Raw genomic sequence first — 144179 nt, 5'->3', positions numbered from 1 at the left:
TGAGAGGTATAGCTTTACACATAATAATATGTCGTCTTTTTCATGTCTATAGTTCGCATAGCTGCTTACGTACTGTAATTCCATCATCAACTGCACTGAAACAAAATCAGATCGTGAGAAGACGTAGGGAGCCTCTCGGTTATTTGAAAAAACGTTAATGGAGTTGGCTGGAAAGGTTTCCCGTAAAAGGACCCAGTATAGATGTGACATGCAATCGTGTACTATTATCTTATAATAATGACAAACATACTTACCACTGGCCGCTGAATGACAACTTCGTTTTCCTTTCGTAATCAACTTTCGCCAGTTTTGGGCAGTATGTTAAAATCACATCATTTCCTAGGGTAATGAAATCAAAATATCTCTTCGAAAATACTCTATCGGGAATTCTATAGGCTGACAGAGGCATTCTGTTTCCTGTACGATATGTTAACCAATTCATACATTAATTTTATACAAATTACTTTTCCAGCTCAACAAAGTGAATTTCAGAGGAAGTCCAAGTTTAATTTGTTCCGGGCTCAGTAATGCGCGCACATCTTGAATGAAACTGACAAGCGGCGATCTAACGGCAGCGCGCGCCAGGCGCGTGGTACATGGTGCAGTATTAGCGGGGCTCCGTGAGATTCCCTCGTGCCTGTAGCAAGACTTAGCGTTCAGCCCGTCAAGGATTCAATGGACTCACATTCCCATAGTGTTGAGTAGGGAGGATGAAGCACCGGTAATTAAGAAGAAATAAACAACACTGATCATTACTTCACTCATCCCAGCTCGTGAGCTCGTGCTACGGACCAGAAACTGACCATGTATTGTGAGGTCACAGACACGACTTTGGTTGATGTTTTGGTCAAAATAATATGTATGCCACATTCATATGAACTATTATGGCGATAATTAGCATAACAGGACGCCTTAGTGGTTTGATTAGGTCGTCAATGCATCACATGTAGAGTCGTCATGATATAAATCATAGACTCGGGCTTTTATCACCACGGTAACACGACAAATCGATACCACGTACATGTTACTGTGGTAATCAGTTCTATAAGTACTCGGGTAGTACCTTTAACCTTATATATAACGTTTTATGAGCAATGTGATATATTTTTTTCCGCGTTTGAATTTTCGCGTTTTTCTCCGTGCTGTGACAAAATGCTAATTTAAGCAAAAAATAGTACACTTATGACATACTGTACTCACAGCTACTAGAGGTTTCGTCAATCCCGATCTATAGTATAAACGTGTTGGTAATTGGTAGACGTCTAGTAACAATGCTTTGCGATGTCACATTGTGACGGTATACCTCAATGAAATTGTTTCCCCGATCGGGAACAGGAAGAATGTATCCACAGGGAAAACACACGTTTGCTACATCTATGAATTGAACGTTACCATGCTCATCTAACTCTCATTGGTTAATTTTTCAATTGCAGTAAGCACTTGATGAATCTCGTGCCTTTATATAATTTGAAAATTTACTAACTGGAGTAAGATGATAACCAACCATTTGGTTTGTATGTGTTTTACGTCCTATTAACAGCTCATGTCACCTCAGGGCGTGCCAGGTTTTGGTGGTTGAGGAAAGCCGGTGTTCCCGGAGAGAAAAAACCCACCGACCTACGTCCAGTGCCTGACGACTGCCTCACGTAGGCCTCGAACCCGCGGCCAAGCGTTGGAGGGCTGGTGGTAGCATATGTCAGACGCCTTAATAACTTGGCCACCGATAACCAACCACGACTCGTTGGCAACCTCTAAATGACATGATATCGTAATTCATTATATTATAGTAATATTTTTACTGATCGAGTTGAATAATTTCACACCCTACAAACACCTAGATATTGTATTGCACACTCTACGAAGATATAGCATTTTAAAAATAATGTGATAAATAATTGTCGAAAAAATTGGTTGTCTAGTCTTAGTTTGAGCTCCTACGATTTCTGTAGCCGAATGACGTCATATAATCGGTTCTATTATACAGACTGACAACACAATCAAAGCTAATTAAGAATATTCTAAAGCATCCTCGTAGCCATTACACATATATAAAATATAGGAGACGGTGACGTGTGATTAGTAGCGCGTAGTCATTGCAATCAATGCGGTTAGCGACTACTGTTGAATGACAAATGTTATTGGTTTAAGATAAAAATACATCCGAGAAATATTTATTTATTTGCGTCAGTTAGGTGTTATTGAAGATGATCACATTTGTTTCAGATTAAATGGATGCCATAGTTCCAGATTCGGTTTAGAGATTTGGATATGAATGGATACACGTCTACACATCTAAAGCATGACTTACATTTTTCTGGGACTTTCTTTTTCAATTTGTTAAGAAAGAAATTTGCGCCCACCGTAATAGTCTGTCACCCTAACCAACAGTCTCATTGTCATACACATAGGTTATCGGTGGTGTTAATATGTATATATACTTGCTCCTCTCTTCTACGATTCCCTAGAACATGCCAGAATAGAGACAACTGTGCACGATTCGATTCTTTGTCGTACGTCCATATACAGTTTCTGGGTTGGTAGAGAATATTTGCGCTCTCCTGGCTGTCTGTGTTAGAACCAATAAATCTATATGAGAAGCTGTTGACGATCTCTATTACTTATTTTTGATTTGTATAGGCTGCATAATACCTGTCCATGTCTTTATGACTTTTTTCCCCCTGTTTACACCTAACTTTGCGTTAGTAGTTACATTTGTATTAGCTCCGTATCACTTTCTCACTGCAAAGGTTCTGCTCGCAAGATGATATTATCACCAAATCGTCTGCAGAATTCGAATCCTTAAGAGTATCTCGCCTCACCTCTTGAACACAGCAAGTCCATCAACCGGTGTACTAGGATCCACGACATAGAGCTCGGTTTATTCTGAGTGTTGCCTCTTCTTCTCCACAACATATTTAGCCCTGTGGGCTGGGACACGATTCAAAGCACTGAATTCCCTTTCTTGATTGTAACAACTCCACCTCCTTCTTTCACGATGTTGACATTTCGCAGTTGGTTATATATAAAAATATATTTCCACCATTTGCTCTGCATTGCCACTATATAACCTTACCAAACAAAATAGAAATATATCAGATCATAATACTCACATAATTACCATTGGTGTAGTGATATGAAGAACATGTTCGTGACGTCGTGACTAAATGACGTCGTTTTGACCGACGTCACTATATTAAGTGTGTTATTGACGTCACGAAAAAACCCACCGCATTCCTCGTGGTAACCCATCCCTGCTACGGATTAAAAAACCTAGTTGATCAATATAATTCGCAACAATTTATGTAGTTATGTTGTATAAAAGGTGATATCCTCACGGTGGAAATTATTGATCAAATTGTTGAAATTAAATTGATGATTTTGTGTTTATTTCCACGAAGTATATTTTTTTTGCCGGGAACGGTCGCGTGTAATGGAAGTTATTCAAGGTCTCCGCATAAATATTTCCTTTTTTTATATTTCATCCGAGTTTCATCGATTTTCAGTTCGAATACCTTTTTTTTCACACTTCACCTTAGCTAACAATTTAAATAGAAGCCACTTCACCCAGACATTGAATTGAGGTCACCATAGATTTCAAATTACAAATTACAAGTAAAGGGAGATAATCACATATATGAATGGAAAGCAAAAATAACTTTCACAGAAAAAGAAAGTATCATATCCCAGGTTTCTAGGTGATTGGGAGTCCCCTACTTACAAAGGCCCCCGGGATCTTTCGAAACAATAAATATATAAAAAAATAGTGTTTTTATATGAAAAGCATTAAATGTGATCACAGATAAGTAGTATTCAGAATAAATAAATAAAAGACATAGTTAATAGTGAATGAATACTTGTATATCACACAAGAATTACTTGGGACTTAGGATTAAAACACTATGAAGTGGAATAAAAATTGACAGAATATACACTAATATAGTGTGAATTAAAGCATGACACCGAAATCAATTCACAAAATATTTGTAAAAAAATATATTTTAGAATATATAGAATTAAAATACAAATAAGATGCTGCAAAAATATAGAATAGATTGAAACATATACGAAATGAAATAAAATCATAATAGTATCACACAATCCAAAATGGCAGGTGGCAGAGGTAACCAAGGCACAATATGAAATATCACCCTGGGCACCTCTGCAGTATTTTCTTTCCTGAAGTCATAGTTAGACATCTTAAGATTAACAAGATCATGAATATAGTCGGGAGACTTTTTGTTTATAATTTTAAAAACCTCACAACCCATTTCCTTCAGACGCCTTACATGAAGCCTGTCGCTGTTGGTAATACTGAGTAAGTGTCTGAAGAACGAGTTGTGATCATTATGCATAAACCTTAACGCTCTTTCTTTTATCTTTTCTAGCGTTCTGACACTTTTCATGGAACAAGAGTGCCAGACTAAAGGACAGTAGTTAATATTTAAAACAATAAAAGAATTATAAATAAGTCTATCTTGTTTGGTTAAAAAAACTCCCAATTCGCTTTAAAATGGACAATTGCCTTGAGGCTTTCCTACAAATTTCAGAAATATGAGCTTTAAAGCTTAAAATGAATCAAAGTTCACACAAAATTTTGACAACACTGTCAGGAGAAATTTCTGTTACGCCAATACTTAAAGACTGTATAGCATCTACCGAACGTTTCCCTTTACAAATGGCCTGGAATTTATCAGGATTTGCTTTTATCTGGTTTAACTTTAACCAGTCTATTAAGTTTTGACAGTCATTTTCAATATTATGTTTTAAAACATTTGGGTCTTTATTTGATTCACTGACAGTGTTGTCGTTTGCATAATTATAAAGTTTACAGGATGGCACATCTAAAAACATATCATTTACAAATAAATTAAAAAGCAAGGGTCCTAAAATAGAACACTTCCAGCCAGTCACCGCATTTGGATCCAATGTTCACCTGCTGCTTCCTGCTACTCAGGTAGCTGGACACCAGGTTAACTGAGGCTTTGCTCAGACCATATGCCTCCAGCTTCCCGACCAACAAGTTATGAGGAAGACAGTCAAAAGCCTTGGATAGGTCCATCAGTATGGCAGCGACATACTCATGGTTGTCCAGGGCTCTACGCCAATCCTCAACAAGTCGCAACAGTGTGGATTGACACCCAAATCCTGGTCGGAAGGCTGCAATGAAAGGACGAAAAACATTAGTAAAAAAGGCAGTCAGTGATCACACATGGTTCTTTTAAAAGTTTTCGCTCTACAAGGTAAAATGCTGACTGGTCGGTAGTTTTGTTTATCTAAAAAAATTTTTTTATTAAAAACAGGAACTACCTGTGTCTTCTTTAGTCTACAGGGGAACTCTGATTTATCAAAACAGTGGTTAATCATGTAGCTCAGAGGCTCACTGATGTCTGTACAACAGGCTCTAAGGAGTTTTGAAGATATGCCTTCAATACCGGTGGCCTTCTTCGCCTTCACCTTAGAGATAGCCTTTTAACCACGAAAGGAGATACATGATTAAAACAAAATCTTGCCTCATTATTATTGTGTGCCTTAATCTCTTTTAAAATGGTTTCATCAAAAGAATCTTCTGTACCAATATCAGTAACTTTTACAAAAAAATATTAAAACATTAGTGACCTCTGTTTGATCACTGATAATGGCCTAATTTTCCTTTAAAATTACATTATTGCATTGTGCAGAGCCCTTATTTGATAAAAATGGTTTAATGGTGGGCCGGAAATCTTTTGATTTTGAACTATCTGCACAGCGTTCGAAATAATAGTTGCGCATAGATTGTGTGCGTAATTTAGACACATAATTTCTATGGTTACGATATGCCTCCCAATTACAGGCTGATTTGCAACTAATATATCTATGTTAAAATGCATACGTTTCTTATACACACCTTTACGTAAGTTTGAATTAAAAAATGGACACTTTTTCTGTTTACCTATTTTTTCTTTCACAGTAGCATTTGTTTGTCAAAAATGTCAGTGATAAGTTTTTTTAAATTTTCTTTCATGGTGCATAATCATTCATTGTCTGGGATCATGAATGTAAATAACAGTATCATTAGAGAATCAACGGATGACTAGTTGGACCAATAATGTATGACTTGGAGTGGTATCAGTATGATCCGTCATAATCAGTGTGCTAATACACTGTACGTGGAATCCTAGATTTGCCCTAAAATGATGATCATTTAATCTAAGAAATCTCAAACGTCTACCAGTGAGCATAAAATGTGTGTTTGGTCCTGAATAAATGGTACTATTGTTATTGTACACCATTGTTATATACGGCTATAATATTTTATCCGGACTTCTTCTGCATTTTCTAAACCATCTTGCTCTTGAAATATGAGTTACCATAGGAAAGTTGAGCGAGGTGATTTCGTCCTGGATAAACGGTATCGGTTTTTGTAGTAGACCATTGTTAAATCTAACTTGGATCAAAGTGCAGTTTTTAGTTGATACAGTCAAAGAAGCTATATAAGATGGATTGGGGAACCATCTTCATACATATTTCAATACCTGAGTATTCTGCAAACAAAAGGGAGATAACTGGTTACTAGATAAATAAAACGAGAAAAGTATGGATCCTTGAGGAACACCTATTACAAAGTGTTGGGGAATGTATGTGACCTTGGCATTTACTTTGGTATTCTCATAAATTTCCTCTTTTTGAAATATGATAGAAAAAATACTCAGCTAAGCAGACCAGGTGCAATAACCTTTACAATATGGTATTAAGCCATTTTCCTGTTGGAATATGAATTACTGTACCATAGGATAGTCACGATTCTGATGATGGTCTTTTGTATTTTATATGTCCCGATCCTCTCTCGGATTATAACATATCTGAGTATTAATATCTGGTTGATATCCTTCCTTGTTGAAATCCTGACTTCTCCTCCTTCGAAAGATAAATCAATTAAATTGCTGTTGATAACCATTCTTCACAACATCTTCCCGGGTACAGACAACAATGCGAGACCTCTCCAGGGGTCACAACCTTCCTCAACTTCGTTTATTTAGCAGCTTTATGATGACACCTCATGGCCAGTCAACTGGGATAATCTTTTCTCCATTATCAGTGTCATTTGGAATTTAATAATAATAATAATAATAATATACAGCATTTATATAGCGCCCTGTATAATTTGTAAAATTACTCTAAGGCGCTTTACAACATATGGATAATAGTAATGGTTATAATTGTGAAAACAAACAACAAAGGCTTGCAATCACTTTCATACATTTAACAAGCAATGTGCACATAATTGAACAAATAAAAGGGTGGTATTTACATGACGTCTTTGCAAAGATTCTAAAATGCAGACGTGAAGAGGTGAGTTTTAATGTCCCTCTTGAACTTGGCCAGGGTATTCAACTTCCTAATAGCAGATGGTAAGCTATTCCACAACGTAGCCGAAACCCTCCCAAAGCATCTGTTTCCGTAGGTCACAGTACGAGATTTTGGGACACACAAATAAGATTCTGACTCCGACCGCAGTGATCTTGACGGCTGATACAGGGTAACAAGTTCCTGTAGGTACTGATGAGCTGTTCCATTCAGTGCCTTGTATGTGTATACCAGATTTTTGTACTGCGACCTGTATCGTCCAATAATATAATTTCATGATCAATTTATCTTGCCTCCTGGGGTTCTCTTGACTTCTGGAATTCTTTTGACCTCCAGAGTTTTCTTAATTCTGGAGTTTCGGCTTCAGGGTATGTTTTTGTTTTGTTTTGTTTTGGGTTTTTTTTTACTTCTGGGATGTTCTTGACTTTTGGAGTTCTCTTGACTTCGAAAGTTCTCCTCTTGCCTATATGTTATGAAACTCACCAGTCTTCAAACCCGACATAGGCTGTTACAACACCAGCCTACGGGAGAGATTGCCCACTGGGGTTGTAATATTGGCAGAAAAGCTGTAAATTACCTCTAACAGCACAGTTGTTTTCAGTGTAAATTTCATATATCATATAACAAGTCTTTGTGTGATTACCGATCACGTCCAAGGAAGTAAAGCAGGAAGAGAAAGAGGAAAAGTGGAAGCTCCTCCCTGAATAAGACCTGATCGTAAAGGTCCAGATGTATCTAAGAGAAGCAGTAAACAAAAGCTTAGAGCATGATAAGTAAAAGAAACGGTCAACAGAATACGACATCCCATCTGATTACATTAGTCTGCTAACGGACTTACCTCAGAGGTGCCAATAGAGACATCATCAAAATGAAAGAATAATGCGTAAAAAGGTATAGAGGTTCCACGTGTGTCAATGACGACAGCCATTTCAGTCTCGTTATAGCCCCTTATAAGATCTACCCCTGACCGTTCTAGCTAGTGAGTGATTATTTGCAAGAAACGTACATGGTATTGCTTTTGTGTTCGATCTCTTTATAGCATCCAATAAGAGGATGCAAAGAAATATCATATTCTCTTCATTCAAATCGCTCCGACTTGTCTAGATGAAATTGCATATAACAAGACTTTATAAAAACGACTCTGAATCTTCCCCGGATTGAGTGAAAGGCTCTCATCTACAGGAATGTAACCAGCACGGGCCTCTTAACCTTCACGCTTCCTCCCCCGGTTTCCTCTAAGAAAGCATTTTGCAGTTAACATCTGCGGTATATTACAAGCACTATATGTTAGCAATCCATACCGACACGCGTGCTTGTTGTGCACCTGACTAGCACAATAGCATAGAATAGCGACGTGTCGTGCGTGTTATAGGAGGCTCTGATAAGGCTACCTTAGATACCCGGATTTAACAGATATGTTTTAACCTTTCACGGTCAACGATGTGCACCAACAGGCTGGCAATTTGCATTTTCAACCCCTAAAGCCTTCGGGTTTTTTTTTATTTCAGAGAATCCTTCTCATCGTTGCATCAGAGATACTTGGATAGGAGGGGCATAAAGCAGGGGACCCTATTTTAGTCGCCGCTTGTGATCATGCAGTTGGATACAACAGCTGATTTATTTTAATATCCTCTGCTATTCAGCTGACACAGATGGCACAAACACATTAAGTCAATATCAAACTTGTTTAGCCGTATAAAATTCATTAACAAAATTGTATTCCCATCCCCTTAACCCGAACTTAACTGCAAACGGAGATCCATTTTCAAAATACACCTTTTTTGCATTAATGTCCAGCGAGTGGATATGTACGGGAAACGTATGACATTAATTTCTTTGCCTTCTCCGTTTTTTTCTATTGCTCGCCTTTGGTGTCACGTGCACTGCGTCTCGAACAGGTGGGAACTTTTACAGTTACGTGTTAAAACCCTCTTACGCCTTCGTTCGGTTTCTAGGTTTTGTCTATAACTTAATCACACAATAGGAAACACCAGGATGAAAACTTACATCGAACATATCAGTAGCTAACGGACTTATAGCCAAGTACCGACAAACAGGAAACTATCACGTGACGATTGGAATACTTAATTAAGGGTTGGGACTATTGCCACGCTAAAGTCCCCTGACGCTGTTATCACTGTAGTTAGCGGGGATTAATAACTATTTCGCCTTTGTAGCCTGCTTGCATTTTTTCTTTTATCACAATTCCTAATAACCCACAAACATGAACCACTATACCAGGTTTCGTGTACTTTTCCACCAAATTTCAGACTTTCTTCTCTTTCCCTGCAATTTAGGGAGATTATTCAATTTAATTTAAAGGAATAAACTAAATATAAAATGTGAGATCTGAGGGCGATAATATCTTGATATTGTAATTAATGTTATTTTGTTCTGTAAATAACTACACAGAATATTCAAAAACAATTATCATCGAAATTAACTGCATTTCTACATTGATTCGTTATACCAATACGATAAGAAAACGAAGTTTTGACTTTTCTTTTGTAATGTGTCTTTGTTCATGTATCTCTTAACCTGTTTGATTTTGTTTGTAACTGCCCCCTAGCAACAGCTAATGTTATATTCAGACGGTGTTCAAATATGATGGAGACAAAAACCACCATCTGAAAGTGTCATCTATCTGAAATGTCACAGTTCAGGGAAGCATGACATTCCATCCGCTCAATATATAACAGTTTAACCAGAGGTGCTTGTGGGAACGGACTTAAGTAACAGTTTCTACAGAGACGGTTTAACCAGAGTCGGCAAAAAAGACTGTCTAACAAGAGTCGGCAAGAGAGACGGTCTAACAAGGGTCGGCAAGAGAAACGGGTTAACCAGAGTCGGCAAGAGAGACGGTCTAACAAGGGTCGGCAAGAGAGACGGTCTAACAAGGGTCGGCAAGAGAGACGGTCTAACAAGGGTCGGCTAGAGAAACGGGTTAACCAGAGTCGGCAAGACAGACGGGTTAACCAAAGATAGCACGAGAGACGGTCTAACAAGAGACGGCAAGAGAGACGGTCTAACCAGAGTCGGCAAGAGAGACGGTCTAACCAGAGTCGGCAAGAGAGACGGTCTAACCAGAGTCGGCAAGAGAGACGGGTTAACCAGGGTCGGCAAAATAGACGGTCTAACAAGCGACGGCAAGAGAGACGGTCTAACCAGAGTCGGCAAGAGAGACGGGTTGACCAGAGTCGGCCAGAGAGACGGTCTAACCAGAGTCGGAAAGAGAGACGGGTTAACCAAAGATAACACGAGAGACGGCCAAACAAGAGAAGGCAAGAGAGGCGGTCTAAATAGAGTCGGCCTGAGAGACGGTCTAACCAGAGTCGGCAAGAGAGACGGGCTAACCAAAGACAGCTATACTAAACTATGACAATGCATATTTTGATGAAATGAATAGAGCTCTAAATGAAATAAATTGGGAAATACTAATAAATACTCTTGACTCGAATGAGTTTAATAAATTTTTAACAGATTCTATTAATAATCAAATAGAAGAATGTATACCATCCAAAATTATAACTGTTCGCCCTAATGATAAACCTTGGATGAGGAATATTATAAGGCAAAAAATTAGACAGAGAAATAGATTACATAAAAAAGCTGTAACTAACAACACTGCAATTAATTGGGAAAATTTCAGAAAGGCTAGAAATGAAGTAGTAGACCTTGTTAGAGAAGCTAAAAACACTTATTACGAAAAATTACAACAATCGCTTAGTGACCAATCTGTGCCTCCTAATAAGTGGTGGAAAATTGCTAGATCTGTCATGAATTCAAATAATGTATCAAATTGTCTTCCTCCTCTTTCTGAAAATAATAACTTAATACATCATCCATTTGAAAAAGCAGAATGTCTAAATAACTACTTCAGCTCAATATCAACTTCTTCTGAAAATCTTGAACCCCTTACCCCCCATGAAAATACTTTTCCCTTCCTTCTAGACAATATCATTATATCTGAAGAGGACATTAAAGATCAACTGTGTTTACTTAATGATAAAAAACCTCCTGGCCCAGATGGCATGATACCCAAGATAATAAAGAAATTAGCACCTTCTCTAATATGTCCTCTAACTTTACTTTGTAATAAGACTATTGAATCTGGTATTATACCTCTTTCTTGGAAAACAGCTAATATTAATGCAATATACAAAGGTAAGGGTGCTCAAAATGATGTCTCTAACTATAGGCCAATATCTATTACATCATGTTTTAGCAAAATTGTTGAAAAAGTTATTTTTAAATATATGTTTAATTATATGAATGAATGTGATATCATAACGAAACACCAATCAGGCTTCTTACCAAGAGACTCGACTGTAAACCAGTTATTATCTATATATGACACTATTGTAAATAACTTGGATCAAAATAATGAAATCAGATTTGTATTTTGTGATGTAAGTAAGGCGTTTGATAGAGTTTGGCATGAGGGTTTACTTTTTAAATTGGAATCGTATGGCATAAAAGGGAAAATATTACAATGGTTCAGTAATTATCTTTCTGATAGAAAACAGAGAGTATCAACAGAGGGTTTTTATTCAACTTTTAAGCATGTCAAAGCCGGTGTACCCCAAGGCTCGGTCCTTGGTCCATTTCTTTTCTTAATCTATATTAATGATATAACAGAATGTGTAACAAGTAAAATAAAACTTTTTGCAGATGATACTTCTCTCTATGAAGTAATAGACAACAATCAAAATGAAATTGCAGTGAAATTAAATAATGATCTAGGTAATATTAATGCATGGGCAAAAAAATGGGATATCAAATTTAATTCACTAAAAACTGAATCTGTAATCTTCTCAAGGAAAAGGGAACAAAATCATCCAGATATCTTATTTGGTTATGAAACTGTAACTAATAAACAAACTCATAAGCATCTTGGTTTAACTTTTAGTAGTGATGGAAAATGGACATATCATATTGACAATATTTATGAGCTAGCTTATAAAAGAATGAATATATTGAGAATGTTAAAACACAAATTGGATAGAAAAAGTCTTATAACAATATATACCTCTTTTATTAGACCAATACTTGAATATGGGGATGTAGTATGGGATAACTGTAGTAACCAAAATAAAAATATTCTTGAGTCAATCCAGATCGAGGCATTAAGAATTATTACAGGATTGCGTAGAGGGACCTCTCATTGTAAGCTTTATGCAGAAACTGGACTTGAATCACTTTGTTGTAGGCGAAAAAATCATAAATTAGCACTTATGTTCAAAATTTTAAATAATGAATCGCCTAAGTACTTAGAAGACATCATTGAACCATACCTTCACAGCAATATAAATGTAAGATACCCACTAAGAAATAGCCGTATTTTCAATCCCCCTTTCTGTAGAACTGAGAATTATTTCAATAGTTATTTTCCCTCAATGTGTAGAGAATTTAACCTTCTATCTGCAGAAACCTTAAATGCTACTTCCCTTCAACAATTTAAAAATTTCATCAAATCTGATAATATGAACAACACTGAAGAAATTGCTAGCACATTTAAATACTATGGGCCAAGAAAATTCAATATCATAATTTGTCAGCTGAGAAATCATGCTAGCAACCTAAATAGTGACTTATATATGGATCATCTGAATGAAACACCAGCATGTAGATGTGGACATGAAAATGAAAATGCATTTCATTTTATATTTGAATGCCCACTCTATAACAACTTTAGAATGCAATTAGTAATCAAAATTTCTCAATTTGGTATAACTGGTAATCATGATCATTTTAATCTAAAAACTCTATTAAAGGGATGCTTAATATGCAGCGCTGATATTAACATATCCATTTTACAAAGTATATCTGACTACATTTGTCAAACTAATAGGCTTGATATGTAATCTCACTCACAGCAAAACTTTACATTGAAAGTGATGCTATTATTTATAGTGTCATGATCACTCTGCTAATAAGTATTGATACTGGTGTATATCTATCTTCACAACATCTCTGGTATTCGGCTGGACTGGATGAAATTTATGAGTGTACTATTCTATAACCTGTTCTAACTATTTCATAGTTACATGAATATTCTATAGTGCTTTGTTAAATACATTTTAAGAGAATCAACTCCAATAATATATAATAATAACTACATTTTCCTATATGAATCCATATCATATTCTGAAATTTTACAAAATGTCTATTTCTTGGTAACTTATCCTATATATCCAGTGGGTGGATGGCCAATGTGTTTATACACAGGGACTTTTGGGCCTGTATCCCTTGGATTTTATGTAGGATGGGTTGTCAATAAATATACATGATTTATTTAATTGTTAATATCTAAAACATAAACAGAAAATGATTAAACAAAAGTTGTAAGATGTTCATTTCACAAGCTAAATTGGAGTTATCTCCCCTGCACTGTTTAATTGGATTGTTATGACAGAATATATGTAATGTTTGTAAATAAGTTTGGAAAGGACTTAAATAGGCCTAGCCTGATGTCCAATCCAATTGACATATAGAAAGTCAATAAAATCTGATGAAATGAAAAAAAACCAAAGACAGCACGAGAGACGGTCTTACAAGAGACGGCAAGAGAGACGGTCTAACCAGAGTCGGCAAGAGAGACGGTCTAACCAGAACCGGCAAGAGGGACGGGTTAACCAGACACGGCAAGAGAGACGGTCTAACCAAAGTCGGCAAGAGAGACGAACCAAACAGAATCGGCAAGAAAGACGGGTTAACCAGACACGGCAAGAGAGACGGGTTAACCAAAGACAGCACGAGAGACGGTCTAACCAGAGTCGGCAAGAGAGATGGGTTAACCAGAGACGGCAAGAGAGACAGCCTTACCAGAGTCGGCAAGAGAGATGGGTTAACCAGACACGGTAAGAGAGACAGGTTAACGAAAGACAGCACAATTGACGGTCTAATAAGGGACGGCAAGAGAGACGATCTAAACAGAATCGGCAAGAGAGACGGGTTGACCAGACACGGCAAGAGAGACGGGTTAACCAAAGACAGCACAATAGACGGTCTAACAAGGGACGGCAAGAGAGACGATCTAAACAGAATCGGCAAGAGAGATGGGTTAACCAGACACGGCAATAGAGACGGGTTAACTAAAGACAGCACTATAGACGGTCTTACAAGAGACGGCAAGAGAGATGTGGGATTGTTGTGGGAGAAACCCGAGTACACGGAGAAAGCCCACGTGGTCGGCGACCTCATACCTTTTGACGTCCGATCGGGGATTCGAACCCCGGACGCCTTGCTAAAAGGCAAATGCGCTATCAACTGCGCAACCAGATCACCAAAACTATGTCAATAGATTGTAATTATGTACCTAAAAATGTAAGAAATGAGCTACATATGTGTATGTGTTGTTGGTGTGTTACTTGAAAAATGCATTTCCTTGTGGCGATATAATTTGAAAAATAGCCTAAATGGAAAGATAACCTAAGAAATGCAAGAATTCCTTTAAAATGTTCAGAGATAACATGTCAATCGCCTTAACTTAACTTGAAGCCTTACCAGCGAAAACATACATGAAAAAAAGTTCTTGCCATTACAGCATTAAAGCATTTAGCGGACCAAGGAAGAAAAGCTTTATTTTCATTATCATCCTCTTTAAAGAACCATTGTTTGAATTTGGAAACCCAATGCTCTGTCTTTGATATTTATGTCAGCAGCATCTTAAGCTATGGTGCAGAAATATGGGGGTTTCACAAAGCTCCTGATATAGAGAGAGTTCATTTGAATTTCTGCAAAAAAGTCCTTAGAGTATGTAAATCTACATTCAATGATTTAGTTTATTGTGAATTGGGTAGACTACCATTAATTGTTACAAGAAAGCTAAAAGTATTCAAATATTGGTTGAAGTTGACGAAATCTGATAATTTGATATTAAAAACTTGTTATGATGAATGTGTCAACGTGAATGATCCGTGGATTTGTAACATTAAGAATGAATTAACTGCCCTAGGTCTTGGTTATATTTTTGAATCGAATCTACCATTGGTAAACACTTTTGAAATTATTGAACACAGATTGAAAGATGTTACTAAGCAAAATATGTTGGCAAAGATAGCAGCTTCATCAAAAGGTAGACTATATCAATATCTTATAGACAGTCATAGTATTCAGTTTTATCTCCGTAAACATATTGAAACAAAATACAAATATATGTTAACTAAATTTAGAACGTCGTCTCATCAACTGAATATCGAAAAGGGTAGACACAATAATATCATTCGCAGAAATAGAAACTGTAGCAAATGTGATTTGGGAGACGTCGAGGACGAATTTCATTTCATTTTTGTATGTCCTTTTTATAATGATTTGAGGTTAAAGTATATAAAGAAGTATTATTATAAGAGTCCCTCTGTTTACAAACTTGTCCAACTTTTATCTGTAAATAATGTCAAAGAGTTGTCAAATCTAGGTAAATATTTATATCTAGCCACTAAGCGGCGAAATTGATTAATTAGCTACACGTATTTATAATTTTTGTGCTTTTGTATTATGTTCTTTGTTTAGTTTGCACTTGTATGCTTATAGTCACTCTCCTATAACATATATACATGTACAATGTATCATGATTAGTTTGTACCTATAAGTCTTAAGACTTTTGGTGAATAAAGAACTTGAACTTGAACATCAGGAATGACCTTAGAAATGGAGTTTCTACACCTGTACAAATAGGTAGCTAATTAGCTACCTGTACAATATCTGTACTTTTGTCGGAAAGCGCAAGTTGTTTAATTCTGGTTCTAATTGAGATTGGTATTATAAGTACCGGGGTACTACGGATCACTGAACGGCCATCAATTAATCTCTATCTGGCTATCTGACAGGTTGCCCGGGGCCTGTCGGACGGATTATCGTGTCAGGGGTGTACTTCCCTTAGAATGGCACAGGGGAGGGGGTATAGGATTACCGGCGTCAACTGGGAGGAGGGGGGAGTGGCTTATCGATTTCGTCGAGGTAGGGGAAAATGAGAAACGGAGGGGGGGGGGGGGGGGGGGGATAAGATTATCGATGTCAATATATAGATCAGAGAAAAAGGGCTGACGAAAGGGCGGAGGAGGGAGAGAATTACCGACGTTAACGTCAACAAGGTGTGGGAGGTGATGGAAGAGAGAAATGTAGGAAGGAAGACGATGTCAGCTCGTAGTCATGGAGAAGGACGGAGGGGGTGAGATGATTACCCAGGACAACATCACATTAGTATACAAGGCAATAAGAAATGAGTCCAGATAGCAATCTTTAGTTACAGGAAAACAGTCCCTTAGGGAACCAATGTACTTTCCTAAATATATTGTGACGAATATATATACATAAATGTATCAAGTTCTTACCATCAGCATTGGCAACGCAATTTCAAGCTTTTACTTACCATTGATTTCGAACCATTAGCTAATACATTGTACCATGTGCATATATATACATGTGTATATCTTGAGGAAATTAGGGTAAATGAAAATTCGGATCATGGTCCCAGTTTTTAACAAGGTGTTCGGAAATCACTTGTACTTTGTTTAACTGGGCCAAGTGATTCGCCAATGCCCTACTGTTATACCCTCCTAACCCCATTCTCTATCACACAGATTTAGCCGTCCAGTAATTAGAAAAGTAATCAAGATTTTCTCTACCGGCGGATTTCGTTGCCGAGGAAATCGTTTCCTCCCCGACGTTTTGTCTAATCAACTCCTCCCCTGATTAATGAGCACCCGAGTCGATTGGAGCTGGTACAAAATTACAATTATAACACTGATTCGTCACAGCATGATGTTCAATATTTGTAATTTTACATGCATGTTAAGTCAAAACTAAGTGCAACTGACTTAAGAGTAGGAATGTATACAATGTATTTTATTTAGAATCTCGTTTGTATAAACATGTGGAACCTAGGGACCACTCCTTGCTAGTCCGAATATATTGTTTTATATACGGAGCCTTGGTAGTCCGGATCCTTATATATTTGCAGTCTTGTTAGTCCGGATGTATGTAGCCTCTTTTGTCCGAATATCTAGCTTGGTTTAAGGTAAAGCCTCGTTAGTCGAGATGATTTAATTAATGTGTAGGTAAATTGTTAGTCCGGATCCTCTAATTGGATGTTCGATCTGTGTCAGTCGGGAAGCTTTGGTCCAAATAATAGGACTGAGGTCACAATTAAATGCTTCCGGGTTCAGTATTCCGGGTTCAGTAACCACGAATGAAGTCCCTTAGAAATATATGTATTTTAGTAAAAACTATACTATGCCTCTTAGAACTTGGTATTTGTGAAAAAGTTTGGTGTTAAAGTACTCTAGAGATATCAATCTAACAATTTCTGTGTCAAGTTTTTATATTGTGCATTTATTTTTTGGTTCAGGGTGCCGTGTGAAAAGTCCTGTGTTTACATTTAACTCTACCCCTGACCCGGAAGTTTATTTTTGACATTGGTGACACATGCAGACGATTAACTCAAGAAAAAGGTCAACGTGGTATGTTAATTGGCCAACATGCTATGTTGAAATTTGGATATTTTACTCGTAAGATGTTGCTCTTGACCAGGTTAGATGGAAAGTTGGCTATCAAATATTGGGAATTTGTTATGAAATTAAATGATAGTATGAAACATATATTAAAAATAATTGTGGCCTTAGTCCATATGATAGTGCGCGCAGGGGGAACGTCTTAGTCAAACACAGTTGTGTGCATCGGAACCTTGTTAGTCTGGACATGTTGGTCGGTGTGTACAGCGGAACTTCGTTAGTCTGGACATGTTGGTCGGTGTGTACATCGGAACCTTGTTAGTCTGGATATGTTTGTAAATGTGTATAATGGAACCTGGTAAGTCCATGCAGATTCGTTTGTACCTGCATTGTGTGCATCGATAGTCTGGACACTTTTGTTGTTGTGTACAGCGAAACTCGTTGATCTGACTATTTTTGATGGTGTGTAAACTTTCTTTAGTCTGGACTTGTTGGTTGGTTTGTACAGCGGAACTTCGTTAGTCTGGACTTGTTCGTCGGTGTGTACAGCGAAACTTCGTTAGTCTGGACATGTTGGTCGGTGTGTCCAGTGGAACCTCGTTAGACTAGACATGTTGGTCGGTGTCTTCAGCGGAACCTTGTTAGACTGGACATGTTGGTCGGTGTGTACAGCGGAACCTCGTTATTCTGGACATGTTGGTCGGTGTGTACAGCGGAACCTCGTTAGACTGGACATATTGGTCGGTGTATTAAGCGGAACCTCGTTAGTCTGAACAAATGGGCCGGTGTGTTCAGCGGAACCTCGTTAGTCTGGACATGTTGGTCGGTGTGTACAACGGAACCTCGTTAGTCTGGACTTGTTGGTCGGTGTGTAAATCGGAACCTCGTTAGACTGTACATGTTGGTCGGTGGCTTCAGCGGAACCTTGTTAGACTGGACATGTTGGTCGGTGTGTATAACGGAACTTCGTTAGTCTGGACATGTTGGTCGGTGTGTACAGCGGAACCTCGTTAGACTGGACATGTTGGTCGGTGTATTAAGCGGAACCTCTTCAGTATGAACAAGTGGGCCGGTGTGTACAACGGAACCTCGTTAGTCTGAACTTGTTTGTCGGTGTGTACAACGGAACTTCGTTAGTCTGGACTTGTTGGTTGGTGTGTACATCGGAACCTCGTTAGACTGAACTTATTGATCGGTGTGTACAGCGGACCATTGTAGGTCTGGACTTGTGGTGTGTGTGTTAAGCGAAACCTCGTTAGACTGGACTTGTTCGTCGATGTGTACAGCGGAACTTCGTTAATCTGGACTTGTTGGTCGCTGTGTACAGTTCAACTTGACAAGTCTGAACTCTTTGACTTTTTTCTTCACTGCAATGCTACCTCACTTACTAGTAGTATCCGAAATGTTGTGTACAGTAGATCTTCGTTAAGCTGTATGCTTTGGTTTCCTAAACTATTGCAGAGCAGCTATGCTTATAGATAATCTATCATCGGAGTTATTCATCTTCGACTTCTAGCTTACGCTTAAAAAGATCTGGCATATCCCGGCATTGTCGCTTGGCGTAACTAATTTGGGCTCCTAGCGAACCGTTCCATTCCCTCTAATTGTGGACGGGTCACGAAGCTACATGAACCTAGCTAAATTATCTCACTTGAGACTTATATATTTGTTCTCTTATCTACCCCATATTTTTCCGGCGGTGTCTCCCTAGGCACATCTGGTTAGCCCTTTATCAGAATAATGTGACCCGGCTAAATATATTTTTTATACAATACCAATAGGGAAGAAGATATACTCTGTAGCAATGCAGCAGACAAATATGGAGAGTCAAACAAATATGAAACGTAGCATGAATACTGCAAGTAAGGAAAACTGAGAAAGTAGCAAAGGGCAGCATATCCGAAAATGTAATGTGTAGAGTATCACGGATTTGTGTTCGAGAAGGGCAGAAAGCTCGCGCACAAATCCGTACAATATGTTTCACAGCCATTCCATAATTAATTTCATAATAATACTACATGTACCCATTCTCTGCGTATTTTCCTTTTTGCCAACTCACATTTTTAAGTATGTATGAATAGTGTACGACGGGAGGTAACTCTAGCTACAGTTATATCAGGCAGGTATTTGGAAACATATTGCTGTAACCGGAAAGCTAACTAAGTCATCAATGCGAATAACAGACGCATTGTTTAAAGAATGAAAAGATACTTGCATAAGTGCAATTGCAACTACTTATTGTAGTATTCAAAAAATATTTTATAATTACATAACGATGATGATGATGATGATGATGATGATGATGATATGATGATGATGATGATGATGATGATGATGATGATGATGATGATGATGATGATGATGATGATGACGACGACGTTGACGATGATGATGTTTATAGTGTTAGATATGCATTGATGCATTTGTAATTAAATTTTCATGAAGATGATGATGAGGGTTGATGATTGTTTATGTGTGAGAGGTATTTATGCAATGAAGATGATGATGATGATGATTGTCTACTGGGTGAAATGTATTGAGGTACTGGTGATGATGACGATGAGGATGAGGATGTTTATTGTGCGAGATATGTATTGATGCATTGGTAACTATATTTTCATAATGATGATGATGAGGAGGAGGAGGAGGAGGAGGAGGAGGAGGAGGATTGTTTATGGGTAAGGTGTATTGTAGCAATGATGATGATGATGCATGTGCACATCCATATACAGTATTTTGTGTGTGAGGATCTTTATGTAATGACAAAAACTTCGATTTTTTTTTATCTATTTATGGAGCCGCATTCCTGTCAACGGCTGAAATTTGTCTTTATAGTAGACCAATGTATGTCCCTTATCCAAAAGGATCTTTAAGTTCATCGATTATTTTTCAGTTTTTCAATAATTATTATCATAAGCAATGTTACGTTTTGCCGTCGACTATCTCTCACCTCTCAAGGACGAAACACTTTTTGGTATTTCCTACAGAATATATATCATAGCCATTATGCAGACACCATTGTGTGCTTCTTGTCCTCACCGTTTGTGGCACATTAAAAGTGCTAAAGATGCTATGAACATATATTACAGGTAAATATTTCAAAAAGGGCATTTCATTTCATAAGAAAGTATCGACAAGTTCAATTATCACAAACACTGCCGTATGCATAATGTGTCATTTAACAATTTGTTCTAAAATCCTACATACAGGTCGTCTATTTCAAGACACCCTAGACATTCCAGGGGTAAATCTCACTTACAATGCCTCCAGCACTAGAATGTCCTGTGGTAAAGCTCACTTACAATGCCTTCACCACTAGAATGTCCTGTGGTAAAGCTCACTTACAATGCCTTCAGCATTAGAATGTCCTGCGGTAAAGCTCACTTACAATGCCTTCAGCATTAGAATGTCCTGTGGTAAAGCTCACTTACAATGCCTTCAGCATTAGAATGTCCTGTGGTAAAGCTCACTTACAATGCCTTCAGCACTAGAATGTCCTCTGGTAAAGCTCACTAACAATGCCTTCAGCATTAGAATGTCCTGTGGTAAAGCTCACTTACAATGCCTTCAGCACTAGAATGTCCTGTGGTAAATCTCACTTACAATGCCTTCAGCACTAGAATGTCCTGCGGTAAAGCTCACTTACAATGCCTTCAGCACTAGAATGTCCTGTGGTAAATCTCACTTACAATACCTTCAGCACTAGAATGTCCTGACCAAATTGAAGACTCTGTACCCGCTACCTTGTGGATGATACAAATGGACAGAAGAATCCCAAGGGCGCAACTGTAAATCACTCATCTGTATCTTAAAAGGACCGGTATTAACCTAGCGATTGGCATTATTGGTATGGTTGTTTTTTACCGGAAAACAATCAAATTTTGCTATGAAATTACAGAGGTGAAGAGAACCTTAGTGAGCATGTAACCCCTGAAATTTCGAGGATGGTTCTGGGTTTAAACAAGGCAAAGCATTGCAAGGCAATTTATATTTAACAAACAGTACACTTATGTCAGGATGTACCTACTGTTAGGAAAGTATCCTGATACATACTCCTTGCACTCTGCCATTCCAAGATGTCCTTGCACACCAAATCTGGTTACTTAATGTGAAAAAGTAAAGGTCAAAGATCAAGTCATAGGTCACAGTGACCGAATGCTTGCACTCTGTACTCTGTCATCCCAAAATATCCTTCTACACCAAATCTGGTTACTCCAGGTGAAATAGTACAGAAGATATTCCCCGGACAAACATTTTCGAAAGTTCAAGTCATAGGTCACAATGACCTAATTCTTGTACACCAAATCTGGTTACTTCTGGTGAAATAGTATAGAAGATATGGCCAAGATAAACTTCTTGGACGGAAGGACGGACAGAGTGCAAACCAATTGGATCCAACACAAGATGTAACTGTCCCCATACCGAGGCAATCTGGTCCTCTGTAGGCCTTTACATATGTGTGAAGATTAAACAAAAACTTTTCTTGGATTTGAGACACGTACATGTACATGGAAAACGTCACGTTAGCATATCCTATAACTATGGGACTAAAAATCGAATTTCTTTAAAAACAAGAGGCCCATGGGCCTTAACGGTCACCGGAGTCCCACAGTATTATTTTTTGTTGTTGAAATATGAAGTGGAGATAATGATGTCAATCATCTCTACCAAAATTTGAGTAATCAAAAGTAAAGTATTACTTAAAGTTAAGTTTGTCAGGACAATGAGTTGATCATTATTAGACCGAGTTTCAGTTAATACGGCCCATTAGAACTTGATTTTAAGTTTCAAATATTTTTATTCCAAAATGGCAGCCATGGTGGCCGTATTGGATTTTTGATCGACCTGAAAAAAAAAACATTTTGCCAGGACCATTAGTTGATCATTCCTACCAAGTTTCAGTTAGATTGGCCCAGTAGAACTTGACTTAAAGTTTGAAATAGTTTTTCAAAATGGCTGGCCCTAGCGGCCATATTGGATTTTTGATCAACCCGAAAAATAACAACACTTTGTCAGGACCAAGAGTTGATCATTCCTACCAAGTTTCAGTTAAATGGGCCCAGTAGAAATTGACTTTAGGTAATAAATATTTTTTTAAATGGCAGCTGTGACAGCCATATTGGATTTCTGATTGACCCCAAAAATAACAACACTTTGTTTATAATTCCTACCAAGTTGGCCCAGAAAAACTTGACTTTAAGAATAAAATAGTTTTTCAAAATGGCGGCCATATTTGATTTCTTATCGACCCGAAAAAACATCAACACTTTGTCAGGACCATGATTTGATAATTCCTACCAAGTTTCAGTTAAATCGGCCCAGAAGAACTTGACTTAAAGTTTGTAATAGTTTTTCAAAATGGCTGTCGCGGCGGCCATAATGGATTTCTGATCGACTCGAAAGATCATTCCTACCAAGTTTCAGTTAAATCAGCCCAGTAAAACTTGACTTTAAGAATAAAATAGTTTTTCAAAATGGCTGTCGCGGCGGCCATAATGGATTTCTGATCGACTCGAAAGATCATTCCTACCAAGTTTCAGTTAAATCAGCCCAGTAGAACTTGACTTTAAGATTGAAATGGTTTTTCAAAAAGGCGGCCTTGGTGGCCATATTGGATTTCTGATCGACCTGAAAAATAACACGCTCGGTCAGGGAGTTGTCAGTAACATTCCCATTAAGTATCAATAAAATCCCTTTGACAGTATTTCAGCTTAAGTTCAAAATGTAAAATGTTAACGGACGACGACGGACAAAGACGGATAGCAATAGGTCACTGGAGCTAAAGCTCATGTGACCTAAATAAAAAACACCATAAAAATATCACAACTCTTATACATTTTATTTTTTCCCATGAAAGGTATACAAATCAACCATGATCTTGATCACATGACAAGGAAAATGACTTCAAAATAATGTAAATGTTCACATATCAAAGTTCATCTCATCTCTCCCGTTCCTATTCTCTCTCAAACCACATATTCACAACACACTTCATGCATTCGTCCCTGACAGCACCATGGATATCTATATCTGTCCACTTCACCAGACTGGACTTGTTATCATGTCATAACAATAAATCAGTAGGACAAGACTCCCTCCTTAATACCAGTCCACAACATGCGACAGAGCTTGTTAACATGTGTCCACACAATGTGAAAGAGCTTGTTAACATGTGTCCACACAATGTGACAGAGCTCGTTAACATTTGTCCACAAAATGTGAGAGCTTGTTAATACCTGTCCACACAATGTGACAGAGCTTGTTAACATGTCACTTGTGTCCACACAATGTGATGGAGCTTGTTAACAGGTGTCCACACAATGTGATAGAGCTTGTAACACCTGTCACCACAGTGATAGAGCTTGTAACACCTGTCACCAGTGATAGAGCTTGTTACCAGTGATAGAGCTTGTTGCCACCTGTCACCACAGTGATAGAGCTTGTAACACCTGTCACCACAGTGATAGAGCTTGTTACCAGTGATAGAGCTTGTTGCCACCTGTCACCACAGTGATAGAGCTTGTTACCACCTGTCACAACAGTGATAGAGCTTGTAACACCTGTCACCACAGTGATAGAGCTTGTTACCACCCGTCACCACAGTGATAGAGCTTGTTACCACCTGTCACCACAGTGATAGAGCTTGTTACCACCTGTCACCAGTGATGGAGCTTGTTACCACCTGTCACCACAGTGATAGAGCTTGTTACCACCCGTCACCACAGTGATAGAGCGTGTTACCACCTGTCACCAGTGATGGAGCTTGTTACCACCTGTCACCACAGTGATAGAGCTTGTTACCACCTGTGATAAAGTGAGATAACTTATAAACACCTATGGAACAAGGCGACAGGGTTTCTCAAAACCTGCCTACACAACACATAATGCATCAACAGTGCCAAAACATTCTTTAGGCATTCACAGCTATGGTAAAATATATATTTCAACACTACTATTCACATCAAATTCTCGACGTCCTTTCATAGCAGCATACATACTTAAAATCTATTTGTCCTCCTCCTCCTCACTCTGGAGGCCCCAGTAGATCTACATGGACCATGAAGCCCTCACATCTTCTCTTCATTCCAATCCACTCGACTAGATATATTAAATTTCTAACTATAAAATGTTCTTATAACCAACACAAAAGAGTTCCAACAGCATTGCGAATGAATCTCCAGTCACATGAAGTTATACTGATTGGCAAAAGCATTCCATACTTTCTTGTCCTGTTTGCCATTAGCAAAAATATATGCAGGAAATTCAATGTTTCTTTGCTTACCCGGTATACATCAGTCAAAACAATTTCTCCACAAGTTGTCAGTAATGAGGTGATGACTTCTAACACACACACACAATGTAGAGGAAACTGATACACTGTTCACTGTATTGATGTGTACAAGATGTATCAGTGTAAACCCAATAATGCTTTAGCTTCATTTTTTGTATACAAATTTTTTAGATATGGATCACAGAAAGTTCTACCCATATAAAGGATTAAAATCAGAAATAAGCCCACTACTGCTTTCCCAACTCTTTCAATGGACTATCCTCCTATACGTTTGCCTCTATACAAGTCATTTGAAGTATTGAGGATGTTAGGATCTGTAAAATCTGTCACTGTTTCCCCATCTACCCCCATTTGTGATCCATGTTTTTATCCTTGTAATTTCCAAATTGGGGGGTGGTCGGTTGGCACAGTGCACTTGCCTTTTACCCAGGCGGCCGGGGTTCGATTCCCTGATCGGAATTGAAAAGGTTTAAGGTGATCACCTGCCAGACCACCAGGTACTCCGGTTTCCTCCCTCATTAAGACCCCACGGCGCTAACATCCGGCCAGACCACCAGGTACTCCGGTTTCCTCCCTCATTAAGACCCCCTCGTACTAACATCCAGGCCAGCAAGAGTGATTAATATCATAAGTTGAAATAATTTGTTTCATAAATAGGTCCTTGTTAATTAGCGCTCTATACCTTACTGAAGGTGTTACCCCACAAATGGTGACGAATGGTAGCATCACTGTACGTTTAAAAACTTCACTTCCATTGATAAAGCCGTGGCATTACTACCTGTTAATAGAACTATAGAAGTGGCATACATGTTTGTGCAACTTCAAATGTTTAAAAGCTGACAACAAATCATTATCAAACAGTGGTTTCACAGCTGAACATAAATAATTGTTAAAAAAATTTACTTCACATTTTTGCACAGAGTATTTTCTATTGTGTGATTTACCAAAAATAGGTTCTAATGTGTAGTACTACAGACTCAATTTAACCAAGTAGAATCCGACATGTACCAGATTGGTTGAACGCTAAAGGAAGATATTAATTCTGTTTACATAGATATGCTGATATGTAAGTGAAATGTGAATATCTAATCATTCGCTTGCAAAAATATTGATCTATTCACTAATGCAATCACACTAAATTCAGTATTGAGAATAAGAATGTCTGCATGAAGATTTAGAAACACAGTGCATAGTAAAGTCATGGATGCATCGTGGATTTCAAAGTGCAAAAATAAGGATATATACAAATTTCATTGTTTTGTTATTCGTCTGTATTCAGTAGCTGAACATGTTACAGTGGTGACTAGTTCAAGGGTGTTTCTGAAAGATGGCATCGGCGAGCCATATACACTTTGTGCCTAATTTGGCAATGAAACATGATTGATCAACAAATTATTCACATGACGCTATTCAGATAATGTGCTACATGTCACAAGGCACAACACAAAACAGAAGCCAGTACCAGCCTTTACATAGACACAAACAAGTCAATAAACTCACGATTATGTTCTTGTTATCCTCTATAATCAAACAACCATACAAGTGCTACAGACTGACTCCCTTTGATCTGACAGTCAGACATGATTAAGCATAGTGTAATAATGATAGATTAACTACGAGGTTCATTTCTTAATAATGTTTATAGAAAAAACATAAATTTGTCCTCCCCTGTATTTAAGATAAGATATATTTGATCACATTTTAGTACATGTATTTTCATTTTTTTTACCCAGTTAGCATCGTCCATGTGTTCAAAAATGAATATTTCCTAATATCTGCTGTTATTCTAGTACTGGTATCTTGTAACTATGGAAACTTGAAAAGCATTTACAATTCTCGAAACTGACATATTGTAAAAAGTTTCCCTTTGTATTGGATGGAGATGCCTGTGCCCTAAGATCACCTCAACACGGTGATTCAATAACAAACAATTTAACTTACTGGTATATGTACTTCAAATATGAGAACTTAAGTTGCTGCTACCCACAACACTTCATTGATATGTATAATCACCATCACCTATAACGTGAGCCGCGGTAGCCGAGTGGTTAAGGTGTCTGACTGTCTACGATCACTAATCCTCCACCACTGGGTCACAGCTTTGAGGCCTTCATTGGGCAGTCACTAGTACTGGCCTCAGGTTGGTCGTTTTCCCCCCAGCTACTTAGATTTTCTGTCACCACCAAACCCTGGGAAGTCCTTAGATGACCATAGCTGTTAATAGTTAGGACGTCAGGCACAAACAAACAGAAAACAATACCATGCACCAAACTCTCAGATACTATTAGTCTAGAATCAGATTGTCATCACTCAAATCCTACAAGTACCAACTGAAAAGTACAATGTAGGTTCTAATAGGAGTTAAGATCTTCAAATCTTCAAATTGTTGAAGTTGGTCAGTACCATTTAGAAGATGTTACCAGTTTTAAATAAAATGAGTCAAGTTAAAGTGATCCATTAAATCTTTTCTAAGATAATTCAAAGTGGACAAATATTCTACAAACTATGTGTACAATACACACATGTACAGGGAGTGTAGCACTTTAAAACATTTCAACGTCAGCTCCTTAAGTCCTCAATCCTGTTGGAATTCTCTCGTTACTTCTTTGATAATGTCCCAATAAGAAGTATACAAACTGATCAAAAGTTTTCTGTTTTCGAAGTTAAAGCAAATGCCACCAAGAAACAAGTAATTGGCTCCAATGGTGTGATACATGTACCTCAAATAATTTGTAATTTGAATCAAGCTGAAACGAATAAATTTGTTGTTTTTCTGGTAAAATATTGCTATTGAGCCCACACAACAAGGACAGAAGTAGCCAATCAAGAAAAAGCTTCAATTAAAATAAAACGTATCCACATATACATACATGTACATTGATATCATATCAAAAATGTAAAATCTAATGCTGAAGAGAAGTAGTACTAATCGGGGGTTCTTGTAATACAGACTGACCAGATAAACTTATACATGTAGCTACACCAGACAAGAGGCCCAATGGGCCTGCATCGCTCACCTGTTATTAATCTAACACTTGTAATCTTAAGATTTCATAAGAACCTATTAAAAGATTTAAACATATGACGCCTCTGACCTTGATTGTCGAACAAGGACATTAGGTTGAAAGTGGATCAAGGTCATTCATTTGAACTAACATGGTAATCCTTCATCCCAGCATGCTACAGGCCGAATTTCAGTACACTGGCCCTTTTGCTTATTGAAAAGAAGTCGCTTGAAGATTTTACGACATTTGACCCCTGTGACCTTGAAAGTTGGTCAAGGTCATTCAGTTGCACAAACTTGATAGTCCTTCATCCCAGCATGCTACAGGCCCAATTTCAGTACCCTGGCCCTTTTGCTTATTGAAAAGAAGTCGCTTGAAGATTTTACGACATTTGACCCCTGTGACCTTGAAAGTTGGTCAAGGTCATTCAGTTGCACAAACTTGATAGTCCTTCATCCCCGCATGCTACAGGCCCAATATCAGTACCCTTGGCCTTTTGGTTATTGAGAAGAAGTTGTTTGAAGATTTTAAGACATCTGACCCCAGTGACCTTGAAAGTGGGTCAATGTCATTCATTTAAACAAACTTGGTAGCCCTTCATCCCAGCATGCTAAAGGCCCAATATCAGTACCCTGGGCCATTTGGTTATTGAGAAGAAGTTGTTTGAAGATTTTATGACATTTGACCCCTTTGACCTTTGAAAGTTGGTCAAGGTCATTCATTTGAACTATCTTGGTAATCCCCCATCCCAGTATGCTACAGGCTGAATTTCAGTACCCTGGCCCTTTTGGTTATTGAGAAGAAGTCGTTTGAAGATTTTTTGACATTGGACCCCTGTGACCTTGAAAGTTTGTCAAGGTCATTTATTTGAAAAACTTGGTAGCCCTTCATCCCAGCATGCTACAGGCCCAATATCAGTACCCTGGGCCATTTGGTTATTGAGAAGAAGTTGTTTGAAGATTTTAAAGACATCTGACACCAGTGACCTTGAATATAGATGAAGGTCATTTATTTGAACAAACTCGGTAGCCCTTTATCTCAGCATGCTACTGGCCAAATATCATAACCCTGGACATTTTGGTTATTCAGAAGAAGTTGTTTAAAGTTTTAAACATATTTGACCCCTGTGACCTTGAACATGGATAAAGGTCATTCGTTTGAACAAACTTTGTAGCCCTTTATCTCAGCATGCTACTGGCCAAATATCATTACCCTGGGCATTTTGGTTATTCAGAAGAGGTTGTTTAAGGTTTTTAAACATATTTGACCCCTGTGACCTTGAATATGGGTGAAGGTCATTTATTTGAACAAACTTTGTAGCCCTTCATCTCAGCTTGCTACTGGCAAAATATCATCACCCAGGGCATTTTGGTTATTGAGAAAAGTTGTTTAAAAGTTTTTAACATATTTGACCCCTATGACCTTGAATATGGATGAAGGTCATTCATTTGAACAAACTTTGTAGCACTTCACCTCAGCATGCTACTGGCTAAATATCATCACCCTGAGCATTTTGGTTATTCAGAAGAAGTTGTTTAAAGGTTTTTTAATACAATTGACCCCTGTGACCTTGAATATAATTGAAGGTCATTCATTTGAACAAACTTGGTAGCCTTTCACCCAAGCATGCTACTGGCCAGATATCATCTCCCTTGGCATTTTGGTTATTGAGAAGAAGATGATTAAAGTTTTTGACATATTTGACCACTGTGACCTTGAAAATAGGTGAAGGTCATTTATTTGAACTTTGTAGCCCTTCATCCAAGTTTGCTTCTGGCCAAATATTGACACCCTAGGCCTTTTGGTTATTAAGAAGAAGTCGTTTAAAGTAAAATATTGACGACGGACGCCGCGCCACGGCATAAGCTCACTTGGCACTTCGTGCCAGGTGAGCTAATAAACTTGTACATCTAGCTACACCATCTACAGAGTTCAAAATGTTGAGGAAAAAAAAAAGTTATATTGTAGGATCAATACTACATATCTGCTACTTAAGTCTTTCTGTACCAGATATCCATTTCAGTGTGAATACCAGGAAACTGCTGACACTAAAAGACAGTTCAGTGGTAATGAAAGAGTTAATACACTATATCAATACCAAATGTCAACCTCAAAATCAACTATTTAGTACAGAAATACCAGAAGAAAAAAAATTGGGGGTAGGGGGGGAACAAAAGCAATTGGTTTTAAACCTTCAAACGGGTTCCCAGTAGTTATAAAACAACTCAATCAAAATCAATCTCGAGGGAAATAATTACAGTTAATTGTTTAATAATGCAGAATGCTTTCAATTTTATGAATTTTAAATGTTAACTCCGTTGAATTATTAGCAACATGCTTAAATGAACATTTAAGCAACGCTAGTTTGAAATGAAACTACAGAGATTAATTTGACGTGTCTGAAAATTGCTTGACTAAAAAAACATTTTATTTTAGCAATTTGTGAAAGTCTTTGTAAAAGTTTATGCATGGAAAAATGAGAAAGTGTAACATGGAAATGTATGTGAAGTTTGGTTGAAACATGTATCTATTTAAAAAAAAAGAAACAATCAATAAATATCACAAAACACTAGGACTACATATTATAAAAAATCTTCAAACATTATTGACCAAGTTCAGCTTTTCCCTCTAAAATCAGAAGAAAAGCACATGCATATAATCTGTGGTGTTGAACAGATAATTCACCAAAACAACTTCTAAGTTGCTGAAATGAACATTAAAAGCATCCATTTCTTGAAAAACTCAGGAGTTGAGTTGTGTTTAACACAACCGTAAATAATTCATCGTTGACAAAACTGTCACCAGTACCTTAGGGTGTTAAAACTAAATCTGTTTCAAGAGCCTTTTTGTCACACACACACAGCTGTATTGCAGCAGTATGACAAGACATCCCTCCATCCCCATATAGCACCTTTCAAATGGCCTTCACCACTCTGTGTTAGTCACCTCCTTCTCAGCATCCCCCAAACGTTCACTGTGCAGTCACCACATGCGAGCACAGCTCCGTGGGAGTTATAACCACCCCGGGCGGGAGGCAGTGTACAACGAGGACGTGAAAGTCTGGCGCTGCTCAAGTCCTCTAACGAGATTCACAGATCACCACTCAGCATCTCCGGTTGCCTTTTGGAACACATAGTCTTTACCATTGAGATTCATAATGCCATCTTTGAGATGAAATTTCCATTTGTTTTTGTTTCTATTGATCTGTAAAACAAAGTTGTCACATTTAAAGAACAAAGTGGAACCCAGATCAATCAAATCATGCTGAGCATCAACACAAGAATATAAAGATTGGTAAGATTCACCGATTAGGTATGGTTTTTAGGGCTGTAACGATACACCTATGCCATGATACGATACGTATCACGATATCTACCCAGGATACGATACATTTTGATACAATACAGGATGAAGAAATGTTATGCTTCCTCTTCAAATGTCTCGCCATGTTTGGATGTGTTCCCCGACTTGTAACTTACATCTACAAAACATATGCGGCAGTGGATAGTGATTTTCCATCGGGGACATTTAGCCGGAATCCAAAATGCTGCCAAAAAGGCGAGTGAAAGGGAGCGGGAGGTTTTTTTAATTGAAGCTCCGCCATGTTGCATGTTTGTTTATGCAAAGTTTTGTAACACCAACAACTATTGTACAGCTTTTATCATAATAGCCAATCAAATTTCACGGTACACATGTATGGTTAAATTCCGAAAGTCAGGTAATACTAAAAACCGAACAGAAACACAGAAAAAACATATCGTACACCAAACCGAAGCAAAATAGCACGGTTTTCGGTGCACCGCGGTGTTTCGTTACAGCCCTAATGGGTTTAGAGTTTCTTTACTTTATAATCAATCATTTCAGTTTCAAATTTCAATACAAGTCCTCTTTCAACGAATGAACACTAAAAAAGGCTTATTTTTCAAAATCATGTTTCATTTTTTAACTCCCAATGTTGATACATGTATAGGATTGTTAACATACTCATTAGAAGAGACTGAAGTTTTACTTGGACAACTTTCTACTGCGTGCTATTTTACAGAGTTGGTGACATGAGTGCCACAGGACATTTCTGTGGGTGTATGACGTATAGAGACAACATGAGTTACTGACCTTGTCATACTGACACACCACAACATTCTCTGTATCAAATAGTTCTATGGGATCCTCATCACTGACATCATCTTCCGAGTTTAGCGGTTCCTGTGATAAAGAAAGAAGAGTTGTATCAATCTCCATTATATAGAAGAACTAGATAATAGCAAGGTGATTAAATATCAGCACAATATATATTATAGAAGGCCCATACAGACGCCAAAATATACAAATTTCCACCCACTCCTTCCTAATACTGTTTACCAGGAAATTTTCACCCTTCCACGCTAAAATCCATTTTTGTCCAATACCAAATTTGCCCTTCACATTTCATTACTATATGCATATCATAGTGTTCCCAATTGTTAGCTGTAATGATAAATAGGTCTTATGTGGCAAAAACTTCCCTGCAGTGAAAATGTCCTGGTATACTAATAGATTTAAGAATCCATCACTGATGTGAGGTAAGGATAAGATAATTCAAACCCAAGGAATAAGATATTGAGCAGGAGACCCGAGGCTTCTGCTGAGGGTCTTTTGCTCAATATTTTGTCCCTAGGGTTTGTATTACCTTATCCATACCTCACATCAGGGATGGAATCTATTATTTGCTTTTTACATAAAACCTGTAAAAACAGCTGCTCTTCTAGTAAAGTTGTAAAATGTCTGCACATTTCTCAATTGCATATAAAGCCCTGATGTCAATTGTTAGTGACGTCAATGACCCTGACTGACCCCAAAACATCATTAAATGACGTCACAAACAATAGCGAGACACAGAAATGTCATTATAATTCCCCTGCCAGTCTGTGCATGTAAGCTATCCAGACCCGTGGGTCAGATAAAATTTTCCAGCACTCGGTCTAGTATGCAAGAAAAAAGTATCCCCCCCTCCCCCGATGCAACAGAAGGAAAGTATTCATCAAAAATTGTTATTAATACAGCAAAATGCTCTTCCTTTTCAACTTTATTAAATGTATCCTAGCTTTTAAACAAATTTTAATTCCCCTTTTTCTTCTCATAAAATGTCGGTGATGGGTTTTTCCTAGTTTTACATCCAAATAAAGGCTGCTTCCCCTAGCAGAACTGCGTTTTCTTCAAAAATAAAGGAAAATAGGGGAATATCTTTCCAATTTCAATGAAAATAATGGTACATTTACCCAATTCTTGTAGAAAAAACATGTGTATACTATGTGTGTATGATCAAAATTGGAAAGCCATGTGTTTACTATGATCAGAATGGGAATATGAGTTAAAAAGGAAGATATAAAGGATCTTAAACAAGTTTCCATATTGTTTTCATGAAACAAGCTTCAGAGCTTTGTAAATATTATAGGTAACCCTTTATAAGTTCAACATGCTGTTGATTATGTGTCAAAAAGAAAAAAAAAATGTCATTTATTTGAGCTACTAGTCTTCCTTGGTTGCTGCAAATTCATGATGTAACAATGATGTCACAGTATAACAGACTGATCCAGCTTCATGTTTTAGTAGTCACCTCTTCTTCTCCAGGTTCATCATTATCTTCATCTTTATTTTCATCTTCATTTTCTTCTTCATCATCATCATTTTCAAATTCGTCTTCTTCCGAGGAACTTGTATCATTGGCGCCATCAAGTTGTAGTATATTTTGAGGATTCTGTGGAACAGAAGGCAAGAAATAATTTGTCTGCAGAAAAGCCCGGAAAGCAATTTAATTCTAACTAAAACATTGACTTCAAATGTTGTGTTCAAATGAAAATGCCACTAATTGACCAAAACATGTATTTCTGAGCAGAGACCTTTTGTAAGAAGAAAAACAAGCTTGGATTAAGAACACCTTTCAAAAGTACACCATCATGATTACATTGAGAATGACTTCAAACTTTAAAATTATTATCTACTAATTTTGAAGGGTTCAACTACAGCAAGTTTTCTCATACTCATTCAGAAATTCACCATTTTGAAGCGTAATGTGCTGAATGCCTGTAGATATGGATTTGCTTTGGTTACACTGAAATATAAGGATAATTTGATGAGCTGTACCTGTGGACGAGATGTTGTCTGTACAACAGTGGGGATGGTGGTGATGGGTTGACCTCCGACCTGTTGGGCTGCTGCAAGGGTCGTCATCTGACCAGCCTGACCCTGATTGATGGCCTGGATTATAAACTGACCATTACCTGCAAAAAAGGATGAAAGTAAATATTTCAAGTTTTTGAACAATTTATACAGATTTGTGCATTGTTGCTATTTTAACATTATGTGCCACATTGTATTTCATAATCTGGCCTTGTTTATAATGAAGACCTAAAGAAGGAATTCTCCTTTTTGTGAAAATTACTAGTTCTCTACTGCAGTATCACTAAGATGCAACACGTTTGAACAGAATAGCTTCAATAATAGTTGCTATTTAGTTGCTCTTACATGATAAAATCATTGAAATAGTTGAGCCTTGATGACTTTGCCTCTGAGGTGGAAAAATCACTGAAATATATGCAAGTTCAAGGGTCTGACCCTGTCCATCAACGGATTGCACCAGAACTGTTAGATCTATGTGTGATGAACAGTCCAAGAGATTCACCTATGTTAGCAGGGTCCCAGGACTGTTCAATTTGAATGGTGTGGGATGAATGTTTCAGAACTTTCCTGTGGGATGACTAGTTAGATCTTGGTCAGACAATGACTAGAACAGTCCTTGGATGGTGGGTTCTAAAATATAGATTATGGATTAATCTGTCAGAGGAAGGTACCTTGGATTAGATGAAAGATCTTTGGGTTGCAGAGTGGAGGATCCCTGTGATATACCTGAAGGGTAAGGTATCACGGATCCCTGTGATATACCTGAAGGGTAGGGCATCACGGATCCCTGTGATATACCTGAAGGGTAAGGTATCACGGATCCCTGGGATATACCTGGAGGGTAGAGTATCACGGATCCCTGGGATATACCTGAAGGGTAAGGTATCACGGATCCCTGGGATATACCTGGAGGGTAAGGTATCACGGATCCCTGGGATATACCTGGAGGGTAAGGTATCACAGATCCCTGGGATATACCTGAAGGGTAAGGCATCATGGATCCCTGGGATATACCTGAAGGGTAAGGTATCAAGGATCCCTGGGATATACCTGGAGGGTAAGGTATATCCCAGGGATCCGTGATACCTTACCCACCAGGTATATCCCAGGGATCCGTGATACCTTACCCTTCAGGTATATCCCAGGGATCTGTGATACCTGGGATATACCTGAAGGGTAAGGCATCACGGATCCCTGGGATATACCTGGAGGGTAAGGTATCACAAATCCCTGGGATATACCTGAAGGGTAGGGCATCACGAATCCCTGGGATATACCTGAAGGGTAAGGTATCACGGATCCCTGGGATATACCTGAAGGGTAGGGCATCACAAATTGATCAGTGGGATGGCTTGTCCTCAGACTTTACCTGTGTAGTGGAGTGTCAAGGACTTACCTGTGGGATGGAGTGTCAAGCCCTGAGCAGCCAATGTTTGTAGCTGTTGGTGAAACAGACCAGTAGGCAAGGCCATGGCAGCTGTGGCAGCTGATGCGCTCTGCAATGCACAATTAAATATTGTTTACACACAATAAATGTTCCTTTCTATAAAAACATTGATCAGGTGAATTTTTGATCAACAGGAATTTTTTGTTTATCTGGAAAAATGTGGTAAAGTAGAGAAAAAACGTGGTCAAGGGGAGACCACCACAACTAAATATGCTAATGATCATGACCTGTCTAACACTTTTCAAAATATCATTATTTAATGCTGTGCTGACCATAACATAACCAAGCTTAATGCTGATTCCCTAGCTGTCCCTTGAAGATGTAATTACCTTTTGATAAAAGGAATGATTTAATCAATTCTTGTATGGTACCAGAATGACCTTTTTTATTACAAGTCAAATAATCCATCACAGTCCATTTTCAGGTTTCATAAAAAGAAAATTCTTAAAGATATGCGACATATTTTTTTCTGTCACAAGCTGATAACATTAAGGAAGAACAATATAAATATAAGTAGGAAAAGTTCTTACTTCTTTTATTTATATTTTCATAAAGTAGTTACATTTTATTTATTTCACTCTCCTAACCTCAGTACTTTAACATCCTCCTAACCTCAGTCCGTGAAGTTCTCAGCAAAGCAACGAAGGTGTTGTCACAATCGTGTTGTCACAATCGGATCATGACAGTGACATCACAATTGAGTGGTCAACTGACCAAGAGGTGTTACAGTCTCATAAAACGTACTGCCATCTCTATACAGAGTACATGTTAATATTTCAAAATATCATGTTATACTTACAATCTCCTGTCCATGACTGCCAGCAGCTATCTGTACAGGTACCGGGACAGTGTGGGGCATCCCTGCAGGTCTCACTGTAAATAATTACACCAGTTTGACTGCAAGTCTCCTTTTTCTTTCATTGAAATCATAATGCAATAAAAATGTAAATCTGTAATGACTTGAAACTTTTGCAGGCAGTAAAGAGTTGAACGAGATAAGTTTATCAAGTTCTTGTCAGTAACATTGAATGTGATATTTACAAATTATGTAATAAATTAAATTAAGTACCCCAGTTAATTAATGTAATATGATACCAGTAATGAAGAAAGTCACAGAGCAACAAACTGAACATTGTTATCAATGAAAATAAAAAAATCTTAAACAAAAAACAAATTTGTCCCGATCAACAAGCAGTTTAATCGTTCCAACTTGTCCAATGGGATTTTGGTCTGTATAATTGTACAAGCCTAAACGACAAACCACGAAAATTAGATTCCACAAAAGTTGGAATTCTCAAAAATAGACTTTACATTCAATAAATTGTTTCGCCAAAGTTACCTGCAGGCTGGGCAATAGCAGTCTGCTGGGGAGTAAATTGGGCGTACTGGATGGTGGCTGGTAGGGAGACCGGCTCCTGTGGCTCTGGTGCAGCATCCAGAGCGCGAGTCTGAGTGAGCTTACTTTCCCACAGCTACAAAACAACACACAGCAGGTCAAACTTGCATCTGGAGTCATTATCTCCCAGCATTAGTTTTTTTACTTTCATACTCAAAATCAAGAAATTTTAACCAACACAAAAACACAACCTTGAACTATATTATTTCGTGAGTTAATTATAAACATATTTTATAGTCTTGGTAAAATGTTTGCATTTTCTTTAAATAGTAACATTATTCCGTCTTTGCCTATTGCAGAGTTATCTTCTCTTGAGAGCAGGTATTGATTGTTACGTCATTGGTTTGTGTGAGAAAATTACGTCGTTTTCTCAAAAATTGATGACGTTACTCTCACAAACCAATGACGTAACAATCAATACCTGCTCTCAAGAGAAGATAACTCTGCAATACGCAAAGACGGATTAGCAATAGTTAAACCATTTGACTGTTAACCTACACACTGGTAGTTGAGGTTTAATTTACCTGTTTCAGCTCCTGTAGAACTTGTTCATCTACTCCCTCATCAAGGAAAGCTTCCCGTACGTTAGATATGACATCATCTACCACGGATCTGTATACACTGCCCTGGAACATCAACCATAAATATAATTATTTACACTGTTCATGTATGATTATACATTACAACTTACATGAACATCCAATGAATTGTTCAGTGAATGGTTCAAATCAGTTCACCTATATCTGCATCAGCAAAAACAGTATATAAGTACAGACCAATCAGCTAGAAACAATAAACAGATTTGATTCTTCCAGTATTTATCATTTAAGAGTGTTCTTTTGCAGTACAAAGAAAAATCAATTTAAGCAAAAAACAACGATATTTGTGTTTCTGCTATCATCCTCAGTAAACAGCCTATCATAGGGTAGGTAGATACAAAATGTTAATTTCCAGTTGCACTACCAACCTTAATTTTTTGTGACATAATATATCAATTCTTATAAAATTAAATTAAAAAATTAAATGTTTTACCTACCTACCCTAATTTTTTCAGGGATGTAACAGGAAAGAAAAACGTTTTTTTTGTTTAGCCTTTAATAGCATTCAATATAGCACTGTTTCTTTATTTAATAACCAGAATAAGTCACTCATATGGTGCTTTAAACAAGATACACAAAAATGAACATTTTTACATACAATTTGTAAATTCAATACAAGCATTTTGCTGCAACTGCCCCTATCAACCACTTTACAGGTAATACTCTGGTCCTATGGCACTCGCTACTGCCTAATACCTCCACATATGTACATGCCTTTGTGTACTGGATGCTTATTAGGACACTTTTATAGCAACATGAATTATGTAGCATTTATCAATATGAAGTTACATCTTTAGATTTTTCTATATCTTCTTCATTTTTAACTTTAGTATCTCTCTTTACTCAAAACACCTCCACTGTTTACAAGATTTTCTACTGTGCAATTCTGTATGACTTACGCTGATCATGATTGGCCATTAAATAACTATAAGTAACAATTATAGCAAAGATCAGTATTTATAAGAATTAATGTATTATGTCACAAAAAATTAGGGTAGGTAGGGGCAATTGGAAATTAACAACATTTTGTATTTGGACAAAGAATTAAAATGATACTAAGTCTTGAGTTAACAACATTTTGTATTTGGACAAAGAATTAAAACGATACTAAGTCTTAAGTTCATTGATTTATATATATGGATATTAGGATATTTTAGATGTCTCCTGTATATTTTTGTATGATATTTATAAAAGAAGCACATCAGAATTAAAAAAAAAATGGCAAGAACAGTGTCAACCAATAATGGTGATATAACCACCAATGACAAAAAATACTCAAATGTGAATTTACATCCTGTAATTTTGAAAAGTGACAATACACTATAATCAATGAAAAAATATTGACATTTCTAACATGCTAATAGTTATTATAGAGAAATGTATTCACCTGTTGCTATTCTCCAATGGGTTTTTCTATTATGATAAAATATTAATGCAGATTTAGTATTTTCTCTATTTTTTTTAAATATCATACAAAAATAAAATAAAAGGCTAACATCACGATATCATTAATACTGGCAGTGATCCTTGCATTGAGTATAACCAATGTTTAGCTTATAATTGGGGTAATTATGGCAGTGTTAACAATTACTGTTTGTGTGGTGTTATTATTGCTTTGTCATGATGTTTACACAAGAAAAATATCATATTTTATAAACCTAAATTTAGTGTAAATGTCATAATACAGCTGGAAATACGTATGAGACTTTTCAACATGTGTAGAAACAAGCCAGAATGTGGGTCTTGGCCGTGATATGTCGGTACCCTACCGTGTAGGCCTATGCTAGACTGCATGTCTGTGTATAGCACATTCATCAGCCTTTCACCATCACTCGCAGTAGCCGTGAGAAAATTAAAATCGTCTAATTTAGATAAACTACATGCCTCTACGAAACACCATCAATCTAATTGCGTTCTAGACTCACCACCGGGTTAGGAGTCGCCATCTAAGTAAAATTTTGATGGCAGAATTTCCGAGGAACGATATACACTTCGACCGTCGGGGGCTGAGAAAGCCACACTTCGCCGCCACTGCCGAGCTTTTATACGTTTCGGCGAAAGGAGCTCGCCTAGAGGGGGTATCAAGTATTGACGTCACACGCCAGGCAATGTGGATCTGCTTATGTCAATGAAGTAGGTCATCACATGGTGTTTAAATGGAGCGAAATTTAAACGCATATATCACGCTATAAGATGACGGAATGGATTTCAAGACGACGGACTCGTGCACTTGGTTGTTTCCCGGTTCTTTAGATCACAGGGACCTGATAATTTGTTACAACTATTTTTTGACCTAATTAGCTGAGAAATATGTAGTATCGTCTAGTCATCAGTTTCTGCGCGTTATGTATTTCCGCGCAGCAAATTTTATCAAGCTATATCTCGTAACTACGTGACCTGCTGGAAACAACACAAGGATATTTTAGACGATTGGCCATCGTCTGTAAACTGACACAAAAATTACTGGAAAACATAAGAACTAATCACTGATTTATCGTTAAAAAATACGCATAAATATGCAGTTATGCTTAATGCACTTTTTATCTTGCTCAAAATGAGCCCATACCTGTAAAAACGGTGATATATTTCATTCATTAACCGGTCTTTTTTGTAGATTGATAAACGTACGAAAATGTCGTATGCAAAATGAGGCCACATCTCCTTGCCGATGCAAGGAGACATTCTTATATCGATAAACAGTGTTTTCAATGAAACGTAAACCTTGTAATCCATTAAACTTCCTATTTTCACCAATTTTAAACTGAACAAAATGACAAATACCTTACCATCAACCAAAACCGATATAAGACTACAGAAAAATAATAATAACAGATTCTATATTATAACCAGAGACATATAATACATTATCTCTACGTCTCTGTTATAACTAAATAAATATAATGAATAAATTTATAAAATTACATGAATTTGTTCAATTTGACATCTTGAAAAATCAATTAAAAATGTGTAATTTAAAACAAAATGTTTTGATAATTAATTTGACGATCAAAGATTGTTCTTGCAGGTCACTGTAGAGAATTTCTTTTTAGTGTATTCGAGTTATCTTTCTTTGAACATTAAATCAAAATAGACACACGGAAACATATGACGGCTACTTCCGACGGGAGAAATTTGTTAAAAATTGTTTGTTCTGATTAAAAAAAAAAGTTTTATGTCGATAGTTTTTTGTTTCCATTAAAGTAGATTGTTTACATGTTTATGACAGTCATCCGTAATTTCAACAGTTTTCTACCGATATGAGTACGAAATCGCGGTTGGTTCTTAAGTGCGCGGAAACACTGAACCCAAGGATATATATATTAACGGTAACTTATGCCATAGCTGTAACAAATTCGCAGGTCCGGGACTCCCTGTTGTTTAAGGGTTCTACCATCAAGAAGTCTTATAAAAGTGACCTACCGATGACCGCTTGTAATCACAATGCCTTATCTTGTGTTCCTGAAACGTTTGATAGTGACCATAGTTGTAGGTCATCCTGAGATTCGACGTTTGAAACAAAATGACGACAACATTTCCTTGCAAATACCGCGGGGAAAAGAACGTTATTCTACCAGTCTTAATCAATAATGCGTTTTATTTAATTAAGACAATCAATCACACAACAGACACATCGCCACTAATATTATTGCAACTTAATGGCATATACAAGGCTATACAGGCATCAGACTAAATTATCTTGTGAAGTTAATGATGCTTGTTTAAGGCGAGTGTTTTCAATGAAACGAATAGCAACATGTGAATACATTTCTCTATAATAACTATTGTTATCTAAGTCCGTGCTATTAGCATGTTAGAGTCCCCATTAAATATCTTAATTTTTTTTGCCAAAGAATCAAGACCTCAAATTGTAATTAAGTAACACGGGTAGATCTATATAAAATTAATATATGTTTGGTACATTTTGGACATTTTTACCGATTTTCGATACATCTATGGTGAAGCATTGCTGTATGGTTTTGTTGCGACTGAAACCCAGGGCAAGGGGAACAACTCTTGCCATTTCGTGATGATAGTTGATATATCCGGAGGATCGATTGGAAAACGATCGATCCTCCACTATCATCTCGCAACTAATAGTGCAAAGTTTACTATCAAACTCGGCAATCATTACGGCCATTTATTTAATTTGTACAAAAATCAAGATGCATTAACACATAATTACATTTTTCTGACCGAATATCTGTAAACCATGTCCAGAATTCTAAATGTTTAGAAATGTCCAGGATCTGTACCATGCAATGTTATTGGTTTTACTTTATGTGACCCATATATCAACATATAAGTATAAGTAACGAGTCCCTGTTTCAATGGCCACTAAGAGGCAGGGATGTCACTAACCCAGACCACAGGCATTTGTCGTAATATTAGTCATTATAGTTAAAAACGGGAACTTTTTCAGCTTTTGTGACTAATAATTGATCTAGCCGGTGTGTTGCGGTGATAGATCGTGTCAAAGTTTGTATAACGTTTGTAAGTGACACAAACCCATCCTTACACCAAGGCGCTTCCGGAGCATATTACTACAGTTATACTTTATTCGTAATTTGCTCAGTGTGGCGAGTTTCTCATGTTCCTATGTTCGTGCAATTGATTGTATTCCAATTTTCACAACTACTATATGATATAAAACAACTATAACAAACGAAGATATAAAATATAAATTATTTTAATAAATACAACTATTATAAAATTAGGATCTGCACAGCAGATCGGCAATAAAAAATAGCTCAGGTAATCAACTTACACACCGAACTTACACGCTAGATTATACACTTACATGCCAGATTACACACTTACACTCTAGATACACACTTACACGCTAGATACACAATTACACTTACACTACAATTATAAAAGTTACCCGATGACATTTACAAAAATAAACACTTACTCGCATAACCTAACAAGATTGTACCTAGTACTAGACACCGTGTGCGTTAATACATCGTCATTTCGGACATGAACAACAGATAAGAAAGAGCTTTAGTCAAATGGCAAACGTTCTGACAATCAAAATGATGTACGTACCACTCTGAGTGTCAACAACCACCAAGTACTGTAGTAAGCTTCTTCCTTGGACATGCACTTAAAACAGACAAACATGCGGACAGACAGACAAACATGCAGACAAACAGACCGACAGAAATATCGGATATGAACAACAGATAAGAAAGAGCTTTAGTCAAATGGCAAACGTTCTGACAATCAAAATGATGTACGTACCACTCTGAGTGTCAACAACCACCAAGTACTGTAGCAAGCTTCTTCCTTGGACATAAATAGTTTAACACACAGATACGGACAAACATGCAGACAAACAGACCGACAAAAATATCGGATATGAACAACAGATAAGAAAGAGCTTTAGTCAAATGGCAAACGTTCTGACAGTCAAAATGATGTATGTACCACTCTGAGTGTCAACAACCACCAAGCATTGTGGCAAGCTTCTTCCTTGGACATGTATAGTTTAACACACAGATACGGACGATCATGCAGACAGACTTACAAACATGAAAACAGACATTCAGACAGACAAACATGCGGACAAATAGACGGTGAAATTACTTGTACTTATGCATCTAACAACTTGTTATAATTTGTTTGAACACGCCCACATTCGCATGACCACGCCTGATATCAGTATGACCACAGCCTATTCGTAGCCACATGACCACGCCCTTTTCGATATTGTCATCCCCACACCCACGTTTCTTAACTAGCAAATTAAAAAGTCTCTGTTTCATTTGAATCAACAAGTCCGTGGCCTTTTACAAGGAATAGGAACTTCTTCCTCGTCATCATAAGCGATTCTTCGCTTCATGCCTCTGTGTCTGCTGTTGTTAATATATGTATAGCCACGCCTACTGTTCATAATACTGTCAAACTCTTCATGGTCCTGTGGTGTATCCAACACAATTCCAAGATCGATTTCGGGAGTGAACTGTTGAGGATGCAAGCGGGTCGTATCCAGTGACACGTTCAGGGAAGGTCGTTGGTCAGTCTTGCACACTGCGTCAAGAGTTACTGTTTGTTTGACAGACGGTACATTGCAAGTAGTCTGACCAGCCTCAAACCAAAAGGGCGTTGGTTTCTTTGATTGGTCACTAACTTTGAGGGTGTACTCCCCCTAGAACGACAGAAAGGAAGATGTCAAACATAGTGAAAGAAACAGAAACAAAACAAACTTTACATTCTATGTTAAGTCTCATATATATGCATGTACACACATATATATAGGAGTCGATCTATTTAAAACTTATTACTTATTTCATACAGTAACTACGCCTATAAACTTACCATCAGATCGAGGCTGTAGTCAAAATCATCATCAGTTTCAAATACAGCAACTGACCTCTTGTCGGCTTTCAAACTGTTTAAAAAAGGGAAGCTGTATGTTATTAAACAAGAAATGTTAATTGTTCCATGAAACGTACTTGAAATGAATAGAGAAATCCTGTTTATTTTGGAAACCAGCAGAAGACAAAACACATAATAAAAAATCATAAAATAGGTTAGATAATAAACCAATTCAGTAGCTGTACGTCTTTGACCCTTACCAAGAAGGTTTGGTTGCTGGGTCAAGGACAGTCCTGTGCTTAATATCACAAAGGACGCTGTCTTGGTCACTTGAGTTCTCCTTTGGAGGATGGACAGAAGGAGAGAGAAAGAAAGTAGAAGGTAGAATAACAAAAATGAGGCAGAAAAAAAGTAATGGACATACATGAAATAAGTGAGAAAAATAATCATTTCAAAACACAGAAAGGATAATGTAGGAAAAAGAGATTGAAGAACCACAGCAGTGAAATAAAAACTTACTTAAGACAACAGAATACAGAACATTACAATACAAGATATTACAAGAACAAAGATTACATAAAGGACGTGCAATATTACATTAAATACCTTTAGAGGTGAACAGAACGTATTCCTGTAATTATTGTAGACAGGTTTGTCATCACAGGTATGGCTGATTTTCTTGATGACGTCAGAGGTATGAACAGTCGTGTGGGTATTTGTGCCATCAGAGAAGGAACGTTTCTGTAGGAAAAAAATGACAGATCAGAGGCAAAAACCTTTTTTTAAAGTAGAATTGTAAAGGAATCGGTTTGGCTTTCTTTCAATGAAAGTTGTTTATTATATCTCTGAATAGTTCCAAAAATAACGGAACCCGTAAAACAATATGTATTTGTGTACTTGCGTAACGAACTAAACCGGATGTGTACCTTTAAAAATCCAGCAAGTTGAGACAAGTCAGCCTTTGTTTGTGTTTTGTCTGATAACTGCTTGACATTAGAACTCTGAAAAATAAACAGTTGTTGATAAGTGCATCTTAATTTACAATACAAGATTTGTAAATATGAAATGATTTTTAAGTGCATATATATATTAAGTACAAAAAAATTCGTTTACCGATATTAGAATATGTCATTGATATCTATTACATTATTTTTACAGTAAAGGTCTAAAGAAAATAAGTACCTGTTTGTTTGCCGTAGCGTCCTCACATTTCGGTTTGGACCAATGAAATCTGTCTCGAACTGTCGTCATCGCTGGTTTCGGTTCTGACCAACGACAATGATTGTCAATGACTATGCGCTGGCAACTATCTTTTCTCAGGATCACTTTCTGGTAAAACAAATATAAATCTTAAACTGTATGAAATGTAACGTTATATATAAACTTTTATTGTTCAAGATTTACACCTTTTTCAAAAAAATAAATCCCGCTCAAACACATTGAAGACCGTGTTTCTTTACATTGGAAGTCAAGACATACACTATTTGGTTTGTCGCCTGGCACACAGCTGTACAGTGATCGCTTCCCCATTTTGTATAAAAAGGGAGGTTATCGTATAGTCATAGTCATACTAGGCCTAGTCTAGATTATTATAGTAAACGTTTTGGCAGAACTGGAAAAATGTCCGAGCTGAGATGTATTCGATAATTGAAAGAGTTCCTTCATCCGTCCCAAATACCACTGGCAATGAAATCTATAGACATTTCTCCTAGTTTAAATTGCACTGTTGTCATTACTTACCAAAGTGTCGTCCATCCTGGTCAAGCGGATCTGATTACGACCTTGTGGTTGCTGGTCGTCTGGGCGGGGTGATCGCCATTGTCTTTTCTTGGTACGAATGTTATCCATTGCTTGTCTGAAAGGGAAAGATCAAAAGATGTGGAACAGGTTTGAGACCCTAGTTTCAAAAACGTTCTTGAACTTTTAAAAGAAAAAAATATTTTTTAGCCTACCATTCGGAAACTTTGCAATAGTTTAAAGAAAGGGGAAAACTCCTAATGCAAATGTTAGTACCCGAAAACGGACCATACTCACAGCTTGACTTTTGCAATATTTTGCACTTTGTCAGCATTTTAATATTTTATGATGCTCTTTGGAATTTGTATGAATACAAGAATTTCTATAGTCTGCATTTATTCCTACAATGCAAAACAAAATACATACTTGCACGCGCCATTTTTAACAACGTAAAAAAAAAATGCTAGATTTTGAGTTTGATATATTATATGTCTTCTGATGCTGCTTAAACTTAAAAATCTATCATCTCTAAAATCAAAAATGATGCTTAAGTATGTATTATAAGGATATGTTATTGTAATAAATTAACTTTTGACACATTTGTTGATTTCAAAGTATTTTTGCAAAGAGTGATCCTAATTGGGTACTGATTCAGTTTGGGTCCTGCCTCCTTTTTAAACTTTTTATTCCTCCTAGGACCAGAGAGAAGTATATTCTATACTAATTATATAAGCCACAATAACCATATTTATTTCGATTATACGGTGTTCGATGTACGTTCTGTAGTCACTAACAAACAGATTAGATTTCACGTGGGCATGCTCAGAGTAACCCCNCCTCTTTCTGTGCGGACTGGATGACCACAGATTAATCATTTTTTCAGTCAAAATTCTTATCAAAACTGGAAAATTTTACTTGGCATAAGTAACTTACCTAGATAACTCTGTCTGTGACGATCCTTGCGTAATTCTTGAAAATAAAACTTAGAGAAATATGGGAAAATAGTGAGAGCGAAATATATCGTGACCGAATTCGAAGTTGTGTGTCTCGTTGATAGAGATAACACGTGACATCAACAGATGACGTCATAATGAGTATGACGAATTTCCGGCACACGTGACCCAGAGATGGAACGGTTTATTGTGACGTGTTTCCGGTGTGGTTTCTTTTATTCGGGGTTTGGCGTCCTTGCAGCAAAAAATAAAATCATTTTCTTTAACGAAATGTTTTCATCTTCTTCAAGATGAATTCAGAATGATCTGTTAATATTTTATAAACAAAAATTCCAATACCGTGTGAGGCAAAACTGGACTGGATCGATCGTCGGCAAACATTAGGCCTAGCTTAAATGGTAGAGTGTCCGTCTAGTAAGAGTTCGGAGTTTCCCGGGATCGAATCCCAGTATGGCTGTTTATTTTCTTGCTTCTATATTCTCATAGGTAAGACATCAATGGAAAGCCTGTATCTTGTAATGATGTTAGTTATCTACATTTCGTTAATTGATTGGTTGATGATCGATTGAGTGCGCGAAGAATGGCATACATTGTATGACATAAAGTATATCAGTCTAGACGATTAAAAGGACGGATACAATTTGTGTGTATGATCTTTCCAGTGCACGCCGGTTTAACCAATTTTCAAAACTATTCAAACTTTCGACATTAACCACTTCAGCTGATAAATTGTTCCAATTGGTATTTTAATTAAGCGGCATTGTTTCTTAAAGAGCTTTAGCTGGTGACCTCTAGTTGCCGGATAGGTGGATTCGGTAAATAATTTAGACTTGTCTGCATCGTCCACACACACCACTCAGAATTTTGTACACTTGAATCATATCAGCCCGTTGTCTTCTATATTCAAGCGTGGGCAATCCTAGTCATTTTAGTCGACTGAGTAAGGTAAGTCTTGCAATGTTATTAACCTTTTAGGTGCACGTCTTTGTATGTTTTCCACTGATTGTATGTCTTTCTTTAGGAGGGGTGACCATATTGTGAAGCACTCGTACTCAATATGAGGTCTGACAAGTGAATTGTATAATAATAGGAATGTTGATTGATTTAGAAATGTAAATGTTCTAAAAATAATTCCTAACATCCTGTTTCCTTTGAAGACGGCTGCAGACACATGTTCGCTAAATTTGAGCTGTTTGTCGAATGTCACTCCAAGGTCTCTCTCCTTGGCTGTTTTTACAATCATGGTTGTGACTCCTTCGTTTGTGAAGTTGTACTGGCTATTGCTGGATGTATTACCAATTTCCAAGTGTTTGCATTTCTCTAAATTTAAATTCATGAGCCACCTCTCACTCTCAGTCCATTCACACACTTTGTTGATGTCAATTTGTAGCTCTAACCTATCCTGAAATTACAAAACTGGTGCCTGCGAACAACTCTTGTTTCAAGTACCTGCTTGGTGAAAGTTTGGCAAGGGGATACCCGCCGAACTTGGGTTGTAAATATTGTTGTTTTCGGGGATGAAGAAGTTAGAAATTTTAACAGGGAGGAATGAAGCGGATTGGAATGGGTCGATCGTCGGTAATCAGTTAGCTCATTTGGTAGAGCGTCCGTCTAGCCGAGTTTGGAGGGTCCGGGTTCAAATTTCAATATGGCTTTGCATTTTCCCGCTTCTATTACAATACCAATTATGAATTCTCTTAAAGATATCGTTAATAAATTGAAATATATCTTACACATTGAAAAACTTCACATGTTTTCAGAGACAACTATATCTTAATTTACATCTTCAATTCATCAGATATTTATTTGATTTAGACACATATATATGTACTACATTTAAAAATATCTTACCCGAAAAATACCATTTTTGTGTCTTTAATTTATTTTAATCTCTATTTCCTATTTATCCATTTTTAGAGGTATTTCTATTTCATTTAAAGTTATCTCTATTTTATAAAGTATTGGATACTTTTGAAACCTTCTTTTTGATATTGAATATTAGGTTGACGTCATAGTGGGCTGTATTAAGACAATACAAACTTATCTTCTTGGTTGTATTAGTTTCGAGAGTTTTTGTCGGACATGAGCAATGCTACTGCATTAGTTTAAACCTATTCGATTGCTGTAAGTATGTTACAAAGGGATTGGGCTTCCCATGCAGTTTCGAAGTAGAGGGATTCTCTGCTGGCATACAATGTAGTAAGGCATCCCCGTGACGATGCGTGTAGCTTCAAATTGGACTTATTTATCTTATTTATCTGCATCAACCCGGGAACATTTCAGGTTTGCACCTAGTGTTGTTATTCCATACTGTTTGTGGCTTTCAACAAATGTCTACGTCGTCAAAGGTTAGATTAATATTAAGTTCGGATTCAGTGTTAAAATACTAATAATGCTTCAGTTTTTGTTGGGTTAAACTTTACCATCACTTTTTTTGCCCAATTCTTGATTATTTTTTGGTCATTATTCATAATAGTTTCAATATTTAAAGGTAAATTGTCAGAATATGTAATAGACGTATCATCTGCAAACAGTCTCGAGACGGGCTTTGTAATCAGTTATATCAATAAGCCCGAGCACGAACTTTGCTATAACTATATATAGCTACCCGTAAATAAATAAATAACAGAGGCCCAAGTACAGAACCCTGAGTTACTCCAGCGTTTGTTGTGTTAGTATCTGATGATACCTATTTGACAAATATTTTTTTAGCCATGTAAGCAACTTACCACTTACTCAATATTGTACATGTACATTTTAATGTATCTGAGGAAAAACAATAAACTTGTAAACAATAACGTTTTAGTTTGTTTATAAATGCACTATGCCAGACCCGGTCGAACGCCTGGGAAATATCGCAAAATACTAGACATGTTGAAATTTTTTTTCGAGGCTCATACATAAGTTATGATATATTTCAATTAATTGGTGTACCGTTTAATGACCGGGTTGAAAATTTAAATCAGGCTGATATCTGTACAACAATGTGTTTGCGATTATAATTCTAAAAATAGTTATGAAGATATTAACTTCTTAAAAGCATTGCCATTGTACTTAGAAGAGATATTGGGCAGGAATTACATATATGCGTTGTATCTATCACCCCCTTTAAATAAAGGCATGGCGAATGCATGCTTTCATTGGTTTGGGTAAATGCCCGTATCTAGTGAATTACGAATTATAACCCATCATTCTAACTAAATCTTCACTTATCACATTTCAGCATTTTTTTACAGTTAAATCAACTGCTGACTGCGTATATATAGCAAGTTTTGAAATCTGTTTCAGGATTTTAATGAGCATCACATTTATTCAGGACGTCATGTATTACGATTTTGAAATAAGGGGCGTAACTCCCACGAAATAGTCGAATTGAGTACTTCAAATTGTGGTCATTTTATCCGTAGTGTCTGCAAATTTCGATGGAGGGTAAACTCCAAAGGACTTGTCATGACAAAGTTCCGCTTACGGACAATCGTTCAAGGAGACGTTAGGATATTCCAGCATGTCCCCTTAACTTGTAGTGTTCTTTTTGGGTGATATAAAATAACAAACAACAAACAAATAAAATACTTCGGATAAATCAGATTTTATACAAATCTCTGAAAATAGTTTAATAACTCTACAAACCACTCCCCTTAAAACTGATACATTCTTACACACTCAATTGTACACCAAAACCTCATACACTCACACATGCAAACACACCCTCACTCACAGCATTCTCTGTAACATTAATAATTGATATGTGTAATACTTTCACTTTCACAGGCGCCTGGGTTGTGTATGCTACATGTGCCGTAAAACACAAGTATATAAGATGCTATCATTGTCATAATCACATATCTTCAGACCACAATGATTCATCGAAAAGTTACGAAATAGAGCCTGGTTAAAAATAGATAAGTAGTATGGTTTGATGTTCCGAATTTCTGTAAATCGGATCCGGTGTTTCAAACAAAATTATAGCATTTCATATCCACTTGTTCTACAGTTCCATTACACAACCAGGCGCCTGTGGTAAACTATAAGATATCTTTGATGAATGTTCTTTTTTTAGTTTGTACATATCAATAATATACACTCTTATCAAAATAAACAATTTAATACAGTCTGAAACTATAATGTATTCAATGTGGAATACAGCAATTTGTTTCTTCAGTTTATGAAAATCAGTATTACAAAAAACTCAATACTGGCCAAAAACGGCTAGCTCAGGCGCTAACTTTGTAACAATTACACATAGATGCCATATTTTACTGGTGATAAGCCCATGCCTGGCAATAAGCCCCCCNATCTGCCATCTTTTTTGTTTGATGGATATATTTCATTTTCCTGATTTAATAATAAAAATATTTGTTGGTCAGATGGACCTAGTAACAAGGATGTATAAAATGAATGTACATTAATATTACATATTCCGTTTCCAGTGATATGTTCTGATGATTTTTGAGTCTCACAGTATCTAAGGCATAGGTATCATGACATCCGTAGGGTGCATTTAACTTTTCCAGCATGGCACTCTGTAGATCAACGGTGATATACAAGTCGAACAACCCATTTCCGATACTCCATTACCAGGATTTATAATAAATTTCATTTTTTGTAATGATTGTAATCAGTGCAGTTGTAATTTTAATAAACAACAGTCATTTTGTTTAGAACTGAAACTAAATTTGGCAGCTAAATCAAAATGTCAGAAAGAAAATGTTCACGCTGACAAACAATTCATTGACGATCTAACACTGATATGGTGGTATTACTGTTCTCCTAAAGTATCACACAACTCCAAAATGAATCACATTGGCAGAGCTGTCATCCTCTTCAGTCTGAAAAATACAATGAAAATAGGAATATTACAATGCATTTACATTGTATGCTAATTACAGAATGCCAAAAGGCCTTAGCATACAGTGTATAGCGAGGTTGGGACATTCTGATTAAAACAGGTCTTAAAATCAGCAGTGATACTCAACATTTCTTAATCGGATGATGCTGTTCAGAGTCAGGTACTTGTGATCTTTTACACAATATCCAACAGCATAGCACTGATTGGCTAGAGCAAAAAGGTCACCAGAACATGACCCCTGCAAGGCATTTCAAAAATCCTTATAGCGAAATTGGATCTTGTATTAGCAAGATTGCCTACTGAATGAGCTGAAATACATGGACTGTACTAGGTGAACAGTGAGAATAGAAATAAAGAAGTGGCATATTTTTTTTTATTTCATCAGAGAATTATTTTTTACAACATTTGGATTGCATCTTCTTTTATACAAGGACCAAACAAAATATGAAGATGATAGAATGATAAGTATTTCGGTATGGTTGTGAAAAGGATTATATACCTGACCTCTGACGGTTTTCTCATTACCCTAAAAGGGAGATAATTCTATTTAATTTGTTACCTCAGGATTTGGTGACTCCTCCTGTTGATGGGGATGTAACCCTGGAACAATACAAGTCAACAGTTAAACTCACTCATAGGTTGTTATACTGTACAATTTAGTAGAGTTGAATTTTAACAAATTTAATCAACATATTCCTTTTTTATTGATGAATTTCTGAATTTCAGCAATATTTCAACAAGAGGGGTGAATATTTACCTTTATTTTTTACATGTGTGAGGCACAAAAATATCGAAAGCAATCATCCTGCTAGTTGGAATGTGGTCAATATTCATTAATATGGTGGAATAGATGTCCCAATGAACATTTCCCAGATGTCGTGATTCAATATGTCGTCATCAGAAAACATGTCAAGTTGACGAGATGGGTAATTGATGATCACAGATTCGTCAGTAGTTTATTGCAGAACATGAAAAAAAGTGTTATTTTCCACTCAGGATTTGTCGTTTAAACCTCCCCACCACCAAACCTCACTTGTAAAATCCAAATAAGTTAAGCCCTTTTAGTTGTTTAACTTTTGATCCCTATAAGAGCCATTAAAGGATGTGACCATTACAATTTGGTAGAATTATGCTCAGTAGTTTGGGACAAGATATCCTGGCATCTCAATTGTGTACCTGTTAGTACATATGGAGTGTTCACAGGTGAAAATCTCTTGCACAGATATGTATATATGATAGTGCAAGCTATAAACTAGTTAACAAACATACTGTATTCAAGTAATTCTTGCCATTCAACACCTTCTGACCCCAACCCTCAGCCCTAGCGGGGTAGGCCCCTGAGTTGTACAACTTTGATCTCCAAGTGCACTGTGCTCGGGATGCACATACGGATGCAATTTGATTGAAATCTGCTTAGTGGTTTGAATATGAATCATTTAAAACAGATGAGCCAACTTACACTCGTGTAAGCCCCTTTATTTGTATGACTTTTGATCCCTATGCTAGCAGCACAATTTGGTTAAATTCTGCTTGGTTATTTAAAGCACATTACTTGACAGAGGACAGACAGCGGACAAAGCACCACCATACAAGCTTACCTGGTACGTCACTCTACATGTAGGTGATCTAATGATACTTCACAGGGAACTATATCTAGACTAAAGATGTTCACTATGTATGACATAACCCTGAAAAAACAACACTACACTAAGAACCATGACTGGACAGGAGGTCGTCTTTCACTGTGTACCTGCTGAGTGGATCCAGGATGGGTCATCTATACGTAGGGCATCTGTGTAGTCCTGAATGAGGTCAGACTCCACTCCCACATCGTCTGGGTACGGCAGGTACCTGTTATTATCAGGGATACAATCAGTTCAGCATAGTAACAAACTGGTCGACTAAGCATGAACAAAAATATACCCAATCTACATCAAAACTGTTACAGTCAATATTGATTTAAAGGAGAGATATGTCTATTCCTCAGTGACAGTGACACATACCTGTTTGTACCTGTGTTGGCGTTCTGGGGGCGGTAGCCCTGTGTATAAGCATAGTCTGGTTGCCATGACTGCGGGCTCTGATTGTAATCCTTCAAAAAATAACATAGCTCTTTAGTTTCAAACTGTATTTCCCATACCTGCCATATATACTGTGTTCTATTATTGATATTTTATGTTGTTTACAAGGAACTACAATACAGACAGGTGTTGTGATAAAATAATGTCCTTACAGACAGATATTTTTTAAACACAAAATATCATTATAGACAGATGTCTGTTTTACAAGGATGTCATTATAGACAGGTGCTGTTATACAAGAATGTCATTATAAACAGGTGTTGTTATACAAGGATGGCATTATAGACATTGTCATTACACACAGGTGCTGTTATACAAGGATGTCATTATAGACATGTGTTGTTTTACAAAAATGTCATTATAGACAGGTGCTGTTATACAAGGATGTGATTACAGACAGGTGTTGTTACACAAGGATGTAATTACAGACTTGAGTTGTTATACAAGGATGTCATTACAGACAGGGGTTGTTACACAAGGATGTCATTACAGACTTGAGTTGTTATACAAGGATGTCATTACAGACAGGTGTTTGTCTTACAAAAATGTCATTATAGACAGGTGCTGTTATACAAGGATGTCATTACAGACAGGTGTTTGTTTTACAAGGATGTCATTATATACAGGTGTTGTTATACAAGGATGGCATTATAGACAGTTTTTTTTATACACAGTAAATCATTATAGACAGGTGTTTTATACAAGAATGCCATTATAGAAAGGTTTTTTTTATACAAGGATGCCATTATAGACAGGTGTTTTTTATACCCAGTAAATCATTATAGACAGGTGTTTTTATACAAGGATGCCATTATAGACAGGTGCTTGCTATACACTGGGTCAATCATAAACATTTTGATCTTTTGAAATAGGATGGGATCTTGTGATACCATTTCAAACGATCAAAGTCCAACGCCCATTAGATCTTTTTCCTAAGGAGTAGACCCTCTGTTTTTAATACTGGTATAAAACTATAAAACAAAGGTAATAAACATTTCATGACTGACCCTTAAAAGTACAGTTCTTTCTATTTTATCTTAACAACACGACTCAAAACATCTATTAAATGTTACAACCAACAAGTAATTATATAGCACGTGGGAGGATCAGAGGATCAGATTCCCGGGTAGTGTAAGTCTTCTAGTCTGTGTACAGGTATGTATACACATACACCTGACAATACACAAGTGCCCAGGTAACAAAGACCCCACACACATTTATTAAGGAAGTAAAACTTAGTACAGTTTTTGAGGATAAGGATAAAGGAAGAGAAAACTTTTACGTCTGACAGTCTTACACTTCAATCAATCGTTACAGGGTATAGTGGATTCTTAAAAGAAGGAAGTCCTTTTCTCTGGGTCATATATAAAACAGCTGCTGTGTAAAATGGAAGTGATGACTAGTGACTTGTTTTGAAAAAAACTCATGATATACCCTGGAGGTAATAAACGATCTGTGTGTTAAAAGTTATAGAAAGCATGCATCTTGTCGAACTTGATTTAGACTTCTATCAGTATTAGGACCTGGACATTGTGTGTGACAAAACCTCCACTACTACATCAGAGATGTCACGCAATCCTAACCAGAGTGTTGTACGTGCACAAGCTGCGGTTCGTGCTCCAGGAAGCTCACGGTGCAACATGCATCGAAGCCAAGATGTGGCCTTCGTGTGCAAGGACTGTGGGGGAGACTTACTGTGTCCACAGTGTGTCAAACAGCACCCAAGTCACACTCTGGTTAGTGTGTTAGACGCCAACGACAACACAATGCGTACAGAATACCTACAAACCTTTATAAACCAGGTCGAGAAACACACCATTACTAAGTTACAACAGGAGATCGAGTCAACGAAGAAGGAAAAAGTTGAGAACTCTAAACACTTTAAAAACCTTGTCTCGAAAGTGGAGAAACGTAGCGTGGAGATAAAATCCTGGGTGGATGACATGAAAGTCCAGTATGTCAGAGCGTTTCAGGAAATGGAGCAGCATAACGCTGCCAAACTGGAGAAATATCTGTCTGAACTCAATGACAACTTACAGCTGGTTGGAGACCGTCTGGAGAGGAGCAAGAACACACTACAGGCTGGTGGTCCGATACAAGTCTACGATACGTGTACAGAAATCAAGAGTTCAGACCTGAAGCCTCCACGTGTTCCAGGGTTAGAAGCAGCAGACTTCAGGGAGAACAGGTCAAATCTATTGATTGATGAGCTGAGAAACTTGCTGGGGACATTCAAAGGTCAAATTAACATCTCGGATCAAGTGAGCTCTGATGTTTCCTCACCTCTGTCTAAGGAGGGCAACTTAACAGTGCCTACACCCCCTGCCTCTCTAAACCCAACACCATGCACAGGAGTGGGTAAACATTTACCACACAGTTCAGGTGGAGAGCGACAACAGGCGACAGGATCTACATCTCCTTTTAAGGCGCCATTTATGAAGAGCATTCGCGAACAAACTCAGCAACGACAACAGTTAAGTGGTTTAAACACCCCACATATCCGTCCTGTTAAGGGACCCTTCAGTAGCTCCCACCCACCTCCAAAAGGGAAATAACCACTTGATATAACATCATAGTAAGGGAGCTTACACAGGGTGCCCAATCACCACTAAAGGGGAGATAACCGTAATGACACTACACCGTCTTTAAGGAGATGAAACAAAGGACTATACACATTAACAGACTATGATGTTGAAACTCAGCTTTACTATGAATGGTTGTCTGATCTCTTCACTGAGAGTAAGTGGATGTGCTGATTTTGTGAGAAAAAGATTTTCTAAACATTGACAGAAACATATAGTCTAATCAGACCAAATTGACAGTTTACTGTTCATTAAAGTGGTCTTATTATTTACCTTCTTGACAAATCTGTTTATCATGGTGGGAAAGAGCATAGATTATCACTATGAGGATCATTATACCAACTAGAATACTGACAAGTCAGCAAGGGCCCACCATGTATCCCAATGGTCTATATTTAGGAACAGTGACCTCAACCTTTATTGGAGATTTTTATGAAAAATTTTAAGGTTAGTCTTTCGGATTTCGGGCCCTTATTAAATTAATATTTGAAGTTGTTTCTGCAAATATATCTATGTACATGATTTTATGATAACATGGTTATTGGTAGTTATTTAGTAGACTTTTAATTCACATAAACCTGTTGTTTGTAGGTATACATTATGTACAAATGTCTCAGTGTTGTGTTGACTGGGTTGTTTTCTGATAGCCTTCAATGTCATGGAAAACCTTATATTTATATAACCCCCAATACTTTATTAATTTAAATATTATTCATTTACTATGTCAGTGGCTTCTATATATGTATCATCATCTCCAGGAATAGAGTCAAGTCGCACTCTGCAGCTCAGTAGAGTCAAGCTTCTTCTCTAGGTCTATTCTATTTCAAGTCTTAGAGTCAAGTTGCTTCTCTGGAGTTCGGCAGAGTCAAGCCTCTTTAGGTGTCTTTTTGGAGTCTTGATGTTAAATTTTAAGTTTAAGTTGTATTAAGGGTATGTTAACCAAGTAGAGTGAGTAGCCCCTGATATGCCAAATGTTAATAATGTATACATGTACTTCTCAGTGTATCTTATTCATGTTTTTGCGAACATGTGTAATACACAGATAACTGTTTATCGTGTTTTATATATATATATTAGTGACCAATTGTTGTTGAAATGTCTCTATTTACAAAAGAAATTTGTGGGCATTAGGAATCAACATTTTGAACTATATGTATTAGACTGAAGTATATGATTGCAAATTAAAACTTGATAATAAAGACTAGGTTTAAAAGTTGTGATATTTTGGTGATTTATGATCATGTATGTGATATCATAAAAAATTAAGTTGGCCCAAAACTAATTTTACCCTGAAGAACATACACAACATAAGTCAGAGTCATTTAACCCTTCCATCACTATAGACCATAATGGACTCATCCAGATGAGTGTATGGTAGAGTCTACTCAAATTACCAATGGGTGAAAGGGTTAAAGTAATTAAAGGAAATGATTCCGTCCCTCATCTTAGCATTAACAGACCAAATACTGGACTCTTGGGTTAATGGGTTTTAAGAAGAAATTGTTTCAGGTTTTTAACACAATTGACTATTGCGACCTTGAAAGAGTGTCAAGGTGATTAATTTGGATAAACCTGATACCACTTCATTGCAGAACCTTGTTTCCCAGATGTCACTTGATGATTCTGAAGTAAAACTTGTTTGAAGACTTTACCACATATGACGTATACCCCAGTGACTTTAAGTTGTTGTATTATGGGTCTCAGTCAATTATTACACCAGACACTGATAGCCCCCATGTCCCATCATGCTACAGGTCAAATAACTTTACTGTATACCTCATTGTTTATCATAAAAAGGAATTTAATGGGGCAAAAAGATTGTGGTAATATTAACATTACAACAATTATCCCCCAAAGGGCCCCTCCCATCACAAAATATTTTCCCTTCCCCTATATTATGCGGAAATACATTGTAAAATTCTATCCGGTAATTAATATCCATTTACATAATAAAAAAATAATTATAGCAACATAAACAAGAGGCCCAGAGGGTCTGTATCGCTCACCTGGATATCAAAGTAATCATGGAAAAATATTCTCCAAATAAGACCCAAAGGAATAGGCCAGACACTAAGGATAATCCTTGTATCCTATCTGTATTAGATTTGTCATGCCCAGCAATTTCACGTATGGTTATGGGGTGGGGATCTCAACTGTTTCCAAGGTGTGACTCAGAAACTAGGTCCCTAGCTAGGCTTGTGGCCAGACCCCAGGATCAATTCTAATATCATGACTGAATTCGTCTCTTTATGCCCAACATTTGTATATATAGTTTTGGGGTGGGGATCTTAACTGTTTCAAAGTTATGAACCAGAGGTTAAGTCTGCGAGGATGGGGCAGACCCCAGGGTCAATTCTAATATCATGACTGCATTCATCTTTTTATGCCCAACAATTGTATATATAGTTTTGGGATGGGGATCTTAACTGTTTCAAAGTTATGAACCAGGGGTTAAGTCTCCAAGGGTGGAGCAGACTCTGGAATCAATTCTTATATCATGACTGCATTCGTCTCTTTATGCACAGCATTTGTATACCGGTATACAGTTTTGGGGTGGGGATCAAAGTTATGACCCAGGGACTATGTCTCCAAGGGTGGGGCTAGACCCCTGGGCAATCCTGGAAGCATATGTGCATTCTTCTCTTCATTCTCAGCAATTGTATATATGGTTATAGGGTGGGGATCTCAACCATTTCCAAGCTATAAACTATTTTTGGCCCCTCCCTTTAGCCAAGTACAATTTGAATCTCTGCCTCCCATGGATGCTTCCAATCAAATATGATATCCAGTGCATATGTATAGTTCTACAAAAGAAGTCCTTTATAGCAATATAGCCAAATTACCCATTTTGGCCCTGCCCCTCAAGCCCCCTGGGGGGTCAGCTCCACAATTTATACAATTTTGAATCCCCACCTCTCATGAATGCTTTGATTCTGACCAATATGATTGATATCCAGCACATAGTTCTACAGATGAAGTCATTATAGCAATTTAGCCAAATTGCCCCCTTTTGGCCATGCCTCTAAGCCCCCTGGGGGGTCAGCCCCACCATTTGTACAATTTTAAATCCCCACTACCTATGGGTGCTTCCAGTAAAATATTGTTGATATCCATCTCTTAGTTCCAGAGGGGAAGTCGCTTAAAGCAATATAGCCAAATTGACCACTTTTGGCCCAGCCCCTCAGCCCCACTATTTGTACAATTTTAAATCCCCACTACCTACGGGTGCTTCCAGTAAAATATTGTTGATATCCATCTCTTAGTTCCAGAGGGGAAGTCGCTTAAAGCAATATAGCCAAATTGACCACTTTTGGCCCAGCCCCTCAGCCCCACTATTTGTACAATTTTGAATCCCCACTCCCTAGGGATGCTTCAGGTCAAATATGGTTGATGTCCAGATGTCCATCTTTTAGTTGCAGAGAAGAAGTTGCTGAAACCAATATAGCCAAATAACCCTTTTTGGCCCAGCCCCTCAGCCCCCTTGGGGTTAAGCCCAACCATTTGTACAATTTTGAATCCCCACTATCTAGGGATGCTTCCAGTAAAACATAGTTGATATCCATTGCACAGTTCTACAGAAGAAGTCGTTTATAGCAATATAACCAAATCGCCCCCTTTTTGCCCCGCCCCTCATCCCGCTTGGCGGGGTCAGCCCCACCATTTGTATAATTTTGAATCCCCAATACCTAGGGATGCTTCCAGTAAAATATGGTTGATATCCATCTCTTAGTTACAGAGGAGAAGTCGCTTAAAGCAATATAGCCAAATTGACCACTTTTTGCCCCGCCCCTTAACCACCTGGGGGGTCAGCCCCACCATTTGTACAATTTTGAAGCCCCACCACCTAGGGATGCTTCCAGTCAAATTTAGTTGAATTCCAATCAGTGGTTAAGAAGAAGAAGCCGTTTGAAGGAATTATTGACGTACGACGGACGCCACGGTATGGCATAAGCTCACCTTAGTCCTTCGGACCAGGTGAGCTAAAAATACTGCACTTGATGACACATCAGCTTTTTTCAATTTTCTACCAGCTTTTGTACAAAAGAACACGTGTAGCGTTCTCATTGATAGGGCAATACTTCCCACCTGCAATAATACTTCCCCAACTTATTCCTTGCAGTATCTTTTGACAATTTGACAACTCTTCACCTTGTAGTTAAGTAGGGAACAGTTTTCATTCACCAACACCTACACAACAAGCCATTTTTGTTCACAATGAAAAGGTGTTTATTTGCAAGCGTTATCAGGAATGAAACAAATATATACTGTTTAAATCATCTGGTGATCAGATTGGAGAGGAATCCCGTAATCTATTACATATAGCAATGATACATTCTTATTAATATAAACCAGTGAAATCAGGTCATCATTTTCCATGATGAGATACAATTGATATATTTATGAAGTATGTATACAAAAGATATTTTCAAAATATACGATATGTTGCTGTAAACGAGGGGCCCATAGATTCTGTATCTCTCATCTGGTTGTTTTGGACCAGGGTAGCTAAAAATCTTTTGTTTTTATTGTACAGGTAATCAATAATCATTCCAACACTATAAAGTTGGTTTTGTTAGTCCAGACACTTTATTTTAAGATAAAACTCCAGATATTTATAATCCTGATCATTATCATGAGATTCACCTGTATGTTAAGTTATCTCTTGTTGTAATCAAACAAAATGAAGTATGAATAACCTAGTTCTGGTCTAGGGTGCATGTTTATGTCTTAGAAAGAAGGTTATTTGGTCACTCACCTGTCCGTTTAACACCTGCCCGCCATCCTGGTGGTTGTTTGGCACCTGGTTATTAAGGCCGTTAAATATGAGGTCGTCATCCAGCCCGTCAAATGACTCTGTCGACCAGAAAAACATGCAGTAATCAGGATCATCAAAAAAAAAAAAAAAGTTTTGATACATGTATCTTGTTTTTGTATGTACTATTTTGAATTTGTATTAATTGCACTTCATACGTATACACTATTCCTTGTTCACCTGGTTGTATAATGTAATGAATTACATACTATCATTTGTTAATTCACAAGTTTATTCAACAATTATTAGTACAGGTGTATGGAACATTGTCTATTGAATACAATAGAGATTGAACTGAAGTGACCTTTACCTAAAGCCTCTGTTTCAATCTGGTCGGCCTTGCGTTTGGCGACCTCAGCTAGAGCCACCTCCCCCTTGTCTTGGGCCATGTAATGGATATCCTGTACAATAGTAACACATTGTTAGACAATAGTCTCAAATAGTTTACACTAAAGGAAATAGTAGAATAAACAACATTATCCTTGATATATTAAATTAAATTTGAATTATGTAGGGAGTCTACTTACAGTACAATTGTATATTTTCGTGGGGATAACATTTTGCATTTGTTTGTTCGCAGGTTTATTTAACAACTTTTAGTACAGGTGTATGGTTAGCACAACATGGCCAGCACAATGATAGCACAACATGGCCAGCACAATGAAAGCTCAACATGGCCAGCACAATGATAGCACAACATGGCCAGCACAATGATAGCAAAACATGGCCAGCACAATTATAGCACAATGATAGCACAACATGGCCAGCTAAAATATCCAGCTCACGAAGGTACTTTAATTTTTTATTGGGTGATGGGATTATATATTTATACAAGAATTACGCATAATTATATGTGTCGCCTGTCCCGCTTTGTCAATATAATAAGCATTTGACATAGTACATAAGGAAACAGACCTAAACGCAAAATCATAACATTATTTTTTTTTAAAGTCCAGAAATTTCAGGTTTTCATCCGAAAAAGTGCAGAAATCCATGAAATGTTTTTAGAGTACCAGGCTCTACTACCCATGATACATGTATGATTGAGGTTTGGTTGGTCTAGCTCATATACTTTGTCAAAAAGAGCCTTATATGCAAGAGCTAAACGCTAAAACCTTAACGTTGAGTTTTTTTCTAAGTCCAGAAATTTGAGGTTTTTAGCCAAAGAATACAGAAATCGTTAAAATGCTAGTAAAGAGTGTAATTCATTCAGCTATACATCCCATGATACACCTATGACCCAAGTTTGGTTGCTCTAGCATTTAAACTTTGTCAGAAACAGCTTAATATGTAAGAGCTAAACGATAAGGTAAGAGCTAAACGCAAAACCTTAACGTTGAGTTTTTTTCTAAGTCCAGAAATTTGAGGTTTTTACCAAAAAAATGCAGAAATCAGTGAAATGTTTGTAGTGCAGTAGGCTCCACTACCCATGCTTCATCTATGGTCGAGGTTTTGTTGGTGTAGCTTTATCAGAAACAGAGCTAAACGCAAAACCTTAACATTGTTGACGACGCCGTCGCCACCGTCGGAAAAGCAACTCCTATTTGTCTTTCCGACATCCGTCGTAGGCGACACAATAAGTAGGGTTTCTTTAAGTTGATCTACCAGAAATTAGAGATTAAACAATTTATATTCAGATGCATATATCACTATTAAATCAATATATACAAATGGATTGCATGCTCTAATCTGACAAAATGCTTTCTCAAGTTAGATATCTTAATCCTGAAAACACTCACCATGAACAGATCTCTGGCCCCGATGTCCACTGCCAGTAGAAACGCCTTGTCAAACCGCGAGTACCTACAGAGGTAGAGGAAAGGCGTATCAAACAGCTGCTGATGTTTGTTTTATTAGAAACTGAATAGAAGGAACCAATGTTTTAGCATCTATATTGTTGGATGGACAAATTTCAACTTCCGAATATTTGAACAGTTTGGCGGATGGAAACATCTGTGTCCCTGATGTTGCTGCAGTACACATCTCACAGTACGTTGTATGGAAACATCTGTGTCCCTGATGTTGCTGCAGTACACATCTCACAGTATGTTGTATGGAAACATCTGTGTCCCCGATGTTGCTGCAGTACACATCTCACAGTATGTTGTATGGAAACATCTGTGTCCCTGATGTTGCTGCAGTACACATCTCACAGTATGTTGTATGGAAACATCTGTGTCCCTGATGTTGCTGCAGTACACATCTCACAGTATGTTGTATGGAAACATCTGTGTCCCTGATGTTGCTGCAGTACACATCTCACAGTATGTTGTATGGAAACATCTGTGTCCCTGATGTTGCTGCAGTACACATCTCACAGTATGTTGTATGGAAACATCTGTGTCCCTGATGTTGCTGCAGTACACATCTCACAGTATGTTGTATGGAAACATCTGTGTCCCTGATGTTGCTGCAGTACACATCTCACAGTATGTTGTATGGAAACATCTGTGTCCCTGATGTTGCTGCAGTACACATCTCACAGTATGTTGTATGGAAACATCTGTGTCCCTGATGTTGCTGCAGTACACATCTCACAGTATGTTGTATGGAAACATCTGTGTCCCCGATGTTGCTGCAGTACACATCTCACAGTATGTTGTATGGAAACATCTGTGTCCCCGATGTTGCTGCAGTACACATCTCACAGTATGTTGATGTTGTTTTCGAATGCGTAGTTTCACATTTCTTTAAGTAGTTCATTTTGTAAATGTAAAATAAATGACAAATTTCCCACGGCAAAACTTTCCACATTTACACTATACATGTACTATCCTTCAGACACCCGGTTTGCCGCAGTGGCCAAGTGGTTAAGGGGTTTGACATTCTGCTACCACTAGCAAACCGCCACTGGGTTGCGAGTTCAAGGCCTATGTGGGGCAGTCACCAGGTACTGGCCGTAGGTCGGTGATTTTTCTCCGGGAAATCCAGATTTCCTCCACCACTAAAACCTGGCACGTCCTTAAATGACCATAGCTGTTATTCGGACGTAAAACACAAACAAAACAAACCAAAGCTTGCCTATTGTGTTTCAATATTAAGGAATCAGCCTCCAATTGTATAGGCTTGGAGTTTTTTTTTTTTAAACCAAACAAATTATGTTTAAATCAACAATGAGCATAGGCAAAGTATCTATTTTTTTTATATATAATATAAAGAAGACAATACCATAAACTTTATGGAGTCTAATATAATGTACATTAAATATATTTTACCGGAGTAGATGATGGAAGAATCTCCGAGCAAGTCGGCTGATAGGGTCTCTGAAATCCATAATGGTGGACTCGGACAGTGCTCGCTTGGGGTTGTAGAACGTCCCTAGACTCACTTCTAACTGGCCTGGAGTCAAAAAAGCATGTTTATTACATAAAACCTTGACAACAGAATACACCACTTATACTATACAAAACTGGGAGTCAACAGAATACACCACTCATATTACACAATACCTGGACTCAACAGAAAAGATACTTATGTTTCACAAAAAGCTAAATCTTATTTCAAGACACATTCAAAAGTGTTCAGATATGAGGGACATTTTTCTGAAGAACAAGATTTGCTGGCTAAGGGAGTGAAGATTACCCTCCCGCTCCACGTTGAGGGGTTTACGCAGCAGGTGGTTGACAATGGCTGACAGACAGGAGTAACACACGGATCCATGGGTATCCCAGTTCATATTCTCCAGCAGTAAAATAGCCTGGAATTATATATAATAATCAACATATATTAAAGGTTATTCTGATTTCTTCTGTGTTAAGTGACCTAGAATATAAATCTTCTCTTTAGAAACATCAGACTATCAAAACATACACCCTTGTACTTCAGCACCAATTTTAAACAAACCCTTGTACTTCAGCACCAATTTTAAACATAAACCCTTGTACTTCAGCACCAACTTTAAACATATACCCTTGTACTTCAGCACCAATTTTAAACATAAACCCTTGTACTTGAGCACCAACTTTAAACATACACCCTTGTACTTGAGCACCAATTTTAAACATAAACCCTTGTACTTCAGCACCAATTTTAAACATAAACCCTTGTACTTGAGCACCAATTTTAAACAAACACCCTTGTACTTGAGCACCAATTTAAACATAAACCCTAAACCCTGAAATAAATGTTACTGTATCATTCCAGCAGTGTTGAAAAAGTGTAGGATATTAATTGCTAAATTTCTGTATTAATCTGAAGATCATTTTCACAAATAACAGTATTAAAATAGAATTTTAGTAGGAATAGCTAGACTGGTCTTGGTTTGGTTCTACCTAAATAAACCTTTACATGAAAACATCAAGATCTATAACTAACCATTGTGTTGTTTGACAATAATTTGGGTTAGACACCAACTGTTTTTTCTTGGAAGTCCACATGACTCGTTGAATAGATTTTCTACTAGTCCTAGATCAATGGAACTAGTCCAAAATTTCCTTAAAGAAAGACCTCCACTAAGACACATACAACGTAATTAACTGTAAGGGACATGAGTTAAATCCTGGTTCAAGGGTCCAGTTAAACAATAGATGATTCACTAGTCCTTACTGAAATCTACTGGTCTCCTACTAAAGGACTAGTGAAAGTGTGAACCCGGCGATAATAATTCTAGCCATTATTTGAATGACGGGGGGGTTGTAAACATACAGCAAGACCACTGTGGTAGCAATACTATAGATACACACATCTGGTATCTGGTTGTGTTTGATGTACTCCTTCAGCAGCTCCAGACAGGAGAACCGCTCCCTACTGACCACTCCCAGGTGGAACAGGAACAGGCAGGGCGGGCCTCTGTGGGTACAGAAATTCAACAAATATACACCATGTGTAGCTGCCTATTTTCAATCATTTTCTTATTTGAAATTGAAAGATTCAGATGTCAAAATATTTTAGAGTATAAGAATAAAACTGCACTGTTGATACATTAATATATCTGGAATGACAAAGTTAAATGTTAAGTTCAGTTTGCTACCTTATCCTGGTATGCTGTCAGAGTATGTATATATAATCTAAAGACATTTACATGTATGTATATTTTAAAGGGGGGTACTGACCTATCACAGTGTATAAACATGGCGTCCGTGTAATCACCGTTCCATTCTGCTGACTGGGGGTCAGACAAACACCAGCACAGCTCTTTCACAGTCACAGGCACCCTTAGGTTAACAAAGGGAGACAACAATATACAATTCTTGATAACAAATACACGTCATAGAAATTCTGGGTCATATTCATTTATATGGCTGGAATGTTTAGTCTACTTTCAAACTCGAGATTTAGGAACGGAATCCAAGTGAAATTCAGTTCCAAAAACTAAATTTAAGAACTTTGATTTTAATACAGACCTAATAAGTGCTGTTCATGTGTTCCCAAAAATTTGTTGGCTAGATTATCATCTCCTTCCATATTTCCTAATCAAACAACTGCTATTCAAAGAAATGCATGAAGAGTCCCCAGAAAGACTGATACAGCTTTCTATAATAACAGTAATACTACTGTTAACGGAAAGAATAAAAACAACCAAATTTAACAAACATAAATGAATTAGTTTTCAGGAAATTAGTTCCTGAAATACATTTATTTGTACATACATGTAAATCATTGTATCACAATGTATTATTACTATAAATGGACAGATACATTGATGGAGTCATACTAAATATAAAATAATTCCTCAAAATTTTAGCAAATGTAATAAACTTCCATATCCATATCCATATATGTATAATATTATCTACCGACCACAGATATGCTGGAATTTCAAATTAGTTCAATACTAACCTGAAGAGCTTGCTGAGGGGAAGAACTCTCTGTGGGCTTGGCTCCTCTGACACCAGCTGTATTCTCAATGAGGTCAAGGCCAAGTCAAGTACCTGTTAGGTCAACAGAATATGTGATATGATGCATAACAACTATATTATTATCAAGACGCCCAATGGGCCTGCATTGCTCACCTGGTATTAATATTTATTATTATAGTGGACTAAAATAAAGCTACACGCCAAATACCAGTATCTTTGACTCAAAGGAATTCAAAAGAACCTGTTAAAATATTTAAATACATTTGACCTCTGTGACCTTGCAAGTCGAACAAGGACATTAAGTTGAACAACTTGCAAAATATCTCCACTGTAGAATTTTCGTTTATTGAGAAGATATCTTTTAAAGATTCATAAACAATTGACAAATGGAACCTAAAAAGTATGTCACGGTCATTCAAATGAACAAACATAACCGCTCTTCATCTGAACAAGCTATACTGGTCACATATATATTACCACCATTTGCATTTTGGTCATTCAGAAGAAGTTGTTTTAAAGTCTTTGATATATTTGATCCCTATGACCTTTATCCCAGCATGCTTACTATCTAAGTATCATCACCCTGGTCCTTTTGATTATTAAGAAGAAGAAGTCGTTTGAAGTAAAACGTTGACACCGAAAGATGGATGGATGACGGAAGCCTCACCAAGGGATAAACTCACTTGGCTCTTCAGGCCAGGTGAGCTAAAAACTGTTAAAGTTTTAGGAAAATATAAGGGCGTCACCAAATCTTGGGATTTCACCATCATCACACTGGGAGCAGAAAGCATTTTATCCATGCATTCTATTATTTAGTACATTTTTAGCTGAAAATCTCTTATCATATATATTGGAAATACAGAAGTGTGTGAATTGTATACCTTCAATAATATTGCAGATTATATTTGCAGCAAGATGAAAGTTTTAAGACAAAATACAAATGTCTGAATTGTGCCAGTCATGGGATACCAGACACTGTGGAAAGTCTGATCCAAAGAGGAATGTTGCTAACCTGTATGTCTCCCCGAACACTGATCAGGAAGAAAACAGTCCCTGTGGGGTGCCAGGCTACATCAGCAGCGATCTGTGGGGACAGGAATCATAAGTACTGACTAAAAGCATTACACTTAAAACATTAAGCAAATCAATGTACACATTATATTATTATGTTTGAAAAACACAAAAATAAAGTAATAAATTAATTTTACTTAATAACATTAAACTGAGAATATTAATAATTGAAATTGAATTCATTTGGGTATTGATGTCTTGTTGTTTTAGGTGTTTTTTTCTTCCACTTTGATACATGTGCAATTTCAATTAATCTTGATGCTATCTAGACAAGAATAAGGGGAGATAATCACCAAATCTGCCCGCCTTGCTGATGAAGTCTTTCTGTGATCATCAATCAGGACCTGTATGTGAGGAGATAAACTAAGTATATGTTTTTAACAAGTCTGTATTGTTGTATTGGATAGTTAATATTAGTTACATGCCAAGTTAACATTTCTCCAGTAAGATGATAAAAATATTTATTCATAAGGATGTTATTCTGGTACAAAATATCACAAACAAGGAGAGGAAATCCAGAAATGTGGATAATTTCTTGTATGTAAGTATTGTGTACCTGGACATTTTCACCTCAATTTAAATTCGCCTTTTTTGCTTTCTCAAATTAGAGTGAATTTATCATGACAATGAATATTATAGTACACAACATAAAATATATAATAATAACATGTGAAGGGCTAAATTAACACTAGCTAGACGAACATTGATTTTATCGGCAAAGAATGAATATTTTACTAGGCGAATGTTTCCAGGTATATAGTATACCAGAATAATTATTTTGCAATAATGTTGGGAAAAGCTAACAAATACAATTGGAGCCCGACTAATTTTCATGGATCAGCCATTATATAGGACTACAGGTAAATGATTATTTTGTTAAATAAGGTACTACATGTATATGTCCTTACCACAGATCCATCACCACAGCCGAGAATGAGTTTGTCCTCACTGGGGTTACGACCCTGACATGTCAGATGACCTACAATGCAAAGGTTAAAGTTAAACTCAAGGTTAAGAAAGAAAGAAAGTATATTCTAGTAAAACTAGGTTACTGAAGCATTGAATACAGTATTAACCCTTTCACCACTGTAGACCATAATGGACTCATCCAGATCAATGCATAGTAGAGTCTACTAAAGGTACATAGGGTAGAAAGGGTTCATTATTTTAAAGCATATTTGTAGGTCAGTCATCTATATATAACAATGTAGTAAGTGTTTTTGTATATAACATACTACATTTACATTGTATACATTATACAAGCTCTATATAATGCCTCTCGTTTCATTGAAGGTCATTTTTTCATTTTTTCTGAACATTTTCTCATTTCCTGCATGTATTTTAAAAAGTTCTTTATAATGCTAAAATTTCTCTGGACAAAAAAAGCAAGTATAATAGTATCTTACTGTACTAGTAAAGTTTTGAATATTTTTCTAGTAGTGTAGTTCCTCACAGCACTCATGATACTCTGACATGTCACATAATGAGAATGTAGGTTTGATATTTATTTATCAAATAACTGATGGATTTTTTGTCTCTATGAACATCTAAACTTTTACAGTAAGAGGTAATCAAGATATTAAATTGTTGTATCAATTATACAACAAAGTCTAGGTAGGATAAATGACCCTATACACTATTTTACATAATAACTGTGACCAGATATCACTGACCTTTCAACTGTATAGCTGTAACATTGGTCCTCTGAATCTGAAATACAAATATCAGTGATTGTTATAATTGTATTCCCAAACATAGGATGTGAATGTAGGAAACATTTACAGAGCTCATAGGTACACACTGCTAATCCTGCAGGCTTTTCCCTGCCTTATTGCACAGGTTCAGCTCTCCAGCCCCAAGGTATATATATAACTCCATCCCTGTACACTAACTAGTCCTACTTTGTCCTGTATAATTTATTTCTGTAGCTCTAAGTCGATATCTTGTCCCCCTCCTGTCATACAGTCCCACCCCTACACAAACATATCACCTACTTTGCCTTGCATTATCATACATTTTTGTACGGGACAACTCCTCTGCCTCAAAGTACACAACTCCATCTCTTCACACCAATTATGCCTACTGTGTCCTGTATAACTTCTTTACAGCTTTGAGCTGATGTCTCGTCCCCCTCCCAGGTATACAGCCCCTCCCCTACACGCTGTGTACATCACCTACCTTGCCCTGTATAATCTCGTAGGTACAGCTTTTAGCTGATGTCTCCTCCCCTTCCCAGGTATACAGCCCCTCCCCTACACACCGTACACATCCCCTACCTTGCCCTGTATAATCTCGTAGGTACAGCTTTGAGCTGATGTCTCAGAGCCTGCTCCCATTGCTTGTTCCACTGTAAAAAATCTGTGTGGCTGCAGGTCACTACAACAAAGATCACAGAAAAGTCTGTCAATTAATTCCAATTAAACCTGATATTTTACTGCTGTTTCTTTTGTCTTAGAAAACAATTTTCAATCATTTTTCAACAATTATTTGATGAAATTTTATTGCACTTGTCAGAGAGCTCCAGGAAATCTCTCAACATTCAAATTTATTTTGAATGTAAAAAAAATCTTTTCCTTCATGCAACTGCAAACAACAACTAATCCAAATATTATTTACCTGGTGCATGTATTTGTTTATGTTTTCCTAAGAGGGCAAGTTGATGGTAGTAAAATGAGGTACAATCTATAAAAAATCTGTTAAATATTCATGGATTGATAAAGAATTTACACTTCTGTAAGAAAGGTGGAAGATGCAGATAATAAATGTATACATGTACATTGTAAACCAGTTCAATATGCCTTTATCGCCCGTCGTAATGAGGGAAAATTATCATTATAGCAAATAATAGTAAACAACATAATATACATAGTAATTAAATGTGAAGGGCGAAGTTAACTCTGGGCAAATACAGAATATTCTGGCAAAGGGGGGAAATTTGACGCGTCGAAAATATTCCAGTATACATTATCAAATCAATTACAACTGATCTTCAACATTGATATTGTCTTAACTTCACAATAAAACATCATGGTACCTTTGCTCAACTGCTGATTACCTGAACAGACAAGACAATGTTTTGTCCCATGTCATATGTTCCAGTCATTTTTTTTTTCGTTCCTTTAAAATATGTTTTATCTTAAGAATGTGTTGCAAATTGAAATTGTAGTATTTCTGATAAAACCAATACCAACACCTCTAATGATGAATTAAACACACTGCCTGATCAGTGATGGTTATCAGACACCATTGTAAAGTTAATTACCTGAATCCTGCATGTATAGGGTCACACTCCGACCTGGTAAAGGTCAAAAGTCCTATGTTAGGGCTGTAACAAAAGAAAGTAAATAAACAATCAAATCAATTTCAAAAAGTGTAACAATTTAAGTATACAAAATACACATTCAACTTGAATCAAATTAAACTTCAGTCATTTTACAAAAATTATGAAGCAAGTTCTATCAACCAATATTTATCAAAACTTACATGTCTGGCAGGAGGCCCTGTACATTTTTAAATCTGATCAGGGAGTAAGTCTTTTATTATCATAAACCTGTCATTTCTATCATTGACAACGAAATGCAACAATTCAATTTAATTTAAAGCGTAACATAATTTCAAAGTATTTTTAATAATTATGGTATGATGTGCCTATTTAGTTTTGAAAACTTGAAGACTTAAACATGTAAGTTGTAGGAATTCTATAAACATTTTGTTGAGCTCTTAATTTAATAATTGAGAATGATCATGTTGGACCATTACCCATGTATGGAGTAAAGCACAAGGTTGGCCCTATCCTTGTCAGTATTCATCGGACTCCATGGCCACGCCTCCTCACTGGACGCTGTCCACCACACCAACACCTGTCAATGGACAAAAGGAATTAGATACCGCAAATTTTCCTAATCTACTTGGGAGTTTTCATACATAACACTTTCCAATACACTACATGAACATCTGTTAATCAACTAAAGGGATTTACAGCAAAGACGCTAGATCATTGTACTCTAAAACATTTACAGCAAGTCCTGCCAGCCAAAAAACTGACTTTACAGGAAAGACATTTAGATCATTCCTGTATCCATTCCTGTATCCTTACACGTGACTAGAGCATTTATCTATCACAACAGAATAACAATGACTGTTGACAACTGACAATATATTATAATTTGTTGACGAGTTATATTTTGATATTAGTGAAGACATTTTATTCAGGACTTGTGTAAGTCTATCAATTTGTTACGCTACCACACAGAGTCTTATTCAGTTTCATTGTTTCTAATAAATCAGCTGGCTACAGAAATTAATGTGTATCCCATTGGTAATTGATGTCAACTTTATACAAGAACACCCTAGTCAGACAACGGTCTGTACTAAAAAGTAAAATAATATAATTATTGAATTTCTACCATACCCCTATGTCTCCTACTGATTGAGATACTTTTATAGTCTCTGTTGTGGCAGTAATTAGGGATTTTCCCAAACACCCCTTGGCCTTCTCATGTGTTGGATATTTTATAACCTCTAGCTGCCTCTATACCCCTGACACTGTGTGGGATATTTGGGTAGACTAACTAGTCCCAGTAATTATTGATCTTCCCCTCCACCTCTGACACTGTGTGGGATATTTGGGTAGACTAACTAGTCCCAGTAATTATTGATCTTCCCCTACACCTCTGACACTGTGTGGGATATTTGTGTAGACTAACTTGTCCCAGTAATTATTGATCTTCCCCTACACCCCTGTCACTGTGTGGGATATTTGGGTAGACTAACTAGTCCCAGTCATTATTGATTTCCCCTACACCCCTGGCACTGTGTGGGTCTATTTGTGTAGACTAAGTAGTCCCAGTAATTATTGATCTTCCCCTCCACCTCTGACACTGTGTGGGATATTTGTGTAGACTAACTAGTCCCAGTAATTATTGATTTCCCCTACACCCCTGGCACTGTGTGGGTCTATTTGTGTAGACTAACTAGTCCCAGTAATTATTGATCTTCCCCTTCACCCCTGACACTGTGTGGGATATTTGGGTAGACTAACTAGTCCCAGTAATTATTGATTTCCCCTACCCCCCTGGCACTGTGTGGGATATTTGGGTTGTCTAACTATTCCCAGTAATTATTGATTTTCCCCTACACCCCTGACACTGTGTGGGATACTTGTGTAGACTAACTTAAGTCCCAGTAATTGTTGATTTCACCTACACCCCTACCACTGAGTGGGATATTTGTGTAGACTAACTTAAGTCCCAGTAATTGTTGATTTCTCCTACCCCCCTACCACTGAGTGGGATATTTGTGTAGACTAACTTAAGTCCCAGTAATTGTTGATTTCCCCTACACCCCTGACACTGTGTGGGATATTTGGGTTGTCTAACTAGTCCCAGTAATTATTGATCTTCCCCCTACACCCCGACACTGTGTGGGATATTTGGGTAGACTAACTTGTCCCAGTAATTATTGATCTTCCCCTACACCCCTGACACTGTGTGGGATATTTGTGTAGACTAACTTAAGTCCCAGTAATTGTTGATTTCTCCTACACCCCTACCACTGAGTGGGATATTTGTGTAGACTAACTTAAGTCCCAGTAATTATTGATCTTCCCCTACACCGCTGACACGGTGTGGGATATTTGGGTTGTCTAACTAGTCCCAGTAATTATTGATTTCCCCTACACCCCTGGCACTGTGTGGGATATTTGTGTAGACTAACTAAAGTCCCAGTAATTATTGATCTTCCCCTACACCGCTGACACGGTGTGTGATATTTGGGTTGTCTAACTAGTCCCAGTAATTATTTATTTCCCCTACACCCCTGGCACTGTGTGGGATATTTGGGTAGACTAACTAGTCCCAGTAATTATTGATTTCCCCTACACCCCTGACACTGTGTGGTATATTTGGGTAGACTATCTAGTCCCAGTAATTATTGATTATCCCCCTACACCCCTGACACTGTGTGGGATATTTGGGTTGTCTAACTAGTCCCAGTAATTATTGATTTCCCCTACACCCCTGACACTGTGTGGGATATTTGGGTAGACTATCTAGTCCCAGTAATTATTGATTATCCCCCTACACCCCTGACACTGTGTGGGATATTTGGGTAGCCGGTGTTGTCCCAGCAATTATTGATTATCCCCCTTTACCCCTGTCACTGTGTGGGATATTTGGGTAGCCGGTGTTGTCCCAGCAATTATTGATTATCCCCCTTTACCCCTGTCACTGTGTGGGATATTTGGGTAGCCTAACTAGTCCCAGTAATTATTGATTTCCCCTATACCCCTGACACTGTGTGGGATATTTGGTAGCCGGTGTTGTCCCAGTAATTATTGATTATCCCCCTTTACCCCTGACACTGTGTTGGATACTTGTTTTCCCAGTAAGATAACAGGTACAGTATGGTATCTGTATACATTATTGATGAGCTGGTTCATCAACAGGTGGGCTAACCTACAAAATCAATAACACAGAACTAAACAATGTGAGGTACCAGTGGTGAATTCTGTGTCTTCAGAAGTCGTGTATATGTAGCTTACATTGACTTTTACATTGTGGAGATTCTACCTTCAGGTTTGTAATCAAAGTGGTTTTAGAGAATTTGTCAACTTGAAGAAAGTAGAAACATACCTACCAAAGGATTTTTACACTTTTTTATATGGACCGTTACCATATTTAAGCATGGTAGGTTATACAAAATTTATATACAATAACACTCTACATGGGTGTATAGGTACAGTAATATCTTTGATGTTAAATCACTGAAACATTATTTACAATACGCATGTTTTATTGTAAGGGTGGTTAATGTAGATCTGGACAACATCATGTTTAATTTCTTTCTGATTTTAATTAATTTTGAGCAGAGAATTACTATGCATGTCTTACTTTTGATAAATACAAAGAAAATTCTTTTGAAAATAGGAGTCGGCATATATGTAAAACCACAGACAAAACAATAAAAAAAATGAAAAAAAATTCATTTCCTGTCCAGTACTGTGTACCTAGTAATTATCGTGCCGTGGACATACGGTCAGAGAGGTTTGGTTGTTATGATGGGTCAAAAATGGCGAAATTCAAACAAATACAAAATCTGTATCAGGTCTATTCTCTACTAAATTAATGCAACGTACAATCATTTCAATTTGTAGAAGCCGTAAATCTCACGACCACTTTGAAAGATTTCAATGTAATGCTCAGCTGCATTACACAACTGTTAAAAAGCAAAATGTAGATCTATGTTTCAGCAGGTTACTTTTGAAAGACTGTTTTGAATATATTCCTTTCGTATCTAACGTTAACTTAGATGATTGTTGTTCTGCAAATATATTCAGTATTCTGTCCTCCTAGTGTTACTAATATGGACTATTCTTATTGTAGTAGTTTTTTACCAGAAAAAAATTTGCCCATCTCCTAATTAGGCAATATGTCAGTGTAGAAGTTCATGTTTGATGTTTCAGGCAGAAGGCCAATAAAACCAACACCAGGGGACATATCAGTGATCATACACCTGAAATGGACACCTGCCATCACTAGTGGGTCGAACAGGCAACACCCACCTCACCATGTACCATATCAGTGACAAAGCTCCGCCCCCAAAAGACCCTGGTAAGACCCGAATTGTACTGTGTGACGAGGATGAGATAGAGATGCTGACCAGGGCTGAATGTCTGACAGTCCTCACCATACAACAACAGCTGGACCTCCTGGCTGTTGACGAAAAAGTAGAGAAAGAGAAAAACGCAAATGTGTTTCCCGAACTTAACCAAAAACCTGCTGATCTTCTGTTTGAAGAAGTTTTAGACCTGGATGCAGCAATGTTTGATGACAGGAGTTTGTATTTGAAACCTAAGGTATCTGTGCTGGTACCTACCTGTGAAAACGAGCTTCATAAGGAACTCGTTAGAAAACTAGACACCTGTGAGGAAAGCTATCTTAATGTTGTATGTCAAAACATCCATCAGTTTGGTTCCAGAATGACCTATCAACCTCATCTTGAGTTATCTACCCTTGAAAGGTTACAGGAAGAAACTGACCTATCAGATAAGTTGAAAATGTACATGAACAATTTAGGAAAGGTAACTTATGACATTCTTGTCCAATCAGAAGTCTTGGGTAATCCCGTTGACCTTGAGGTACACCAAACAGTGGGGGTCAAATTTGACGGAGAAGACCGATCCATCACAACTTGTGTCGACTTGATCACATGTCGGGATGACGACTCAGTGGAGGGTTCCGATATAACTGGTAGTCCTACCGTGATGTCGGAGGACTGTAGCTACAGCAAGGACAGTGACTCTGTCGTAGACGAGTCAGAGAAATCAGAAGATCAAGCCTCAGGCTCAATGTGTAGTTATAGCAATGACACATATAACAGTGACAGTTTCCCCAAAACCGATGAATTTGAAGACCCAATAATCAGGATTCCGTTCAGGAGTCATCATAAGCGAGCAGCTGTGAGCTTCCTACTATCCCTGCGTCAGTCTGTCCCTATTCACAAATTGTTTCACCAACATCTGGCCTCCATGGGTCACCATGACCTGACAATGTATTTGTGTGTGTGTCATCTTGGCCCCCTGGTGGACAACCAAGTGGTACTTTACGAGTACCGCAGTAGAGTCGCAGGCCAGCCCATACAGGGAGCAGACATCAACGAAATCATGAAGTCCTGGAACCGCCTACAGGGACGTCTGGTTTTCCCTGTCACCCCTGTTGAGGACCTTGTGAAACATTCTATTTATAGATATGAGGGACTTTCCAAAAAGAAAAAGGAAAAGAAACCAAGAAAAGTAATCAAGTTGTATATTGACTAGAAAGTGCAAGAGTAGTTAAAAAATTTACTCCATGGAACCAGTGTAATCTTACATTTTATTGATAAAACCTGTGTAATCAGACAATGAAAGTGATAAAACCTGCAAAAACTGACATTTTTTTATAAACCTGTGTAACTCAGTTTAATTGATAAAACCTGTGTTATCTGATGGTGTAATTGATAAAATTTGTGTTATATGACAATGTAGTTGATAAAACCTATGTAATATGACAATGTAATTGATAAAACCTGTGTAATATGACAATGTAATTGATAACACCTGTCCAATATGCCAATGTAATTGATAAAACCTGTGTTATATGACAATAATGATAAAACCTGTGTAATATGACAATGTAATTGATAAAACCTGTGTAAAATGACAATGTAATTGATAAAACCTGTTTAATATGACAATGTAATTGATAAAACTTGTGTAATCTGATGGGATGATCCTATGACATTCTCAATAATCGACTCATATTTTGCATACATTGCTTAAAGATGATACCGGATAATGCTTAACTAAACTATCATATGTGCCATGATAACTGAAAACAAGTTCTATAGAAAAGTCACATGTCTATTGCCACAACAATGTTTGTTTCTGCATGGTACAAGTTATTCTACGTCGACCTCATCACTGATCAGGTGACAGATGTGAGGTGTTGACTTACTGTATCTTGCCGTGTGTTGACTGACAGCTTCCGGTCCAGACGTCTTCCGATGGGGCCTGGAATTTCTACCTGAGACACCTGTAAAAATCCAACACAATACAAGTAATAATGTATGTTACTGTAAGTGTTCTTACAAAAGACTAATATGGAATGTTGTACACACAGTACTTCTCATGTTGTCGTCTGATAATGGGATATGTACAAGCCACTAGCAATTGTGTATAGATTTGCTTTAATTATTTAAACAATATAATTTTGTAAACATGAAACAACTTATAGTAATAATAATGATAGTTTGAGGTTCTTATGTACCGTTTTATCACAACGTAGGTCCTAGTTCGTCTCAAAGCGGTTCACAAATTATTTTTCGTGGTTAAAGAATTAGTACATCATAGGTCATTCTCAATTGAACATCTGTACACAATTTACCAGACACTTGGGCCCCATTATCATGTGCATGCTCATGCATTGACTTTTTGCTTAAACAAACTTTCTTCTGACTTGTCTAAATCATGTGACATAGTAAAAATTCCAGTGGAAATATTTAAAACAGTATATGGCAATTTGACTTGAGTACAGAATCTGAGTTTGAGCATCAGAATGGTTTCATGAATACTGGCCCAGATGGTGTTCAATCATTGCAGCTACTGTGAATTTAAACAGAAATATTTCTCAATATTTCCTTCTTTCAGAAACACTTGTTTTTATTTGTTATTTGTTATTTGTTATCTTTTTATATTTATTGTCATATTGTCATTGTTACAAGCGAACAACAATAAAAAGTTTCAACCTAGGATCACTTTTGTTCATTTCTAAAGCTTTACAATTATCTGACACAAGAATAGAGCATATTGTTACTAGAGTTACTTCCCTTTAGTCACATTTGGTGGAACCACTGACAATTAATCATAAGCATTCCCAATAATCATTCCTACATTACACCGATCATTTTCATTAGGTTTTACCCCATGTGTTAACTATCTAGAACAGTTTTCTTTTTATCTATTTCAGAAAAATGCCAAGTAGAAAATTGGCAAAAAATTTTTTTTTGGAGTGACATTTTTTCCTTTTTCCTTTATATCTTAAAATTACAACTCATTGACCGGAGGCCTAATATTCCAAAAACTATTTACAATCAAATTTTAATGCTGATAATTTGAGGTAAATTGTATATTACTTTCAAAAAGGCAATTTAAATACCTACAAAACGTGTTGGTTTAGGTTCCAACTGACTTCTAGCCTACCTTGGGTTCCCAGGTAGAGAGTTTTTCTAGACGTTTTATTGTCTCCCCTAGAGGAGGTCTTTTGACAAAGTAGGCGTAGTCCAGCTTGTTACGGTCTGGATACACTGTAATCAGGAACTGTTCACAAAGGTACGCTGTAACACAAACAAAACACTCTATAATGTCTACCAAGGTAGTTCTGGGGTAAAAAATATGGTAACATTTTAACAGTGATCTTTTAATAACAGTAGGTATTCATCAGAAGAAATGTATTTTTAAGTTTAAAGTGGTTTATCATCTCAAAATTTAATTTCATTCCTGCACAGAAAGGCACCTCAAATAAATATTCAGTATCACATACACATACCATCTGAGGCTGCATCTGTGTTGACCTTGGTCATCATAGATTTGTCAAGGAAGATCTTGTCAAGGTCGCCACTGTGTCCACTCAGAACATAGGTCACACTGACCAAGTTACTCAGGACAACCTACAACAAAATGTAATGGTCAATCAGTACAGCTGGTAGTAAAAAGGTCACCCAGTACAGTGTTATATAAGTTCAAAGGTTACACTGTACAGTGTAGTATAAATTCCAAGGTGACCCAGTACATGGTTATACGAAGGTCACTCGGTACATTATAGTATACATTTCAAGGTCACTCAGCACATTGTAGTTTAAATTCAAGGTAACTCAGCACATTGTAGTTTAAATTCAAGGTCACCGAGTACAGTGTAGTATAAATTCCAAGGTCACTCTGCACATTGGTAGACAAAGGTAAGTACAGATGGTAAAGTTACAGTAAGAAACATTTATGGTCAAAGAAATCTGTGAAATAGAATGAGGAGTCTGGCTTTACCTGGAGGATCCTTCGACTTCTCCATCGGACATGTACTAGTCTGTGGTGTGACAGCAGGTCCTAACAACAAATAAACACCACCATACAGGGAGATCAGAAATAATTTCTATCATCATTCTCTTATCATTTTGATACGACATCCAGTTGAAATAGGGAATCTAAATGAAATTCCCACAGTCAGATTTTATTTAACACATCTAAAACTACATTTTACCCACTCAAGTTTATAATGTAGTAATTTTAATTTAGTGTTATTATAACATGAGGAGTACAAGTGTAGCATCAGGATAGTTGTTGTTACGACAGATATATGTTATAATGCAAATATTTGTTTCGGTGTTATCAACACAACTCTCCAGAAACATATACCTCTAGCTCCTTCAGCGTGTCTCGTAGCTTCTCTGGTCTCTTGTTCTTTGGTGTCCATGCTATGTCCTGACCTAAGGAAATTTAAAGGAGAGCCATTAGGTCTACTGACTATATCAGTGTGAAATCAATCACATGTTTTAGTTGTATAATGTGTATATTCCTTCTTGAATTTCAAATTGATGCACATTCTATTTTCAATAGATGTGTAATGGAGGTAATTCATCTTTGTAAAGCCTTTACTAGGGATCAAACCCTTGGCAGCTGGTTTACTTGTCCTAAGCTCTACCAATACAGCTAAAAGGAAATTATTCCTAGCCGCATTGCCATGAAATGGGCAATGGCTAGTGTTTTACAAGGGTGACAGAGGGGTGCGAAGAGTTACTTCCCTTTAAACTGTTTTAATCAATATCATGTAGTTATATATTACACCACGACAATTCAATATTGAAACATTAATGTATCATGAATAATAATATATAACAATGTATTATATTATTTAATATTACAACCTTACAATGTAAAATATATTATATTGTACTGTAGTGTACGACACCAGTAATTTTGAATTTAAACTGAACGGACATTGAAAAAACCTGAGTAAAATGAAAACATCTTTTAAGACATTTTAAAGCTTTGCAACTTAATATATTGTGTATTTTCAATGAGATGCCAATCAGAGAGTTGTCAAATCCTATCAGACAGAATAAATTAACATAATTTTATATCTATCTATGAATTTCTATATTATATTATAGATATACTGTACTATAACTTTACAATGTATAACAATGTATACCTTCTGAGTGCTGTTGTCTCTCCTCCAGGTACAGCTGGCCCTGGGATGCTGCAACACATCAAATACCACTTAATAATAAACACGTACAAAAGGTACAAATATTTCTATACAAATCACTCAGGACATAAAACTATCTGAATAAGGAACTGTAACATATCTTTTGATATAATGACATGTAATGAAAAGCACTTTTTTCTCCCCGATAACTCATGATCATGAATATTAATTGCTTGACACATACTTTACTTTGTTTATCTATGAAAATAACAATAGTGATCTTATTTTCATATTTATACATACATATGTATATGTATTTATTTTAAATAATTATTGCTTAATTTCATTACAAATCATTTTCACTTCCAAGAATTTTTAAACTTGATATATACGCTTTAAGAATTCAAATATTTTATAAAAATTGAAATGAACTCTTTTTAAAAGATATATTGAAATACAGGGCTAGACAATAATGGTAGCCTGATAGTCTGTGATTTGTGAAATCTCCAACTGGACTAGGGATTCTAAAACCAGCTAGCCCGATTGACTGGTCAACATCTGATATTGCTTATGTTGTTGAATTATATTGGGTTAGTGGAATTGGTTCATTGACACACTAGTACAAATTATAAACTACAACCCCAATTGACTAGTTGTATTCACAATCAATTTCTAGCCCTGATATATCTTTTTTTGTTTTCAAATATCTGCAATTTTTCAAAAAATTGTGTTGAAAATATTTTCTGAAAATTTTGAAGATTTACCTCCCCTGCAACAAGTTACATTTGGTGTTTTGCCAGTTTCTTAAAAACTGTTGGGATTACATACATTTTCTTCTTGGATCCTATTGTCATTTTCAGAGATAAATGAAAACAAGCTACATATCATAAAAAATTGATAATACTTCATGAGTAATATCCCCAAAACATGCAATATTTGAGTCATCCTGATTAATAAGCTGGAGGCATTATTTGACATGTGAAAGTGTATGGAGCCTGTAAACAACTTACCAGCTTGTGTTTTGTCATGGTAGGTATGGATACCAACAACATCATCTGTAACAACAAAGTATCATTACAATACAATACAACATTAGTGAAAGATAAAGGCAGGTTTGCTTTTAGTGAGTGGGGNTTAGCTAAAGATTCTTGCTCAATGCTCAGATAATGATGATTAGTATTTGGTTCTGATAATAATTCCTTCACAAATTCAGGATGCCAGTGTTTGACATTGGCTGGTAGTCATTTTATTTCCAAATTTAAAATCCAACTAGACCTGTTTTATTGTCAAACATCATATATAGTATCTGTTGAACTTCTTTTTAAATTTGTTCTGTTTTTGGTCCTTCTTTATCATATCATACCAGTAGTACAATGGAAGGCTTGTGTATTTCTACGAAAACCAACAGCTTCACTTATTAATTACTGAATGGACTTACTTGAAAGTGAGTTAAGTGTCAATTTGTTTTCAGTTCTATGATTATATTTCTTTTCATAATTTAAAAATACAACATCTAAATGAATGAAACCTACTTTTAGGCCACACGTAACCCTGTTTTATACAAGTGTATAAATGAGATGCCTTATAATTACCTGGCAAAGCTGTCTGGTTTCTGAGGGACCAGGTGAACACCTCGCCCATACATGTTGCCATGATGTGTCACACCCTAGTCCGTTCCATTACAAATCACAGATAACTGGAGTAGAAAGGCGATATCTCAGCTGGCACTTCACGCATGCTACATGACTACAGAGGTGTATCATCATCGATACTAACCACAGGAAAGTGGATCAGTCACTGTCATTTCAAGTAACACCTAAAAATTAAATGGATAAAGAAATTATATTGATAATTCAGTGTTTTTCTCAGTCTGGTTTATTATATAATTAACATGCATATGCTATATTTGCCTCTTCCAACATAATATATATACTAGCCAAAACATTTCTTATCATAATTAACATGAGTAAAATTGAATTCAAATTTAAACAAGTATCAATGAATGAAGCACAACACCCAAAATAAATGAGATACAAAAACATCTGTCTGTATAGTTATATTGCATGTTTGTAAAACTTATGGCAAATAGAATGATCTGGGTATATCATCAAAATGAAATTGCCTACATGTCATTTGTAGAATACAAGTCTTATCCCTTAAACTTACATTATCCTTGATTATGTACAAGAAATATAAATTGACTAGAATCAAAGTGTCAAATTTATTATCAAATAACAATTAGCTTGAGTTTCCTCTGGCTCCATCACTAGTTTAAGACATTCTGACAGATAGATGTCTGTGCAGTTCGGATTTGACTTAATTTAGATTGGGCTTGAAAAATGTTAAGAAATTATGGAAGAAATCATCATGCTTTGATATATGCTGCATTAACTTGCATTGTATTACAAAGTATAACAGTCAAGTGTTTTTATTCCCAAACTATTTGTATGACTCTGAAATGGGAAGAATCCTCTACATTGTAGATCTAGAATTCATCAGATTTATTTTTTATGTCTTTAATTTCAATCCTTCACAGAGTCATGCATGTTTACATATTTGATGTTGTGATAATAACTAGAAAAAAGAGTTTGGGGGAGCTAATAACGGGTACTACTTGGTGCTTTCCTGTTGTCGAGCTATATATTATTATATATAATCTGTTCACAGGTGTTTGAAATTCTTACTGAGATATTTACCATATATATATAAAATATAGGGTACATTGTATATAATTAAAAAATGTACTTTTTATACCGTTATTTTTTTTTATATAATATATATCTCAATTTAAAGTCAGAATTTTAAACACCTGTAGTAATACTATGTTTACGTGATATATATCATATCCCAATTTATAGTCAGGATTTAAAGTTTTTCAAGTACGTTTTCGTCCTGTGAACAGGTTTTTGTCCTATCTTCATGTATTTTTGTACCAGAGGATACTTATCAAATTATGATCAATCGCAATATTTATTTACATATACATTGAGTTCAGTGGTTATGAATTTACGTCGATATTTGTCTCGGTCATGGACAGTTTCTTTCAGAAAACCACAAAATATTCCATGTCATTTCAAGCTTAGATATTAAAATAAACTATTTATTTATGTAAACAGACGTATCATTGTATCCTGAAAAGCTTTCTAAAATGAAATAATAGCCCATACATTAAAAGATCACTCTAAAAATATGTAAATATCTAACCTAGGATACACATAATACAAAATTCCTACCTGTCTTAAAAAAATTGTTTACCTCGTACCGGAAATTGAATGAACCTACTAATATTCATAGTAATAAAACGGCTGTCGTGAAAAATATCCGGAACATAGTGTTGAGGGTCACTCGGTGCATTACACTTACGTGTCAGATTCAGTGCTGATCTTTTTAAACACATATCAACTGACTTAAGCAATTTACACCAGATTCAGCTAATAATCTAAGCATTGATTTAACAGACAACGGATTAGCTAACAGGAAAAGATGATAATCAAACGCTCCATCAAACAAATACCATAAGAAGTAGACAAGTACATTTTGTATCATAACTGTACCACCTAACACATTCAGGAAGAACATTTGATTAGTATCAGAATAGATTATCCGATTTATGAATAGAGGATTAGTTCAGTACCGACGTTGTCATGACATAAATAATGGGCTGGTGAACTTTGAGGTTTTCTAACAAAGCGGTCGCTGAAGATGAAAAAGTGAATGACGTCAGGCCGGCCAGTTCATGCAACAAGCAGGCGACTGGTGCACGCGGGAAAACACGACGGACAGAATCCCACGGAAAGGATGGTGTTGTTGCTTGGTGCTGAGGCGATTGCTAAATCATCTGCCACATGTACCGGATTAAGAACGAGACTGTTTACGTGGGGTCAATGAGTACATATTTCTGCACCTAGAGCATATTTCATAAACTACTCATAAAAACGTGTTTGGTACAGGGAAACAAAGGTAATTAATATTCTCGTAGAGATAAAGCAGGCCCCTCCATTTCGTCTGCCCAGCCTTTAATTTATGTCGAGAAATATATTCTGAACAGTCGAACGAACGGTCAATGAGATATCACAAAATCACATCATCATTCTGGGCTGCAATATCTCACTTTTTCTATCTCGATATGTTCATATATATTCTTATTAAACGATCAACGTTTTGATATTAGACAATGTATTTTACTGGCTCATATTAATTACAGTAAAACCTCGATACAATGCCCGTCATTTCATTTGCTACCTCGCTAAGGCTATCATCGCCGACATATCTCATGTTTATCTTTTCAATGTTCAAGTCTCCTTCCATCTATTGCCAAACCCTTTTATAATGCCAAATTTTCATTTTACAAGTTATGTCAATATAACGAGGTTTTACTGTCCGGAGGTATTGAGTACTTTACATGATTATGATGATATCTTATTCAGCTGTACTTTCGTGATGTCACTGAAGTTTTGCATGTTATTGTGTGATTTCTTTAGTTCTATTATACTACTGTTAACACAGCCGGTCACAAGAGTCGCTTAACACACAGTGAATTATATACATGTTAACCATTCAAACGCGTATCACTATCAATTTCATGGATTCATTTAAACTTAATTCGAACCTGGAGTTATACGATTTATATATATATATATAAACTCTTCAATGGTTTTATATATTGTAAAGATCAGTCAGCTACATTCAACTTTCTGTGTATTACACATGTACACACTAATTTGTCAACGCGTAGTGCTATTTTAATATATAAATATAATATACATCTTATATGACATTTTGTTTTTGAACGGCGCATTTTAAGCTTAAAGAACTTTCCGCGATCGCCTGGCTTACAGAATAGTATACACACTGTACCAGTAATTAACTTATAATCTACACTTACTTGCTCCCGAAACTAAACACCGATTAACGCTATGTTCACGGGTACCAGATTACCGAGTTAAGGCGATACCCTATACCTTAACGACTATTAAAAGTACAATGTGATATTTTTAATCAAAGTTATTAAAGCGTTTATTAAATGTTTTGTGACGAGGATGTAATATTGACGTGATCAATCGCCTGTCCTGAAGCTGTAAGTACAATATATGATGTTCCGTACTTATAATGTTTGTCTTTGATATATTGGTATTTTATATACTGGTACCCAAACTTAACAAAAGATTCGGTATCCCCAATACATTGGGTACATAGTCGGTAGTTACTGGTATAGTATGCAAGACCTTACCATCAAACGATGGGCTAGTTCCTCTGTTGGTCATTTATCATTATTTGATTAACTTCATTCAACTTATTTCAATAATTTGTTTACGAGTATGAAAACACTAATGCATATATTTACTTTGAAGACTGATCTTCAGATGAAGTTTAATGACAAACACGATCACATGTAAAGTCGAGATCAGTGTAAATACAGATATGTATATTTAATCTGGGTATTCGCAAAGGAACGGGTTACTTAAACATTGATATACTTTATATACACGGGCTGATTACGGGTAAAACAGTACCTGCTACAAACCACACACCACTTCCTGTTGGAGAATGAACGACACATGACAATATTTCTATCAGGTATAGTTGATAAATATACCCATATATATAGTTAATTAACAGTAACAAGAAAGTGCACACATGTTGTTACCTATTGTTCGCGTTATTTAAACGCGAGAGTCGATGTACACGTACAGAATCTAAGAACTCCACATGGCCGCACCGTAACATCTAGAAGGTCAAATCCAAATTTGATCAAGACGCTCACCGACATTTTTGTGCGAACCTTGCTGAATAATGAATTGATTTCGTGTTGCAGATTTAAGTATAGTTTATATACATATATAATTGATATGATTTTAAGATTCAATTCACAAACCGTACTTGGATCGAGTACTTTGTGATGTAAAGTGTATATGATGTAGCATATGTTTTAAATATAAGTACTTTGATATTATGTATCATCAGTACTTCACACAATTTAAATATTGATTTTGATAGAATTGTGGAACATTTTTTAATGTTTACCCCTTGCGTATTGTGTGACACTCCATTGCTCAACTTTATCAATGTCAAGTATAATCTGCCAGAGTCGTTCCAAAAACTTCGAGAGGGATGAATCCATTTTCGGGTATCTTTTATTCTACCTACTTGAATATTGATATTTGCTTTGTTTTGTCCTGATTTTTTCTCTCTTTACATTTTCTTAACCCCCAACTGGTTTGTATGTGACAGAATGAAACTCTGCGTCCAATTCAAACTAAAAAATGAACCAACTGTCTCCCAAAGGAACACAGACATGGATATTTCTGGAAACCAAACAACCGACCAATAGCACTATCACTTCCGGAAACAACTAAATACCTATCAAAAGCAACACACACATGGGTTTTTTTGGCGCTAAAACAACGTATAACCAATGCATTCACAAACAAACCATCTCTTAATCTTAAGTTGAGGCACAAGAAGCGTGTCTGAAAAAAGCACGCCAATTCTTCCGTACGTCGTTCTTAGCAATACATATGTAAAGTATACAAAGATTCACAAACTACACTTTCAACCGCAGTTAATCCTTATGTCGAGTATATCATGTTATAGTACTTATTATATTCTGTCTTCCAGCTATCTAAATGACCCGAACAGATTTTCAAAAAGGAAAATCACAAATATAAAAAGATGGACGACGCAATTCTCGGTATGAAGTCTTACGACTTCATCTTCCTGTTCAACAAGACTTCCGGTAGCCCGCGCGTGCAGTACTTTATGGTGGATCCATGGACCAAGACCCGGATCTTCCCAAAGTGTAACTCAATCGTCTTCAACAAGCTAACACATCTCGTGGGCTTCCGGCCAGTTGTACTGGACGGATGTCTCTACATTATTGGCGGGAAAGATTGGGAGTCTGGACAGTACCGGGCGAACACGTGGCGTTACGACCCCGCCTCCGGTCGATGGAGCGGCCGAGCATCCTTGCTTGAGGCGAGATGTCGGCACACCGCCGACGTTCTCAATGGCTGTATCTACGTCACAGGTGAGTCTATTGGCCATGACTTACATGATAAATGAAGTTATAGACGTCAATTCTCCGTGTGAAACAGTAGAACATTAGATACATGATGAAAAAGCAGATACACTCCCGTAATCATAGATGGATTTTTAACCAAAACATACGGACAGATATATCACACTAAAGAAAATACGAATGAGGACGCTTACAGCGTAGCCGAATCGACATCGATTTTGTGAACAACTCATACGCTTCACTGGTCATTTGTCTGATGAAGGTGACTGTGTACATACCGTACCAGTATGTACCGAAACGTCACATAGAAACTCTTATTGGTTGTGCAAAAAGAACTTTTCATAATCCATACTTACCAACCGGAAGAAAATGTTTATAAGTGAAAGACAACTAACAGATATGCAACAGAGGTCTAGCTTGCTTGCTTCATTTTTATTTATGCGTCTCATTCGATTACCAAGAAAGATAAAAAGTATGACATTATGACTACTGTAGCGGATGATGTATGCATTGACTGTTCATAGCGAGGCAAGGTATAAGAAGAGAACTCTCGGATTTTGAAAGTAGAACCCTCATTTATTGTTACAAAGAAGGCATATATGCATCTGGTTTATCTACAGTCCGTCGGGTTGCTTCATAATATCACAATGTTTGTATGCTTTATATCCGAGTATTACTGTACAACAAGAAAATTCATGTCAATACCGCTTAAAAAAACGTAAAGTGCTTGATAACCCATTTTTAAACTCCTAATGGTAAGTTTTACCAAGGACTTAAATAACATTTCTAACTAATCTAATTCCGTGGTTTTACTGGTGAAAATGTGACATGAAGTGATCATGCTGATATTTTAGGAAGTAAATAAAAAAAGTTATATGTATCAGTCAAAGATGCGCAGCCTCTTGACAATTTTACATATTTAATTAATCAAAAAAAAAAAACATATGATAATCTTTAATAGGTATAATTAAAGCATTGTTCAATATGGATGAGCTTTCTCCTCATATGCTTGTTCTTAAATATATCTATTCCTGTTTAAATCATGTTTAAATCAATACTGGTCTCGTTTGGTGTCGTAGGAGGGGAGATCAACGGCGGTGGTGTGACGGACCTATGCGAGTCGTATGACCCGGTACTCAACACCTGGACCGCCATCAACTGTCTGCCCCGCCCCCGGGCCGACCACGCCGCTTGTGTGAATGACGGCAGCCTTTACGTTTCCGGGGGTATCAGCAACCTTAAACATCAGTGTTCTAACGTCTTCTGGTAAGTCAGTGATAGTTTTCATTATTAACCTTCTCACCATCAAGACAGAGAAAAAAAATCTTCGCCACTGATAGCATGTGTTTTGTTGCTAATTGCCATTTTTTTGTTATACACTATATATTCAAATGATGTTAACTGTGTTTGGAGTAAAACTATTAGTGTTCGGTGTACTATTAGACGTTTTAGGGATTTAGATTAAACTTAAGGTGAAAACGATGGTATACTGGTTTACCATCATACACTGAGGGTAACTTTTTTTTACCGACAGTCGATCTAAACACATCAGCTTAGGTCAAGACTTGGCTAAACTGTAACAAATGATCAGGTCCCTGTGGTCATATCCAATACGTCTGTTATTTTCAGGGTATACGACGCCGTTGCGAACGAATGGGACGAGCCTATACAAGGCGTTATTTTGCCCCACGAACGGGAAAAACATAATATGGTCAGCGTCGGAAAATATATCTACGTTGTCTCGGGTGAGTATGACTAGTAAATACAAAATATTATTGGCTTATTAAAGCGGTAGTGATGCTGTTATCCTTTGGTCATAGTATGACTTAAGTCAGATTACCGAGTGAACCTCTGGTGACTGTCAGCTGTTTTCCTTTGAAGGTCGCGGATTTGACCAGGAGACGTGGTCAGAGAAGGATGAGTCGGCCATCTGTAGCTTTAACACCCGTAGTAAGGGTGATACAAGGAGGGAAACATGCTGGGATGTGTTCCACCCCAACATCTTCAACCCCCGGGCCAACGCTGGCGCCATAATGCTCGGTACGTACGGGGGTCGGGGCGAGGGCATGTTTGCTCGTCTAGACACGCCTTGGCTACACAGCTGTGCCTTAGATCAGTTCTGTTTTTGTGTACAGTATAATCGACATAACTCACCCTAACAGTTCGGGGATTGTGAAAATATTGTACCTACTGTTACATATTGTACCAACTCTGATTATGTATGTTGCTCAGGATTGGGGATTCGCCCTCTGCTTGTGGGCGACCAAAGTTAACCTGCTGCACCCATCACAGCGTTTGGAATCTGTCTATTTTCTCTTCACTCCCTAACAATATTTTTGTCTAGAGCCTTGCTTAATAATACTTAACTTTTGGCCTAAGTGTTAACGTTTGATCTAGTGAGGCAGGCAATGGTCTGTACGCCTAATCCGTGACATACCTAATTCTATAAAAATGGTATTTGTTATTCCATGCTAAATGTTTAGCTTTTCTGGTTATCACAACAACTGATTAACCAGTTGTAATGTGATTATGGCGGGTGCGTTTGGCATGATATTTCAGTCGGATACACTATAAAGTCGGCATCAGGTCCGCAGGGGGCAAATACACCAACATACGCCGTCTCCGGTACACATACACGCATACATAACAAGGACTTGAGAATTTGTTACAGCTATATTTGGACCTAACCTAAGGTGTTGAGAGTAATTTTACATGTTTTAGGGGGTTAAGATCAACTTTATAGCTGTAACAAATTCTCAGGTTCCTGTGACATACATTATAACACATACAGCAGCACGTCCTAAATCAAATTAACCGTTAAACCTACATTCTCTTCTAGCACTTCAGTATACACAAAAATGTACCTTTATTAGTGAGTCTCAGTGAACTAATATTTCTATGTTTAATTTCATTTCAGGACCACATTTGTATTTAATTGGTGGGAAGAGCTTCCAGAAAGACTGTGACGTCAGAACGGTGGAGTGTTATAACGTGAAGAAACGTAAACTGCGCGAATCGTTCACGTTGCCGGAGGGTTACAGTTACGTCAATGTGGACTGTGTTAAACTTAGTGTACCCGTCAGTAACACTGACATCAGCTTTAACGACCTCCTCCTCTACGACAAATGGATAATGTGGTGACGTCACTTCCTCAGAGGTGGATACAGCTTGTTAGGGGGAAACGGTTGAGTGTGGGGCGGGAGGCGGGTGGGGGGATATGGGTTCAACGCGAAGCACGGGAGACAGGTTTGGGGTAAGGGTGTTATTTTCTCATATTGATATTTCAAGTAACTGTCTATGGGAGAACATTTCAAGCTCTCGTCTGAACATTATGAGACTTTATTTTCTAAGGTTGACCCCCGCATTATCTCAGAAATATGTATCATAGCGCGGCTGCAGTTGAATGAATACTTGCTCAGTTTTTTTAAAACGTGAAATCAAATAAATTACAAGGGTTATAAACATCAAAGGTAGTACTTGTCTTTTCGCACACAACTGTCCAATTAAGGTTCAGCACTGATGTGACCTATTGATTATAGCCAATGCTGGTCGGTTTCTGTTCGTCTTATACGAGTTACCTCCCCTACATCAATTTGTGTTTGTATAGTCGCGATAATTTCACCAACAGTCGATAGTTATCTCGCTGATAACTTCTATCCAGCAATTTGTTTTATAATTTGTGAATCTGGGCCACATACTCAGTTACCGAATCAGGTTTGATATACAAGGTCCAGTATTTCACAATCTGATTTAATGGAAGGTGTCGTATTATACAGGTTGCCAGTTTAGACGGAACTCTTCGTTTGTTATCGGCAAATTAAAACAAGAATGGGTTTCTAACATTTTATTGTCATTCCAATCTTTTGGTAACGTGACGTCAATATTCCGTCCTTTGCTTCGTTTTGTCCGCCATTGTCGAGAAGCAATGATGCAAATCTATTAAACAGCACCACACACACACCAACCTCTACCTATATTGTGATGGAACGACATCTATGGGTAGATATTGAAATTTACAGCCCTGGTGATATATATCCAGATGTAAACGCACTATTGCAATCTGAAACGTCAGATGTATACACAGACATGATACGATATAATTTTAATATACCTGCTGTTATTCACAGCTTGGTTCGTAAGAGGCGACTGATGTGGAAACTACCTACACAATTGGGAATTTGCTTTTGCACTATCTGCGTTTGGACACAAAAACGACCAAAATGAATCTGCTATACTCATTTCTATTTTGATCTCTTTTCTACTTCCTCTTTATTTCATTTCCTAGCGCCTTACTTTGCAATATCTCACTTCTGGTCTTAGTGTTGAACTTTCCGTGGCAAAAAAAAAAATGTTAAATTCTTCTGTCCTCAGACCCGGGCATATCGGATTCGTTAAAATGTTAGCCGTTCTTCCCTGCTAAAGACTAGTTTATCCGTTGTAAGAAAAACTGTTAACGAGTGGAATACTGTGCTTGGTGGTTTCGGCATGGTATTTTGTTGGGTACAGTGTACAGCACTATAAACTAAGCATTGAATCCATTCCATCTCAAAGAGGCACACATAAAACAATACACACATGGCATCTCCTTCAAAAAATAATTTAGCAGTTAAAAGGACGATAAACACAGGAAAATCAAACGGACTATCCAAGTTTCCTCTGGCCCTGACACCAGACTTGACAGATAAATGTCTGGTGTGGGGGCGGCCCCTACACCAGACATCTATCTGTCAACATGTCTTAACTGGTGTCAGGGACAGAAGAAACTCAGGCTAAACAACCATATGCATGATGCACTTATCATATCTTTGTATGAAATGGTGGGGTAGGTAATGGTGATTATTATATGCTCTTTATAAAGATATGATATGATTAAAAAATGCACGTTTTCTTCAAAATGACATATTTTAATTTCCATTTTCCATTTATTGACAGAACTGCATCCATGAACCTCCCTTATTTGTTAAATGTGTAAATGTTTCTATTTCTTAATATAAATTGAGAGTATTTGCAGATATCTTCTGTGCAAGTACATGGCGTTAGAAAATGTATATGTAGTTTCTTTTTTTAATTCTTGTATACGGCTCTTATTAGTGTTCATAACTATAAATTCCTACATGTAGTATATGTAGTTGTTTTCTTTTCTACCACGTGATGGTAATTCTGCAATAATTCCGAAATCGTGTACCAACATACGGTTACCAGCCGGGGGTAAAATAGACAAATCCGCCAGTCTCTCGAAACAGATGTCGTGACCAAGCGCATTACACGTGTAAGTTACATACGTGCTCTGTTGCTGACGGAAGTGGGAATAATGTTTCATCGTTCAGAAATCCTGATTAAGCATTGGCATGTGGAAAACAAGCGTTTTTGCTCAATGGCTTATCGAAACTAGATACAGTGTATTTTTATTATATCTATATTATGGATATTGAAATAAAATGGATAATCAACTCCCCAGTTTATCGTTCCCGGAATTACATTTTACACACAGATAGGCAAATGAATAAGGCTCCATCTGTGAACCACGACAGAAATATGCAGATTATGTGAATTATCAATATTATTGACCGGAAGTGGACGTCCCGGTATGACTGGACTTAACTTGATTACTCCGGAAAATGTATAATCACGACTTCATACGATTTAGTCGATAATTATGTGTACTTACTGCTGTAAAGCATCCACGTGGCGCGCGACCGATCCCCGAGCAAAGCGTCCTCTAACGAGTCATATAGTACAGTAATTAGGCAGAGCAATTACTGCGACATCGATAACGAGGAACCAATCAATTAGGGGGATGCTTAGTCAGGAATGGACAGTGGCTAGTCGATACTGACCACAACGAGGAACTGGACACCGGGAAACAATGGTGCCAATCAATGTACAGTCGACAACTATATTAGCCGAATTTGTAATTCAGATTTCAAATACAACATTAACATGACGGAACACAATTACAGAAATATGTGAGGAGATTTATTCAGAGTATTTAAGTATTCAAACTGTTCTCGAAATTTTCTCAGTACCCAATAACATGTGACATAACACGTACACTACACGCTGAAAATAAACCTCGAATCACCTTTGTGATCAGTAAAAGTTTGGAATATGCAAATTTCTTATAAGCCCTCATGTTCATGACAACTTTGGAAATCCGTTCAGGACTATGTTTTCGCTGCGTTGAATTCAGTTTCAGTTCACTCGCATGTATTTCAATTCCTTCATTCAAAATGAAGAGATTCCCCAAAATAAGACAACTTGACTCGCAACTAAAATGTGGAATAAATATTTGTTTTCTTGATATGATGGAAATTCCAATTCCCCCGTAAATTAAAATGTACATGAAGACAAAGTATTAGTATGAGTTGTCACTTCAGTATCGCATTCTGACCCAACACTCTTCATCTGCCTGCTATATATAGTTATTTTTATTTTTATTTTCATATTAAAACGAGACCGCATCAACTTCAAATAAAAAGAAAAAAATATATACTCCCTTTTACCAGAGGAATATAATAAAGGACATGATTGACTGATTGATGAAATAGGTAGGCGATGAGGTAAAACCTAAGGAATTCTTTTGATTCACGTTAACACACTTAAATCCAAAACAAGCTTAGGATAGTTCCGTTTATTATCAAAACAAAAAATGTGTAATTGGAAGGATACGGGACACGAATCACATTGTCTGTAGAATGACTTGGACGATCAGAATTTTTTCCAACAAAACACGTGGAATTATTGGCAAGAGGGGTGTAATTTGAGACGGTTTGGGAGGGATTCGGGGCTCGTCTGGACTGTAAATTATAACCACAGATCCAAGGGAGGGTCGAATTGGAAAAATCCACCATCACTATCGTCATGTTATTTTTTCTATTTCAGTGAAAGATGATAATACACGTTGTATTGCATTCCTTTTAACGAACTAGGGCGGTTGTTGTCATTGAAGTACTTGTTAACAAAATAAAAACTAGTTTAAGATTTCCGGAAATAATTGATTTAAGTTCAACATCCGGTAGGTGTGGTGTTGTCGATTTCGCAATAATGAATTAACTTGAATGTTAATCATTAAGTGAAGAATGATGTATTTTTGTTTCCAATTGAAAAGACAAATACTTTTGTTTTGTTTTAATTGAGACATAGATCTATTTATTTTTTTATTTGATATTAAAAGGAGAGGAAACAAGTTATTAGAGCATAGACTCTTGACTGAGCAGATCTTTGACAGAAAACATTTCTGAGCAATGAACGTAATTATATAAAATGAGTAAGGGTTTGTAATAGACATTACTAAATACTGCATTTCGGAGTTTTTCGTACACGTACTACCGTTGTTATAATCCATCGTGAATCAGATTCCTGTCCCAGTAGTACTTGATCGAACAGATTATACGGAGAGCAAGTCGTTTTGTCGCGACGATCACGTGATCGTATCTTTATACTTGGGTTCACGTGATCTTTCGTGTGAATCACGAGCCTTTTTACGCGTTTGGCCTACGTGGAAATGATATGTTTTCATTCATAAATGTCACGGTTCGAATCAAATGTTAAAACTAAAAGAAAAACAAAGTAAAAACACACTTAAAACAGGACTAAATGACACGAATTGTAAAAAAGATATGTTAAAAAAATGATGGTAGATATATTACGTCATTTCCCTTCATATTGTACAATTGTTCATGATACGTGAATTATGATGTATGTACATTCAACAGAAATATGAACACTCAAAAAAACTCAGGAAAAAAAGTATCAGGTTCTTTTACAAAAATCAACATATCCTTTCAAATATGATTGTAACCGCATGCTATTAATTTTTTGTTATCCGAGGTTTTTGAACCAAACATGAGTCTATTGTCAACAGTCTGCACTGTATCAACCAGCTATCTGAAGACGTCATCAATATTCCAGGCGTATCGTGTGAAAGTTCACATCAGTACATTAATTGGACTGTGAGACTTTTCTTTTGTTTCTGTTCGCCATGCTAGATTTTGTAAAGGTTGGGTTAGATAACATTCGGGGCTAGTGCGGGGAGTGTACCCGGTACTGTCGAGTCGTGTCACATGATCACGTGATATAGCGTGACATTCCACACATTTATAGTAGTATGTACTTAAACACAGTATTAGGACAGTACCCCATACGTCACCGTAAATATAATTTATAGATGGGTTAATGAACACTTTGTGATGCTTTGTGTCATTTTTGTTGTTAAGATGATGCAACTGTATCATAGATAAAACCGTAATGCAATGCATGTGCATTTTATCATAGGCCAATGTCTTTATGTTTCATGTTATTTTTGTGCATAAGTCTATTTAATTATGAATTGACCATTACATAACTTGTATATATATGTTCTTGTAACTCTTCAAAATGGAGGAAATAAAGAAATAATAGTACTGTAGTAATAGCCGGACATTGCACACACGTTGTACTTTAACACAGCACTAAGAACAGTACCCCTATGTCACCGTAATTGTCATTTTTAAATTTGAATCTTAATTATGTGGTTAAAATATCTGTGTGCTTGGCTTCAAAAATATCACATTTATACAAATACTGTACATATTATTATAATTAGTTTGTCACTTCGTTGAAATAACATCAATTTTAAATTTCTTTTTAATGTTTGATTTCCGTATAAGCTAACGATGTTCGATACACACAGTTCCGGTTTAGTGTTTTACCGGCATCTGATTGTACCTACTCATTTTAATAAGAAAGAGGGAAGCGGACGTCTTAGTTGAGTACACTTAGCTGAACTGTTTTAAAGTACAAAATTAAAAACATTTGTGAAAATCATAAATATGAAATCATATCTGTTATAAGTGATTTGTAGGCAGGACAGATATAAAGCTAAATAGGTATTAATCAGTGTTTCAAAAAAGACTTATTAGAGCTACATTAAAAGCCGATTCCTTTTAGCTGAAACAAAATAAAAACGTACATGATTTATCTATTTAAATATGTATATTTACAGTTTTTAGTTTAAGTTAAATATATATATAACGATATTTTTAGATTTTGAAACAGCATCATGACATTTATTTTTAAATACATTTTATATTCTGAATTGAATTTCGTGTGTATAATCTACGGAGATATTTTTTTAAAGAGAGAGAAAGAGTTTTGCGGGCAAAATAGGACCGAGAAAAAGACGTTTAGGGTTTAGTTGAAAAACCTTTAATTGCAAATATATTAACAAAAGATTTGGACATAAGTTTCAATTCCTAACGTATGGACGTCTTTTTCTGTATGCTGGTGAAGACACAATAAAGACGAAACGTCACATATATTCGACACCTGCATGAACAATTCACAAAGACACTGAACTAAATCTCGTGACCCAGAAAACTAATAACAAAGACTTCCAGCCCCAATATTTTCCTTTATTTCAGATACAAAGAGACAAAACGAAAACTGGCGCGAAAATGCATGAACTGCAATAAGGAACCCCGCCAGATGGCGCGTGACGTAACCGTTTGATGACGAATCGGGGCCGGTGTGCGGACGAGGACTCACCTGTCGATAGAAATAAAACAATGATGGACCCGTGGCTCCAGATAGAATCCGTCAGTCATCGATTAACGATAAAATCATAATCAGTAAAATTAGACATTACAAAATGAATGACAAACGACCGTAGAACTTACGGTAAACCATTGTCCCGTTGGTCCATGGGACTGACAAATTGTAAATGTGCTAATTTATTCTGGAATGAACTTACATACACACTACGAGTGATTCAGTAATATTGAGTAAGATTCAAATATAGCTGTCGCCACGCTGTATCTAGAGGCGAGTAATCGTTATATTTGGTTAGCCATTTTACGACTCTTAGTGAAGAATAAAGTATGACAAAGCAGACGATGTTTATTTAACTGAGTTGTTGTGTATAACGTGTGGCAAATTAGAACCATATCTTAATATTGGACGTTGTAGATCAATAAAGCTGTATACTGTTTATTCACAATCAGACATTTAATGATACGGAAGAATTTCAACCACTAAATGTATCGTCGCCTACACGTACTACCCGATAATCAGGTACATAATGCCGGTCATATACCAGGGCAGCCCGTGGGTATTTAATGTGAACCACAAAATCTTAAATCAGATATACCCCCTTTCAACAATAAACTTGGTTAAAATACGCCTCGAGTTGGATTTGAGCTTAATTATCCACTCTTACTCTATTTATAAAATCAAATACTTTCTACATTTTTTCTAAGAATTTCACAAAGAGGTTATCACTCAGTATTTAAAAGATGACGATTGAAATTATGTATGCTATAGTGATGTGTAAATTAACTAAGAGAACACACATTTTCGAGAGCTCCACTTCAGACAGAGTACACTGGGGTCAATGTGTTCAAAACATAACTGGCTTGACGATTTGGTACATGTTACATAAACAGAAATCTAGTAATATTTATATAACCTATATCAATCAGTCATATAACTTACACCAATCCGTTTGATAAAATGATACCGCATTACATCCGTTCTATAATTTTTACCAATCCATTCTATAATCTATACCAATCTGTTATATTAGTTACATTGTATGCAAATCCGTTCTATAACTCATACCAATTCGTTATATAAGTTACAGTGTATACCAATCCGTTATATAAGTTACAGTGTATACAATCTGTTATATTAGTTACATTGTACACTGTATACATATCTGTTCTATAACTCATACCATTCCGTCCTATAACTCATACGTATACCAATCCGTTATATAAGTTACAGTATATACCAATCCGTTATATAAGTTACATTGTATACCAATCCGTTTTATAACTCATACCAATCCGTTCTTTAAGTTACATTGTAATTTGTATAGCAATCCGTTCTATAACTCATACCAATCCGAAATATTAGTAACATTGTATACCAATCCGATTTATAACTCATATCAATCCGTTCTATTACTCATCCCAATCCTTTATATAGGTCATACGTATACCCATCCGTTCTATAAATCATTCGTATACCAATCCCTTCTATAACTCATACGTATGACAATCCGTTCTATAACTCATACGTATGACAATCCGTTCTGTAACTCATACGTATACCAATCCGTTCTATAACTCATTCGTATACCAATCCCTTCTATAACTAATACGTATGACAATCCGTTCTATAACTTATACTAATACCAATCCGTTCTATAAATCATACGTATACCAATCCCTTCTATAACTCATACGTATACCAATCCGTTTTATAACTCATTCGTATACCAATCCGTTCTACAGATCATACGTATACTAATCCGTTTTATAACTCATACGTACACCAATCCGTTCTAAAACTCCGTTCTATAACTCATACGTATACCAATCCGTTTTTGTAAATCATACGTATACCAATCCGTTTTATAACTCATACGTATACCAATCCGTTTTATAACTCCGTTCTGTAACTCATACGTATACCAATCCGTTTTATAACTCATACGTATACTAATCCGTTATATAACTCATACGTATACCAAGCCGTTTTATAACTCATACGTATACCAATCCGTTTTAAAACTCATACGTATACCAACCCGTTATATAAATCATACGTATACCAACCCGTTATATAAATCATACGTATACCAATCCGTTTTATAAGTCATACGTATACTAATCCGTTCTATAACTCCGTTCTGTAACCCATACGTATACCAATCCGTTTTATAAATCATACGTATACCAACCCGTTATATAAATCATACGTATACCAATCCGTTATATAAATCATACTTATACCAATCCGTTTTATAACTCATACGTTTACCAATCCGTTATATAAATCATACGTATACCAATCCGTTAAATAAGTTACATGGTTTACCAATTCATTCAAGATTTATACATGTACCAGCCAGTGCTATAACTAATCTGTTCCCAGTTCTATACAGGTACCACCCCGTGCTATAACTAATCTGTTCCCAGTTCTATACATGTACCACCCCGTGCTATAACTAATCTATTCCCAGTTCTATACATGTACCACCCCGTGCCATACCTAATCTGTTCCCAGTTCTATACATGTACCACCCCGTGCTATACCTAATCTGTTCCCAGTTCTATACATGTACCACCCCGTGCCATACCTAATCTGTTCCCAGTTCTATACATGTACCACCCCGTGCCATACCTAATCTGTTCCCAGTTCTATACATGTACCACCCCGTGCCATACCTAATCTGTTCCCAGTTCTATACATGTACCACCCCGTGCCATACCTAATCTGTTCCCAGTTCTATACATGTACCACCCCGTGCTATACCTAATCTGTTCCCAGTTCTATACATGTACCACCCCGTGCCATACCTAATCTGTTCCCAGTTCTATACATGTACCACCCCGTGCTATACCTAATCTGTTCCCAGTTCTATACATGTACCACCCCGTGCCATACCTAATCTGTTCCCAGTTCTATACATGTACCACCCCGTGCTATACCTAATCTGTTCCCAGTTCTATACATGTACCACCCCGTGCCATACCTAATCTGTTCCCAGTTCTATACATGTACCACCCCGTGCTATACCTAATCTGTTCCCAGTTCTATACATGTACCACCCCGTGCCATACCTAATCTGTTCCCAGTTCTATACATGTACCACCCCGTGCTATACCTAATCTGTTCCCAGTTCTATACATGTACCACCCCGTGCCATACCTAATCTGTTCCCAGTTCTATACATGTACCACCCCGTGCTATACCTAATCTGTTCCCAGTTCTATACATGTACCACCCCGTGCCATACCTAATCTGTTCCCAGTTCTATACATGTACCACCCCGTGCTATACCTAATCTGTTCCCAGTTCTATACATGTACCACCCCGTGCCATACCTAATCTGTTCCCAGTTCTATACATGTACCACCCCGTGCTATACCTAATCTGTTCCCAGTTCTATACATGTACCACCCCGTGCCATACCTAATCTGTTCCCAGTTCTATACATGTACCACCCCGTGCTATACCTAATCTGTTCCCAGTTCTATACATGTACCACCCCGTGCCATACCTAATCTGTTCCCAGTTCTATACATGTACCACCCCGTGCTATACCTAATCTGTTCCCAGTTCTATACATGTACCACCCCGTGCCATACCTAATCTGTTCCCAGTTCTATACATGTACCACCCCGTGCTATACCTAATCTGTTCCCAGTTCTATACATGTACCACCCCGTGCCATACCTAATCTGTTCCCAGTTCTATACATGTACCACCCCGTGCTATACCTAATCTGTTCCCAGTTCTATACATGTACCACCCCGTGCCATACCTAATCTGTTCCCAGTTCTATACATGTACCACCCCGTGCTATACCTAATCTGTTCCCAGTTCTATACATGTACCACCCCGTGCCATACCTAATCTGTTCCCAGTTCTATACATGTACCACCCCGTGCTATACCTAATCTGTTCCCAGTTCTATACATGTACCACCCCGTGCCATACCTAATCTGTTCCCAGTTCTATACATGTACCACCCCGTGCTATAACTAATCTGTTCCCAGTTCTATACATGTACCACCCCGTGCCATACCTAATCTGTTCCCAGTTCTATACATGTACCACCCCGTGCTATACCTAATCTGTTCCCAGTTCTATACATGTACCACCCCGTGTTATAACTAATCTGTTCCCAGTTCTATACATGTACTACCCCGTGCCATACCTAATCTGTTCCCAGTTCAATACATGTACCACCCCGTGTTATAACTAATCTGTTCCCAGTTCTATATATGTACTACCCCGTGCCATACCTAATCTGTTCCCAGTTCAATACATGTACCACCCCGTGTTATACCTAATCTGTTCCCAGTTCTATACATGTTCCACCCCTTGCTATACCTAATCTGTTCCCAGTTCTATACATGTACTACCCCGGGCCATACCTAATCTGTTCCCAGTTCAATTCATGTACCACCCCGTGTTATAAATAATCTGTTCCCAGTTCTATACATGTACCACCTCGTGCTATACCTAATCTGTTCCCAGTTCTATACATGTTCCACCCCTTGCTATACCTAATCTGTTCCCAGTTCTATACATGTACCACCCCGTGCTATAACTAATCTGTTCCCAGTTCTATACATGTATCACCCCGTGCCATACCTAATTTGTTCCCAATTCTATACATGTACCACCCCGTGCCATACCTAATCTGTTCCCAGTGCTATACATGTACCACCCCGAGTTATACCTAATCTGTTCCCCGTTCTATAGATGTACCACCCCGTGCCCTACCTAATCTGTTCCCACTTCTATACATGTACCACCACGTGCTATACCTAATCTGTTCCCAGGTCTATACATGTACCACCTCGTGCTATACCTAATATGTTCCCAATTCTATACATGTACCACCACGTGCTATACCTAATCTGTTCCCAGCTCTATACATGTACCACCACGTGCTATACCTAATCTGTTCCCAATTCTATACGTGTACCACCCCGTGCCACACCTAATCTGTTCCCAGTTCTATACATGTACCACCCCGTGCTATAACTAATCTGTCCCCAGTTCAGTCCGATTTCAGTTAAGGAAGCTATGTCATGGTGACCACTTTTACTAAAATGAGATAATTTAAACTGAAAGTTGTAAGTGGAGAAAAATAGTAATAACAGGAAAAAATACGCGAAAAGACATATAAAGAAACATGTGTTGGGTAAATTTGAATTAGTTCTTCTGTATTCAATATCATATGATGGCTGATTCATGGGGCATTCGTACTTTGGTGTTATAGTAAACAATGACTGATTATCATATATGCGTTTTAGTCAACACGTCATGGACCATTTGAAGCGATTTTACTACAAGGTAACGTAGATTATTCATTTTAAAGATTATGGTGTAAAAATAGCGCCATAAAACTCTATATTTCATAATGTTGAAACGAATAGGATACGATGCGCACATGGTCATTAAACTCTATAGATAAATACTATGTTTGGATATTACAAGCGTCAAATATAATAATACAGTACTTCCGTTACCTGCTGAAAGTTGCGTAACGCTCCATAAGTTTAATCAAAATCAAATTAACTTCTTATTGAAAATATGTCTAGAAATGTAAGTATTTATATATATATTATATAAATGTGTTAATTTTAAATTCCAGGATATGCTTATTTTTATTTAAATCTTAATGAGAATGAAAGATTAGCTATTTGAAACTCGCCGTAAAATTTGATAAAATTAATGAGGCTTTACATACATCGAGCCCTGATTGGTATTATATACGGATACAAACGAGGACACACCCCTGCTGTAAGTGGTTCTGGGATAGAAGATCCTGCTTGACGTCCTAGATAGTCATTAGGTCCGTCAATACAGTGGTTGACTGAACAGGTTTAGATAAGAATTATTTGTAAAATAGAAACCACAACATATATATTATAATATACAATATTTGATATAGCGCCTTATCTATAGCTACATAATTAATCAATACAATTTTTTGAGGAATTCGCAGGAGCTGTCTTTTCAGGCGCTAACTGCTAGTCCTATGCCACCTGGCTAATATCCCCCTATGTGTGTATGCCTGCGTGTGTGCTGGAGATGTATTGTAAATCTGTTTGTAGTGGGACCGTGCTTCCAACGGCATCATTCTCTGAATATCCATGCGTAGGACGATTCGGGGATCGAACTCCGGCCGCCTGCGTGGAAGGCCGGAGTGTTATATGTGTTCTAATAGATTGTTTTGTGGACAGAATTTAACAGGAACAAACGTTCGATATCATTCCTAAACAGGCAATTCCCGCAGAAGACATTTATGAAATGTGTAAATATTTATATAATTAATCTATACATAACACTGCATTCATAGTTTTAAATAACTTGCGTCCTATCACATACATTGTGTATCTTTTTTGAGATTTTCTTTTTCTTTCACGAACAAAAAAACACGGTTTTTAACTATGTAATGCAAAAAGTCATCAAAACATGACAAAATGATGAACTTCAACCATCTATTTAGTGAAATTAACATGTATACGGTGACATAGCATGTATATTTTGACCTGTTCTGGTGTAAAGGGCGTGTTATTTGACATTTTTTTTAGTTTAATAAACCCGCTATCAGCATACTCAAACTCAACCCTCAACCTTCTAAACTAATGGTACGAATTGAGGGTATTATTAGATGTTTTAGCGGTTTAGATCAAAATCGTTTTGTTCTTAGCCGTAAAACACGAAAAACGCCCTCTACACTACAGGAAAGGCCAAAATATACGTATTGTACATTATGTATGTTCTCCAATCACCCGGTGTCACGACTTCTCAGCATCTAGACGGCGCAGTACATACACCATGTTGCTTTTCCTCGTTTCGTATGAGAAAAATAACTGTATGGTGGGTTTTTTGTGTGTTTCATTTTCAAAACAAAATAGAAATGGAGTTGAGGTTTCTGCATATGTTGTCACGGAGATCCTGTTTTTCTGTTTCATGTCTGCAAATTTTTCCCTAGAGTATCGTGCGCTACGTACTATACGTTTCATTAATGAATGGAGGGTGCCGTAATGCATTCTGGGAAAGATTGGCGGTAGTGTCCGACCCTCTGCTGAATCTAGGAAATGAGGGCCCCTGTGACCTCAGATATTGTACATTAGCATGTATATTCATAAATATTCATTACATGTTACAAATTCATGTTACATAAACAATTATGGACTACACATATACATGTGTGGGGAGCAGTGAAGGATGAGGTTAAACCATGGATATCCTTAGTAAATATTTGTAAGCATGATGTTACACACAATTGCGATGCTGTTTTCTCGAACTAGCTAGAAACTGGGATAAAATAAACTATTTTATCAACCACAGTTACTTGCAGTAATAAATAAGAACTTATTTGTCAGATTTTTTTTTTTTTATCCCAGTATGATGCAATAGTCTCTCTTTATGTTACCCTTTCTCTTACGGACGGAGCAGTTCCTCTCAATGGCGGAAAGTGGCTGGGTCGGTTCAACTATTACAAAATCCCATTCTATAAATATGTGTCAATAACTGGTTGGAATTATGTGCGTTTGTGATTTTTATTATTCGTTTCTTACATTAAGACTTGTCTCCTCAAAATGACATGGATAGCTAATTAGAAATACCGTATTTATACACACCAAAAACTGAATTTCAACTTATTAAAAATCACAAAAGATGCTAAAAAATGATACATCAACTATGAAAACTAATGTTGTCTAATGTTTAAAGATGTTCATGATAATACTCATGACTTAAGTTTAGAAGTCATCGATCAGGTATTTGTTATTTTATCCGTTCTTGTTGATGAAGACGTATATTAACAAACAAAAAACCAATAAAAAAAACATCTCGCTTTGCGTTCACACGCGTAGTATGCACTTGATGGTTTATGTATGTGGGCCGGGTATCCAAACACAGTCTGCTAGCGCGTGATATGTCGTGCACGTGCGTGCTGTTTACTCCCACACCAACGCATAGCTGCATGTAGATAATGGCCTACGTAGTCACATTCATTTGGTCACTTTTTCTTTTTCAACGGAGAGCTATACAAATAGATATCTTTGTGCTGCAAATAGGAATCCATGCAAAATGCTCCCCCTCTGGGATTACCGAGCAGTAAGGTCACAACATCGATGTTGTATCGGTAATATCTTAACGAAAAGTAGACATACATATATGTTTAAACACTTACAGCTACTGTTTTGAAGTTGAATTTACGCACCCTGCCTATACCATACTTCAAAGCGAGGCAACGACGACAAAGAATTTATTCTTTATTTCTTAAAAATGCGATGATTCACGTACTGTAACCTCGGTCTCACAGTCGCCGTGTCGGTAATCGTACCCGCCCGCCACTCTCCTCCTCGACACATTACACACCTGGGTCGGCGGAACAGTAACTGTTTGAAAAAACACGACAACCTACACCCCAACACACCACACCCCGACCCCCGGGGAGAAGTGGGGGGGGGGGGGGGAAGAAACAGTACCCCCACCTCCCGGAACGAGGGATTGAATAGTTTCTGTGATTCACCCTACTTGTTGGACGAGAATTATAAATAATATGACCGTTGTTTACAAGCTAATCAATTATGCTAATTAATCCCAGGACGTCGACCTGATTGTCCAATCACGTGCATTACTGAAACACGTACGTGCGACACACGTATACACCAATGATGGTTGTTTTCCCGCCCAACGAAAAATATCTGTAGTTTTTATACATATTCAGCGCACCTGTCGAACTTTACATGATTTCATAGAAAACAAATGTGTGTTTTGGTAAGACCTGACTGATGAGAATCGGAGGGAAGAACGTACCCTGGGAATGCCCGACCTCGCGGGAGGTCGTACCGTGGAGGTTTTTCTGGCACCCTCTGACCTCCTGGTAAAATCGTTTGTGTAATTAGTATGCATGACAATTCAATTTATCAGTCAGTACTTGTACTTGGAAATAGTACAGTAATAATTGTAGAAATGTACGCATCATTCTCGGGTCTCATCTTCATGGTTCCTTTGAACTAGCACTGATACCACTTGTATCAGATCATTGTGATATCATTACATCTCATTAGATCTCATTGGCTGTACTAAATGTTCTTCTTACATCACGTGACTTACATGTATACGTGTAAACAAAAAAAAGCATGACGAAGCCTAATTAGGGAATATTACTGGGGTCTCTAAACATCTAGTCCAGTTTATAAACCATACTTGTGAAATGGTACCAGGTACATTATATGTACTTTCGGTACATTTTGAAGTCTATAAAACGTACCGGGTGGTATATTACACATCACTATGAACCACCAGTACCACATGAACCGACACAATTAATTACTTCTAGACAAACGTCTATCCTTTCGCCGTTTTGGAGTAAATTTGTCTCATAACGAACGAACTACCACGCCCCTACAGATGAGTCGCGCGGCGCCCGCCAAACCGCACTACTGTTTACAAAACAGCGGGTTATTTATACACTGTCATCGACATGCACGTGCGTCGACGGAGGCGGTGACGTCACGCGTATAATATCAATATTGAATAGTTTACAATCAGCAGAGATCAAGTATGCAACTTGATGGTGACTAATCACATTCGGCAGGGACTGCACGTGCATGTCCTTTTACGATAGTTTTACTGTGGCCTATAACAACAGTTAAAATGGCGATACGAGCAGAAAATAATTAAACAGACACTTGTGAGCAATATATTTTTTTAATTCTTTCTTTGTTTTCAAAGAATAAGATTATCTGCCAGAATATGCACTCAAAATACTCACTCAATTAAATTTGTAGTGCACATAGACACATGTTACCAAACTTGACACAGACAATATTAATATGTCGTATTTCAAATGAAGTCTAGCCTTGTAGCTATGTTCCCCTCAGTTTTCGTTAATTCTTCACTCTTCGAAATAATATGAAATACTGTGCTTTTTATCCATTAACAACCAAGTTATTTAGTTGTCATGAAACAGAATAAATATAAATGAAGAATAAATACTACATCGTACGTACATGTAGTTGTCACAAAACCTATCATTTTAGTCGAACGACTCCCACTTTGTACGCCATTTGTGCAGTCGATTCAATTACATAGGTAACATAAAAAATGTTAATTGTAAATGTTGATATTCAGGTAAATCTCAATACACTGTTATAGACAATAGACTCGCCTTGTACCACGCAAAGATATCGCATGCTCGTGGTTCAGCATGCCACGGATCGGGATGGTATTTTGCAAACCACAGTTAGATAACTTAACCCACTGTTAATGCTTTATTTAACTATCAACAAGTCATAACAACACGAAACACATATTGATACAGAAAATCAGTGCAAAACCACATATTTAAAGATTATGCATAGCAATAAAATATGTCTAAGAGAGTTCAGTATGTCAGACGTTACGTGCATAAGGATAGCAACAAATGTCCTGTGCACGGCCGACAGGGCCTGGTCTAGCTATGATGGCAGCTGGTCATATCCCAAATCAGAACATTTGGTTCTATGAGAATAATATTGGCTGTCTCTGATACACATTTCTGCTTCGAAGTAATATAAAAGAACTGAAATACGATTTTCAGTTAATGTAACCAACACACGTACATGCGTACATTACTATCTGAAATTGTATATTTCACTGTTGAAATTGATACGCACGCATAGTACCCTCGTAATGGTAATTTTGAGAGAGTTGCACCATAATGTGATGCATAGCCGTGCTTCAAGGACAACTAGGGGATACAGCCTTGGGCTATTAACGTGTTCATGCATATTTATATCATCTGTTGCAAATTAATCAAACTAAACACTAACGTTCACAATGTATGAGTGTCTACGTATTGTTCCACGCGAGCACGTGCTTCCTTACTACTGGTGACGTCATGCGTGTGATATTGGATGCAAACAGGTCGTATCGTGTCTTTATTTCGAAGTGACTAATCGTTTTGGATGTGTTTATACAGATATTTGTCGTGGAGTTTTTATAATTTAATTATTCGGCTGTGATTTCCTGATTGATAATCTGGGAAAGCAGTCTCACAAATAAAATCGACTTATAGAAAACATATCTTCTGGTCTCATCTTTCACGATATCAACATGTAATAAAAAGGTTACCATACTGTTGAAATACATCCTGTCCTCCTATCCCGTATTTACATGTGATAAGTAGGGGTTCATCGAGGCATTCATCTCACAATACATGTAACCATTGTTAATAATTTCAATTTAAATGATTGTGTCAAATTCTCAGAAATATGTGACCAAGAGCAAACGGAAGCTATTCTGGGTAAAAAGGCCTGGCAATATTTGCCTATCACATATCCAGGGAACAGAAATGATGAAATCTATCGTGAAATTGATCCCGAAAACGTACGGAGTAATGCATGAACTTACAAAGAATTGCTGAACAAAATAGCGATCTAAGGAAAATGTTATATAGAAGCCATATTTTCACCTAAATTTTATCAAATGTTCTATGTAAAGAAATTTCTTAAATGATGTAAAGATATTGTAATCCCATAAATGTGGAGAAATAAAGATTGTCTATCTATCTATGAAAGTGTATTGATTGCCGAAAAAATGTTTAAGCATAACCCAAAGTTTGTTTATCATCACACATTCTCGCCGCAAACTGAACGTAAATTTAAATCAATAGTATTGATTGTAACAACTTATTACTAAAAAAATGAGAAAAAAATCTCTTAAAATTAGCCTTTTCCGAACAGAGTTTTTTTTTTTTTATATATTAGTCATAAAATGACAAGATAAAAAAGTAAAATAAATCAGTCAGAATGCGGAAAAGGTAAAATTGAAAATGATTCAGAAGGAAATAAATGAACAAATACATGATTTATGAGCGTACTAAATCAAATAGTCTGATTTAGATTAAAATACTTTACGTATATTGGGATAAAACACAAACGACTGCTTTTATTGCATATTCATAAGTGTGGGAAATGATTCAGTTTTACAGGATGTTAGTTCAATGATCACACACGACCCAATCACTGAGCTAGAAATTCGGTGAATAACAGCTAGCGTTTGAACGCTACAACATTGTCGCTCTGTGGTAACCATACATGTGTACAATATATTACCATTGTTTACAGAAAAAAAAACCCCGATACGATGACCCTTCGGTTGATTCACCACCTATTTGTGTAATTAGTATGCATGACAAGTCAATTTATCAGTCAGTACTTGTACCTGGAAATAGTACAGTAATAATTTTAGAAATGTACGCATCATTCTCGGGTCTCATCTTCCTGTTTCCTTTGAACTACATGTAGCACTGACACCACCAGCATCAGATCCATATTTACAGGGATCTCATTGGCTGTACTCGCTCGTCTTCTTCATCACGCGACTTCTCCATGTAAACAAATATGTAACTAATTGCCAAAATACAATAGCATAAAAATTATGTCAAAATTAAATTACGGAATATAACACGTAGGGTCCGATCTGGGTTTTTTTCCTGAAATATGTGAAATATTCGAGGAATGGTCTGTTCAAACTGCTTTTTATACAAAAAGGTACCAGGTATAGATGTGCATTGTTTTTAGATTTGACTACTTACTCGCCATTATTAATATATCTCAAAGTATCTTTTTACCTCTTCTTAAATTCCTTTAGATTTATACGCAACTTCTCTCGACAAAATGCCAAACAACTTTGTAACGCCAAAGCTCCACTGGACAAATGGTGGCAGTGGGCGAGTTTTAATGTATTTTATGTGTTTTATACACTTGGGTCATAGTTATCAAACACTGTTATCATTAATTAATTATATAGTCTCATTCACACACTCATCGTATCGATAACGCGACGCACCAACATTTTCGCTTTCTGATACATCGAATGGCCCACTGATGAGTTAGGATGCTTTGAGTAGATAGGTAAAAGGCAATTGTTACCATAACAATTGTATCTGTAAACAAAGCAAAACTTCAACTCAAAACCGCTGAAACTAGGAACGAAATATGAACAAAAGAAAGTATTTAACAAAGACAATTGAAACAGAACAAGAAGAATAAGATTACGTATTCCGGAAGGGAAAGCGTCTTCTACCTCATCGGCGACACCCGCCAGTAAACACAAGTCAAATCCAGTAATGTTGTGTTCTCAAAGGAAAACGAGATAGTGAAATATTTATATGGATTGGATCAGGTGTTTAGATTATACCCATGTAGGTCAACACCAAACAAAATAAATGGCCAATCATATGTTTTTCCCATTTATTACAAGCAAATTGAATAGATCTGGTTGGCATGTCGAATTTAGACCAAAAAATACCATCTGTAAAAAACAGGAAATTTTATTTGATAATATTGATGTTTTGTTTGATATAAATATTTTGTATTGGTTCATTTTTATGTTTTATTTATAATAAGAGAAAAAAATTTAAACATCGTAAATACAGTCCTTAGTTACATATTGTATAATTAAGGAACCTAAGAAGGAATGTAGTATACCCATGAATAGTAGTGTTAACTACACTCTATTGACTATACTCAGAACTATCCCAAAAACACGCCGAATCTCTATCTCTATCAGCTTTCTGATGGTTTGCAAGCCAATTTTGTTGCGTTTGAAGTTGTTTTCGTGTCACCCATATGATTATTGGTGATTGTGTTCTAATCTGATATAGAGTTTCCAGCTCGACAGTGACTAACGGCCGCACGCGTGTCCTTATTAGTCAATTATAGCTATGTGTCGTCTCCAATGGCAACCGTTTCATAAACAGTGTAGCCCAATACACGATTCCAATCACGGACGCCATCCATATGGCGTTTTATATATCCGATAGTGACTAACCAACCACAGTTTGTCATTAGAAAACCGATCGGCGGATAAACTTAAAAAATAGCAATTTAATTGCATCTATTTCTTATTTACTATTAACAGTTAATCAATGGAATATTGAAATTTGTACATTGTTTGCTTAGAAAATGTATACTGTGTTGTCTCTCCCTTATAGAACCGGGAAACGAATAGCTGTTATGATATACACATACAGAGTATTTATATATACAAAATAATTAAACAGCTCTTTAAACAATTAGTTTTTCTATGAAAACAGCCAAACAAAGTAAACGTTATACTGTACTTTCGGGTATTTTGTCAATTTAGAACTAATACGTGGTAATGTTATAGTTTAGTCGTGCTTTAGGTGAATCATGATACAATAGGTACACAGATTGAACCGTAAGGGGAAAAAACAAGTCCAAGTGTCTACACATAGGGACCAAATTTATCAAAGCGTCAACGCACAAGGGGAAATGTTCTACAGCTTCAACACATAAGGGGGACATGTTCTACAGCTTCAACGCATAAGGGAAAATGTTCTACAGCTTCAACACATAAGGGGAAATGTCCTACAGCTTCAACACATAAGGGGAAATGTTCTACAGCTTCAACACACAAGGGGCAATGTCCTACAGCTTCAACACATAAGGGGGACATGTTCTATAGCTTCAACGCATAAGGGAAAATGTTCTACAGCTTTAACACATAAGGGGAAATGTCCTACAGCTTCAACACATAAGGGGGACATGTTCTACAGCTTCAACTCATAAGGGGAAATGTTCTACAGCTTCAACACATAAGGGGGACATGTTCCACAGCTTCAACGCATAAGGGGAAATGTTCTACATCTTCAACGCATAAGGGGAAATGTTCTACATCTTCAACGCATAAGGGGAAATGTTCTACAGCTTCAATGCATAAGGGGGAATGTTCTACAGCTTCAACGCATAAGGGGAAATGTTCTACAGCTTCAACACACAAGGGGAAATGTCCTACAGCTTCAACACATAAGGGGGACATGTTCTACAGCTTCAACGCATTAGGGGGAATGTTCTACAGCTTCAACACATAATGGAAAATGTTCTACAGCTTCAACACTTAAGGGGAAATATTCTACAGCTTCAACACATAAGGGGAAAATGTTCTACAGCTTCAACGCATCAGGGGAAATGTTCTACAGCTTCAACGCATAATGGGAAATGTTCTACAGTTTCAACACACAAGGGGGAATGTTCTACAGCTTCAACACATAAGGGGAAAATGTTCTACAGCTTCAACGCATCAGGGGAAATGTTCTACAGCTTCAACGCATAATGGGAAATGTTCTACAGTTTCAACACACAAGGGGGAATGTTCTACAGCTTCAACACATAAGGGGGACATGTTCTACAGCTTCAACGCATTAGGGGAAATGTTCTACAGCTTCAACGCATAATGGGAAATGTTCTACAGTTTCAACACACAAGGGGGAATGTTCTACAGCTTCAACACATAATGGAAAATGTTCTACAGCTTCAACACTTAAGGGGAAATATTCTACAGCTTCAACACATAAGGGGAAAATGTTCTACAGCTTCAACGCATAGGGGGAAATGTTCTACAGCTTCAACACATAAGGGGGAATGTTCTACAGCTTCAACACATAATGGAAAATGTTCTACAGCTTCAACACTTAAGGGGAAATATTCTACAGCTTCAACACATAAGGGGAAAATGTTCTACAGCTTCAACGCATCAGGGGAAATGTTCTACAGCTTCAACGCATAAGGGGAAATGTTCTACAGTTTCAACACACAAGGGGAAATGTTCTACAGCTTCAACGCATAATGGGAAATGTTCTACAGTTTCAACACACAAGGGGAAATGTTCTACAGCTTCAACGCATAAGGGGAAATGTTCTACAGCTTCAACACATAAGGGGACATTTTCTACAGCTTCAACACATAAGGGGAAATGTTATACAGCTTCAACATATAAGGGGAAATGGTCTACAGCTTCAACACATCAGGGCATAATCAACTACAGCATCAGGTTGAACCGGTTGGACAAGAATTGTTCGTTTATAAAATAAGGTCGGGCCTAGGAATCAGATGCTGTTTTTCAAGCGAGTCTTGACAAAGACTTGCAAGGCCTGCATAAACGTTTGCAGGTCCGCCATGTTACATTTCAAAACAGACAACCCGGTTGTTCCTCAAAAGCGAACAGACCCTAGGTCTTGATTACAAATGTTACACTTCTTCGGCGTGTCAATCACTCTATTTTTGAGAGATTGGTTTTTGCGTTTAGTCGAGAAGATTGCATTCGGTAATTTTAGCCTTCCTTAGATAATTACCGTTATTATTGAAATATGATCTTCTCAGTCGCGAAATCAAGAACAATTAATTCGCGAATAGAACTTAATACAGTTCGCGAAATAACGTACACTCAAAAATAATGCGATCTACAGTAAGTAATTGGTCCTCTGGGTATATTGACAACCATGAAAATTAGATCAGGCAACATAAGTTTTATCGATGAACGGAAAGTATTTTTTTCCGAAACAAAAGTCATTATGTTTGTGAGAAAGGTTTGAAGTGTAATAACCATTATTTATTTACTATAAGAAAGCAAAAACATGCGTTCGTGGTATGTTGTATTTTGAATATCAAGTTATCGAGGAAAGATCCAATGTAAATAGTTCCCGGAATTCTTATTATTCTAGCACAACACATCACCAATCGAAAACAGAATATAAAAAAAAACCTATTGATGGATCGAACAAAGTATTTTATCTCTCGTCTTTAACCCTGGGATAAATTTGGTTCCACATGAGGACAGAAGAAGGTCGACTGTAAGTGGTGCAGTTCCATACAACACACGTCCTGGTGAGAGATAAAAGATTAAATAGAGATAAAACGTAAGTTTTTCTTCCTAGTTATTTATTGTTTGTCTTATTTGTTATATTTTATAATTAGAATAATTCAGAGTAACAATTGAATATTTTCCACGTTAAGTTTAGCTTGGTATACTGATGATAACACTCGTATAATAACATTCTGATAAATTGGATTTTTATCTGTCTTTATTCACGTTAACATAACATCATATATATCTTTGTTTAGTTTGGTTTTGCTTAATTCATGAAAAATGACTCTTGGGGAAGAAATTTATATTGCATATCAACATGAGAAAACGACAATAAACTGTATTGTGGTTCGGACATGTTCAAACGACACTAGTGGCGATAATTTTTGCGTGAATGTTAATACCATATATAAAGTTTGCAATACTACATTCTTTCATGAGGTAACCAACCTACCATAGCATGGAGGTGTTTCCACGCTTAGCTGGCGGACCGAGATCAAATGACCGCATAATGCTAACCATATATCCCCACTGATCAATGAATCACACGCCGACTAGTAAACTCGTGGGAACCAAGTCGATCGTAGGTATAATGTTTATAAATAAATAACGTACTCACTGAACGGGCACGTAATTCAAGCCAGACTCATAACGTATTGTAAAGAACAGTCTGGGTGTTATGTCATTCAATCGGCAGATTAAAATCTAAAATAAGTGTATATTTACACAATCTGCAACTACAGTCATGCCTCATTATTTCATTATTAATAATGGCCATAATCAATAATATGAAAAACGCACCAATAAAAGAGGCAGGGTTACATAAACAATTTCCTTGTTCCTGAATCGTTTTAAAATTGAACATGTATTCAATTTCTATTTTTTAAATGTTTTATTGTTTAAACGTGTTGTGTCGATTGCATAGCATTTTACTGTAGGAAAAGTACGAATATGGTCACAGAATAAAGCATCATACTATCTATGCTTATTGTGTTGACAACGCTAAAGAAGGGAGCTTCTTATACAATAATGCGTTGTAAAAACACACTTATAGAAAAACTTAAGTACGACCATTGGATAAACGTGTGTTGATAGTTGATAAGGACTTTGTTAGGATTAAAGAGGATTAAAATATATCATGTCCCTCCGGAAACCTACTAGTTGGTGGCATTAACGTTCGTGGAATCTTAGTCACATATCTGTCATTGGTTTTACCACCTACAGTCATTGTAACTGTCCGCCGATATAATAATAATAATAATAATATACAGCATTTGATATAGCGCCCTATCTAGCTAACATAAGCCACTCTAAAGCGCTTTACATTACACAGATATACAATTAATATATTATCATACACATTAATCAATACAATTTGAGGAGCTGCCTTTATCTACGCCGATCTACGCTAACCAAAAATGCCATTGGTATTTTTAAACACATTGATTGTTTTGTTGAATAATTTGCTATATTAAAACAATGTCATCGAGATCATATTTACACGCGAATATATTCGTCGTTATTCGAATGCAAATCATGCTTAATCAACATGTTTTTTTAAAGCAATTTAATTCGTCCGTTTATATACAAACCTGATCGAATGTTATATACACGCAGTACTATTTATGGTAAATGATAGATTTTGCTATCTGCTACGTACAAAATCTATAACTGTATAATTATAATTGTACATGTAGTTATTTGCGATGTATCTTTACTCACATTATCTATTATAATGACCATGCATCCATTTAGTATGTAACGCTATTTTTGATATCATGATGAGCAATGTATGACGTATGATGTAAGTTGCACTATGTTATTATACGAGTCTTATTACTAAGTATTACTTTGATGCATTTGGTGATAAAAGTCTAAAATGTTAATCTATTTTCAGTCCCCAAACTGTTTTTAGGTTCGGCAAATACGTTCAGTGCATATACTTCATTCTTGACGGAATGATACTTACTCAACTTAATATATATATGATGTACTGTGTTATCTAGTGAATATACCCACGTCATATATGTTTGCGTATTAACCCATGTAATATGACCTATTAGCCCTGTGATTGGTTGTAAGTTTCAGTTCTTTCGATTGTGACGTCACGTTCAGGATAAGAACATGACGTCACAGACTTACTGGAGTCAAAATGACTGCTTTTTACATTTCAAGGTTACATGAAAAATGTCTTTTTTTACGAATAAATGCCACAAATCTTTGTTATGTGATAAAAAGGATCTAACACTCGTTTTCATTTCATATGAGATTTATGAAACTCGTCACAAATTTTTCATTTAGCTCGCCAGAGGCTCGCTAAATTGAAAACAATTCTTAGACTCGTTTCATAAATCTCATATGAAATGGAAACTCATGTAAGATCCTTTTTATATACTCATGAGAAAACATGTGTAGTATTATTAGTGTTTGTATATATCTGGTATATTACCTTAATCACTTTGATTCCAATGATATTCTTATGTACATTCCAGCTTTAATTATAATGATATATCACAAAATAAATAAGGCCATGAAGAACAGCATATCATCATAGTGGAAATATAAAATGTTATGTTATAGTAAATATTAACACTTAATTAAGCAAACACTTTAACCTGGACATTTGGCAAAAATAGTACAATACAGGCCAAAAACTGAAAAAAATATCACTTTCTGTATTTTCTGCAATGGAAACAATGCTGAATCGCACAGGACCTCCCAAACCTAATATCAGCAATCTGAAATACAAAATGCTGAATTTATTTGAGTTTTTTGGGGGGAAAATAGTTGAAGTCAGAAACATGTCACACCTTTGGGGAGAAATATATTTAACTTCCTGTGGGGATTGCAATGTATAGATTTTGAACTCAAAGGGAATCTGCATATCAAACATCAGCATCTTTGTATTAACATGTAAAGGGATATTAATGAATTTCAAACTCTACACCAAAATGTTAACGAAAGCCGACGAGAACGCCGACGCCGACGCCGAACCCGAGTTAACTATATCAGCATTGTCTCTGACTTAATAAGCCTCATACTTTTCCAATAGGCCAGCTCAAAATAATGCTTATGTAAGCTGGGTGATAACTTAGATTAAAATGTTAACAGGTTGATGAACAAGTAGAATGTTCTAGATCCTAAACCTTTTGTATAATATATACAAACGTTAAGTTGGTTAAATAATCACCTATTTCATGCTTCAACATGTGGCAGGTATGCTAGATAATGTTATCAGACTGTCGACGTATGGTATGCTAAAACAGTGCACCGGAATTATGAAATACATGTATTACAAAACAAGGTATAAGCCAGATGATGTCAGTATGTTTATCTAGGTAGTGAACAAGAGTTTGTATGACGTAAATTTATCAATACACTATTTAATATGACACGTGAATAGTTCATAAGGTTAGGGTCAAGACGAGACAAAAGCGTGATCGGACTAAATATTCACACTATCACCTAACATGTCAGATATTGAATATGCATTGTCATGGAAAATTTTAATATATATTGTAATGTATGAATGAAAAAAACCAGAGCCACTTTATCCATGTTACTTTCAATGCATCCTTAACTTGTGTTCTGTATTCAAGACCTCGCCCCGCTTTGGCGATATGCTTTCCGTTTGCGCTACACATTTAAAAATATGAACTTCTCTAAATTAATATGAAATCAACAAAATATCATTATTTATTCGTAAACTTTCTTTTACTTGTCACTCAAAAATGAAATCTATCCCAAGATATATATCATGATGGCAGAATCATGTTCGTTTCAAAATTCTTGCTAAATTCCATACAGTTGACTGTTTTATTACTAATAGAAGGCAATATATAAACAGTCAAACCTGCATCCTGCAGCTTTATGGGGTCCCTGCGTGTGTCATTTTACTCTCCGTTTTTCTCTTCATGAATCACTATGCACTCTCATATTTCATCATTTTTCATATCATATTTCGTACATTTGCCAAAAAGAAAATATGTTACATGCAAGGTTTTAGTGTAAGATATGTATAAGCTACTTATATAATTGAGGAAGATGATATGAAACACAATTAAACGTTATCAAAAATATATAAAACATAACCGTTATATTAATAGTTTAAACTTTATTTTATTCTGATATAGTTTGAAAACTCATTCTAATATTTTACAGTCATTGATTTAAACATGAAGCCCAACGCTTATATTGACTCGTCACCATTGTCATTAGTGAAGATTGATTAATATACTATCTTATAAAACAACATATTATATAGTAAGTATTTATATTACTATTGGAGATTATTCAGACATCTTAAAAAAAAACATGCCACCCTCAGCAATAAGTATATATATGTATATATAACCAAAAGTATACGTTTAACTTCTATCAGAAAACCATAAATGCGTTTTGCATCTTTGTTATTAATATGTTATATAACTTTCTTCCTATTTTTCCTCGTCTCTCTTTCAAAAATACTGATAAAGTACATGTTGCTCACACTACCCCATTTCAAGGACGTGTATGAAGGCTGAGTGATGCTATCTTAGTGTACACGTGCTACTGAGGAAGTGACATGAGGTGACATCAAAAGACCCTAAGTGTGACCTAAGTACGTGGCTACCCTTGGGGGATGAATAAGTAAAAAAAACTCAGCGATGATATTATCACTAGTGTACATTAGTCATTTTCGGTCTTTGATTTTAAGTGTTTGTTTTAACAGTACTTCTATGGCCTGACCTCACACACATTCACACATGGTTAACTTCTCTCAAACGCACTCGAGAAAACACCAGATTTTTAACACAGTCCATATCTTACGATAATTAGTTAGTCCACGGCTTTGATTTCCAAGGAAGAACCATCATTCCGGTATAGTAATGATACCGACTGTAACACGAGATGTACAGCACAGTAATATGATACGAGAAGACGTGAACATGTGTGTTGTGTATCATTTTTCACACTCCTAAAATTTATCATATACTCTGAAATTGTAAATTTTATATTATATTAAACACTTAAATATGTCCACGAATTGGTGATATACAATTATGTGTGGTCGTTTTTGTATTGTTTCCATTGTGAACATTTTTATTTTCTTTGCTAGTGCCACTAGCGGTACATATTTAACTGTTTACTCACTGGATAACACAGTTTCCTGGTCATATTGCGTAATACCCATTAAACGGTACTTTGTCATTGACATAAAAATCATGATTAAGCTGTTTCTTTGTTCCGACACTTCATAATATATTAATATAAAATGACTTACTCATGTGTATCATCGAAATTAAGGCTCCTCAAAGCATTAATTAACACAAAATCTTCTGAATTTCATAATATTATTGTTATTATGAAATATCTGTCGGCTTTTCCAATACACATCATAGATAAGATTTATTTTGATAAATTGTATATTACGTTTATCAAAATGAAAATCTTGATTATTAATCTTCCTTTTCCATTTTTAATACGGAATAAAAGGCTTGTTTAAAATAAATAAAATGTTTAGAATTAACATCACGTACACATGCAACTCGGGTTACCTCATACTCCACTTCAAACAATGGGTTCTTGCTTGATAAATTTCTATAGTATGATTAAGTTATAACCTATAAAAAAAAATCCCGAAATAAAATAAAATGTTCAATTCCATGTTTTTTAAATGTGTGCCTGAATATGAGTATTCCTGGTTAAATTATCTGAGGTGAGTCATTTAAGATCCCTGGATATACCTTTTTTTTTAGTTTTAATAATATGAAAAACCTTTGTGTGTTTATTTTAACGAATCAATAACTTAACTAACATTAATACAACCTAGATCTGGGCCGGGTTGTTCAAAGACACGATCATCATGTTACCTAGCATATTTACATAAAAAATATCTGTTCATACCGCATATACTTTAAAAAAAAAATACATTTTGAAACTAACTTGGTAAGCTAATCCGACTTTGAAAAGCAACGCCCCCTGGTGTCGAGTTCATCATGACCATATACATCATCATATAAATGAGTGAGCGGCTAATGACTTTACCGACGGCGGGTGTCGGTAGTAGTCGGAAAGGCCCGCGTACTCGATAGACAGGACTGACCACACCATGTTAACCAGCTGGTGTAAGTGAATCAGCAGAAAACCCAAAACTCCTCTGAGTATATGGTATTGCACCTTTGTGGTGTGTGTTAGTCACGCACCAGTTAACCCGTGAGAAAAGTCAAACCTACACACCTTATAATCAAATAAATCATGCTTAGGTAACGTATTAAATAGATTTCATGTATCACAAAGAGAAAAAACTAGGTGCAATCTCTTTATGAATGGAATGATATTTCGTACTTTTTCCTGTTATTAATGCCCCAATCGTTACTTTATTGTAACTCTGCACAGAAAACTCTAGATCCTAGTGTTGAAAATTGTGTGTGTCATTATCATATCTGATGTATGACTGAATATAAATTGATAACTACGCATTAATATTTAAGTCTTTTTCTTAGAAAAGCAACGAAAAATACTTTTTTTTAAAGTTTTACACAAATGCTATTTCCAACCAATATCTAGCAATAGTATATCAATATATACTACAGCTTAAATTTACCATACTTGACTATTTAGTATTTTTTGCTCCCAAAATAATGATTTCTCTGTCTGTAATTTTGACTTTGCTGAAACACTGTCATATCTGACTTATTTATTCACCTCAGTCTTTGATGTCAGTATAGGCAGGTTTTCACGGTAGTAGGTTACATTGATATATTTTATTATCATTATTATTATTTTGAAGTATTACTAGTTAATATATTGATTTCGTAATATAATGAGAATTAAGTCGTTCGATCAATGTTTAATATCTGAGATGCATGATGCAGTGTTATTCGTATTTGGCATACTGCACCTATAACCAAATCTGAAAGGTGCATCACGTTCAACTTTCTATATATAATGTTTTAATAGTGTACATACATTGCTACTGTTTCCATCAAACACATTTAATTCAATAATGTTTATAATATCAATATTTTGCTTCTTTTTGTAAATATAATGAAAATATAGATATAGGTGATAGAAATAGATTCTATGTTCAATGTTTCATAGTTTAACTAATCGTTAAGAATTTTAATTGCACTTTTCATCACAGGGTAAAGTTATTTCTTTGAACATTAATGAAACTCCTAACATTGTTTAACGATAAATATCTTCATGCTATTGTTAAGCTAAATCTTGTGTGAACGAACTATCACTCACTATATTATGCTAATATGATGATTTACCTAATAGCTTTCAATGAGTTATATTGATATAATGTCTTCAGATAATAACCTCGTAATATTGATGATTGCGTTAAATCAATTTGTTGAATCATCCGTGAAATAAGCCGACTTTAACATATATTTAACAAGAATTCTGTCTGCACGATGATTCCACGCTATGGATAATCCAGCAATAGTTCGTTATCAGAACCTGGATGACACACATTATTATGGGTGTAATGGTAGAGGCTGACCTTACCCATCTGTCGGTGACAAAGCTTTGATCTAGACAGGTGAGGTATGATTCATAACTTGTTTCAAGTCATCGACCATACCTGTCGGTTTCCATTGTGTTGTAATTTACTATCGGGATTCTTCATAGAAATGAGTCTTCATCTTATGTTATTAGAACGAATGCGTTTTAACATCATAATTTATCAGATAAATGATACGCTGGCACAATACTTTGAACTATATTTCAGAAACATTGTATACATGGATATCAGGAACAAATCACCCCTTTGTAAATGTATCAATGCGTTACTAATGAAAACACTGTCGAGGTACTTGACAACAATAAGACTTTCTTTTTACAATTACGTGTACAATGCAACCTGACTTCTTCTGCTTTAATTTCTGAATGATTTAGAAAATGGAGTGTTTATGATATTTGAAGAATAATGATAATACTTTTTGAGCACTCTATGACTTTAATTTTACATCGAAATCATACACATATTGTTAATATGTAAGTATATACTTATATATATATGTCACTTGGAATTAGATTGCACAAAAGTTACGAAAATAATATCTATTAACAAAATTGTAAAATAGAAATGAAAAATCATTAAACATACCCTACCATTGGAAAACATGTTAAATGTCAGTATCAAGTCGCAATTCTTTCAAAAGTATAAGGTTAGTAATAAAATGACGTAAAAAGCGGTATATGACACCATTCAACATTAAAACGTAAAGTTTCGTCTAGCAAACAGATTCGCGATATTGAAGCATATAACACAAGTAATCTTTCGCTGAAAATATTCACTTTTTTATCCGCGAAAATTAACAATGTAAAATTATCAGCATATAATCAGTATTTAATCAGGATATAATTTTTGATACAATTTTCTTCAACAGTAATAATATTCTCTTTCCAATTTCCTGGAGAATAAATGTGAAGGTACAGTACATATGTTATGGTGTATAAATGGCTTTTGTATGGAGACTGGAGAGTGAGATATAATCTATAAAACACAACAGTTCATTAAGTCCACACTATATACTTTGATGACTGAGCTTATCAAGCTAGACATCTTTTATCAAATCCTTTTCAGAAATGAACGGAATTCATTAATTGCCGCACTATTAAGTCATGTCCGAATTATGAACTTCCTGTCGAGTCTTTAATCCATTGACAGTCCTAATCATTCATTCATCAGTTGTAATTTCGAAGCAATTTCCCGTGATTCTATTAACGAGTCAACTGACATTTCTGTCCTCCAGAAGCAGGCGGAAATTATTGGACCTAGCCAATAAAGACATATAAAAGATTCACTTTTAATGTCGGTTTTTAATGTTGTGTTGCGTCGCATGGATTGAATTTGGTTTTTACATAATTCCAAACCGCCTTGGTGGAACTTCACAATTAAACATCTTCTAAAAACATGTTCATATAATATGAATTGTGTTGCAATTATGTAAATGTGTTGATCAAATGCTGTTGGTATTGAAGACATTGACATGCCCTTTTATCGCCTTCTTTATTTGTGGTTTGCACCAGAAAACTTCGGTGAGATCAGACAAAATCAATGAATGCATTAATTATGACTAAAATGTACTAGACACGACATATGATGTCACATGATCACGGTGGGATGTCAGTTTCCCAACACTTTTCTTCTTAAAACATGTACACAGAAAACAGTATTGCGCTTCATATTTGTAAATCACTCATTTTCCGCTTCAGTAAGTTCATGCCGTAAAATGTGTGAATATTGGGATAGGTGTCTCTAATAAAAGACATTTGCATAACAAATACATTGTATGACAACCTTTATGAATTTTACATATTTTCTCATATTTGCCGTATGAGTATGAAAGATATTTCATAAACATGATAATATATGGCATGTTTTTGTTCTTTGATTTATTACGACTGGTTAATAATTTATACTGATGTGTTATCTTTATTTGGCCAACATGATTCATATTCTTCGCTATCACTTATTTAAGTTTGCCGAATACAAACAAGTAAGTCTCACTACACATGTATCTATGATGCGGGCTTCCCTCGGCGTGTTTAGCCCACATTCCTAAGCCTCCCGACGTAAAGTACCACACATCACTTGCACAGATGACGTAATTCACATTCTTCTCGCCCTGACAAAGTCAACTGTCACGTGGTTTCACACAGGCAGTATCTAGGCCAATTACGTCACTGCTAATTTGTTTTCATTTAGATAAACATAGCAGAATACATGAACTTGTACGGTGAATCTGTCAACATTTCGCGCTCTCAAAAATCTGCACATTTTTCGACTCTGACATACCGTAACAAATTCGGAGGTATAAATATAATCAAAGCGAATCAAAGCGCCATCTTTTGTAGTTAGTTCTATCAATCGAAATCACATCGATGTTTGATATCTGTCTGACTCCTATTAACGAATATCTTATCTAAACATCTTCAAATGTATTACATTTGCTTTTGATATGAATCTATTAATAAACATTAATTGGTAAACAGGTTAAACTTTTAAAATGCATTCTAAATTACCAGATAAACTGTAACAAAGAAACAAAATCATTTAAAAAAAACTGGCAGCAGAATCAAGTCCTTCCCTTAATAATGACGCAATTTAACCTAGTCTTTTGATGGCTCATAAAGAAAAGATTTTACATTCATACTGTTGTTCCTATATGGGAAAGTTAAATGACAAAACCTTAAACATGATTTTCTTTTTTTGGTATATAGAATTTGTTTCTGTAATTCTATCCAAATATTTTATTGCATTGATAATTAATTATTTCAATTTAGTTGTGTTATTTGTTTTATATTAAAGGTGATGAAGTATAAGAGATCTGTACTCTTATATAAACTGAAAAACGACTAGTATCACTGTGGCCTCTTTGAGCTGTATGTGGAATATAATCTCCAAAAAAGTCTTAAATTAATCTTTCACAGTCATCCTCTTAAAGTAACCTGGACCCAATTGAACGCACATGTTGCATCTAGTATATTTTCAAAAGTATTTAAATTCAAAACTGGAACTTCATGTATCGAAACTTATTTTTTTTTTATCGCAAGACAATTAATACAATTTTGTTTTCAAATCCAGATGTTTTGAAAAATATATAAACTCATTTAACTTATTAGACCTTTAACAGCTTGGCACTTAACATGGACTAAACTACGACGGGACGGTTAGACTTATACAAGTTCCTAAACTATATCAATTATTTACATTATTATACGAGTATTAACTATTAACTGAAACAAGAATTAACAAAGGAAGCATCATCACCATCTTCGTTGGTAAGCGTAATTATTCATTTTGAAGATAAGAGAAAACGAAGTTTAGCAAACGGACTTGTGCAAGTCTAAGAAACAGTTCAAATATTCGATTTCACTCCTTTGAATAACAGTTGAGGTGACTATAAGTTGAAGTATGTACAGTATTGTACAGGGCCACTCATGTGTGTAAGTAACAACCACAGGTGAGAAAGACGCTCCGTTAATACACCATTCCCTTGACCCCTAATATAAACATTCCACATTCCTCTCAGCCTACACGTAATAGATTTAACACAGTGTAACTCCCAATGAATGCTAATCACACAGCTAAATGTAGGTCAGCTATTTACCCATGAAGATAAACAGAAATGATAATCAAGATATCGCATTATATGCAAACAGAAAATACGGTTATTAAAAAGAGAACCGCCAATATGCTCTTGAAAGCATACTTGGCGCTGCATTCCGTGATGTTATCAGCACATGGAGATGATATAACTAGGGTAATAAACGGCTACAATTACCTCCCACTACCATTGTTCATTACCCTATGTATGATAATAGAATTGCTTCCTGTGTATCATGTGACTTGTTCCTAAACAGATTAAATAACGTGAGGGTAAACCAGTAAGGTTATCCGAATTTAACCTGTTATGGTTTGATTTTATCACTCAAAAATGTGTTCATTGAAATTGTACGCATTGTGTTATTGAAGAGTTAAAAAACATGTCAAGGACAGAATACCATATAAGGATTCCGGAGCGTCGATCTTCTTGAAATACGAGCTTAAATCCAGTTTCATGGAATAGTGTTTTAGCTACTTATAGTTAGAAGGCAGTTGGTATTTTATTAAAATATTTAGTACTATTATTTTACTCATTTACAATAGCATACAAGCTTTGTATTATCAAAAATAAATAACTTTCATCAAAATATAAAATGCAATTAAGGAGAAATGATTTCAGAGGACCTAGAGCAAACATAGATTCGGCTTAAGTTTTACAAAAGTATTTGAATTAAATTAATTGACATTCACCCATGTAGTTCCCGCATATTTCTAATGTATAAGATGCAGAACAAGTAATAACGTGTTATACAAACGTTGATGTGCATGACTTCATTCTCACATATGTTTAAAATATAATCCACATAATATATGTATTTTACTGAATGAATCATATTAATTTATAAAACACAAAGCTGTTGATTTATTTTAGAAACCTATCGGTCTTTCATAAGTAAGATATTTGTCTATGGATCGAGGATGGCAGCTGTTATATTTTCATCATTTTTGGATTGTTTGTTCGTAAAATGTTCAAATTCTTACACTATCAGCTAACAATCGTACAGTTTTGTTATCGCCGTATTGAAAATATTGCATGAAATCGCAAAAATTATTGGTTGAAATTCAAACATATCTATCAAATGTAAGTATGAAATCAGATTCACAGACACAATGAAAATGATCGTCCTTGTAACTAAAAGTGTCTTATTTTCTCAACATGAAATATGATCTAATATGTAATTGCTATTGTAGGTCAAATGAGTATCAAGGTAAGCTACTACAAATATTAAATGAGTGATAGAGCTGACGTCATAATCATTACGTCAAAAAATGCCTTTCTCGTAGATCTGCATACTATGCAACAATTTAAATATATTTTCATTGTTTGAAGCCTTACTAACGAGCATTGAAGCATTTACATTGTTATCTATGCGTACGAAAACAGCACACGTTACGTCAGGACAAACTATTAAAGACACGTGTGTTCCTGGCATTTACTGAATATGTGGAATACGCACTCTGCTGTGAGATACGTCATAACATATACAACACAAACTCCCACACCAAAGTATTTCTATCCTAGAGAACCATTTCCTGTAGTGCACGAGACTATGGTATCCCCGGGTTACTTATATGTGTGACGTGGGACATTGCAGCTGGGTTTTTTTTTGTGTATTTACGGATACCACCTACCGGTATCCGTTTATTTTTTTTATTTTTTTCTAATTTTTATTACAGTGACGTCAAAAGCTGCGTGTATGTATATGTGGTAATTGGACGTATAATTCACAGTAAATTAAATATAGTTCATGGTAAGGGAATTATATCAGATTATCATAATATTATATTATCATGTTTTAGCACGCCATTCCATTGTGATATCCTACCTGAACCGGTAAGGGTTATGGTTAAGTATACAGATGATACGTCTAAATACGTCAGCTTTAATGAGCCGATCTCGCGACACACGCCATGATTGTCATGGAGATGCTGGACATAGATTACAGTTATAAAGCCGGACAAATTGTGTACACCTGTTCAACGAACGTGTCTAAAGGTTCAGTGTGTTCTAAATGACATTACATAACAAGCAGGAGGCTGTTGAGTGTTTTTTAAAGACAAAGCAATAAAACTATGATAATATAACCTATTGCAATCAAATATAGAAGCAAAAAACACATTCATGGACATCCGGAATTTAAATTTCCGGAAAATAACGGTATTCAGTGACTATTCTTTGCATCGAAACTGTCTTAGAATTCAAAGTATCCGGATTGGCTATCATAGTTACAAACGATTCAGTTTCGAAGAAATCGATTAAAGAGCAAGATATGGCATGCATATACATAACAATAATATTACACATACATTCGTGTATACATATTTCAATATAATGCCATACTAAAACATAATATGCAAAAATATGCATACCCATTATAGACATTATATCTCTATATAGATGTATTCCTAAACACCGGTCTCCTGTTCTCACTTTTAGATAGGGATGACGTTTTGTTTTTAAATTAAAAAAAATATTTAGACATCTAATTTCAGTATAGATAGATGTGTCATAATGACCAATAACCTAGCTATCTATCCAGGGTTTTCTACATGAGAAGAACAACGATGAAGAAAATTTACTTTAGTCTCCAGTATATACTTTTATTTAATACTTGTAGAGTAAGCCTTAGATCGTTGGTGACCTAAAAACACGGCGGACGTCACTTGTGTAGTAGGAAACGTTATATGTCTGTAACACCTGTTTTTGTCATTGTTTTTTTGTGTGTTGTTCATTGTCCTTTTCTTTGGCTGTCTATGAAGTCTTTGTTCTTTTGTATTGACTTTGAGATTAGATTGTCTTTTAGTACATTACATTTTTTATTACACCGGAATAGAGTCAGGAGTATATCAATTTTAGTTTTTACATCAGACTAACAGCTATCAGTCACTATGTTTGACATGTTTAGGTTTACAGATGTAAGTAGTATTACTAGATATCATGATCCGTAAACAATCATTTCGACACATTTTATGAATTTCTCGTACAGTATGCTGACACACTATAAAATACACATCGAAGCAACTTTGTCATCGTCAAATTTCCAACACTGCAAATATATATAAATGTATTTGTAACTGTATGGCATAACACTCCGATACAAGTTCACCATCAACCATGGGGTGTCAAGACAGGCCTATCTAGTGCATGTCCTAAAGAGAACCCAGAAGAGCGATAAGTATATATGCCGATAAAGTGAAGCGGGCTGTTCCGACATGTAAATAGATTATCTCTCTCGTGCAGTGAGCTATACACTCACAAACATGCCTTTGGCTTGCCTTACAACTAGGTCATACACCAAAATAATGAGATCAAACTCGATTAAATATCTCTTGCCTTGAAAATGTTTTTTAATCTCATTTCGTATTAAAAAAAACAATATAGGAAAAACATAATCCTAAATTAGATTGGGGTCTTGCGATGCCGTACTTACAACTTAATTAAGATTAGATAGATAACGTTTTCTACCAGGGTTTAAGGTAGTAGTACAGAGATGATCAAGCTATTGGCACATAATTCTAAAGTAGAAATCCAGTCTCAGCTTCTATAACATTTTGTGAGTTTGTACTCGTTTTAAGACATACCACAGATACGTTCATACACATACAATTATGCTATGATATTTAAGATAAAGGCTATGGACTGTTTGCAAACTGATTCGAGCTAGACAAAATTAAAACAATTTTATCTTTTTAAGCTAAAATCAAATATTTTAAGGGATAAACGTAAGATACACTGCTGATTGTACTTTCACATGTACAGTTTAGATGCAGAACGCCAGAAATGAATAACACTGCACAAAACAGCTGTTTCCTCCTTCCAGTGTCTCGTTAGTGATAATAGAAGCCAAACGCTTGGTTTGTTTGTGTTTTACGTCTTATTAACAGCTATGGTCATTTAAGGACGTGCCAGGCTTTGGTGGTGAAGGAAAGCCGGAATTCCCGGAGAAAAACCACCGACTTACGGTCAGTACCTGGCAAATGCCCCGCGTAGGTCTCGAACCCGCGACCCAGTGGTGGAGGGCTAATGGTAGCAGAGTGTCAAAAGCCCTAACCGATTTGCCACCGCGGCCCCTGAAGCCAAAAATGTTAAGGTTCAACATATATGATCGTAAACTTTACAGAAAAGTCAGTAGTAAAATCACTTATAAACACAAAGGAAAGTCATTGATCATTAAAATCGACATACATGTTATATCGAGTAAATCATGTTACAGACAAGTCTAAGGTACTATGATAAGTGTTACCTTATCAGCCTTATTCGTTATAGGTGATGCACATTTCTCGCAATCACATTGGTCGGATCCTATACACGTGACCAGTCCTCAAAAACTCATGTAGACTGGTTATCCAGTGAATATCGATTTCTAAATATAGCCTGTATGGAAATTCCCCGGAACCTTTCGTAGCGCATGCGCAGTTAGACTGGAACGCGATCTGTCAGACGACATTAGAAGATGGCTGCTGGCGAACGTTTCTCCTCCGTTAGGAAAATTACGTAAAAAAAGGCCATTGAATACGCAGTGCATTTTCTCCATGCTTAGACGATGCCTTCGAAAGCTACAATGCTGAACTGTTGTATTCAAACCTGGCTAAATTTTACACGGAGGCTCGCGTACAAAAATCAGAACCTTTGGTTTTGTTTTGTTTTATTTCATTGTTGAAGCATATAATAAAACAGCTATGGGCTTTTGTGCTGGTAAATATGATGTGATATGAACCTGAAAGAGTGATATTGACCTCGGCTTCGCCTCAGTCAATATCACTCTTACAGGTTCATATCACATCATATTCACCATCACAAAAGTCCATAATTGTATATTAAATACTTTACATTTTATTTAAAATCACCTGACTCCCAGTTTTGTGAGCTCAGTGTCTACATATTCACTGTTTCTTGGACATTATTTCTATATTTGACAAGAAATATAAAAATAGTGTCACGTGAGGTTCAGGAAATGATAACACGTGCAGATAATATAATTCATCTCTAGATTATGAGGAATTCATGATTTCTTATCTTTTAGCTTTGGTTTCACCTCAATTCCTGTTGTCAGTTTTTCGCTTCGATTGAATTAGAATTTTATCTTGACCTGTTATGACAAATAGTCTTTTCTATCTTAGTCATAGTAGAACAAATTTGGCACAAATGTGTTCACTTTAAACATTCTGTACCTTATTTGTATTGAATCCTGAACATTCACTCTGTCAAATCAAGCTTTTGACTTCTGTCTAAAGTTTTGTCAACTTGATGAGTCAACGAATCAAACCTTTTTAACATGATTATGCTTCCAAAATACAAGTATCACATTCTTGCATCAACACATACAATTTCAGTTATTAGCAATTCTTGTACTGTACTTCCTTTAAAAGAAAAAAATATCTAAGATGTAAATCGCGGATCGCCGTTAAGGTTTTCTTCAGCTATAGTCACTTTCAATCAAAAACTGCTTTTTAAAATTTCATTTCAGAGTAATTATTCGCTCCTTCCTAAATAGTCCGAGAACAACACAGCAGTACAATACCATTTTACCTTTGTTTCCGCATTATATAATGACATGTTTGATCAATTTTGTTAAGTTGATAGCCCATGATCAAATTTCTTGGTACATGTGTATGTTTTTATTTTTTTTATTTTTTATTTTTTAAATCTTTAGATATCTTTCAGTTCACACAGAAGCAATGGTGTGGTATAATAGATTCATCATGCACAATACAAAATACACGTAAACTAATACCCTGAGATAAAAATGTTTTTATTCTAAAACTAAACAGAATAATGCCAATAACCATATCATTATTGACTAAACTGTGGTGGAATGCCCATAATGTTTTACAAACAACACACTGTACCTTGTCATAAAATAACACAACCAATGTAGCGTGAACAAGGGGTCACATACTTCAGACAACCCTGCTCGTGTGCATTCATACCTGTGATCTTATCTTTGAAACATAACACAGCTAAGACAAGTTCGTTACATAACTCGGGGCGGGAATTTTTCCCGTCGTATTATTTCAATAATCAATTCGTGACAACAAGACATTCATTTCTGTTCATAAAGCAATGCATAAAATAAGAAAATATATTTACAAGATAAGGTTGTGTTAATACCATATTACAGTGATATTCACGGATTCTGATGTAATCAAAATCATAGCATTCAAGCGATAATGCATTAATATATATATATATCTTTTTTTTTTAAATTCAATTCAGCAACAATGTTAGCCACTTTTTTGCTAATATTTTGTAGACATTGGTTTTTAAAACGACTTTATCACCGATTAGAGTCGGTTCAATCTGTTTTTTATTCATTTCTTATTCATTTCGTCATGAAAGGTGTGATTGTCGGTAGGTGAGTTTACCTGTGTCTCAGACGCTGTGTCACAGGTAAGGTCAGGTAAACACACATACTCATTATCAATATGGCATAGTTTGAGGTGTTGATCATCAACACGAACCGTTTATTGGTGCATGAATAACCAATGGTACACTGTAAAGTGTGAGCATCGAAAACTGTAGACGTCTATCGTGCACATGTACGGAAGTAAAACAGATACTGTATTTATTTTGGTTGTTTACTGTTGTGTTAATTTTTCAGCAATTTCCTGCAGCGATACAATGAATTAGAATTCGGTTGCGTCAACAATTACAGACATCGGAAATTGGATAGACAATGGCTGAAATAGCTTAGAGGGGTTCGGTCTAAGTCAAATAATTAAACAGGCAACCGGATAAAATCATACAACTGCAAATCAAACGTGGTAAAACATAAGGGTGACCCACAGCTGTGAGGTTTATTCAACGAGGGAAATGTTTTAGCGCTACTGTAGACAACCCATATTTCATGTGCATTTTAAGTTCACGAGCAGAAGATCGGTTCCGGTTCGTGAAGATGTCAGCCTGTGTTTCACCAACTGTTTACATGCTGCGTCACGTACATTGTAATAGTCGCACATTGCATAATTGTTAAAAAGGCTAATTAACGCAATATAATTAATTTGGAAATTTAAGTTAGCTTCATTACTCGATGTTGATTGTCTCTAATGCACTCATATATCTAAAATAAGGCAAACACACAAGATATTGTTATTGTGTCTTTCGCGAAATCGAATCGTCTCAAAACGGTAAGAACATTTTGAGAATGTTGACCTTTTTAATCTACATCTATGATTATCACAGGTTCCTTGTTATTGTTCGCGTGCTTAACGCATTGCGGTGTCTTAATCATGACTGACCGCAGTCAATTAAATTATTTAAGGTCTACATTGAATATGTGATCAACTGATGTGTAATTAATGTTCGTGGGATTACCGTGAAATGCCGTCATTTGACTAACAATATTACTGATAACAGATATAATGAAATTGAAAACCTTAATCAGAAATACGACTGCATACAACTGTACCAGTGGGATCGGCCTTCCTTATCTGGGCGTATACCCTCTCACGATGATAATGGCCCAACACAACCAAAGGCCAACGACATTTGTCTGCTAACAAGAAAATCAAATAGTTCAGGAATGATATCATTATCATTAGACGGAAGAAAACTCATAAAAACATCATTTCGGGAAGTTTAAAAAGCGTTATTTTATGCATATACATATACATAGCAGTAACACCAAAGCTTCTCTAGCACGTGCGCCGTGACTAATATATCGATACACGGTATTAATACTCCTGGTTTATTAAGGCCATAAGTCAGCGAAAAATTGCTGCTACGTGAAGTGACAGAATCTGGTGCCGACCTTCACGGAGGTTTGGAACCAGGAAACATGTGCGCCACTTAACGCTACACACAGGATGGAACAGCCATTGTCTGTTTCAAACCAACTCGCGTCTGCTGTGTATAGTTCAGTTTTAGACATATTTATGACTGAACTGGATGCTTCATTATATTAATATCATTAATTTATTTAAGAATCAAATTAGATTTTATGGTATATTTATCAAACTGTGCAAGGTTATTTACAGAACAGACAGCTATTTCCTCATGACGTTTAAGGAACAAAGTCTGCCTGTATCGATATCGTTGCTAAAGATACCAGTGTGTTGTAAAATAAAAGTGTAAACATGTTAAAGTTATATGCGTCTGGGGCTATATTAGTCATATATAGCCTATTAATGTAGGGGTATATGTTAGCTATATCTGGATCAGTGTACCCATTAAACGTTTTACTATTCAACAACACGAGAACTTATCTTTATTCGTGTACATGATACAAGTGATTCACCACAAAAAACAACAATGCTAAATGATATCTTTATTTCAATTTAATGAACGTAAACACGTGTTAAATAATGAATAAAAATGGTAATCTCAACGTTTTATTGTTATCTGACTGCATTTAAAAACATTTGAATTTGAATTCAGTGTAGCAAGAATGAGTCATCTTTAAATTTTACAAAAATGATAAAAACATACAAAACACCATTAAAATCAGTTAGCAAAACGTCCCATATTAAATATTAACATTTATTTTTCAGATCGAAAATGACTGACGTGAAGGGTACACTAATTCACACAAACCACGACTAGCATGCTCGAATTTACCATTGACTTTATGACTAAAAAAAATATATGACATTGTGATCATTTTTATTTTGGTTTATCGTCCTCTCGGCATCCATGGTCATATGTCATATACAATCGGCAATGAAACACATTCATCGAGGTAATAGCTGCAGTTGATTCAGCGTATATCCCTCGTGTTCGATCACTGACCTCCACTGAAGGACGATGATCTCGTCATGCGCCGTTTTGTTTTTGTTTTGCCTGAATATTCACTACTTTATGTAAGCAAAGGATCATCTCGCAAATGTACAAATTAATTACAAGTACCAGTTGTTCTAAGTTTGGTTAGCTTAACGAGAAATCATCTAATTTACTGTTTTATATCGAATCGTTTTGAATAAAGGCTCAATCTGATCATTAAAAATATAAGAACAGGTTTTGTCAAATTTAAGACGTATCGTATAAAATTATTAGTCACATTTTTGAAATTTCAGTTTTCTTAAATGTGTGCCTTTGAGTTGTTTACTGCAGGTTGTTGACATAACTTCAAAATATTGACTTTCTTGTACAAAATTGTTTTTAAGAAAAAAAAACTAATTTGAAACAACATGCATTTCACTTCCTATTCTTTTTTAGTGCACGCCTGCAGTTAACTCATCGATACTGCTTTATCGCTGAAATGTTTAATTACTTTTCCCTGTAGTAAACACTCCTCTATCGCCAATGCTCCGGGCTTATTGCATCAAACATGTTTCTATCTGATAAAATCAAACGGGATTGAGCACAAAGTATTCCACTTATAAAACATCCTCTCCCTGAAGATGATAAGGAAGTTCACAAAGTGTCCTTTCTAAATGTTTTGTACATGGACGTTCACAAATAGACCGCTCTTCCGTTCCATTCGTAATGATATCTAGTTGACGGCGCTGTGTCCTTCTATCCTTCTATCGTCACAGAAATGTCCATTTCATCCTGAAACTGATATTGTTGTCGTTCTGTTCATCAGACTTACTCAACAGTCACATTTTGTTGGAAGAAGTACAAATGGAGAGCATCCTATTTCAGCAATTTCGACTCTTACTTGTGTTGACCCGCGCGATGAAGCCGTGTAGCTAAACAGTGTTGTTGTAGAAATTACATAAACAAAAAAGCAACATGTTTACACATTTGAATCATGTTCAGTTACCTTTATAGTGTATTTAATCCAAAACAGCACTAGTTTCAAAATTACATTGCTAAAATGTCTGAAACTGTTTGTTTGTCTTTTCATTTGAACATTAGTATATAACATCAACATCATAGAAGCCATTATGTGCTTTAATTTCTAATAAATAATGTAATTTGTTTATATACAATCAAGATTTACTACAAAGTGTTTTTTTATGGAAAATGTCTCATTCTATAAGTTGTTGTTTGTGATTACTGCCTAGTAGATATGACACATTACATGTATAAATGTTTGAAAAAATTCCAATCATGGATTAGAACATAATTATTTTATCATACTTTTACTAGTGAAATATGCAGAATCATAAGTATGATAAAACGATATTTAAACAACAATGAAAAATTGAAAATGAATTATCGTCACTAGCATAAAGTTGTTATGACGTCACAATAAAAAATGGTGACATGCATTTTTGACGACCAATCAAATCCAATGAAACAAGTAATTTTAGAGAGGAGTTACTGGTACAGTATGTAATATATTTCCGGATCGGTTCGGAAAATAAAATAAACAGAACATTCAATGGTTTTCCGTCTTAAATCACAGATCTGTCACTCATATGCCAGGTTTTACATTTCACTCGTGTTTTATATGGAATGATTCAACAGGAAGCATATACGTTTCCTCCATATATTACTTACAAACTTTACTTACATAAATCATATCTAATCCATATACGACACACATGTTTATATACTAAATATATTATATCAATATCATATAATGATTGAATTGGAATCTACACAATTACCTCCAGGTCCCTCACGTCATGGCAGGGATTGACTCTCCGGATATATTTCAAAGAGCATTACGATGGCGGTATTAATTATGCTTATTTGTAATTAGCTCCGATACATGCTTCCCGTATCAAACCATACATGACTCATCTCGGCCCAGTTATCTAGCACCGCATATACGTTTCAGAAAACGCCCTGATTTTAATTGCATGTTAAAATATGTATGCATTCATAACCAGACCACAGGCAACTACAGTGCACCTTTTTCTGTTCACCTTGTTTTTTAAAATATGACACCATAATGCTTTTCATTTCAAATGCAAAATCGCTGCAAATAAAATAAGTTGTTTACAATCTTATAATATGTTTTACTGATATTTTTGAGAGCCTAGCTCAGAAAAGCAGATTCCCTTGCGATAACCTTGTTATTAACTTGGCAGTCATATCTAGTACTACATTAAGGGGAGATTTGTTTGTCTTGTAGTCCGGTATACATAGACTGTATGTGCTATATCTCCTGGATTGTTGACTCACGGAGACCCTAGCCAGATGCACTGTCAGACATGCATGTGTTCAATCACAGACTCGTGCCCAATGACTTTTATGTAAATTATATATAGAAAGTCCAATAACAAAAATATAAGACCTTCTGCAAAACAACCAACAGATTTTGTACCAAATATTGTGGCGCATGTTTACGCCGACAACGCACGAATCGTGGAGTATTTATAGAAGAATACTATCAATATCAAAAGTTTGGAAATCCAAAAATAGGCGAAGGTTTGTAAGCTAAGCTGCTTTGGAACGATATGTGTTGCAGATAGACGCGAAAACATCGCCATTGTGAGTGCCTGCCCCTAATTCGATTTGAAATGTTCATTGAAGTTTGCGAAGTTAGGCCGGAGAGTTCCGTCTCCATTCAACGTAAAACTGCAACAATAGATACAAATTATCCAGCTTAATTAGTTAAGTATTGTCTTAAAATGTTTTTACTTAATATGTATGTTCATTAACTACTTTAATTTGTTTAAAAATATCTTTAGAGAAGCGAAATTATTTATATTATCCACGAAGGGGGGAGGGGGGGGGGTCATTTTGAACCCAAGGACACGCACATTTCATCTGTTTAAACTGTTTAAAATTCCCTCGATTTAAAATTCACGTCATGGTGTCATTATTGTAATGAAGATTGATGCAACTGCGTTCTTGGTATTGCATTGTATAACTTTGCTAAATAGTGAAGTATGAAGGATTTGTATTTAATTACTTCCTCGATTTATCATAATGTATCACAAAGTTTCTATCCAAGTCTGAACGGAAACGGATACCATTTTGATAAATCGACCCGGCACATATAACGTAATACAGTGACTCTACTTCAATATCTATCGTTTTCCGCTTTGTGTGAGGAGGAGGAAGTTTAAAGAACAGTACCTAGTAAAATTCGTTAAACCGTTACTGAGAATCAACTTCAATAAATATGAACATTCCCCATTCACATCCATCGTTAAACTGTATATTCATTATTTATAGCGTGAAATATGTTTACGCATTGATCCGCATTAAACATGGATCACGAATTAAGAATCACGCGAACAATTACTTGTAGTGTACATAAAATGGAGAGTAAATGAAAAATAGCATCATCGCGAATAATTACAGAAAGATAAGTTCGCGAGATTTAGTGTACGTGAAAAATATTTAATCAACAGTATATTCATCATTAGTATCGCATGCAAAGAATTTCAAAACACTCGTCTATGAAAATACAAATAAAACCTGTTCTCAATTTGCTATATCAGAAATAGGCATCTCAATTAAATCTTATCCGTCTAAATTTATGATAAAGTTATTAATTAAATAATACAAATTGTACGATACATGTTGAAAAATACAGTAGATTTCATGTCAATAAATATATACAAATAACACTTAGCATGCATGACTTAATTGTACTCTGTTGTTCTGTTCAAACTGAAGTGTCAATTCATAATGTGACTTTTCATTAAGGCTATCATAAATTTAATTTTGTCGATGTATTATATGACGTATACAAAAATCTAACAACAAAAGTTGTACATATGTATTATTCAATAATATAAATAAGACAAAATTAAAACAAACAGTTGTATTATATACTTCACTGCATACAGTCAAACATGATAAATAATGCTCTGGACGTAGTTCATGCCAAAATTACTAATTTTAATATATAACTTCAAATCTTGTTTCAATTTGTTAACAGTCTTTCAATAATAACATGGGAGCAACGAAATTACTTATGAAAACGATAACATGAGGACTAGAGCAGGAGGTGACATCATAAGTCACACTAGTATTGTGTAAGTGTGGTTGCCTTGGGGAACAATTAACGGACTTCAATACGGAAGTCAGTAAAACCTGCGTATAATACTTGGTGTGATATTTAATCATACTGCGTGTCACACTAAATCGATAAGAATATTGAAAGAGTTATATCTATCGACCTATTTACACAATCATCTAGTCATCAACAGCTGAGGATTATCATCGCTGTTGACATAACGTGAACTCGATACAGCTCCTCGCCTAATAGGCATGTGACTCTCGTTGGGTCGGTTTCTTATCCTGGGCAACCTTGTCGTTATGCCATAAGCCCCGCAGCCTTTGTTAGAGTTAGATACCGCTAACCGATCGTGTCAGCCTGAAAAAGACCATCAACCGCTTCCGAGTATTCATAAGCTGTACCGGAACCAGCCGAAGCCATGTTCGGAAAAGCTCCGCTATGATTCATCTATTTATAGCAATGATGACCTCATGGTAAAATTTTTCCGGCTGTGACGTGTTAGCTATAAATGACTCCATTCATGCACAACCCAAACATTGTGTAGTGTGACTAAGATAGAACAAGACGTGTAGCTCCACTTCTATATTTACGAATAGGAGAGTGGAGAGGGATCTGTATGTAGTGGTGAGGAACTCATGGTATACTATAGCGTAGTGCTAGTATAGTGGGTTCACGTGCCTCTGTAGTAGCCTCTTGGCCAGGTGTTGTGTTTGGAGGATTTTACTATACATTGTAGACTATGCCTGAGTGTGGTGATATAGATGTTTTAACCCCAACCTCCCTCATGACCAACACCATATTACAAGGAGGAAGACGAAGATTACAATTGTCTTTGGATTTTTCATCGATAACGGATTCTGAAGATTTTCATGTGCCGAAAAAGCTCTGTAAGTTGGAATCAATGAGTGTTTCATTAACGGGACCCTTAAAATTGAACTCTTTGGCCCCTACACCAGCCTCCTGGCGGACTATACAGCCCCAGGAACTGGCTGCTAGACTCAACAAAGTTCACAAATCGTGTCTTTTGTTGGACTGTAGATCTTTTATCTCTTACAACGTGACTCATATTCAGGGTGCTGTCAATGTCAACTGTTGTGACAGATTCAACAGAAAACGGCTTCAGCAGGGAAAAGTTACTCTGATAGACCTTGTGAATTCTAAAGAGGCCAAGGACCAATTTAAACGTCGAGGGTCAAAGGAAGTGATTCTTTACGACGATGGAACCAAAGACCTGCATCAACTTCCCACAGACAGTTCTCTGTATCTCGTCGTCTCGTCCCTACTGAGAGAAGGCAAGGAGGTGCTGGTTCTCCAAGGTGGGTACAGATGGTTTTGAGCATTTGTTATTGATTTTCTGGATCGTTTAGAGACAATGAATGAACTTTCTTTATATATATAATTTATATGACATTGTATTATAAAACTAAATAATTAAAAACGTTGTTTCTGAATATGTTTACGTTGAATTATCAGTATTTCATGTATACTTACGTAACTAATCTGGTTACCAATAGTTACCTGTAAAGGACCTGAGGGAACAGAAATCTTTTGAAAGGAACCTGATGTTTATAAACTCATTTACATAATACGGACTTATTTCCTGTTGAAATAATAATATAGAATGTTGTCGATTTCCTTGATCGATTATTTCTATAATTACCTTTGTCTATAGACATATATAATTAGTCATCATTTTATATAACCAGCCTTGTGCAATAACAAATCTATCCTCAACCATTTGTCATCATCACTCTTTCTATTTCTGTTCAAAACTGGATTTGATGACTCTGAACTAACTTGTTCATGTAACATGATCCTGATATAAATCCACTTATCAAATAACTCTATAACCTTATAAGTCATCTTATGTCTTTATGTCGCATGACTTTGACAATTTAATCCTTCAAACCCTACCGGCGAAGTTAAATCTTTTAATACTAAATTTCTCTATTGAACAGTTGGCTGATGATTCATTTTCAAAAATGTCTTTCTTCTTTCAATTAATTCCTCGAGTCAAATAGCCCCATAAGGCATGTGACTTGTCTCCCTTTGTTGGCCGTGTATATGACCCCCTTCAGCCCAATGTGGCGCATAGTTGCCCGTGAGTCACTGCCGAACAATCGCTCAACGTACTTTAGTCATACGCTGTTCCCAACACTGAGCTCGGAATGTGGGTACGATCACAAGCGATTTACAGATTTTCGTCGTCAATGGAGCGAAACCATCTCGAACCCTTTATCTTTAGGGTAAAAAATCGACACGTATTATTGCCTAAATGAGTAATAATCGAGTACTTTTTATCGTAATTACTACTGTATAAACAGCGTACAATGCTGATGTCGGGACGGCTGATGAGGACTGATGGTTCGAGAGGTGGCTGCCCTAATCACCATAGGTCGCATTCCGAAGTCATGATGAAGATTCCATACAAATGGTCACTTAAATATGAAAAGACATGAACGGTTGAAAAGAAATATTTCTTAAATGTAAAGGCACAATTGCCTGTTGTTTCCTCTTTGAATACAAAGCGTAACTATAGCTTACACAGCTAAACTATAGCTTACAAAGCGTAACTATAGCGTAACTATAGCTTCTTTTATATAACAGCTATTTGGGAAGTTTTGTGGACAATTTTCATCAGAATTTTAAACGACTTTCCACAAAACCCAGTAAAAATTACAAGTTTAAAGTTTGTTCATATTTCATTCCATTTCCCCTTGAAAACATAACTTTACTGGTATAAACTTCCCGTCTTTCTATTAAAGTTAAGTAACCTTTGGTCTGGAAATATACAAAGTGGCCAATAGAACATCTTCCTTCATTATTCCGTATATAAAACACGACGTAACCAAGGGGAAACATGAATAATTACGACAGAGAACTATAGCAACATCTTCCATAAACCATATTTATTTCACCCATATTTCAAATAATTACAACAGATTAAGTTAACACATGGGGCGGTTTGTCATTCCTTTTAATGTGTTATCAATTACATCATTCAATAATAGAGTCCATTTCAGTATTTATAGTTCTTTATTCGATATTTTGACAACTGTATCGGGTATATATCTTATGAATACAGTATCGATTTAAATATCAGCCCGTGAGTCCAGGTAACTAGTGGCCTTTGATAGAAATCAATTAAAACATTGAAATGTTTGTTATCATAACGGTATCCAAAAACAGTGAGAGGATGAACAGACGACACCGCGTCACTAGACGACACCACGTTAGCAGACGACATCCCGTCACGTTACAAAGACCACAAACCGCAAACACTTCTACTAAACAGGACGAAATAGAAACAAAAAGGGGAGACTCGTTTTTGAGTCATGAATTATTTGGTCCTGTTTACACCCCGAGCGTGAAAGGAAAGACTGCTTGGCAACCATCGATCTGTAAACGTCACGGGAAATAGTTTTTGTTTTATTATCAAACGGTTATGATCGACGTTGGTTTATGTTCACAATATCCCAAGAAAAAAATATCCTTGAAATTTGTTGGGATAACGATTTTACTCCATTTAATATGTTTGTTTGATAAAATGATTCTCCATATTATATCTATTTTCGTGTTAACAAAATAGTTTTTAAATACCCATTTAAAAAAAACTGTTGATAAAGCAGGTTTTTACATACCCATTTTAAAAAAACTGTTGATAAAGCAGGTTTTTACATTAGCTGTCTAAGGAAAACCCCAGAATCAGTTTCATGTTCGATAATTTTTTCCATTGAGGGAAAACCAGTTAGATCTAGCGAGAAACATACATCGCTTATGATGAGTCATCCAGACACACTCCGCCAGCTGACTTATAAGGCTAAACGTGTGTGCTATTTTTACCCGCGACCTTAGCACAAGACCAGGTAAATACACTATATAGGTCTCTAGATCTTGTTTACATACTTATTCGCCTATGTACACAGGCTGTTTACGTTTAAAACTTGACTAATGGCAATCGCGTACGGACGATTACGTCACAGGTTGCGGTTTCTTCCTTATTACAACCAATTGCGAAATGGTATCAAAAATAAATCTGCATCGAACGTTAATAGAAACCCGGATACCAATAGGTTTTACGCATATCATGATATTAGTAATTAACTGTCTGAATGCTGATCAGATTTATATTAAATATCAATATAAACGTAGTAAATATGAAAAAATGAGTAAAATGTAGGTTATTTATACTTCTCCGCTGATATGCTTACAAACACACACTGTTAGAATTTACAAAAAGTGCAACCTTGTGCTGAATGAATGGGCGTTAAACCGTCTGACGTAAAAACCTAATATTTATGGTTTGTGGTTAAAGCACTTGCTGATTCGCGCCAGATAAACGTCGTGGAACATCCCTTCATACGATATGAGAAAGTTGTAAGATAGTGTGGAGAGATAGAACGAGTATACACGGGGCAATGTCTATATATAATCTCTCCGTCTGAAACTCAATCCCAAATATCTCTGCATGTATCTTCGGGATGCTGTGATGGAGACGGTGGTTATCTGAAGAGGGCTCGCAGTGAGTGACCGATACCGCGTGTAGATACCGACTCCACTTTACAGGTGCATCTTGCGTTCCACGAAGAGATACGGAACTCAATTCAAACTATCAAAATATTTTATTTCAAAAAAAGTAGAAAATTAAAAAGGCATCGACGCATTTTATATGAGATCGTGCAGAGCCTTGCCAAGGCATCGCCCATGTTTTGTAATCAAGTCGAGGTAGGGTGAAACGTCTGGACTAAAATAGTAGAATTAATTTTGGAAGATCTGCAAGTCTAGTCACAAGATACACAAAGTCTAATATTCTATTTCTCTTTGTATTTTTCAGGAGGACTCCAAGCCTTCCGGTGCCAATACACTGACCTTTGTCACAGTGGGGTTAAAATCGTCGACTCTCGTCCACTCTATTCTCCGACCACGGGAATAATCGAACCCCAGATCGAGGCTGCCGAAGCGACCCAAATATTGCCTTTTCTATATCTAGGTAGGCATTTCTTTTTACTTTTGGAAGCTTTTGCAATCATCCTTTTTATCAAACCCCTCCGATTTTGATTACTCCAACTGATTACAAGAAATACGTTCAATATCGAAACTAATGTTGTATTATTGTCATGAACAGGAAACGAACGTGATGCGGCGAACTACAAGAAGTTAACCGACCTTGATATCACATACGTGCTGAACACGACCTCGACCGTGCCCAAGCACTTCGAAGACCAAGGCATTACTTACAAGCGCATCCCGGCCTCGGATAGTGGGGCACAGAATCTCCAGCAGTACTTCGAGGAAGCTATCCAATTTATAGGTAGGCATGTGCAACACATTAAAATTCTAGGTACTCGTAGAGGCTCTTGTCTACTAGATTTTGTAAACGAATGCTAAAAGTCTTTTAATTTACCATACGAGATTCATTTTATAAAGAATTAGCCAAAATAAATTGCTTACAATAATTCCTCTTTAAAGATCTATTGTGTGTTAAAACGCACAGGCAGAATGCAAATTGGCTTTTATTTTACTAAAACAATACAAACTCTAGTTCACAAGTGCCTCAGACCAACGTTAATGGAGATAAGATATTTTTGTATTATTGACGAAACAATCAGGGATTTGGACAATTTGTAAATTATCAACATCTATTGTATTAGTTATTGCGGTATATCAACAATGCATACTTTTAATTGTTATGAAAAGTAAACAATGAACTAACATTCCTGACCCGCCGTTACCGCAAATTGTTTATCTATTGACCAACTGTTGTTTAAACATTTCTCTAATGCTTGTATGTATTGCCCAGAGCAATGACTAAGGCACGCAGTAGAAAAATACCTTCATTTGAAAAATATCGATTATGATGTATTTTAACATGAATAAATAAACATCACTGTCATTACTACGCATGTAACGCTAATTAAATGTCAATAATGTTCATTAAAAAATTCGAACTAAACAAGCTAATTTGAAGTGTCAAATTTTAAACTAAAGTTAGAATGGAGTCAATAGTGTGTAACGTGCTGATAGGATCAATAGGACTAGGGATATTGACTTCGATCTTGTAGTGACTCACCAGTTTGTTTGGTCAATAGCCGTCTGCTCGCTTTGTCCCTTCAAGGGGCTGACATGTTTACAAATACAGTTGCATGGTTAAAGAAAGGGGCTTACACGGACATAAATTATTGTTTGTAATATAACGGATCAAAAGGTGTTCAATCTCTGCAACATGTTATGATAATTCCCCCTCGGGCGCCCCAGTCCATGTCAATTTCTCACCTGGTGATGAATTCGAGGACACACGTGTCTATTGTTAGGGACAGCTGATGTCACGGCTGTAGGGGAATGACTCAGCCCCTGTCACGTGCTTAGTTGTCATGGAAATTGCATATCAGGAGGAACTATATAGTTTAATTACTGCGGAAGAAGTTTGTTTTAAATCAGACATATG

The 144179-nt window shown here is 36.4% G+C and overlaps 5 protein-coding genes across 7 annotated transcripts in view; 2 read left to right on the top strand and 3 right to left on the bottom strand.

The window, feature by feature from the left end:
• Window positions 1-29918: 29918 nt before the first annotated feature.
• LOC110446835 (transcription initiation factor IIA subunit 1-like) lies at window positions 29919-39744 on the bottom strand. Its single transcript, XM_021492154.1, has 9 exons — window positions 39615-39744; window positions 37615-37716; window positions 37034-37166; window positions 36494-36567; window positions 35644-35743; window positions 34212-34348; window positions 33685-33825; window positions 32205-32294; window positions 29919-31295 (listed from the first exon to the last, which is right to left on the bottom strand). Exons 1-9 carry the CDS (start codon window positions 39633-39635, stop codon window positions 31188-31190), a joined length of 906 nt encoding a protein of 301 aa, XP_021347829.1. The 5' UTR covers window positions 39636-39744; the 3' UTR covers window positions 29919-31187.
• A 2648-nt stretch (window positions 39745-42392) lies between these two features.
• Window positions 42393-46805, bottom strand: LOC110446826. The gene is made up of 8 exons (XM_021492143.1): window positions 46681-46805; window positions 45751-45865; window positions 45193-45339; window positions 44937-45011; window positions 44617-44751; window positions 44271-44350; window positions 44011-44083; window positions 42393-43840 (listed from the first exon to the last, which is right to left on the bottom strand). The coding sequence occupies exons 2-8, from the start codon at window positions 45856-45858 to the stop codon at window positions 43463-43465; spliced, it is 996 nt and encodes a 331-aa protein (XP_021347818.1). The 5' UTR covers window positions 45859-45865; window positions 46681-46805; the 3' UTR covers window positions 42393-43462.
• A 4196-nt stretch (window positions 46806-51001) lies between these two features.
• LOC110446834 (WD repeat-containing and planar cell polarity effector protein fritz homolog) lies at window positions 51002-83901 on the bottom strand. Of its 2 annotated transcripts, none has more exons than XM_021492152.1 (28): window positions 83862-83901; window positions 82221-82444; window positions 81639-81683; window positions 80632-80679; window positions 79836-79906; window positions 79467-79526; window positions 78976-79096; window positions 78630-78763; window positions 77386-77463; window positions 71654-71754; window positions 71157-71219; window positions 70171-70270; window positions 69568-69604; window positions 68803-68873; window positions 68188-68238; window positions 67836-67907; window positions 66804-66895; window positions 66077-66178; window positions 65708-65813; window positions 64608-64722; window positions 64241-64364; window positions 62765-62828; window positions 61336-61426; window positions 60969-61066; window positions 53553-53641; window positions 53300-53400; window positions 52109-52149; window positions 51002-51529 (listed from the first exon to the last, which is right to left on the bottom strand). In XM_021492152.1, the coding sequence occupies exons 2-28, from the start codon at window positions 82279-82281 to the stop codon at window positions 51479-51481; spliced, it is 2187 nt and encodes a 728-aa protein (XP_021347827.1). In that variant the 5' UTR covers window positions 82282-82444; window positions 83862-83901; the 3' UTR covers window positions 51002-51478. The 2 variants fall into 2 exon arrangements, with proteins under 2 accessions (XP_021347827.1, XP_021347828.1); XM_021492153.1 differs by having other exon boundaries at window positions 83884-83901.
• Window positions 83902-85605: 1704 nt separating this feature from the next.
• On the top strand, window positions 85606-92751 carry LOC110446833 (kelch-like protein 13). Of its 2 annotated transcripts, none has more exons than XM_021492150.1 (6): window positions 85606-85705; window positions 87247-87655; window positions 88726-88912; window positions 89276-89391; window positions 89528-89686; window positions 90564-92751. In XM_021492150.1, the coding sequence occupies exons 2-6, from the start codon at window positions 87301-87303 to the stop codon at window positions 90785-90787; spliced, it is 1041 nt and encodes a 346-aa protein (XP_021347825.1). In that variant the 5' UTR covers window positions 85606-85705; window positions 87247-87300; the 3' UTR covers window positions 90788-92751. The 2 variants fall into 2 exon arrangements, with proteins under 2 accessions (XP_021347825.1, XP_021347826.1); XM_021492151.1 differs by lacking the exon at window positions 85606-85705 and adding an exon at window positions 86140-86205.
• Window positions 92752-138222: 45471 nt separating this feature from the next.
• The window catches only part of LOC110446832 (dual specificity protein phosphatase 10-like), a 9215-nt gene continuing 3258 nt past the window's right edge, over window positions 138223-144179 (top strand). The window contains exons 1-3 of the mRNA XM_021492149.1: window positions 138223-139050; window positions 142569-142724; window positions 142860-143045. Of these exons, the coding sequence (XP_021347824.1) occupies window positions 138474-139050; window positions 142569-142724; window positions 142860-143045 (919 nt within the window). The 5' untranslated portion in view covers window positions 138223-138473. The remainder of the gene's footprint in view (window positions 139051-142568; window positions 142725-142859; window positions 143046-144179) is intronic.

The sequence above is a fragment of the Mizuhopecten yessoensis genome, unplaced genomic scaffold, assembly GCF_002113885.1.
Source record: "Mizuhopecten yessoensis strain PY_sf001 unplaced genomic scaffold, ASM211388v2 scaffold3015, whole genome shotgun sequence".
Taxonomy (NCBI): domain Eukaryota; kingdom Metazoa; phylum Mollusca; class Bivalvia; order Pectinida; family Pectinidae; genus Mizuhopecten; species Mizuhopecten yessoensis.
This window is presented reverse-complemented; position numbering and strand designations above follow the sequence as displayed.

Excerpts from the sequence above, each read along its gene's own strand:
- LOC110446826 (XM_021492143.1), bottom strand. The coding sequence starts at position 45,858 with ATGGATAACATTCGTACCAAGAAAAGACAATGGCGATCACCCCGCCCA. Across the intron at positions 45,012-45,192 it reads ACGCTACGGCAAACAAACAG|AGTTCTAATGTCAAGCAGTT; the intron begins GTACTTATTTTC and ends TTTATTTTTCAG. Across the intron at positions 44,084-44,270 it reads CCAGCAACCAAACCTTCTTG|TTTGAAAGCCGACAAGAGGT; the intron begins GTAAGGGTCAAA and ends TTTTTTAAACAG.
- LOC110446835 (XM_021492154.1), bottom strand. The coding sequence starts at position 39,635 with ATGGCGACTCCTAACCCGGTG. Across the intron at positions 37,717-39,614 it reads TGGCGACTCCTAACCCGGTG|GGCAGTGTATACAGATCCGT; the intron begins GTGAGTCTAGAA and ends TTGATGTTCCAG. Across the intron at positions 33,826-34,211 it reads AGACAACATCTCGTCCACAG|AATCCTCAAAATATACTACA; the intron begins GTACAGCTCATC and ends TCTGTTCCACAG.
- LOC110446833 (XM_021492150.1), top strand. The coding sequence starts at position 87,301 with ATGGACGACGCAATTCTCGGTATGAAGTCTTACGACTTCATCTTCCTG. Across the intron at positions 87,656-88,725 it reads TGGCTGTATCTACGTCACAG|GAGGGGAGATCAACGGCGGT; the intron begins GTGAGTCTATTG and ends TTGGTGTCGTAG. Across the intron at positions 89,687-90,563 it reads CGCTGGCGCCATAATGCTCG|GACCACATTTGTATTTAATT; the intron begins GTACGTACGGGG and ends ATTTCATTTCAG.
- LOC110446834 (XM_021492152.1), bottom strand. The coding sequence starts at position 82,281 with ATGGCAACATGTATGGGCGAGGTGTTCACCTGGTCCCTCAGAAACCAG. Across the intron at positions 71,220-71,653 it reads GTGCTTTACTCCATACATGG|CCCTAACATAGGACTTTTGA; the intron begins GTAATGGTCCAA and ends CTTTTGTTACAG. Across the intron at positions 66,179-66,803 it reads CCCCTCAGCAAGCTCTTCAG|GGTGCCTGTGACTGTGAAAG; the intron begins GTTAGTATTGAA and ends TGTTAACCTAAG.